Genomic DNA, 144,179 nt, shown 5'->3' on the forward strand with positions numbered 1-144,179 from the left:
CTGATGCAATATAACTAACTTTTGGCTTGTTGCTGCGCTCAGTCTTGCCATGGTGTATGACCTGTGACATGACACTCTTCCATAATATCTCCTTAGTAGCAGAGTTTGGCTGTTCCTCACCCAGTTTAAAAGCATCTTACACATCTGTTTCTATCTCAGTTAATGACTTTTTCAACCTACTTATGAAATTGATGATCATTATCACCTACTTGGTATAATTGGTATAATAATTCACACTTACTTCATCTGGAGCCTCCTGATTTCCTCCTTGGATTGCTAGCTACATTACCCCCTTTAAGAATCTCTACCACTTCCACACTTTTCTACCAAACGTCCTCATACATTACCCCCTTCAAGTAATCTCCCTCTTTCACAGTCCTTTCTACCAAACCTCCTTCTACATTACCATCTTCTAGCAATCTCCATCATCCAGACCTCCTTCCACATTACTTTCTTCTAGGAATCTCCCTCTTCCATACTCCTTTCTACCAAACCTCCGTCTACATCATCTTCCTCTAGGAATTTCCCTGTTCCCTGTTTTCTACCAAATATCTTTCTGCATTGTACTCTTTTAGGAAACTTCTCTTGTCTATAATCTTTCCTAGCAAACATTTCCTTTCCATATTTACTGCTAGCATACCTTCCTCATTGGTATCCACTTATAGCAAAACTCAATTTTTAAACATCCCCCCAAGCTTTTATTTCCCCCATCTATATCCCTTGCCTTTTAACTTCTCGTTCACACTGAACACGGCTTTAAAATTGTGCAACTTCATCTGAAATCGCACGATTTTCAAAGACATCTGTGTGGCTTCATGCACAGATGTCTATTGAAGTTGCATCCAAAATTGGCTAAAGTAGTGCAGAAACTACTTTTGCAAATCGGTGTGCCGGCAAAAGGCTGTCACTTGTTATGTGATTTAACCTGTCAAATCACATGACAAATCGTTTCAATGTGAACGAGGGCTAAATGTAAATACACCAAAAAGTTTGATAACAAACATTACACATTTTGTGACTGAAGCAATCACTACAGCTAGATGTAAATACATTTCTGGTGCAGTACAGTGAAACAAAGGCATATACTGTTGAAGAAAGAATATTTCTGTATTCCAAATATCTGTAGACAGATTACTCTTCATAGCGAAATACAGTTGAGCAGAACAAATATTGCTTTTAAAAAATGCTGCTTGTAGTTTTCACAGAGGTGGATGAAAGGGACAGATTTACAGCTGGCTATGCCCACTAAAGTTTTTTTTTTTTTTTTTTTTTCCTTAGAGAGTCACATTACAGTTTCAGACAGTAACCAAGAAAGATGTGAAATCCTACAAGTGGATCTTAAAGGTACAAAACAGCCCTGTATAATGCAACAAGAGTTATGCAGAGTCACACACAAATATAGTGTGTGAAAAACATTAGCTGAATAATTCAATAGAGAAGTAGGAAACAAAAAATAAACAAACAGCAGCACCATGCAGCTCTCCCAGACCAGGAATAGAACCAGCCAGGCGCCACCAATAAGGTATAAGGATGAATATAACAGTAACTAAAATGATATAAGCAAGTTGTTGGGGGTGAGTTAAATGAACAAAGTAAAGTGAGTATCCTATAGGGCAGTGATCATCAACCCTGTCCTCAGGGCCCACCAACAGGCCAGGTCTGCAAGATAACTGAAATACATCACAGGTGATATCATTTGCTGCTCAGTGATTGCAGTATTCTAGTCTGCATCTCCCCAAGGTAATACATAAAACCTGGCCTGTTAGGGCCTGCTGTAGGGGATTGATAGCCATCTGTATTCCCATCAAACGTGTTCCTGTAAGAGGCTCTAAGATGTTGGGTGCTGCAGCAACCACCAGCTGGAAACAAGGCTGTCACAGAGGTTTTGAGGTTGCTGCCTGTTGCCTCAAGAATGTCGCTCAGGCAGATATTATTGCGGCAATTGCAATTCTCGCTATCATCTATTCGCAATTGCATATTGATGAGTTGGCGAGTGGACACTGTATGTGCAGATTCTAAGGCAGTTACCCTGGACACTAGATCAGCACTAGTGGACTCCACTGTGGTAACCCTCCTTTCCACAGACTCTACATGCTCTGCTAGGTTCTGAATATCCCTAGAGAGGTTACTCACAATAGATGTAGCCTCATGACTGTCTTGCTTGGTTAGCAGAAGAGAAAGCAGTGCCCTCAATTGTCCTGCAGTGAGGCATTTGACTCTGTTGGGGGCTCAGCTCTGATGAGGATTGGGGTTAGGATGGGTGAGTCTAGGCAGCCAGATCTCTGGTCAATGATGGTCCATTATTTCTTTATGGTGTGTATTCAATACATTTTAAAGACTAACTCCAGGTTTTAATTTTAATTTAAATAGTTTGTCTGGGCGAAGCTGGCCCAAATTAACAACTTTCATTACTAATAGATGTGCCTGTTCTTTGCGCGGTATAGGCTGCATGTAGCTTTCAGCACTGTGTGGTACGGTAACTTCCTCTCTGCTGCCAGAACAAAATCAAGTAATCAGATGAATCCTTGTATTTACTAATAAAATACAATCTTCCTGTGGATGGGTGAGCAGCTCTCAGCCTGTCTCAATTTTGTTCTAGCAACACACAAGAATCCCCTATTTCCCTGTTGGAACACAGTGCTGCATACTGTATGTAGCTGACAGTTTATTCAGCACTGGCAGCAGCCCCATCTATTAATAGACTATCAGGGGTGGGCTCCTGCTTTTTACTAGCAGCATTTTCTTTCAGTGCACAGAGGCTGCCCAGCTGTCGGTTAATTACCAGCCATTTATTTTTTCCACAGTGACTCACCTGGATACCATTACCTGCCTCAGTAATGCAGCCTACAGCCAGCCCATTTGGCTATTTAACCACTTCACCCTCAGAAGGATCTACCCACTTCTTGACCAGGCCATTTTTGTGATATGGAACTGCGTTGCTTTTTTTCCCCCACAAATAGAGCTTTCTTTTGGTGGTATTTGATCACCTCTGCGGTTTTTGCTATAATAAATATCCCCAAAAAAAGTAAAAAAAAAAATTTCTTCATCAGTTTAGGCCAATATGTATTCTGCATGTTTTTTGGTAAAAAAAATCGCAATAAGCGTATATTTATTGGTTTGCGTGCAAAAGTTATAGTATGGGATATATTTATGGCATTTTTATCATTATTTATTGTTTTACTAGTAATGGCGGTGATCAGCAATTTTTAGCAGGACTGCGACATTGCGGTGGACAGATCGGACACTTTTGACACTTTTTTTGACCAGTTACATTTATACAGCAATCCGTGCTATAAAAATTAACTTATTACTGTATAAATGACACTGGCAGGGAAGGGGTTAACACTAGGGGGCAACCAAGGGGTTAAGTGTGTCCTAGGGAGGAGTTTCTAACTGTGGGGGCACTAGACTGACTAGGAGTACAGAGAGATTGCTGTTCCTAATCACTAGGAACAGACGATCAAACTGTATTCCCCTGACAGGATGGGGATCTGCTTTGTTTACACTGGCAGATCCCCATTCTACCTCTCTGTTAAGCGATCACTGGTGGCCGGCGGACATCGCGGCCGCCGGCCACACGCATCGGCTCCGGTGCATGCGCCCACTGTATCTATTACACAAAGCTCCGTACCGATACGGCGATTCGTGCAATAGACCAGCCCTGCCGCAGTATACCTGCGGAGGCTGGTCGGCAAGTGGTTAAAAGAAATCACAAAAGTACACCAAAACTATATCCTTTATGGTCATACAGAATATAGTTCTAGTGTAATTGGTGGTGTGACTTTTGTCAATTAGGCAATACTCATATTGTGATTTCTTTTAAGAAATGTGTTTCTCTAATTTTTTTTAAAAACTTTTTTGTATTAACGATATTTCATTTTTAGCTATGTGTATCTCAGTGCCTACAAAGTCCATTGTAGTTTTCCCAAGCAATATCTCAAGCTAGATAGGACGTGGCATATTTTCATCCATTCTGTATCCACAGTACCTCCCTGTGGTTATACCAATTCTTTCCTAGTATATGACTTGGCCTGGCTGACTTCTCTTCTGATTCCTGCTCCTGATTTTTGGCTCCTGACAACGCTGATTTCTGGTTCCCTGATCCTGGCTCATCTGATTACCCGCTTTGGCTTCCAAACCCTACTTCTGTTTTTAACTATGTACCAGAACTGTTGTTATTTTTGCTATTACAATAATGGTGTGATTTTAACAGCATTTTCTGTCTCTGCCTGGCTTATGGTTCCTGACATAGAGAAACAGTTTGGCCCAAATTAACTAATTAGGTTAAAAATAAACATGAGGTTAGGATTTAACATTTACCCATGCTGCAGTTTTAAAGTCTAAGTTAGGCTTGATTTACACCTATGCATTTTTAGTGCTTTTTGCATTTTGCAGATTTTCACTACAGAACGTGTTCCATAGGAAACCATGTTAAATGGACTGTAGTGCAAATCTGCAATATGCAATAAGCAATAAAAATGCATAGGTGTGAATCAGGCCTTAAAGCGGGGGTTCACCTATCTATCATTTTTTTTTTTTTTTAGTTCATTCACAAACTTTTCTTCTCAGCATTACATACTCACATATTGTGTGTAATATGTCCGCCTGTGTCAGATTTCGTCGGAAAGAATAACTTATATTATTCTCTGCAGGCGGTTTCCATCTTCATTGTGGGCATTTGAAGCCCACAAGCATTTATTTCCTGGATGTGGTGAATGCTGTGCTCCCAGCATTCACTGCTCGTTCCCGCACATGCTCAGTGGCATCCTGGGAAGCCTGAGACTAGCTCCCAGGAGTCTGGGAGAGGCTAGAAACACGCCTACTCCCACGGGAGGAGAACCAGGAAGTACAAAGAAGAATAGAAAAATAAAAGGTAATTACGGCGATTTAATTTTTTTTAAACGGCATGTCAGCATCTAGGCAAGGAAGAGAATACATACAGATATTGTTCAAAATTTGGGTGGAACCCCGCTTTAAAGCCCAACTTGAAGCAAGTAAGCATTAGAACGTACATCTTCATTACCATCTGTGTCCTTGTTGGGGAGATTTCTTCTTGCTTTCTATTTTATGGCTTGTAATAGTGAGATATCTGTGGATTGCAGAGCTACGGAGCATAGGTTTGAAAAGGAGAGGACTGCTCTGGCAGCTTTCTCTGGCTCTTGCTATTTCCAGATGGGGCTGTGTAGTTTGGAGATCCCTCAGAGTCTTGGGTGGGACGAGATCTCCAACCCTGTGTGCAGGTCTTGTGGATAGCCAGCAGGGTGTGTTCCAGGTGCACACAGCCCATATAATGAGGGACTGGTGAGAGAAAGAAGGCGGAGTGAGAGCAGCTTGCTGCTGCTGTTTGAAGACAAACCTGTGTTTGGAGAGTGGTCTGCCCTGTGGGAGACTGTAGCCCATGTAAGGGGGATTCTTTGCCCAGGGACTGGGAAAGGCTGGCCAGCCTTGAGAGTCGGGAAGACTATGGAAGCCAGTGAGTCCAGGGGGCTGGAAAGAATCAAATCTGTTGAGAGCAAGCAGAGGAATTGCTGACAAGAGAGCCAGGTGGCTTGGTATGTTTTCATTTATGAGTGCTTAATGAAGTTAAACCCCTGCGTGGGATTTCTGGATGGACTTTTGTTTTGTTTTTTCCCTTTTATAAACATGGGCTAGCAGGCCCTTAACTATAAATGCCTGTCTGATGTGGACTCACTGCACAAAAATGCATCTATCCAATTGAGCTAAACACCCCGATATCACAGGCTGTCAGACAAATCTGCTACTGAATTTTGAAAAATATCTCTAAACTTTTTTTTAGGTCCAGAACACCTGCTTTATATTGGAATGTGTGGCTGTAACAATATTTTTCTGGCAGATACAATTCAAAACTTTCCTACATGTCTCCTTTTAATTCAGTTCACAGACATGAGAGTTATTGTCTGGCTGCTGATTGGTTGACTGTGGTGGGTGCTCTCTTCTGACCTACATGAATCTGAGCTCATTGAGTCATGTACTACAGTCACAGTATCAGCTATCACTGTTTCTGATAGGAAGGGGTGATTGCTGCAATATAGACAGCAAAGGAAAATCGCTGCACCAGGTGAGAAACTGCAGGCACAATGAATTGTGTGAGACTCCTCACATGGATGCAAGCCCCGACTCGCCTGCCATAGAAGACTGAATATGGAAAGAAATTGGCTGCACACCGACGTTCTTGAAGTCCATTTATTGAATGTTCCATACAATCAATGACACATGGTGATGAGTAAGCACAATGTAGCTGTGCGAAACTAGTCCACCTCTGTTCCAGCTACTGCAAACGTGGTGTGTGTCATAGTATGGAACATTCGATAAATGGACTTCAAGAACGTTGGCGTGCAGCCAATTTCTTTCCTTATTCAGATTGCTGCAATGTGCTAGAAGGTATACCCTTTCTGATTTACATAATCAACAGGCATAACAGAAAAAGTAGGTAAATTATGAAAATAAATGTATTTTGTTTTTAGACTGTTGCTAATAAGTTGAGTATAGGATTGATTTTAGCTGTCTCATACCAGCCATTTTGTGTCTGACAAGCAGGCTTTGATGCCTTTGCCATCATTCTGTTGGTATGAATTGCATTACTAAAGTGAAAAAGAAAAACATGCATGTTCCAGACACAGCTTTCGTAAAACAGCCACACGGACAAGCATGCCTCCTCCCAAGAAATCCCAGACAAATGAAAATGTTCACTTGTCTGATTAGCCTAAGCAGCATTTGGGGAAAAACACTTGAAGCTGTCATTTCAGAACTCTCACATGTAAAATCATGTGGAAAATATCCGGTGTGTTGACATGGGGATGTAAAGGAAACAATGAAATGACATCTTACCTGCAAATTCCTTTTCCCTTACTCAACCGTGTTACAACATGGGGATTAAAAAAATATTTTCTTTCAGATAGTGTTGAAGTGTAAAAGGCTGGAAGCGCTGGGAAGACATAAGGGGGATTCATTCTCAACTGCACAGCTACATTTGTATTTCAAAATGCTCTAAATATTTATCATGAAAAAAAAAAAAAAATAATGTTTTAAAATTGAACTACAGCCAAACACCTAAACACACAGTTGAAATATTAATATCTGTGAATTGCTTTACCTGCTAAAATATTCAGTCACTTTTTTTTTATTCACACACCACTGCCAGGAGACTGTCACCACTAGATCTACGTTGTATTAGAGTGGGCATGTATGTAAATCTAAAACCTAAAAATGATGTCCGTGTAATTTTGCTGTGTCTAGTTAGGGACAACTCCTAAATTAAGACTTTCTCTTCAATTTATGTATCTGTGATAGTGATCAAAAGGAAAAATTAGAGGGGTGAATCTCTCCAGCAGTGGCACAGACAGCAATAAACACCCAAACCAAAATATAGAATAATTCCTAGGAATTGCCCATTAAAAGAGAAGTATGGTGATTGTTTTTTTTTTTAGAATAATACTTGCCTAGATGCATGCAACATCAGTCCAACGCTGCATCTGTCCCCTGCCAGCCCCAACACTGAGAACAGTGCGATCAAACACCGCCGATCGCTCAGTTCTCAGGGCTCAGATTGTCAGTCACCAGCTGTCTACTCTGCCCCCCCCCCCTGCAATCACTGGAGCTCTGGGCTGTGGGGGAGCATCCGGCTCAGCCTCTCAGTGTCTTGCTGAGAGGCTGAGCCTAGTGCCAGTCCAGGCATGTGGGCGGATCCCTACTGTATGGTCACGATCTTTCCCGTGCCTGGACCAGCTCTGTGATGTCAGCCGACAGCGGGCTTCAGCCTGCTTTCTGCTAAAAACAGGTCACAGGAGTGCAGAACGGACTGCCCTCCTGTGAGCCATAGAAGAAGTACAGCCATACAAGCTTTGGCTGTACTTCTCTTTTAATTAATAATAATGGTAGAGACTGATGTCTTCAAATATAATCTTGGAAATAGAATGCACTCAAAAAAGGCTCCTTGAGAAAAAGGCAACAAGTTTTATGAATCATTGTATGGCATGAGGCATTGGAGGCATCTCCAATAGACTCAGATTAAAAAAAAAACACAGGGGGAGAGGCCACATTATGTGACCAAGCTCATAATTTCAACTGTGTGTTTCACAGCCGTCAGAGGTCCCACCAAGGTGGAGCACACAGTTAGGGCCAACAAATATGTCCTCGGATGGCACACCACCATAACATGGGGCATCACTATTACAGAACCCTGAATAACATCCCAATAAACAAACAATAACAATATAAAACACAAACATTTATCCTCAAAATATTAAAAATGTTAGGTCAAATATATAACACAATAGGGAGAAAAATCTGTAAAGAAAATAAGCACAATAATGTGCATCATTCAGTCCTTAAGGGCACATTTGAATCCATTCTGTAAAACCAATAGCTTTAAAATTTCCAACTCAAGGGATCACATATTCTGATCAAAGCTATAATGTGTTTTGCTGTGTTTATCTACAACAGGGTTTCTCAACTCCAGTCCTCAAGACGCCCTAACAGGTCACGTTTTCAGGCTTTCCATTATTTTGCACAGGTGATTTGATCAGTTTCACTGCCTTAGTAATTACCACAGCTGTTCCATCTGAGGGAAATCCTGAAAACGTGACCTGGTGGGGCGCCTTGAGGACTGGAGTTGAGAAACACTGATCTACAACATGTCTAGCAATACAAGATCTTGGATTGCCTGGGGATATATCTGAGATATAATCTCTCTTCTTCACTGTTTCCAGTACTTAGTGGCTAGCTACCACACTCAGAATTAAATATATAAATTATACGAATGGTCTCGCATTAACAAAATGTAAAGAAGTTGTACAATTATGTGAAGAATTAAGTACTCCCCATGTAAATTGTTGACATTTTCCACATAACTGAGCAGGCCAACATATAGTATAGTATACAGATAATGGTAATATGCTTAAGCAAATGACACATAAAATTGACTAGGTGTATTCATTTTTATGATCTAAAGTAAAAAATACAGATTTGTCATATGGCAACAGTAAATACATCCCTTCATCCTACATTTACCTCCACTTCAAAACAATGAAATTAGAATCCGGTGTTTTAGATTAGGTGCCAATGATTAAAACCTCCTTGGGGAGTATGCAGGTGGAACCTGCCTTATTTAAAGCTCGCCCATCTAGGGTCTGGTGTTCCCTTTGCTATTGACTTGTGTGGTATTAAAATGTCAAAATCAACAGAGCTCTCTAAGGATGCCTGTGTGCCTGGGAAGGGATTTCAAATCATCACCAAATGAGTTGAAATCAATAATTCCACTGCAGGGAAAATAAAATACAAGTGGGATAGATTTTAAAAAAGATGCTAATTTGCCCAGGATTGGCTGGTCCAACAAATTCAACACAAGAGCTGACTTTTTAATGCGAAAAAGAACTCTCCAAGACCCCCAAAATCTCATTGTGGGGTGTTCAGGTAACTTTTACAGCAGCATAGTTGCCAACATGTAAAAAAACATTTACTTGGACACATTTTGCTGTGCATCTAGCAAGCCATTGTTGGCAGAGAATGCCAATGCCATACTTGAATTTAACCTACTGTATATAAGAGAGCTGTAGTTATCATAGCTAAAGAAAAAACAAAAAAACAAAACATTCTGGTGGTAAGCATCCCAAGGTTCAGACAAAAAAACTATGTAAACAATTATTCTGCAGAGTAAAGAAACTGTGGAAAAACACTACATGCATAAAAATTAAGCTCCTTCACATCACAACTCCCATTTCACATTACAGTCGCCTTCACAACCACAGCCCCCCTTTCTCACATCACAGCCCCCCTGATTTCACAGTCCCCCCAACATCACTGCTCCTCTCCCTCACGTCACTGCCCCCCCTTTCAATCGCAGACCCCTCCCTCACATCACAACTTCACCTTTCCTCACATCACAGCCACATTACAATCATAGATCCCTCCCTCCTCACATCACAGCCCCTTGCAATGACAGACTCCCTCTCACATCACAGCCCCTTGCAATGACAGACTCCCTCTCACATCACAGCCCCTTGCAATGACAGATACCCAATCACATTACAGCCCTCCTTGCAATAACAGCCCCCCCCCTCACATCACAGCCCCCCTTGTAATAAAAGACCCCCACATCACAGTCCCCTTGCAATCACAAGCTCTCCCCCTACATCTCAGTCCTCTTTGATATCACAACCCTCCTCCTCACAACAGAGCCCCCCACATTACAAACCCCCCCTACATCACAGCCTCCCTTCACATCACAGTTCCCCCGTCCTCACATCACAGCCCCTCTTGCAATCATATACCCCCTTACATCACAGCCCCCCTTGAAATCACAACCCCCCTCATGTCACAGCCCCCTTTGCAATCACAAATCTCACATTACAGCTCCCCCCAAACAAAGTCCCCCCCTTGCAATCACAGCCCGCCCTCCCTCATTAAACCACCGTCCCCATTGCAGTTACAGCTCTCCCTCCTTCACAGTCCTACATTAACACGAGGCAGAGGGTAGGAGGCACAGTGGGGTGGACTCCTCTTTGGTGTATACTCACCTGCCTGCCGCTGGCCCTACCACTCCAGCTGTTAAACTCACATCAGAGCAGAGTGCGGGAGACTCGGCAGGTCTGCACAGAGGATGAGAACTGCCCAACTCTTCTTGTTAACAAGCGAGTGATTGGTTGTTAGGACCCCCCGCCTTGTTTCCTAGCACCCATCACCCACTTGGTAATTTAAAAACTAGGGCAGCTCTATCCCTCTGTGCAAACCTGCCATGCCTTCTGCCCTGCTGTGAGTTTAACAGCAGGAGCAGTGGCAGAAAGGGGACTATTTCTTCATTTTCGCGTCCGGTGGAGTAGTCTGCACTGCAGCAGTTCCAGATAATTAAACCAAAGTCCCGGCCTCTTCTATATCAATCCGCTGGAGCAATCCAGTGGATTGATAATATAAAAGAGGCCAGAACTTTAGTTTAATAATACCAAACAGTTACGCCGCGTACACACGGTCAGATTTTCCGACGGAAAATGTTCAATGGGAGTTAGTTTTCGGAAATTCCAACCGTGTGTAGGCTCCATCGGACATTTTCCATTGGAATTTATGACAAACAAAATTTGAGATCTGGATCTCAAATTTTCCGACAACAAAATCCGTTGTCGTAAATTCTGATCGTGTGTACACAATTCCGACGCACAAAGTTCCACGCGTGCTCGGAATCAAGCAGAAGAGCCGCACTGGCTATTGAACTTCATATTTCTCAGCTCGTCGTACATGTTGTACGTCACAGCGTTCTTGACGTTCGGAATTTCCGACAAGATTTGTGTGACCGTGTGTATGCAAGACAAGTTTGAGCCAACATCCGTCGGAAAAAAAACATGGATTTTGTTGTCGGAATGTGCGATGGTGTGTACAGGGCATAACTCTGCAGATTACTCCGCTGCACCCGAAAGTGAAGAAAATGTTTCCTTTCTGCTACAGCCCTCTTGCTGAACTAATGGGGGCCAGGGAAAGTTTTTTTTTTTTTCCTTTTAATTGCTCTAGATTCTATCAGAAGTAGGGAGTGTCATTTACTTCTGTCCCCTCCCCCGGCCCTGATCCCAGGACACTGGCTGAGAATGAGCCATGGTGGGACAGCATGTTAAAAAGCGTGACTGTCCCGGCAAATCCAGGACAGTTGGCAAGTATGCAAAAGATCTAGGTGGAACTGTTCTGATCTGACAAGCTTTGATATTGGATCCAGGGAACTGAATCAGAGAACTAAGAAGAGAGGTTTATAGCCATCACCAGAATATTGTTTATTGCTAGAAAACTTATAGCTAAGAAATGGCTTTCGGTGACACCACCGACGCATGCAGAATGGGTGAATACCATAAATTAAACTCTATTGAGGGAAAAGCTGACATACCAACACAGGGGTAGCCCAGCAAAATTTGAACGTATATGCAGTGGTGTATTTAGGATTTGTGCTGCCCTAGGCCTGACTAAACGCATGCACCCCCTTAATTTAAATACGACCCACCCCATCCTGCCGAGGCCACACCCCTTCCTGTTTAAGACCCACCCTATCATCTGTAAACAACACCCCTTCCTCTTTAGGCTCATTTGGCACCTTTCAGGGGGGAACGGGTACCTGTTTCTGACAGGTACCCTTCCCCACTTCCGGGAGACTGCGCTGTCCCCTCTGAAGTTTGCCCCCCTCCTCCTTCCTCCGCTGGGCCATTCAGAAAGTGCAACGTGCTTCGCACATGTGCAGTAGGGAACCGGTCGGTTTCCCTTACCATGAATGATAGTGGCAAAACCCGAGAGCCAATCTGAAAATCGGCTGAGGTGTCGACATCGCTGGATCCCTGGACAGGTAAGTGTCCTAATATTAAAAGCTGCTGCTGATTTTAGCTGCTGAGTTTTAATGCTATCACGGGGGGGGGTCTCACTGTGCCCTCAAACGCAGTCACTGTGCCCATCAAACGCAGTCACTGTGCCCATCAAACGCAGCCACTGTGCCCATCAAATGCAGCCACTGTGCCCATCAAATGCAGCCACTGTGCCCTCAAACGCAGCCACTGTGCCCTCAAACGCAGCCACTGTGCCCTCAAACGCAGCCACTGTGCTATCAAACGCAGCCACTGTGCTATCAAATGCAGCCACTGTGCCCATCAAATGCAGCCACTGTGCTATCAAATGCAGCCACTGTGCCCATCAAATGCAGTCACTGTGCCTATCAAATGCAGTCACTGTGCCCATCAAATGCAGCCACTGTGCCCATCAAATGCAGTCACTGTGCCCATCAAATGCAGTCACTGTGCCCATCAAATGCAGCCACTGTGCCCATCAAACGCAGCCACTGTGCCCATTAAACGCAGCCACTGTGCCCATTAAACGCAGCCACTGTGCCCCATCAAACGCAGCCACTGTGCCCCATCAAACGCAGCCACTGTGCCCCATCAAACGCAGCCACTGTGCCCCATCAAACGTAGCCATTGTGCCATCAAACATAGCCATTGTGCCCTCAAACGCAGCCACTGTGCCCATCAAACGCAGCCACTGTGCCCATCAAACGCAGCCACTGTGCCCATCAAACGCAGCCACTGTGCCCCATCAAACGCAGCCACTGTGCCCCATCAAACGTAGCCATTGTGCCATCAAACATAGCCATTGTGCCCTCAAACGCAGCCACTGTGCCCATCAAACGCAGCCACTGTGCCCATCAAACGCAGCCACTGTGCCCCATCAAACGCAGCCACTGTGCCCCATCAAACGCAGCCACTGTGCCCCATCAAACGCAGCCACTGTGCCCCATCAAACGCAGCCACTGTGCCCCATCAAACGCAGCCACTGTGCCCCATCAAACGCAGCCACTGTGCCCCATCAAACGTAGCCATTGTGCCATCAAACATAGCCATTGTGCCCTCAAATGCAGCCATTGTGCCCTCAAACGCAGCCACTGTGCCCATCAATTGCAGCCACTGTGCCCATCAATTGCAGCCACTGTGCCCCATCAAACGCAGCCACTGTGCCCCATCAAACGCAGCCACTGTGCCATCAAACGCAGCCACTGTGCCATCAAACGTTGCCACTGTGCCATCAAACGCAGCCACTGTGCCATCAAACGCAGCCACTGTGCCCATCAAACGCAGCCACTGTGCCATCAAACGCAGCCACTGTGCCATCAAATGTAGCCACTGTGCCATCAAACGCAGCCATTGTGCCATCAAACGCAGCCACTGTGCCCATCAAACGCAGCCACTGTGCCCATCAAACGCAGCCACTGTGCCATCAAACGCAGCCACTGTGCCATCAAACGCAGCCACTGTGCCCATCAAACGCAGCCACTGTGCCCATCAAACGCAGCCACTGTGCCCTCAAACGCAGCCACTGTGCCCTCAAACGCAGCCACTGTGCCCTCAAACGCAGCCACTGTGCCCTCAAAAGCAGCCACTGTGCCCTCAAAAGCAGCCACTGTGCCCTCAAAAGCAGCCACTGTGCCCTCAAACGCAGCCACTGTGCCCATCGAACGCTGCCACTGTGCCCTCAAACGCAGCCACTGTGCCCATCGAACGCTGCCACTGTGCCCATCAAATTCTGCCAGTGCCCATAATACTGATATACTTTATTAAATCACTGTACCTGCTGTCCTGGGGGTTTCCCTCGTGCTCCTCTCTCTCCTCCTGACGTCACAGCCCCTGGGCCGAGGAGAAGATTCACTGCAGGAAAGCAGTGCAGGGGAGGGTAGGTGGAGCTTAAGGCTCCACCTGTCACCTGTTGCATATGGGGGGCGCGAGTGACACACGCCGCCCCCCCCGCATGAGAGAAAGCCCCCCCCACCCGTCTGACTGATTCCCGGCTCCCGCTCCCGGCAGCGGGAGCCAGGAATCAGTCAGACGGGTGGGGGGCTTTCTCTCATGCGGGGGGGCGTATTTGCCGCCCCCCGCAAAGTGCCGCCCTAGGCCTAGGCCTTGTCGGCCTAGGCCAAAACACAGCCCTGCGTATATGGGACCCTTGGTTGGAGGTACCTGGTTTAGCCCCCTTCCAATTGGTCCAAAATAAAATACTAGGTGGCAGAACGCAGACGCCTACCCCCCTTGTTTGAGGAGGGAGGCTGTCTACATTGAATGGATACAGAATGATATGATGTTATAGGGACTCAGAATATAGATCAAACTGACAAAATAATTTTGATGAGAAGTTGTCTTACTCTGCGGTGACGAGTTATATGGTTTTAATAATATATTAGTTAAAGAAAGAAAGCAGATACTATCCCCCCCCCCCCATTGTTTAGGGGGGAGAGGTACCTCTACACCGATCGATTGTCCGTTGAAGGACCGGGAGCGGGGTAGGGGTACAAAGTACTAAAAGGACACACTTACTAATCATAGAAAATACGAGATAAAGCTGAAATTGGTATAGATACGTAAAGATTTGTCTTCATAGATAGATTGTAACCTTATATATACCATAATATTGCAGGAAACATAAGCTGATTGATTGTATGTTTGGATAATAATATGTCCTTGGCAATGCAATTTGATGTATGTTTTTGTTTTTGTTGTAAGGAAGAGTTTTTTCTCTTCTTATGTTTTTAAAAATCAATAAAAAGAATCTGATTTAAAAAAAAAGAAGAGAGGTTATAGCAGCCAAATGATTGGACTAAAAATCATACAGCTGTCATAAAATTAGCTTCCATTCATTAGCTAAACATTTTTTGCTTTTACTTACAATTACTGTTTTTCCATTTCCAGGTTGAGTGATTCAGACGTAAACCTGATAACACAGATGTATCCTGGGAAGTTCCTGTCACATGTTCCGGGAGGTAGACCCACAATTCCAGGAAGTAAAGAGAAATGGAAATGTTAATTTATGAACTAAGGTATAAAAAAAGTCTGCAATTATCTATAAGTATCTGCTTGTAGACTGCCATTACTAAACATTTCTAAAAGGTGCTTTTGTAATAATTTTTATGATAAGGGTGATGTTTCTTTTTAAGAAAATAAGAAATATTATAGACTACATCATTATATTCCAAACTTATTTAGTGATTTCAGCTACAAAGAAATATTGAAAATAGAACACAGTACTAGCAATGTAATATTAGCTAGTTTATTTATTAAATATAAAAGGAACAATGGTGGAGCTGTTTGGGCAGGGCGGGGGGCTAGATGTTCATGTCATGATTTTGTGGTACACTTACAGTATTATATATTTGGTAAACTGTAGCACAAGATTTTTGGTATCTGTAATATACAATATGTGGGTCACACAACAAGGAGATGCAACGAATTAAGGCATAGTCGTAGGAGATGTTAGAGAAAATAAACACATTTGGCTAAGTAGACAAGGGGCATAAGATTGAAGCTATCATTGACTTTCATAGTACCTTACAAAGGCTTTACACACACAGTATATATATAAAAAAATATACATTTTATTACAAAGATTTATCTAAAAAAGACATACATATAATCCATGAAAATAAAATGATAAATATCATTAACCACTTGCAGATTGCTGCACGCCGATATATGTCGGCACAATGGCAGCGGTGGGCAAATGGGCGTACCTGTACATCCACTTCAAGAGGCGGGGGTAGCAGGCACACGCGCGCCGCCGGTACAGCGAATCGATGTCCGCCGGTCTCCCAGCAATCGTGTCACAGAACCTCAGAATGGGGGAGTGCCTATGTAAACAAGCCATTTCCACGTTCTGGCTTGTGTCATGACAGAGATCAACGCTCGCTGTCATCGGGAGCAGTGATCGCTGTCATGTGACTTGAAGCCCACCCCCCCACAGTTAGAATCACTCCCTAGGACACACTTAACCCCTTCATCGCCCCCTAGTGGTTAACCCCTTCTCTGCCAGTTTCATTTACACAGTAACCAGTGCATTTTTATAGCACTGATCACTGTATAAATGAAAATGGTCACAAAATAGTGTCAAAAGTGTCCTATGTGTCCGCCATAATGTCGCAGGCCCGATAAAAATCGCAGATCGCTGCCATTACTAATAAAAAAAAAATTTAAATAAAAATGCCATAAAACTATCCCCTATTTTGTAGACGCTATAACTTTTGTGCAAACCAATCAATATACGCTTATTGCGATTTTTTTATTATTCATACCAAAAATATGTAGAAGAATACATATTGGCCTAAGCTGAGGAAAAAAATAGTTTTTTTTATATTTTTGGGGGATACTTATTATAGCAAAAAGTAAAAAAATTATTTTTTTTCAAAATTGTCACTCTTTTTTTGTTTATAGCGCAAAAAATAAAAACTGCAGTGGTCTCTTGGTTCGGTAGATGTAACATAATAAAAATGGCAGTATTGCCTAAATTTTCCTATCTTTTTCAAACTCTACCCATTCATATACCCCCAGAATTCTTTAAACAGACTAATAAGATGATAACTGAATTCATTTGGGCCCATAAAAGGCCCAGAATTCAACGCCGTTTAATGACAATGCCTAAACAATATAGGGGGGTAGCGGTACCCAATATGCAGAAATATTATCAGGCGGCTCATATGGCGCGACTAGTAGACTGGTGTAAGCATGCAAGCTTTAAAATATGGCCAAAAATCGAGCAATCACAGTGTGAGGTCCCATTGCGTTGTGCGGTTTGGTGCTTTGGAAACCTGAGTCCAGCTCTCAAAAAGTACCCAACCTTGGACCCTACCTTGCGTATCTGCTCCCGAATATGTTCCACCACTTTATTATCATCTGTCAACTCCCCCCTATACCCTATTGTAGGGAATCCTCGTTTCCCTCCGGGACTACAGGAGGGACCCTTCAGGAAACTTTCAGACTCACAGTGTTTTCAGGCCTCGCATTTTATACAAATAGCGACATGGCCCTCATTACCTGAACTAACCTCATCCAATGACCATTTCTGTCTTGATTTCTGGAGTGGAGCCCAGTTGCAACATTTCCTTAACACTCTCCCACCTCCAGACAGATTTCAACCAACATTGACACCCTTAGAACAATGTGAGGGGACGGGGCCTTGCTCTCACTTAATCTCGCAAATGTATGCACTACTGGTTGCCCCCCAAGAGGATTATGTCCCTCCATATATAAGGAAGTGGGAAATGATATTAGACAGAACGTTCACCCAGGCACAACATAGGCAGATAGTAAATCTTGCATTGAAATCTTCAATATCCACAAGAATCCAAGAAACTAATTTGGAAATAATGACAAGATGGTACCGTACACCCTCATTACTTAATAAATTCTTTCTGGAGATCCCGGACAAATGTTGGAGGTGTCAGGAGGAAAAAGGGACTCTACTCCACGTTCTTTGGTCCTGCCCAAAAATAGGAGTACTTCTGGAGGGAGATACGGCGGATAGCACAGAAATTTACTGAGTATAACCTCCCAGAAGATCCAGCCCTATTTTTGTTACATGTCTCAAACATACCGGGGGAAACATATAGTAAATTAATTTTGCGCCACCTTATTAACGTGGTTAGATCATGTATCGTGTGGCAGTGGAGAGATATGTACCCTCCCACAATTCTTACATGGGTCACACGAATTGAAGAGGTTAAAAGGATGGAGGATTTGTTAATATTGGCTCAAAATTGAAAGGAGACATATTTAGAAACTTGGGGCCAATGGAATACATTTAAATTCTCAGAGGAAGGGAGTTCCCTCTTTGCTTCTGAGAGTATTTGAAAAAGAGAGGAGTGTGGGGCCTTGGGGATGACCTCACTACAGTGGATGATGGTATAGTAAACTTGCCTTTTCCTCGGTACGTCTCCCCTCCAACTCTGACTTCCTCTCCCCTATCAGTGTTGTTTTTTCTTTTTTTCTTCTTCTTCTCTCTTTCTATCTTTTTTTCTCTTATCTTTTTTTTGTGGGGCTTCTTACTTTCTCCTTTTGCCTCTTCATATATGTAGAGGTTTTCCTTCTTAGTAAAGTATGTTGTCAGGGCATACAAGAGAAACAGGTCTAACAGAAGAGAAAGAGAGAATGGGGAATATCTCAAATGACTAGTTATTGTTTTTTATGTAATGCTGTTAATTGGAGTTTGAATGGATTGATGGATTAATGAAATTGTTTGTTTCTCTATATGTATGACAACTAAAATAAAAATTAAAAAAAAAAAAAAAAGTAAAAAATAATGAGTTTTTTTCAAAATTGTTGCTCTTTTTTTGTTTATAGCGCAAAAAATAAAAACCACAGTGGTCATCAAATATCACCAAAAGAAAGCTCTATTTGTGGGGAAAAAAGGACGTCAATTTTGTTTGGGTGCAACTTCGCACGACCGCGCAATTGTCAGTTAAAGCGACGCAGTGCCGAATCGCAAAAAGTGCTCTGGTCAGGAAGGGGGTAAAATCTTCCGGGTTGAAGTGGTTAAAAGACACCAAATCACTCTATAAAATTAAATTGCACAAATGTACTGACTATTGGAACATATATATATATATATATATATATATATATATATATATATATATATATATATATATATATATATATATATATATATATATATATACAGGGCCGCTGATAGGGTGGTATCACCGATCCTCTTGTAGGGGGCCTGAGCACACGGGGGCCCTCACAGGATGGGGGATTAGTGATGGACGACAATTGTGTGTCTCTTCCTCCAGCAGCTGAAAGTTGGTCTCTCCCCCTCTTCCTGCTATCTATCTGCTGAAAAAGAGACAGTCGTCCCTCAGTCGTCCCTCCCTGTGCGGGCCCCCCTCTTAGCACTGGCTCTAATGTTAGCTCTGCTCCTGAGTTTGTTATCTCTGTAAGGCTCCATGCACACTGGCTTAAAAAACTTTGCTTCTACAGGAGTTTTGTGTTCTGCCTGTAGAAGCAGCTCAATGTTATTCTATGTGTCCATGCACATTAGGACAATTACAGGCATATTTTTAGCGCAACGTTTAGAGGCAGGAAAAAAACCCTTCTGGTTTGCATTTCAGATTGGAGCTTACTGGCAGAAAAAACATAAAACTCTCCTAAACTCGTCTAAACTTTGTACAAAAAACGTTCTATATCAACGTTTTTTTCTGCCAAGTGAACTGGAGTTTTTTTAAGCCCAGTGAGCATGAAGCCTAACTTTGATTCTCTTCCTCTGTCTCTCTGATCCCAGAGCCTGTATATATTTTTTATCTCATCATTATTTTTATTTGTTAACCACTTATACCAGGCACTTATACACCTTCCTGTCCAAGCCAATTTTCAGCTTTCTGCGCTGTCGCTGTTTAAATTACAATTGGTCATGCTACATTGTACCCAAACATAATTTTTATAATTTTGTTCCCACAAATAGAGCATTCTTTTGGTGGTATTTGATCACCTCTGTGGTTTTTATTTTTTGCTAAACAAATAAAAAATACCTAAAATTTAGAAAAAAATAAAAGTTTTGCTTTTGTTCATGTTATAAAATTTTGTAAATATGTAAGTTTTCTCCTTCACTGATGGGCACTGATAAGGCAGCACTGACGGGCACTGATATGCGGCACTGATGGGTGGCACTGATATGCAGCACTGATAGGCATTGATAGGCGCCACTGATGGGCACTCAGGGGTGGCACTGGTGGGCACTATAAGGTGACACTGGGCACTGAAAGGCTGCAAAGATGGGTACTTATGGGTGGCAATGATAGGCAGCACTGCTGGGCACTGATGGGCATTGATACGTGGCACTGATGAGCACTGATACGCGGCACTGATATGCAGCACTGATAGGCATCCCTGGTGGCACTGGCAGTGGTAGGCTTTGTGAGTGGGCACTGATTGGCAGCTGCCTGGGCATTGATTGGCAACTGCTTTGGCACAGATTTGCATTTCCCTGGTGGTCTGGGGGGCATACATGGTGGTCCAGTGTGGATGGCCATCCTGGTGGTTCTGGGTGGCATGATGGTGGTCCTGGGTGGGATCCAAGGGGGGGCTGCGCTGATAAACAATCAGCACAGACCCCCCCTGTCAGGGGAGCCGCCGATTGGCTCTCGTCTACTCGCGTCTGTCAGATGCGAGTGAGGAAAAGCCGATCAATGGCTCTTCCTGTTTACATCATGATCAGCCATGATTGGACACGGCTGATCATGTGGTAAAGTGCCTCCGTCAGACTGACACACCGCACCACCGATTGCCACGATGTGCACCCCCACGGGCGCATGGCAGCTGCTATCGTGCAGGACATCATATGACGCCCAGTCAGGATAATGGAACCACCGCCCGGCCGTCATTCTGCTATAGGCCGGGCGGGAAGTAATTAACTCAGTTTTATCTTTTAGTGTTAACAGGAATTCTGTGAGTTATGTTGTATTAATGTCTGCTAATAATTTTATTGTATTTTAAATGAAATATAGGTTTAATATTTTCTTGAGGGGGCCCTGTCAGATAGTCATATATATATATATATATATATATATATATATATATATATATATATATATATATATGTGTGTTTATGAATACCTTTACATGTGGAACCAAGTTACCTAATTTTGAAACTTGATAAATACTGCCTATATTTCCTATGTTAATTCTCCACAAAGTACAGTCAGGTCCATAAATATTGGGACATCGACACAATTCTAATGTTTTGGCTCTATAACTCACCACTATGGATTTGAAATGAAACGAACAAGATGTGCTTTAACTGAAGACTTTCAGCTTTAAGTTGAGGGTATTTGCATCCAAATCAGGTGAACGCTGTAGGAATTACAACAGTTTGTATATGTGCCTCCCACTTTTTAAGGGACCAAAAGTAATGGGACAGATTAACAATCATCCATCAAACTTTCACTTTTTAATACTTGGTTGCAAATCCTTTGCAGTCAATTACAGCCTGACGTCTGGGATGCATAGACATCACCAGGCCCTGGGTTTCATCCCTGGTGATGCTCTGCCAGGCCTCTTCTGCAACTTTCTTCAGTTCCTGCTTGTTCTTGGGGCATTTTCTCTTCAGTTTTGTCTTCAGCAAGTGAAATGCTCAATCGGATTCAGGTCAGGTGATTGACTTGGCCATTGCATAACATTCCACTTCTTTCCCTTAAACTCTTTGGTTGCTTTTGCAGTATGCTTCGGGTCATTGTCCATCTACACTGTAAAGCGGCATCCAATGAGTTCTGAAGCATTTTGCTGAATATGAGCAGATAATATTGCCCAAAACACTTCAGAATTCATCCTGCTGCTTTTGTCAGCAGTCACATCATCAATAAATACAAGAGAACCAGTTCCATTGGCAGCCATACATGCCCACGCCATGACACTACCATCACCATGCTTCACTGATAAGGTGATATGCTTTGGATCATGAGCAGTTCCTTTCTGGCCTTCCTGTTTTTGAGGCTCACCAATGGTTTACGTCTTGTGGTGAACCCTCTGTATTCACTCTGGTGAAGTCTTCTCTTGATTGTTGACTTTGACACACATACACCTACCTCCTGGAGAGTGTTCTTGATCTGGCCAACTGTTGTGAAGGGTGTTTTCTTCACCAGGGAAAGAATTCTTCGGTCATCCACCACAGTTGCCTTCCGTGGTCTTCCGGGTCTTTTGGTGTTGCTGAGCTCACCAGTGCGTTCTTTCTTTTTAAGGATGTTCCAAACAGTTGATTTGGCCACACCTAATGTTTTTGCTATCTCTCTGATGAGTTTGTTTTATTTTTTCAGCCTAATGATGGCTTGCTTCACTGATAGTGACAGCTCTTTGGATCTCATATTGAGAGTTGACAGCCACAGATTCCAAATGCAAATAGCACACTTGAAATGAACTCTGGACCTTTTTATATGCTCCTTGTAAATGTGATAATGAGGGAATAACACACACCTGGCCAAGGAAAAGCTGAGCAGCCAATTGTCCCATTACTTTTGGGCCCTTAAAAAGTGGGAGGCACATATACAAACTGTTGTAATTCCTACACCGTTCACCTGATTTGGATGTAAATACCATCAAATTAAAGCTGAAAGTCTGCAGTTAAAGCACATCATGTTAGTTTCATTTCAAATCCATTGTGGTGGTGTATAGAGCCAAAAAGATTAGAATTGTGTCGATGTCCCAATATTTATGGACCTGACTGTATTTTGGACTTTTACACTTGGGGCAGAACTTTACCCAAGGGGGGGAGTTCCACTTTAAGTCCTCATCCATATTTGGCATGCCATTTTTTTGTGGGGGGGGCAAGTGCCTAGTTTTGACTGCGGGACCATTCCAAAAGCGGCGCTCGTGCATGCGCAGTGGGCATCTGGTTTCCCACAGTTAGGCACTAGAAACCTGAAGACTAGTGGGCATTTGACTGCCCACAGTTAGGCACTAGAAACCCAAAGACTAGTGAAGGGCTAGCCCAGGTGAGGACAGCGCTGGATCCCTGGACAGGTGAGTGTCCTTTTATTAAAAGTCAGCAGCTACAGTATTTGTAGCTGCTGGCTCTTAATTTTTTTTTCCCAGAGTGAACAACCGCTTTAATAAATATATACCTGAGGGATTTTCTTTTTGGTTTTGTCACTAAAATTCCGAATGAGTCTGTCTGTGCTACAGTTATGGAATTATGCAGTTGAATAATAAAAATTACATATATTGCATATGTTTCCTTAAATAATTTAAATCTCCACTCTATGCGGCCATTAAATATTTAAATTACTGAATGATACATATTTCCTATGTTTTAGGAATGTCTTATTTTTAATTCCAAGTAAACATAATGATATCAGGGTTAACGATATACAAATCTATTTGGGTAGACACAGTATTTTGACGCATACTGTACGTAGATGATTCATGTCAAAATAGGATGCTACGGTGGGATGTTACAATTGGTTAGGTTGTAACTATCATTATATTGATTGCAGCTTTCCATTAAGGTCATCTGCTGGCTGCGGATGTTTCAGATTAAGCTGGGTTAAATGTATCCTTCCATCCTATACCCCCCCACTCTACAATTAAGCTAATTTATTGAGTGAAATGCGTTGAGAGGGCAAAGGTTCAAGTAGATCTGTCTGTGCACTGAATGCAGGCTCAAACCTATATGATGGCTTTTACAATGGATTGTAGCTCCCTTCCTTTCTTCTGTGTAGTATTTTTTTTTATCTTAGTTGGCATCAAGATGCATTCATCTACAATCAGAGAGAGAGACTGCGCCAATTTAACCTGCATGAGAGTTGTGTTAAGAAAAAAAAGAAAAAGTCTTTGCTGTCCAAAAAGAACCTCAGAGCAAATTGCCATTAAACATATGAACAAGGACCAGGCCTCCTGGAACAATGTGCTGAAGACTATTCAATCAAAGACAGAGTTGTTTGGTCACAGTAACTGTACTCATGTTTGCTGCAAACTTAAGGTGCTATTAAAGGCTTTCTTTTTTTTTATTATAAGAAAAATGTCATACTCACCTGCTCTGTGCAGTAGTTTTGCACGGAGCAGCCCCGATCCTCCTCTTCTCGGGTCCCTGACCAGCACTCTTAGCCCCTCCCTCCTTCTGAATGCCCCCAGAGCAAACAGCTTTCAATGGGGTCACCCAAGCAGGCTTGTTCTCAAGCCGCAGCTCTGCGTGTCCATTTACACTCAGAGCCGCGGCTCAGCCCCACTCCCTCTCTCATATTAAGTAAAAAAAGATGGTACCAGGTAGAGGGTACAGTCCAAAGTGACGTTTTTTTAGAGACTTACATGGCACAGAAAATAATTCCAAGAGGTCTGAAAGATAAAGTATTTCCTGCAGATCATCTGCACAATAACAGGTTCACCCCCAAAATGGAATGAGGTTTGCATATCCCATGGTGTAGACTTAATGAAGCTAATTGTGGAAGAAGAGAAAGCTCAGCTGGAAGATCTAAAAGTGAAGATAGACCAAAGTAGTGTAGATTTAAATCCTTTTAAAGATGAGGAAGAATTTATTAGACAAAACGATATGGTTAGAAAACAAATAGACAAAGTACAAAAAAATCTGAAGACTACAAAACAGGCTAAATTTAAAAGGGATCTTTTGGATTGGGAAAAAGGCAATATTTTTGATCTATCCTCTCAAAAAGGTAGAAATAGATCGAGATTCAGACGTTTCAGATCTTTCTCCCAATCCAAAACAGACGTGGTTACAAGCGAGACTTACAGTGAAGGATCCATTCGTTCTGTCTCTTTTTTAGATCAGAAAGGGGACAGTTCATCGTCCCCGGTGAGAGACCCTCGGGGAAAGGCAGATAGTCTAAAAACAAAGGAAAAAACACAAAAAGAAAGAGAAGGTACAGACTGCAAGAACAGGGCAAGGAGTCAGAGGAGGAGAACGTAGATCATAATCCTCCACCCATACAGTGAGGGAAAAAAGTATTTGATCCTCTGCTGATTTTGTACGTTTGCCCACTGACAAAGAAATAATCAGTCTATAATTTTACATAATATATTTATATATATATATATATATATATATATATATATATATATATATATATATAGATGTACTGCTATAATATATTTTAAGCTAATTGTGTCTATACGCAACATATTTTTTCTACTTATTGTATACTAATAAAGTTGGCACCTTTGTGCCTTTTTTATCTACTTTGACCCTTTATACTCTTTTTCTGCCATTTAAAGTCCAAGGGGGCGTCTCCCAATGCACTTTGGTGCATGCTTTCTCTATAATCAGTCTATAATTTGAATGGTATGTTTATTTTAACAGTGGAAGACAGAAACAACAAAGAAATCCAGAAAAACGCATTTCAAAAAAGTTATAAATTGATTTGCATTCAAAGAGTGAAATAAGTATTTGACCCCTTTGCAAAACATGACTTAGGACTTGGTGGCAAAACCCTTCTCGGCAATCACAGAGGTCAGATGTTTCTTGTAGTTGGCCATTAGGTTTGCACTCATCTCGGTAGGGATTCTGTCCCACTCCTCTTTGCAGATCCTCTCCAAGTCATTAAGGATTCAAGGCTGACGTTTGGTAACTCAAACTTTCAGCTCCCTCTACATATTTTCTATGGGCTTAACCTCCCTGGCGGTATGATTATTTCGGATTTTAGGTGCTGAAAGCGGTACAATTATTTTGCATGGAAATTTGGCGTTTTATATTGTAGGCCTGTAATCCTTAACAATAACACACTTAAATCTGTCCAAACAAGAGTCTAGTAGATATCCCGGGTATGATGAAGTTTGAAACACAAAAACATAAATTATAATATAATAAATAAATATAAATAATTAAAAAATAATAATAATATAATAAAATAAATTTCCCCACGATTCACTATCGCTCAATTCTGCAAACGTTCTAATTTACTATCGCTGTTTTCTAGCTGGCCTAAAGCCACTTTTGACGTAAAGGGACACTTTTTGGTTGCTATGGACAATCTCAAGTTTCCAGGCAGAAAGAACAGTATATATAACATAAAACTGCATGCAGGGCATGGGCCAAAGCACTGGGGACAAAAGGGATGTGAAATAATTTCATACAGTACTGTAATCTGTAAGATTACTGTATGTGTTATGGTTTGTTCATTTTTTTTAATTTGCCGCCAGGCTCCGCCCCATGCGTTGCGACGCTCGCAGGGAACGGAGCCTGGCACGGAGAGGCTTCGGAGGAGACAGAGCCCGCAGACACAGTGGGGGGGGACATCGCAGGATCCTGGGGACAAGGTAAGTAAAGCCGCGCCAGGATCCTGCAATGTAATCCCGAGTGTGGCTCGGGGTTACCGATAATGGTGCTGAAATTCAACCCCGAGCCACACTCGGGAATACCGTCGGGGAGGCTACAGTCTGGAGACTGGCTAGGCCACTCCAGGACCTTAATGTGCTTCTTCTTGAGCCACTCCTTTGTTGCCTTGGCCGTTTGTTTTGGGTCATTGTCATGCTTGAATACCCATCCTCGACCCATTTTCAATGTCCTAGCTGAGGGAAGGAGGTTCTCACCCAAGATTTGACGGTACATGGCCCTGTCCATCGTCCCTTTGATGCTTTGAAGTTGTCCTGTCCCCTTAGCAGAAAAACACCCCCAAAGCATAATGTTTCCACCTCCATTTTTGACAGTGGGGATGGTGTTCTTGGGGGTCATTCCTCCAAACACGGTGAGTTGAGTTGATGCCAAAAAGCTTGATTTTGGTCTCATCTGAACACAACACTTTCACCCAGTTCTCCTCTGAACCTTTCAGATGTTCATTAGCAAACTTCAGATGGGCCTGTACATGTGCTTTCTTGAGCAGGATTTCAGTCCTTTACAGCGTAGTATGTTACCAATTGTTTTCTTGGTGACTATTAGGGTTGCACCAATACCACTTTTTTAAGACCAATTACAAGTACCAATACTTTTTTCAAGTACTCACTGATACCAATTACCGATGCTTTTTTTTTTTTATGTCATGTGACAGTGGCACTAATATGCAGCAATGATGATGCGTGGCCTATGTCAGTAGTTTTGTATTTTTATTTTATTTTTTACAATTTATTTTTTTATTATTTTTTTTACAATTCTATTATAAATATATATATATATATATATATATATATATATATATATATATATATTTTTTTTTTTTTTTTTTACATTGCTTTTTTTTTGGGGGGGGGGGGTTAGTGGGCGGCATCAGTGTGTTTATTATTTTATTTTTTATTATTTTTACAATTTAACCTTTTAAATATTTATTTACACAGTTTACAATGCTCAGTTATGAATGGATTTAGTGATCACGGACTCTGTCCATTTGGAACAGGAAGAAGCTGGTAAATGACAGATTTACCAGCTCCTTCCTCCGCTCTCCATCCTGACAGATCGAGCATGGAGGGGGACAGGAGAAGAGCACGGAGAGGGACAGGAGCGGAGCACGCAGGGGGAATGGAGGAGCACGGAGGAGGATACAGAGGGGAACTGGAGGAGGATACGGGGACAGTCAGGGGTGATCAGTGCGGGGGTGGGGGCAGTTACAAGCACCGCTCCTGTATAGATTTCAATAAAGCAGTTGAAATTTATGGGAGGGAGAGGAGGAGAAACGGCTGTCAGCTGCTTTATTGAAATCTATACAGGGGATCTGTGCTTGTAACTCCCCCACCAATCACCCCAGATGATGCCCAGGTATCGGATCAAGCATCGGAGCATTTGCCTGAGTACAAGTACTTGGGCAAATGCTTGGTATCTGTATCGCAACCCTAGTGACTATCGCCCCAGCTGCCTTGAGATCATTGACAATATTCTGCCGTGTAGTTCTAAGCAATGCGAGGAGATCAAGGGCTTTTTGATCTTCTTCTTGCAGGGTCTCTGTCATCTTATGACATTTGTCTTTTTGCTCATACAAATAACGAAAGAGTACCTTGCTTAGAAAGAGATTAACTAGGAATCCATGTGTCCGGCGTCCTGAAAGGGGCCGGGCGCATGGATGGGGGGGGCGGCGCCCGTGCACCCACAGTGCATGGGCTGCCACTGATTGCAAGTATATTTTTAGTGCTGCACTTCTTTTTTAGATATAAACTAAATTTGGCACAAGAGGAAGGTCTACTCACTACTAAAATATATTATCTAAAAGTCCTTGAATACAACATCCCAGTCCTCTATATTATCCCAAAACTTCACAAAGATTTCCTGAACCTCCCCAGGTACACCCATCGTCTCTGCTTAAAACCATGGTCCCTGCACTTAGTTCATTTGTGAGGGACACTAAAGATGTCCTCAGCAAATTAAGCAATATTAAGTTAGAAGACGACTGGTACCTAGTAGGCATCGATGTGGAATTTCTATACACATTGATACCTCACTACTGGGGACTAAAAGCTGTGAATTTTTTCCTGAATTTTATCCCCGAAATGGCCCATCAAAATTAATTTATCTTAGACCTACTGGACTGTGCCCTCCATAACAATTGTTTTCCAATTTAATGAAATCAATTACCAACAGGTGTCAGGCATGTCTATGGGTGCCCCTTGGGTGCCTTCATATGTGTGCCTGCACCTAGGCATGTGGGAGGAAGCTGTCGTATACAAATGAAATTCAATTAAAAGATCGGTGGATGTATGGCTACGTTACATAGACGATATCCTGGTGATCTTGAAGGGAAACAAGCAGGATTTACATGGATTCATTAATGAGCTCAATGAAAATGACTATAATATCAAACTCACTTACCGTTTTGATCTTAGATTGATTCCCTTTCTAGATCTCAGGATCTCTAAAAAAGATGGCCACTTGGAAACCTCCACATACCAAAAACCTACAGCAGCCAACACTTTACTTTGTGCGGACAGCTTCTACCCCAGATAACTGGTGCAGGGCATTCCTATTGGCCAATTCCTCAGTATTAGAAGGAACTGCACCAGTGAGTCTGAATTTAAAAAAGAGGCCCATGAGATGTACGTGAGATTCCGGGAAAGAGGCTATACTCAAAAGGTTCTAAGAGTGGCAAAGAATAGAGCATTAAATCAAGACAGGCCTTTATTGATTATGGATCGTGTCTTCCTTCTTCCAAGACAGGTTATACAGAGACAACCTGTAAAATTCATTATTCAATATGGCACACAGTGGCCAAAAGTCAGAGAGGTCCTTGAAATACATTGGTCCACCCTGTCTCGTTGTACCATACTGTCGGGAATAGTGGGAGAATACCCACATATGGTCGCCCGAAGGGCCCCTAACTTATCTGACATGCTCACCCAGTCTGAATATGTACAGACTTCAGGAGACTGGTGGTTAACCTCCTTTCACAGAACAACAGGGATGGTCCCATATGGGCACTGCCAGATTTGTAAATTTTTTGAGTGCACTGAGACGTTCACTGATGGGGACAATTTGAATACCTACAAGATTAAAAGTTTAATTACCTGTGCAACCACTAAAGTAATTTACAGCCTATAATTTCCATGTAAAAAAATCTATGTGGGCAAAACCAAATGCCAACTTTGTGTCCACATCGGCGAACACCTTGGTGACATTAAACACAAGGAGCCAAAAAGCCCTTTAGCACAGCATTTCCTCCTTCACCATCAGTCAAAAACTGACGGCTGCGAGTGAAGGGGATATATGCCTTGAAGCTGAGTAAAAGACCGTGCGATTTTGACAAAGTACTACATAAAGAAGAAAAATTCTGGATTTACAGATAAAATTCACTGATGCCAAAAGGACTCACCAAGGAGTTAAATCTACAGGTATTCCTGGATTGAACAAACTCCCAATACAATTAAGCCTTTATAAACCTGTATCCTTTACATAACATGTGCTTTGTTCACCCCTTATACATCTTTGATTTACCCTTTTCATCTTTCACCTCAGAGGTGCTCTGTCAATGGACATTGTATTTATACACATACACAGTCCACACATTTAATTCTGTAGATATGCAGACGGTGCATCAGATCCATCAGAGAAAAAATAGGCTGGGCCAGATGTATTTATACATGTCCCAGCTAGAGGGCGCCACGTCTTGACGAAGCTGGTGTCCTCCAGCGAAATGCATTAAAGTCATGTTCCTGTGCATCTGACACTGCTCCATGCTCCCCTCTGCTTCCACCGAAGTTTGGATGTGCTGGCATGGAAAGGGCTGAAGTCTCGGCACAATGGTGTCTGACCGGAGTTTTACCTGAGCCGTCTATTAACAAGCTTCGGCGTTGAGCAATTTAGCAGCACAAGAGTAATGCATCCTTATATGGCGCGCCATTGACGGACCAAATATGAAGAAAGCTTGGGGTAGCCTGGATCCCTCTACACTGGCTGTGGTCATTCACCGTATCTACGGAGATTGCAAGCCAACATACCAGACATCCCAAGTCTCCCGCGAGTCGCGGGAGTCTCCTGCATTTGACTGTGGGCTCCCGGACACCCTCGAGTGCTGGGCAATCTCCCGGCTGGGCCTGTCACTCAGCCATAGACAGAAGACAGAGCACCCTGAGTGGCTGAATGGAGTACAGCCACTCGAGTTATTGTCTTCTGTCTGTGCCTGAGTAACAGGCGGATGCAGGGCTTTTTTTCAGGTGGAACGGTGTTACTCCCCCTCCAGCGCTAATCCCTCACTCCTCTGTCCACTGCTGTCACTTATAAACAGAAAAGCCCGGCTTCTCTGTTTTCAAGTGACAGCACTCCTCTCCTGGCAGCACAAAACCCTCCCTGCTCTGGTTAGCCTTCAGTGCGGTTGCCGTTATGAGCGAGAACACCTACTCCTGTCTCCTATGAGCAAACATCCCCCTTTTAATCTCCTATTTCAGCCAGCCCTACCCTGCGATCTACTGCCACTAGTCTTCCTTTCTCTGCTCTGCAATGTGAACGTCGCCTCTCTGCCCACAAACAGTGCACACACCTCTCTGGCTTCCTATTGACTTTCGGTCCTGGGACACTGTGCCACCTCCAGTTTGTGCAGCATGCTGGTCAGAGCTGTGTTCCTCTGCTGTTCCAGGGACGGGTGTACTGCTCTACCCTACCTGTAATGGATATGCCCAGAAATCAGTACTCCAGGTAAACTAAGTGCACTGTGGTATATGACACTCAGACACTCAACATGCACAGAACAGTCACACAGAGCACACTCACTCGCACGGTGTACACTGCATGCCTACACACAACATCACCCCCCCCACTTAGCACTAATGTCCCCTCTCTCCACACTGATCATCAATGTCCCCTCTCTCCACACTGATCCCTAATGTCCCCTCTCTCCACACTGATCCCTAATGTCCCCTCTCTCCAGTCTCCACACTGATCCCTAATGTTCCCTCTCTCCACACTGATCCCAAATGTCCCCTCTCTGGACACTGATCCCTAATGTCCCCTCTCTGCACACTGATCCCTAATGTCCCCTCTCTCCACACTGATCCCTAATGTCCCCTCTCTCCACACTGATCCCTAATGTCCCCTCTCTCCACACTGATCCCTAATGTCCCCCTCTCTCCACACTGACCCCTAATGTCCCCTCTCTGCACACTGATCCCTAATGTCCCCTCTCTCCACGCTGATCCTTAATGTCCCCTGTTGAACCCTGCACTCTGTACACAGTGCACCTCTGAACCCTGCACTCTGTATGTAGCACACTCCTAAACCCCGAACTCTGTACTTACTGCACACCTGAGCTCTATTTCATGGGCACTGGTATAGCTGCATTTAATTGGGGAGAAGGGGAGGGTTGCCAGCGCGAAGCGTCACCTTACTTCACCTACCGTTTTTGCAGGTTGGGATGTCTGACATACGGACATGTAACTATGCATTAAATTACCATACCAGTGCTTTCTGCCTTTCCTCTTGCAGCAACTGTATCCCTATAGAGGGTGATTTAACTAACATTCTATCACCGCATGAGTTATGCCTGCCCGCTATCATTATATGCTCATAGCTTGCTGTCCATCTGAAGCTCTGCCACATTTCTGCGATTGCTTGATTATACTGTGGCTCAAATGTTTTCAAGTTGAGAGATCCTATCTCATCTTTGCTCCATACACATTCACTTGAAATTTCCATTGATTCCTAGATCAACAGTTTAGACACTCCATCTTTATCCTTTGACTGACCATTGATGGAATCTTTATATAGCCCCCAATTCCATTTTATTATATGGTTCATGCTTGATATATAGGGCTGTTTGGTTGCATGAGTGGTTTCTAGACACAATTTCTGGTTCAGACAACGTTGTCTATTTTCGATGGTGGAAGGTGGAGGTTTGACAATATTTTTTGTTATATTTTATGGAAAACAAATCTTAAATTTTTAATATTTATTTGCCATTTTTACTACACCCCTGAGGCTCACCTATGTGGCACTTTGGACTGTACTCTCTACTTGGTACCATCTTTTTGATGTGCCTGCCATTGCCACAGAGCCCCACTTACACTAGAAAAGTGAGTGGATGAGTAACAAGTGGTACATTCATGTACCCAATATACTCTAGTTCCCAGGAATTGTAATATTTTCTGGACCCACTCCATCTCTTCCCTCATTGGCTCACTGGCTGTGATTGACAGTGAGGAGGGAGACTCCTCGGAGAACCAAGGCGCTCATGTACATCTCTGGATTGAGATGGGGCTCAAGTAAGTTGATTGAGGGAATTATTGATTGCCTCTCGGGGGATCAGGAAGGAATTTTTTCCCCCGCTGGGTCAAATTGGATCATGCTTTGCTGGGGTTTTTTACCTTTCTCTGAATAAATTGTGGCTATAGGATTGTGTGTATGGGATTGTATGTTTGGTTTTTTTTCCTTGGTTGAACTAGGTGCATGAAGGTAAAAAACCTTGAGCCTGCCCTATGGACTGCCCTAGTCAAAGCCCTGATTTTGAAACCGGTGGTTCATGCAATTAAACGCTCAGATCTTGCAACAGAATGAGCTTTGCATGGAGAAGTGCTCAAAAAGTCAAATTCTGGTGGGCCGTTCTACAAAATGCCTACAAGAACTAATTTCAAGGGCAATACCAGCTTTTCATGGCAAGGATATACTTACCTTTTTCCGCAGTACACCATTACATCTATTGATATTTTTATTTAATAATGATTAAAAATGCATAAAGTATATTACTTTTTATATGTGGGCACTATTTGACTAAAGATCTAATGTATGTGTGTTCAAATATGTTGAAAAAGGTGTACTTAATATTTCCCATTTGGTGTGTCAAAAAATGTCATCTCAACTAATGCAGGTGTGAGAATTAGGTGATAAATCCCAAAGCATAATCTACATTCATTTTTTCTTCGACTGTCCGCCTGAAACCTATTTGTCTAATACAAAATGCTTTGTTAGATTTGCTGCAAAAGTTTATCCTTATAACATTGTTCTTATCCATATAACCTTTTTCTTACTGTCACAAATGTAGGCATCAGCTATGCATTGAGATACTGACCAACATTCTGTAACAAAGATTTAGAGTGTCCACTGCTGACATGGAGACTGGTATTCTCCACCATTGGTTTGCAGAATAAACTCACACTAATCCTGGTTAGATTAAAAAAATAAATAGTATTTGTATCAAAGGATAAAGTAAAAACAAATGTAGATATTTACTGTACAGTAGCTATGAAAATGCTTTCAATCATTTGTCAAACCACTCTGAAAGAATAAGATGTTGTCCATGTACCTGTGTGTAATGAAATTATATGGTACAGGTACATACCAAGAGTCTCCCATGAAAACAAACTGCACTCCCAATCCTCTAGGTACAGATCCACATCTGACAGGGTATAAATGGTCCCCATCGCTGTGCCCTGAACCTGGAGGTAGCGAGAGCCTACAAACAAAAATCTTGTGTGAAAGTAAAAATTCTAATAACTGCGAAAACAATACATTGTGATCATGCTAGTCAAGCTCAAATTCATTAAAATTGTATGAATTGCCCTCAACCCCTGTGTGTGAGTGATAGACAAATACAAGATTCAAAATCTAAACTTAATGAGACAAAATTGTCTAGTAACTCAATGTCAATTTGAATTTTCAATAGGTAATGTCAGTGCACTGCACTAAAACAACATTAAACAACAATATCCACTTTCCCATTTAACTTCTGTGAACTACCCATCCCTCCTGCCCCTGTCAACACTGTTCTTCTATAGCTTCAGTACGTGTCATCCTAGGACAGAAAGTGTGTTGCTGGCAGGCTCACCAGGTGAAAATAAGGGGGGGGGGGGAAACAAATGCATCCAAGAACCATTCCATTAACACTTTTTGGCCCTGCATGTTAACTATATGACATCCCCAACAATTGTGGAGCTTTTCTGAAACAGAGAAAGAAACAAAAACATATTGAAAAATAACTTCCTAGAAGATATTGATAGCAGGCCTCCAAATGAATGTAAAATCAGACCGACCAGAAAGCAATTTCATCTTGTGCCCAAAAGAATTTAAAAAAGGAGCTAAACATAATGATGCTCGTGAACTTTGCAATTACTTGGCAAGTTCAAACACCTTTCAATTACAAAAATATTCACATGGATCAAAATGGTTAAAAATTGTTTAAATCCCCTTAAAGTGTTACTAAACCCACAACAGTAAAATCTGTCTGTATATGCAGAATAGCATGCTTGTTATACTCACTGTGGAACTTAAGGGGTTAATCCTCTGCATTGTGTAAAAAGACTCTTTGATCCTGTATGCACAGATCCTCCCCTCCTGCAGGGTCTCTCTTGGCAAGGCCAGATAAGACATAGCCAGGGTGGTAAAGCTACACATGCGCAGTCTGGTCTCTATTGCTGGAAAGAACACTTCCTTGTTGAGCTGAGCTTTTCAGGTCACATGATATTGACATCACACGTTTGGTGTGTATACAGATCTTAAATGACAGCCCAGTCCCTCCTTCCCTCCATGCCCAGTAACTAAAAAAAGAACACAGTCGGTGGGATGTCACATCATGATTGATGGATGATCTGCCTCTCATAACAGCGTGAGCATTCAGGCTGTAGTGGAAATCTCCTTCTACCTGAATACTCAGATTAAGACAGTTTATAAGCTGGGAGGATGAACTATTTTCATACTACTGGGTTTAGTAACACTTTAACATTGCTTTGTGTATGAAAAGCATATTTCTATTGTTTTCAGACTTACGGAGATGAGATATCTGCAAGTTGTGGCAGCTACTGGATCCTTACCAATATGGTTAGGATGTTGAATATATTTGTTTGATAACCATACTTCTACCCATTTATTGTTTGCTGTAACATATATTTTCTTCTCCTTATGATATGCTCTGACGATGTGCAATTTTCTAGTGTCTTTTCTTTTTTTTTTTATGCTGTGGAAAACATGGCATTTTTGTGTATGTTTAAACTCAATGCAAAAATCCAAGAAGCACCTGTGGGCTTTCAAGGAGCATAAATTACGCATCTCATTTCCTGACTACCTATCACATTTTTGGAGGCCCTGGAGCACCAGGACAATTGAAACACCTACAAATGATGACATTTTGGAAAGCAAACACTCCAAAGGTATTTTCTGAAAGGCTTAGTGAGTCTTTCGAAAATATCATTTTTTTCCCCACAAGTTTTTGGAAAATGCAGCAATGAAAATAAAAATCAATCTTGTTACACAAAGTTCTCAATTAATAAGATATTTCTAACACACGAAAGGCATACTTAGAATCACACCCCAAAACACATGCTGCTACTTCTCCGTGTATGCTGATACAATAAAATTACCACATTTTGGAAAGCTGATGCCCCAAGGTATTTTTTTAAAAGGCATAGTGATTTTTTGAACACTTTTTTGCCAAAAGTTTTTGTAAAATGCAGAAAGAAAATACTTTTTTTTACAAAGTTGTCAATTTAAGATATTTCTCACACACAGCATGGGCATACTTAGAAATACTTTCTGCTACTTCTTCCGAGAATGTTGATTAGGGATGAGCCGTAAACCTCCTGGTTCAGTTCGCAGCAGAACATGTGAACAGGCAAAAAATTTGTTTGAACACCGTTAAAGTCTACGGGCCACGAACGTGAAAAATCAAAAGTGCTAATTTTAAAGGCCTATATGCAAGTTATTGCCATAAAAAGTGTTTGGGGACCTGGGTCCTACCCCAGGGGACATGTATTAATGCAAAAAAAAGTTTTAAAAACTGACGGTTTTTTGGGAGCAGTGATTTTAATAATGCTTAAAGTGAAACAATAAAAATGAAATATTCCTTTAAATATCATGCCTGGAGGGTGTCCTTAGTATGCCTGTAAAGTAGCACATCTTTCCCATGTTTAAGACAGTGCCACAGCAAAATTACATTTCTAAAGGAAAAAAATATTTAAAACTGCTCGTGGCTCTAATGTATTGTCAGATCCCGGAAATATAGATAATAATACCAAAAATACCAAAAAAAATGACGTGTATGTCACCCCCCAAAATCCATACCAGGCCCTTCAGGTCTGGTGGGGTATTAAGGGGAACCCCGCACCCAAATTTGAAAAAAATGGGGGTCTCCCTGCCCCCCAGGCACTATATACTCTGAACAGCAGTATATATACTATACGGCCTGCCCTATTAACTAAAATTGGGCCTTAGGTGTTGGTGGTACCAGAACACTGTAAGCCCTCACAGATACTCTTGTTGGGCGCAGGAATGGGCCCTGCTGTTAAATATTATATCAAGAATTGTAATTACATGCCCCTGTTAAACAGGGGCAAAAAAATTGGGCCTTGGGCGGTGTCGGTGGTAGTGCCACAACACTGTAACCCCTCACAGAAACTCTTGTTGGGCGCAGGAACGGGTCCTGCATTGAAATATTGTATCAAAAATTTTAATTACACGCCCCTGTTATACAGAGGCAGAAAAATTGGGTCTTGGGTGGTGGTGCTGGTGTCCTAAACCAAAAATATTGTTGGATGCTATCAAGATTGAGGAGGAATAGGCAGTCTTTAAAGGATCCCACATCTATAGCAAATTCAATCAGTTACATCAGCATCATGTGCTTGATAGCTGCTGATACAAGACTGATTCATTTTTATGGATGTGAGACTATCAACGGAGTCTGTGGACAGGCGCACTCTTTGATCCCTTACAAACCCACCAGCAGCACTAAATGTGCATTCAGAAAGCATGCTGGATGCAGGACAGGCCAGTAGCTCAATTGCATATTGAGCAAGTTCTTGCCAGTGGTCCATCCTCAAGACTCAGTAACCCAGTGGATGCTCTGTTGGAAAGGTCTCCAAGTCTGCTCTTGCCCCTAGATATTCCTGCACCGTGTAATGCAGATGCAGGCGATGGTTGCTTGAACCAATCAGATGGCGCTGTGGACTGAAAATTGTTTAAAGGCATCGGTCAGCCAGCCACCTTCTCCATCGCTCTTCCTCTGACTGAACGAAGCCTCAGCAACACGTTGTCCAGCACCAGGAAACTGTAAACTCCCAGGGTCTGGAAATGTATTGCACAAACCTTTCTTCAAGGCCTCCTGAAGATGTTTCATCCTCTGCTCCCTCTGTGAAGGCAGGATGAGTTCTGCAAACTTACCCTTGTAACGTGGATCAAGAAGGGTTGCCAGCCAGTAATGATCCCTCTCCTTGATACCACAAATCCTAGGGTCCTTTTGCTGGCTTTGCAGAATCAGGGAGGACATGCAACGTAAGTTTGCAGAGGCATTCAATTCTGAGTCCTCTGCGTCACTAAGGATCACATGATCCATAACTACCTCCTCCCAGCCACATACAACGTCTTGGGTTTCTGGGGACTGAAAACCATCCCTTGAAGACTGCTGCTGAGTGTATCCTCTAGATCCATGCTGACACAATCCTCCTCCTCCTCTTCTTCCTGTGTGTTTGGTGGGCCTGCAGGAATGCCATCTGGATAAAGGGGACCTTGAGAGGTAAGGAAGTCCTCCTCTTCCTCCCGCTGTTCTGCCACAAGTGCCCTGTCCATGATTCCACAAAGCGTGTGTTCCAACAGGAACACTAGAGTGACAGTATCTCTGATGCATGCATTGTCACTGCTCACCAGCCTTGTGTCCGCCTCAAATGGTGACAGAACAGTGCATGCATCCTTGATCAGTAGCCACTGGCGTGGCGAAAAGAAGCCAAGCTCCCCTGACCCTGTCCTGGTGCCATACTTGCACAGGTACTCATTGATGGCCCTCTGCTGTGTGTGCAGCCGCTGCAGCATTGCCAATGTTGAGTTCCACCTGATGGGCATGTCACAAATGAGGCAGTTGGTGGGCAGGTTGCATTCCCTTTGAATGTCAGCCAGCTGAGCACTGGCATTGTATGACCGGCGGAAATGACCATAGACTTTTCTGGCCTGCCTCAGGAGATCCTGTAAGCCTGGGTACCTGCTCAAGAACCGCTGCACCATCAAATTTAGGACGTGTGCCAAACATGGAACATGGGTCAAGTTTCCCTGTCGGAGAGCAGAGAGAAGGTTGGCGCCATTGTTGCATACAACCATTCCTGGCTGAAGCTGGCATGGCGTCAACAACCTCTGAGCCTGCCCCTACAGAGCTGACAGAATCTCTGCCCCAGTATGGCTCCTGTCCCCTAGGCAGACCAACTCAAGCACCGCATGGCATCTTTTAGTCTGACAGCTTGTGTAGCCCCCTTGAATGCTTACGGAGCACCGCTGGTTCAGAGAGCAATAGAAGAGGTCATACAGGAAGAAGACGAGGAGGGGGTGGAGGAGAGAGCTGTGGCAGAATCACCACTAGTATTTTGGAGGCGTGGTGGTGAAACAAGCTCCAACAATACTGAACCCTGTCCTGCATCCTTTCCAGATGCCAGCAGAGTTACCCAGTGTGCCATGAAGGAAAAGTACCATCCCTGCCAATACCTGCTGGACCATGAGTCAGTGGTAATATGAACCTTACTGCTGACCGCCCTGTCCAACGAGGCCAAAATATTGCCTTCCACATGCCGGTAGAGAGCCGGAATGGCTTTCCGTGAAAATAAATGGCATTTTGGAACCTGCCACTGAGGTAGAGCACATTCCACAAATTCACCAAAGGGGGCAGAATCTACCAGCTGAAAAGGCAGCAGTTGCAGTGCTAGCAATTTGGCCAAGCTAGCATTTAGACGGCTAGGAGCGAATTTCTTTTTATGATTCAGCAACTGGGGTAGGGAAATTTGCCTGCTAAAATCAGATGGTAGTGTACTGGCTGCAAGTACTTGGGACAGATATTGCTATACCTTCATTCCTCTCAGTGCAGGTGTCAGGGTGATAACCGTAGGACGGGTAATTCTGCCAGTATTCCTCATGGTGGCGCCCTTCTGCCTATTTAAGCCTGCTGCTGGTTCATGCTGGTTGCTGGATTATCATCAGCTTCCTGTTTTCCTTGTTCCTGTGTTCCTTGTTCCTGTTGTGATATCTGCTTCCTGTTACTACTCGGCTTGCCTGACTGCTCCAGTATTCCGCCTGCATTGACCCCGGCTTGTACCTGACTATTCTTCGGCTCTGCATTTGTACCTTGATCGTCCTCCTGTGTTTGACCCCCGGCTCGGCTACCTTCTCTGTTCCTGATTATCCTGCTGTACCTCACCTTGGACTGATTCCTGTGCTGAATGACCATTGGCCTGGCTCTGACTCCGCTCCTGGTTGCTCCACGGCTCCATACCTGGAATCCCTCCTTGCACAGTTGCCCTTCAACCTTACCAGCGCACCCCAGCAGCTCCCTGCTATCTGCTACTCAGCAACAGCGATCTGGCAACCCGTGCACCTTTGGGCACCGTACTCCCTGTCTCACTCCCAGGGTTACGCTGCACTTAGCCGCAAGGGGCGCCCCCTCTGCAATTCGGCCTCACATCCAGGACTCTGACAGTATAATCCAGCCATGACTGAGGCCGGCAGAGGTGCGTCCCCAATAGAGACTTTATGCCAACAGGCCGCTACCCTTACACGAGTGGTCCAAGTTCTTCAGGAAAGATACCTTCAATTAGAAGGAAAACTCCAACATTTTATGCTACCATCTGCCTTTTTGGATCCTGGTTCCTCCTCCACCAATCTCCCTGCTACGGCCTCTTCAGTACTGACTTTGCCCCCAGAACCGCGGGTACCTACCCCTGAACATTTCTCTGGAGACCGGCAGAAATTCAGATCCTTCAAGAATGCCTGCCTGTTATATCTGGCTCTGCAACCCCGTACCTTTTCCACTGAGACTGTCAAAGTTGGCTTTCTTATCTCCCTGCTGACCAATGAACCCCAGGCATGGGCCCACAGGTTATGGGAACAGAAGGACCCAGCTACTAGTTCAGTGGAAACGTTCTTTACGGCCCTGTCGCAATTGTATGATGACCCCCAGCGTACAGCCACCGCTGAGGCCGCTCTGCATTCTCTTCAACAGAAACGGCGCCCGGTGGAAGACTATGCTGTGGACTTCCGCCGGTGGTCTGCTGATACAGACTGGAATGAGGCTGCGTTGAAATACCAGTTTCACCTGGGGCTTTCTGAATCCCTTAAGGACGAGTTGGCCAGGGTCGGCATCCCTGCTACCCTCGAGGGGCTCATTCAACTATCCATCCAGTTGGATAGACGCCTTCGGGAGCGCCAGGCTGAACGTTCTCAGACTCCCAAGGTGCAGGTACCAGAGATCGGCGCTATGCCTGTTGGTTTGGTGCGATCCGCACTGACTCCTGAGGAAAAGCAGCGTCGGCGTCAAGCCAATCTCTGTCTCTATTGTGGCCGAAACGGACATTTCCTGAGCAACTGCCCCATAAGGCCCAGCAAGGTACCCAAGAACTCTCCAGTGTACTTCCAGATGTCCGGAACTTCCACTTCTCACCTTATCCTTTCCATCACGCTACAGTTGGCCGACAAGGGGGTTCAGCTTCAGGCCATAGTCGACTCCGGGGCATGCAGTTGTTTCTTGGACTTGGACTTAGCACTAAAGCTCGGTCTGGCCCTACTTCCCAAGAACCGTAGATTGGAAGTTCTCCTGGCTGATGGCACCCTGCCTAGTTCCGGTCCTGTGACACAAGAGACCACTCCTCTTTTGGTTACTACTCCTGATGGTCATCAGGAATTCATACGTTTCGACATTCTAAGCTCACCTATGTTCCCCGTCATCTTGGGTACCCCATGGCTCCAAGCCCACAACCCCCAGATCAACTGGATCAGGAAATAAATTTCATTCACTTCACCTTATTGCCTACAGCACTGTCTTGCCCCTGAAACCAGTAATGTAGCCAGTTGCCTGTCAGTTCAACCTGTACCTGTCAACAACCAGAGTATTCCACTGGCCTACCAGGAGTTTGCAGATGTCTTTGACAAGAAAAAGGCTGATGTCCTGCCACCACACCGGTCATACGATTGTCCAATTGAATTACTCCCAGGAGCCGAAATCCCATTCGGTCGCATATTCCCCCTCTCGGAGGTGGAACTAGGAACATTGCGACAATACATTGATGAAAACCTGGAGAAAGGCTTCATCCGTTCCTCCTCTTCTCCTGCTGGAGCCGGAATCTTTTTTATCGAAAAAAGGGACAAATCCCTAAGACCATGTGTGGATTACAGGGAGCTCAATAAAATCACTATAAAAAACCGTTACCCTCTTCCTCTAGTTCCGGAACTTTTCCAGAGACTCCGTACTGCCCGAATATTTACTAAGCTTGACCTTCGAGGAGCCTACAATCTCGTTCGCATTCGAGAGGGTGACGAATGGAAGACAGCATTTAGAACTCACTTTGGACATTTCGAGTACTTAGTGATGCCATTTGGATTGTGCAACGCCCCGGCCACATTCCAACATTTTGTAAACGATATCTTTCGAGAATTTCTGGATTACTTCGTCATCATCTACCTGGATGTTATCCTGATATTTTCAACCACCCTGGAGCTCCATCGTACACATGTAAGGACAGTTCTGCACACTCTATGTAAGCACAAACTCTATGTAAAAGCAGAGAAGTGTGATTTCGAAAAAGAGTCAATACAATTCCTGGGGCTAATTATCTCAACTGGTGGTGTTGCCATGGACCCGCAAAAGGTACAGGCAATCTTGGACTGGCCAACTCCATCGGATAAAAAGGGAGTACAAAGATTTGTGGGGTTTGCAAACTTTTTTATAGGAGGTTTATAAAGAACTTTTCCTCCATCATCTCACCAATCACCCAAGTTACCCGTTTACATACTCGGTTCCTGTGGTCTTCAGAAGCCCAATCAGCTTTTGATAAGCTCAAATCCCGCTTTACCTCCGCACCTATCCTGCAACATCCTGATCCGGCCCTCCCTTACATCTTAGAGGTTGACGCCTCTGAAGTTGCCACAGGAGCAGTCTTATCCCAACGTCAGGGTTCTAAGTCGTTACTCCATCCTGTGGCCTTCTCCTCGCGGAAGATGAGTCCGTCTGAAAGGAATTATGTGTGGGAGATTGAGAGCTCTTGGCTATTAAAACTGCCCTGGAGGAATGGCGGTACCTCCTTGAAGGTGCTCAGCATCCCATCATGATATTCACGGATCACAGAAACCTGGAGTATCTTCGCACGGCTAAACGATTGAGACCCCGACAAGCTCGATGGGCCTTGTTTTTTGCCAGATTCAATTTTCATATATCCTTCCGCCCGGGGTCTAAGAACGGGAAGGCCGATGCCTTGTCCCGGATGTTTCCTGACACCCCCGAAGAAATTACTCCTAGCACTATATTGTCTCCACAGAATTTTCTCATGATTCAGACCGACCTGAGTTCTTCACTGAAACAAGCTTCCTCCCAATGCTCTGAACCAGAAGCACTGTCTTTAAGAAACCAGGAAGGTTTTCTTTGGTATCAGAACAAAATTTTTGTTCCGCAGCAAGCCAGAGCCCAGGTCCTAAAGACTTTACATGACCACCAACTTGCTGGTCACTTCGGGGTACGAAAGACTTTGAAGCTTGTTCAACTATCTTTTTGGTGGCCCACTCTAAAGCCTGACTGCAGGGAATATGTCAGTTCCTGCACCATTTGTCAACGTAACAAGGGGTCTAACGTCAGATCTTGGGGTCTACTACGCCCATTGCCTGTGCCGGAGCAACCATGGAAAGAAATATCTATGGATTTCATAGTAGAGTTACCACCCTCGGAGAAATTTACAACCATCTTGGTAGTCGTTGACCGCCTGTCCAAGATGGCGCATTTCTTGCCCATGATGGGTACACCATCTGCTGCTGACACGGCGAAGATCTTCATAAAGGAGATAGTCAGACTTCACGGCCTACCGAGCAACATTGTGTCCGACAGAGGGGTACAATTCACCTCTAAGTTCTGGAAGGAGCTCTGCAAAACGCTTTCCATTAGAGTGTGCCTATCTTTAGCTTACCATCCTCAGAGCAACGGCCAAACCGAAAGAACTAATCAAACTTTAGAACAGTACTTACGTTGCTTCTGCTCCTTCTCCCAGGACGACTGGTCCTTGCTACTCCCGTGTGCGGAGTTTGCATACAACAACTCAATCCATGCTTCCACCAATCAGTCACCTTTCTGGGCCAACTACGGTTTCCATCCCTCATTCTTGCCTAATGTTATACCAGAGACCTCAGTCCCCGCAGTCCAGGACAGGATAAACGTCATTCAGGCTAATTACCTAACTCTCCAGGCAACTATGCAGAAGGCCCAAGAGAATTATAAGAAACATTATGACAAGGGGAGGAGAGATCCCGTCTTTAAGGTTGGAGATAGAGTGTGGCTTTCCTCAACAAATCTTAAGCTTCCTTGCCCCTCCCGGAAGTTAGGACCAAGGTTTATCGGTCCATTCACAATTAAGAAGGAAATTAACCCAGTGGCATTTGAATTGTCTTTACCAAGTTCCTATAAAATCCACCCAGTATTCCATGTTTCTTTATTAAAATCTGTTGTCTCCAGTCCTTTTCCAGGGAGAGAAGAAGCTCCGCCCCCTCCAATCTTGGTGGACAATGAAACAGAATACGAAGTAGAAGCCATTCTGGACTGCTGTCGGAGAGGTAGGACTGTTCAATTTCTTGTTAAATGGAAAGGTTACTCTGTAGAAGATAATTCTTGGGAACCAGCAGATAACATTCATGCCCCTAGACTGTTGCAGAGGTTTCAAGCCCGATACCCTGAAAAATGGGCCAGATTGGGCATCCGGAGGCTGCCTCTGGGGGGGGGGGGGCACTGTCAGGGTGATAACCGTAGGACGGGTAATTCTGCCAGTATTCCTCATGGTGGCGCCCTTCTGCCTATTTAAGCCTGCTGCTGGTTCATGCTGGTTGCTGGATTATCATCAGCTTCCTGTTTTCCTTGTTCCTGTGTTCCTTGTTCCTGTTGTGATATCTGCTTCCTGTTACTACTCGGCTTGCCTGACTGCTCCAGTATTCCGCCTGCATTGACCCCGGCTTGTACCTGACTATTCTTCGGCTCCGCATTTGTACCTTGATCGTCCTGTGTTTGACCCCCGGCTCGGCTACCTTCTCTGTTCCTGATTATCCTGCTGTACCTCACCTTGGACTGATTCCTGTGCTGAATGACCATTGGCCTGGCTCTGACTCCGCTCCTGGTTGCTCCACGGCTCCATACCTGGAATCCCTCCTTGCACGGTTGCCCTTCAACCTTACCAGCGCACCCCAGCAGCTCCCTGCTATCTGCTACTCAGCAACAGCGATCTGGCAACCCGTACACCTTTGGGCACCGTACTCCCTGTCTCACTACTAGGGTTACGCTGCACTTAGCCGCAAGGGGCGCCCCCTCTGCAATTCGGCCTCACATCCAGGACTCTGACAGCAGGTTTTTGAGAGGACTGGAGGTATAGTAGGGTTTGAGATCCCAGATGAGGAGCAAGGAGAAGTCTGCCTTTTTCTTTGATGTGGGTCTTTCTAGTGCTATTGCCAACGGACTGCATGGCAGGTCTTCATACGTCTGGTCAAGCATGTGGTGCCCAAGCTGATCAGCCGATCATGGTGAGGCCGTGCCTTCGAAACGTATTCTAATTGGCCAGACAGCATGTGAGAGCGGCTCCCCAGTTTGACAGCCCTGGACCACTCCCACCCAGAGACACACAGCCGACGTCTCCATGAGGTTGATCAAGGCTCCAGCTGCGGCTAACACATGGCGCTCGTGGATCCCTCAATTGAGACTTTCCGGCAGTCCTCCTGTGCTCCTGTGACATTTTTCACGCAAGTTTTTAGTGTTGTTTTATACTTATATACTGAATAAATTCCTAAGCTGTTAAAAGGACTGGCTTAGTGCTTCCATTACATCCCTGCTTGTAATAGCAGTTTTGAGAATTTCAGTTAATGTCAGGCATGTTGAAGTTACCCATAATCAAAACCTATTCCTTCATTGCCATTTGAGTTATTTCGTCAATCCACAAGTTTTATAATCTTCAGTCTGTCCTGGGGTCTGTATACTACACCAATTCTAACGAAAGATCCCTCTCTGATTGTAAGGCAGACCCAGAGGGTTTAGAGTATTTCATTTGTTTTCAATACTAGCATGTTGAACATGTATGTTGGTATACAACCTAAGAATATTGATGTCAGTAGACTTGTGTGGCATAAAACCCACCTGGTCTGAGTCAATAAGGCCTTGCGTAACTTTACTGAGTAGCTTGGTTAAAATTTTTAGGTCGCAATTCAAAAGGGCTATGGGCCTATAAGATGCACAATGTGTGGGGTCTTAAGGAGATTTGTAAATGAGAATAATGTGCGCTTCTCACATAGAGAGGCGGCATTTTGCAAGGCAAAGTGTCATCAGCTAAACAGCGAGTGTACAAAGACACCAATTTGGGAGCTAACACCTCACCATGGACACCCTAGGGACTTTTTAGGAGATCAACACATGTTAGTACCACATAATGTGGACCCCTAATGGAGCATAATTTTCATATAGAGAATACATCCTAGGACTCAATGTGTTTGTGAATCATAGTTCACTTCATCAGGAGTTTTGATGTTGCTGACAGGGTGTCTGTAAAGTAAATAACCAAAATCAGCAAATTCAAAATAGCACACAAGGGAGGTGCCCACCTTTGAAGACAGGGGATAATATCAATACGTACATCCCAATATAATCAAGCAAATTCCTGGTTTCTGGCCTAGGACAAAATCATGTGATATATTCCATGAGTCTTCATGGGCATGTTTTTCTTTCATCTGGAGGAGAAGCTCCCTCAGCTAAGCACACCCTCCTGTCTGCATAACTGAGCTAAAGGGGGGGAATGACAGTGAGCTGACTAGCATAGATGCTTAGGAGCTCAGCTCTTTCCTAGCCTGCATCTACACAGCTAAATAGGGGACTTTTCTCACCTGGTACATGGGCAGATCCAGGACCACCCACTCTACTAAAGCCCAGGGCTCCTTACAACCCCCTCTGGGGTTCTCTACCAGCCTCCGTGATTACTTTATCCCGACTGACATGCCACCTGGCAAAGCGGACAAGATGGCCCCGGATGCTTCTCCCTCCCGCTCCCGAGTCTCTCCTCTCCTCCTTGACCTCCTCAATGAATAGGGCCCCCGCAGACTTCTCACTGCCGGCTCTGGAGGGCAGACGTCCACCAACCTCAACGGGAGCGGTGAGTCTATCTCCTCTGTCGGCCTCCTCCATGGCTGTGCCCCATCAGGCCAGACCCCTTTGTCCTATACACAATGCATGGACACCTTCCCGCGCCTGCTGCAGATGGCTTTAGATCTGTCAGGAACCATGAATCAGACTGAGACATAAGTGCAGTAAAAAATCTCAGTAACCGGGATGGGTAGTCAGAACAAGCCAGAGAAACGGGAGTCCAGAGATCAGCGAAGTCGGATGCAGCAAACAGGATCAGGAAACAGAAGGAAAGTCAGCCAAGCAAAAGTCTTTCACAGGAAAACAAAGCAGAGAGACTCCGGATATGTTGACCAAGGTGAAATCACAGAAGATCTGATCCATCCAGTTTAAATAGCTAGCAGAGCTAGCTGACGAGCAGGAAACGAAGACCAGGTGATTCACTGTGGAATGAAGAGTGCTGGCAAATAATCAACAGCTGAGCACAGAGCTCTGAGAAGGAAGGGCTGAGCTCAGCCCTTACAGGATCCCTGCATCCATGGGGATAATCATGCTTCCATCTCCACACCTGCCTCTCCCAAGTCTCAGAGGCAGTCTAGATCCTGGGACCCAAGCTCCTCCAGAGGAGGGACAGAACCCCCCACATCCTATGCTCAAGCAGTTCATTCTTCTGCTCCTTTTCAAAAAGGGGGACTCACCACGCCTGCCCCCTCACCTCCACACTCCCTGGTCTGGTATGAACCGTGGGACACCTCTTTGCAGCCTGCTCCCCGGGTTCCACATGCTGCCCGTGCGGCACCACTACTGCTGCCTTCTCCCTCTCATCCACCTCCTCAGCTGATGGCAACTGCTCCTCTCTATCAAATGCCCACTTCCTGGCAATTTTATCTTCAAGCTATTCCTACCAAGGAGGACTTTAAGCAGTTAATTGAGGATGTCAAGTCCACATGCCGCACAGATATCCAGGCCCTCCACACAGATCTTAAACATCTTGCTGATAGAGTCGAGATGGCGGAAGAGGAGATCCAGGAAACCAAATTGGCAGTCCATCGTACCCAACTCCAAGGGGCCGATCATCGTCTCCTTCTGACAGATATGCAATGTCACGTTGAGGACTTAGACAATAGAGGATGCAGGAATAACATCCGGGTGCGGGGCTTGCCAGCATTGTAGGGCTCTGAGGATCTACAGTATACCCTGCAAACCCTATTTAACATTTTATTGGGAGAGCCTTCTACTAAACACCATGCCTTAAGACCTAAGAATCCCTATTCTAAGCCACGAGATGTTATTTGCAGGGTCCACTCCTATCCTTTGAAGGAGGACATCATGCGAAACACCCAAATACAGCTATACCCAGATCCCCTCCTGCATAACCCTGCAAAAGCGCAGACTCCTCCAACCCCTTCTAAGCACGCTACAGGAAGAGGACGTTATTTACAGTTCCCTTTCAGCCTTACCGCGAAGTGACAGGGTAAATCTGCTGTACTGCATTATCCAGAAGATCTGGCCACATTCTGCATTACCTTGGAAATACCTGTCCCTCAGCTTCCTGACTGAGACCTTGTGTCTACACCCCCTCCCCCACCCACAGTATGACAGAAGATCTCCTCAGCTAAGCGATCTCGAGGACTGGAAACCCTCCGCAAGGCTACTAAATACAGAAACGGATGAACTGCCTGAGGTTCTTTACCCTGCTGTATTTGCTCTTTATTTAAACTGATACCTAATTGCTGACCATGGTTCTGCTCTCCATAATGGCATTTTCAATCGTCCCCATATGTCCCGTAGTTTCCTTAGTCTTACGTTATGGGCTCAGTTTGGATGAAACCTGAGAGCGGTCGGCTCTTTCTTCACTAACCCCCTCTACCTAATTGAATTGACCTCAAAGTTCCCCCACTGTTGACCACCTCTGTGTCCCCTAACCCTTTTTCTGTTCCAGTGGACATACAGGAACTTTTATACTATTAAGGCCTGATAGGCTTGTTACTATTTGTTTCTAATGTATGCTGTACTCTGTTTATGTTTTGTTATGCTAACTTCTTTTTTCTTTCCAGCCTTTTCTCTTTCTTCTCCTCTCCATCAGTTCATTAGATGGCCCTCTCCATCTGCCCAGGGTCCTTCCTGGAGAATAAGTTCCTTTGGCTACGGTTGTCCTGCGGCCAGATCAGATAAGTGCTGCCTCCTCTGCTTTTATCCAACACAATGGTTAAGGTTTTGTCACTGAATGTTCATGGCCTAGATTCTAAAAGAAAGAGGCATCTGAATCTAGACAGTCGGGGGCTGACGTCATTTTGATTCAAGAGACTCATTTTAACAGGGGGGCTCCTTCGCATTCACATCCAAATACTAGCTTCGGGCCTATCAGGCCTTTAACCCTCGCAAGAGAGCAGGTGTTGCTATACTTTTTAAACGTGGCTCCCTGTTCAACTGTTCTGAATTCTACATCGATCCACAGGGCCATTTTGTTATCCTACTTGGCCTATGGCAAACACAAACAGTTACCTTTTGCGCCCTATATGCTCTGAATGTCCGACAAATTAGTTTCCAGACTAGACTTATTTCCCGTCTTTTTCGCTCAGTCCATGAATATCTGATTATAGGGGGAGACTTCAATCTATCCCATTCTGCTGCTCTCGATCGCCACGTGGTGGACCCCTGGTGCTCACAAACCCGAGTTGTTGGAGACTCGCAGTTTTTCCATTAACTCGCTAGAAGATATGCCCTTTTTGATGCCTGGCAGGTTCTTTACCCTGGGGATCAACAGTACACGTTTTACTCCGCCCCTCATTGCACACATTCAAGCATAGACTATTTTTTGTTAATAACTCTACCCTTAGAACTTTGCAATCTGCACGCATATTCCCGATATCGTGGTCCGACCATGCTCCTATTCTGCTCACATTATCCTTAGGTACTCCTAATCGTAGGCCTTTCTGCTGGCAACTGAAAAACATCCTCCTGCAACACCTTCCCTCTAGGTCAGAGTCCACTTTGAAATCTTACTTTGTTGAAAACAATACTCCTGACATATCTCTTTCCACACTCTGGGGAGCTTATAAGGCTGTTCTCTAAGGTTGATGCATTGCAATCTCTTCTGCTTTGAAAAAAGAAGCCTGGGCTGTTAAATTGCAAACCGAAAAGGAACTTAGGGCCTTAGAGCACCAGTTGAATACTGCCCTATCCTTACCCTTGCTCAAAAAATGTATCTGCTTACGCATGACTCTTAAAGACTTGGTGCTGAGCCAAGTAGAAAAAGCCTTGGTCAGGCTAAAACAGCTATACTACGACAAAGGTAATAAGGCCCACTCTCTATTAGCTAGAAAGTTGTGTGACTGCAACTATATGAAAGCCCAACCCCAAATTAAGAATAGATTAGGCTGTTTATTGTCTCACCCTCAAGATGGTATTCATTCCTTTGAGGAATTTTACACTGATTTATACAATAACCCTGGTATCCCTCATGACCCTCCATCTCACGACCTAATGGATCATATGCATCAATATCTCAAGTATAGTGGGGTCTCCAGACTCCAGTCCTCTGACCTTATTTTTCTTAATGCACCTATCACTGAGGAAAAAAATTGAGTTAACTATCAAAACCCTACCTTCCCATAAAGCCCCTGTTCTGGACGACTTTGCTTGTAAGTCCTTTCTTCCCCTGTTACTTCCCCATATGGGCAAACTCTTTCACGTTTTTTTTTCAAGACACCCCTATTTCACCTGATATGCAGCGGCCCTTTATCACTTTGTTTCCTAAACCAGATAAAGACCACTCCCTGTGTGCTAGCTATAGGCCCATAGCCCTCCTGAATTCAGATTTAATTTTTTTTTTACCAAACTTCCTTCAGTCCGCTTAAATATTGTTCTCCCTTTCCTGATCCATAAAGACCAGGTAGGCTTTGTTCCCCTTCTTCAGGCCAATACTAGCAAAGTAATAGAGTTGATTGACATGGCGAACAGGGAGGGTGCTGCGTCCTTGTTACTCAACTTGGACGCAGAAAAGGCTTTTGATCGCCTTGGCTGGCCTTTCCTGTTCGCTACGTTATGCCACATAGGATTTAGAGGGGCTTTCTTCTGAGCTATCCAGCACCTTTATAGCAACCTGACGTCCCAAGTGAAAACTCCCTATGCCCTCTCCCCTTCCTTTCAAGTGTAGCAGTATAATTGCCACTAGTAACAGACAATCCACCAATACTCCATACATCACTTGCAGAGATAATGAACAGTCTTTTGCTGGTTTTGTTTTAGTTTGTTTATTGGGTGGTACAACTTGGTTGGGGAAAAGGGTATATGGGACGCCCATAGGTTGTTTCAATTGCCATCATATTTTACAGATTACACACATAACCACATAGTTAGAGCCCGAAGAGATGATGTGCATTTATTAATGATATGAATTTCCTCCTGCATCACTATGCAAACTGTTGCTCCTCCTCTGCTTAACCCCTGCAAACTTTTTCTTCTGAGAATTCCCCATCCATTACCGTGTAAAGCCTCATACACACGATTGGACTTTGTACAAACTTTCCCGTGGATTTTTGTACAAAGGGCGTTGGCTGTAAACTAATTAAGCATACACACGGCAGGACTTTTTCAGCCAACTTTCACCAAATCACGTGGTTTTTCAGCTCTTTACCACCACCCTTTGGTCAACTTCTGTATTGTTGTCTGATCTTTTGCATTGGTTCTGAGCATGCGTGTTTGTACTTTGGACTAAAGTCCTATGGACTTGTGTACGCACGATAGGATTTTGCACTATAGGACTTTTGTTGCCGGCCGACTTTTGTTGCACAGCCAACATTTGTCCGATGAAAACCGAAAAAGTTTGTCCGATGGAGCGTACACACGGTAGGATGTTGCCTTAAAGCAGCTAATTTGCCTGTTTGTTGTCAAAAAGTCCTACCGTGTGTATGGGCCTTTAGAGTGATGGTCCCAGAACTTCTTTCCTCCTACACAAAACTTATCCTTCTGCCACATACACACGACAGGTTTTGCCATCGGAATTAACTCTGAAGGTTTCTCAGTCGGAATTCCATTCAAGTGGTCTTGCCTACACATGGTCAACCCAAAGTCCGACCGTCCAGAACACAGTGACGTACAACACGTACGACGGGACTAGAAAAAGGAAGTTCACTAACCAGTAGCCAATAGCTTCCGTCTCGTACTTGCTTCACAGCATGCGTCGTTTTTGGTCCATCGGAACTGCATACAGACGATCGGTTTTCCCGAAAGGAATTGGTTCCGTCAGAAATATTTAGAACATGTTTCATTTCTAGGTCCGTTAGAATTTTCAAAAAAAGAAGTCCGATGAGGCCTACACACGATCGGAATAGACGATGAAAAGCTTCCGTCTGACTTTTTCTGTCGGACATTCCGCTCGTGTGTACATGGCTTTAGTGTCACATCCTCTTCTACTGAGCAGTAAGGACCCACTCTGAACAAGTCCTTAAGCAGGCTCTGGTTGCTCATTGCTACTAAGCCTGAGGCCTGCAGTACATCTCCCCGGAGGCCTAGTAGTTTAAAAGCATTCTCATGGATGGTGGACTATTGTTCCCAGCCAGCCCAGCTTGCAAATCCTGTGCCCTCAGGCCACATCGATTTGACACATAACCCCACAGTCTTTCTTCTGATCCAGGATTCCCCATCCTTCACCCTGTAAATGATGAAGACTTTGCTAATGACCGTGTAGAAGCAAAGTTCCCTCACAGACTACCTGGCACATCCAGCCATCCACTGTGGTAACACTCACAGACCTTTCATTGCCCTGAGTCCTTGATGGAGAACTTGACCTGACCATACTTTCTGAAAGCTTCATCTGCCCCTCTGCTCCAGTTCTTTATCAACAACTGTGTGATGATAAAGACATTGCCAATGACCATGTAGAGGCAAAGTTCCCTCACAGCTCTCCCTGGGCCTCCTCCTGCGATCGTCACACCCCCCCTAGATGGGGGTGCCCTCCTGCCGCTGCCTAGTATTCCACCCCCCCAGTGGCATGTTACCTCAGCTTATATAGGAGGCCTGCCCCCTACAAATACCAGAAGGGGGTTGGTCAGGGCTCCCACATGAGCTGCCTGCCACTCCAGTTCCAGTCCCTGCCCCTCTTCCAGAACATTCTCCCTGGAAGCAGGGGTGGAGCCTCAGAACTAGAGCACAGGTGGTCACACCCACTGCTACTCTGACCACTCCCAGCCCCCAGATCAAAACAGACAGGCCTAGCTTGCAGCATAGGCCTGCCTAAATTTGCCTGTGCTGACAGTACCTAGTATAACCCTATTACTAGCACCTACCTATTGGTAGAGGTTGCTACGCAAGTAAATAATGGTACCCGACAGGGCTGGTTGCCCTCTCCTTTGTTATTTGCATTGTGTGTTAAACCCTTGGCTGCATGTATCCATAGAAGTTTGGACATTCAGTGGATATTGGTTAGAGGTAGGGAATTTAAAATCTCATTGTTTGCGAATGATAATATCCTTACTCTAACCTAACCCAGGAGCTCCCTACTGAATTTGCATGCTGAACCAGGGGCGGATCCAGGGTGGGCAACGTGGCTGAGCTGAGATCGGAAATCCGCCCCTCCAGCCCCCTGCACTGCAGCTCCTCCTACTCAGTCTCTCCCCTGAATGCTAATCCTCCTTCTACTGCCCCCGCCCCCATGCACGTTCCTGGTATTCTGGGGAAACCTATTTCAGTACAGACACTGCAAGTTCTCCCCGTGGTCCCTATTATGTCATCATTATTAGTCCAATATCACCTGGAAGGTGGACGCGCACGGGGGCGGTAAAAGGATGATTAGCATTCAGGGGAGAGTAGGAGGAGCAGCGGTGCAGAGGGTTGGAGGGGCAGAGTTCCGATCTCAGCCAAGAGCCAGGGGAAACAGATATTGTAGTGGGAAATCGACATCATCTCTCACCGCCTACCCTGCAGTTCTGCCCTCACTGTGCAGGCAGCCGCGGGCAGCAGAGGGATTACATCATCTCTCTGCTGCCTGACTCTGGGACACACCAAGAGACAATACCCACCTTAGCAGCAAGTGACAATCCGCAACGTGTGGCAGGTGACGTGGCAAGTGACAATCTTCAACTTGTGACAGGTGACGTGGCAAGTGACAATCCGCATCTGGTGGAAGGTGACGGTGGCAAGTGACAATCCGCAATGTGTGGCAGGTGACGTGGCAAGTGACAATCCAAATCTGGTGGCAAGTGACAGTCCGCAACATGTAGCAGGTGGTGTGGCAAGTGACAATCTGCATCTGGTGGCAGGGACGGTAGCAAGTGACACGCTCAGGGCTCCCACTGATTCCGCATTATGGTGAGTTGAACTGTTTCATTTTATATAACAATGTAATAATAGAAATAATGCGCTTCAATCACCCTGACACCATAACAACCATGGTGCCGGGCCATCACCAGCTATTTCCCTGATAAATTGCCTGCAAAAAAAAAACCGTATTTTCTGGCAGTGCCCCTCCCAAGACTAGACTCTGGATCTACCCCTGCGCTGCACTGAACTCGATCGTTACGGAGCCCTCTCGGGATATAAAATAAATGTGTCTAAATCGGAGGCCCTCCTGGTTAACATACATGAAGATGGAGTTAAACACCTAATGACTTGCTTTCCCTATGCTTGGAAATCTACCTGCTTAAAATATCTAGGGGTCTATATCACCCCGAATTGTAATATACTATACAGTACCAGGAAAATTTCCCCCCTCTCTATCGACTGATTAGGTCAGCTCTGCAACAATGGAAGAAACATCACAACTCCCCTTTGGGATGTTTTGCCTCTGTTAAGATGTCTAGTCTTCCTAAGCTTTTATATCTGTTCCAAACAGATGTTGCCAATCCCTGTCCCCTATGTGTACTTGAAAAAATTTCAAGCTGATCTGTTTCACTATGTTTGGAACTACAAAAGGCACAGGATACCCCGCTCAGTACTTATGGCATCCCATTCAGATGGTGGTCTAGCATTTCCCAACCCTCTAAAATATTACCAAGCAACCCAATTACTTGTGGTAGCCTCTTGGTTTACTCAGCGCTCCTATAACAAATGGACAGAAATCAAAAAGATATGGCTAGCGCCTGTACATCCTAATAACCTACTTTGGGGCACGAATGCAAAGGTAGATCCTAGTCGTATGTTGGGGGCCATGTCCCAGCTTAGGATGTTCTGGCATAAGCTTTCGCAACAATATGCGCTCAAATCTGAAAAATCATTGCTGACCTCTTTTCTCTATAATCCCAAGGTGCCTGATAGCCTCACTAACCGGATGTCCTTTCCCTGGGCATTGCAAAACCTATTTCATTTTGGCCATTTGGTAGACCCTAGGTCTCACTAATTATTGCCATTTGCTGAACTTCAGGACAAATTTGATTTACCCTGCCAGGTGTTTTATGAGTATCTGCAGGTCCGCCATTATGTCCAATCTATAACTTCCAACCTGCAATTTTCCTCTGTCTCCTATTGAACGCATCATTTTGGAAGGCTCTGCAAAGCAGGGACTGATCTCCGACATTTACCAGATACTGAACGCCTACTCCATTCCAGCTCAAGGTAAACACTCGTACATGCTCAGATGCGAGAAGGCGTTAGGTGAGGAAATTCTTTTAGAGGCATGGTGGGTGATATGGTCTCAGGCAGCTATATGTTCCTTCTGCACTCTTTATAAGCAAAATGCCTATAAAATTCTCTTCTTTTGGTACCTGACGCCAGATGTGCTCCATGCTATCTATCCTACCAGCTCAGACCGATGTTGGCGCTGTCATAAGGAAAAAGGTACCCTTCACTGTATTTATTGAAACTGCCCCTTGATTATCCCTTTTTGGCATTCAACTCAACAGCTGTTGGGTCGCCTTTTTGAGTTGCCCATCCCTATGACACCGAAACTCTTCTTGCTGGGCCTTTCTCCACTGAAAATTGCTAAACCCTATAAGAAACTGCTCCACCACATTCTCATGGCTGCGTGCTGTCTTATCGTTCTTAACTGGAAACGCCCTTCCCCTTCCACCTCAGACGCATTGTATGCTAGGATTAAAGATGTGGAGGCTCAGCAATGGCATGCAATGTCAAGCTGCTGCTAACAAAGCAAACAGAATATTGGCATGCATTAAAAAAAGGGATTAACTCCAGGGATAAAGCGATAATTCTCCCACTCTACAAGACTCTGGTCTGGCCGCATCTGGAGTATGCTGTCCAGGTCTGGGCACCAATCCTCAGGAAGGATGTACTGGAAATGGAGCGAGTACAAAGAAGGGCAACAAAGCTAATAAAGGGTCTGGAGGATATTAGTTATAAAGAAAGGTTGCGAGGAGCACTGAACTTATTCTCTCTGGAGAAGATACACTTGAGAGAGGATATGATTTCAATATACAAATACCGTACTGGTGACCCCACAATAGGTATAAAACCTTTTTGCGGAAGGGAGTTTAACAAGACATGTGGCCAAATTAGAAGAAAAGAGGTTTAACCTTAAACTACGTAGAGGATTTTTTACAATAAGAGCGGCAAGGATGTGGAATTCCCTTCCACAGGCGGTGGTCTCAGCGGGGGGCATCGATAGTTTCAAAAAACTATTAGATAAGCAACCTAAACGACCGCAACATACAGGGATATACAAGGTAATACTGACATATAATCACACACATAGGTTGGACTTGATGGACTGGGTCTTTTTTCAACCTCACCTACTATAAGTTGATGGAGAAAATGACTGCTAGAATACAGGATAGAATGAAGGCTCATAATCAAGTTTGGGAGCTATGGCATCTCTGGGAGGATCCCCCTTGAGCTTGTGAACAGGCTGCTATGATGACCCACCCCCTTCTTCTTCTATCACTCTCTTTCTTTCTGTTTTTTTTTTATCATGATTTATTTTAAGTCATATTATTTTCATTTTTTTTCTGCTGATATTTAGTGCTACAATGTTCCAGTAGTAATAATGTTGCAATTGAAACCATGCTATTAATAATAGTTATGCTTATGGATGCTTCAAAATATCTTTGTTTGAAAAGTATTCTTTGTGAACATTGTGCTTACACTCTTAAATGCTTTTTTCCTTTGTTTTGGAAAAATCAATAAAACTGTAATTTGAAAAAAATAAAAAAATAAATAACTGAGCTAAGGGCAGATGGATTCCAGGAAGTAAATGCTACCTGAATCATCTGCCTTACCTAAGATGACTGTGGCTAGAAATACTAGGGGAATTGGTTTTTCAAAGTGATTTCTCAACAAAATAAGGCATAGAGACATGGATGGGTAAATTTGTTTTGAATCTTAAAGTGGAACTTCACTCTCTCAGTCAATCAGTGTAATCCTTATGTTGCTAGCATTAGTAAATAGATAGGAAGAATTATTATATTTAGTTGTTTTAAACTTTTGTTTTACATTTCTTCAGTTACTTCCTGGTTTCCATGCCTAGGCAAATTATATCATATATCCCAGGAGTCTTCGGGGGGGGGTTTATCAGCTAAGCACACCTACCTGCCTTCATGCCTAAGCTAAGGGCAGATGGATTCCAGGAAGTAAATGCTGCATGAATAATTTGCCCTGCCAGAAATGCTAGGGGCGTGGTTTATAAAGTTATTTCTCAGCAAAATAAAGCATAGAGACATAGATGGGTGAGTATGCTTTGAATATTAAAGCGGTGTTCTGCCTGGGGAAAAAAAATACAATAAAAGTCAGCAGCTACAAATACTGCAGCTGCTGACTTTTAATATATGGACATTTACCTGTCCAGGGAGCCTGTGATATCGGCACCCCAGTTGATTTTTGGACTGGTATCGGGTGCTGCCGCCGCCATTCGTGGTGAGGGTTACCGGCAGTAAAGCCTTTCTGCACATGTGCAAAGCGTGCCGCGCTTTCTAACTGGCCTGGCAGCAGAGAAAGGAGGAGGGGGCTGAACTTCCGGAGACGGCACTGCGACGCTGTCTCTTGGAAGTGGGGAAGGAGACCTGTCAAAAACAGGTACCTGTCCCCCCCCCTTCCCCCTGAAAGGTGCCAAATGTGGCATCGGAGGAGGGGGGGAAGGAAGCAGATAAGCAAGGGTAGTGTTTTTGATTTGTCATGCTCAGATGCAGTGTAGTTCCGCTTCAAAAATGAAATAAATAGCGCTTTGTTCAGCTAATGAGAACCTTTAGAGTTAGCGATAGCTGACATCCTTCTATGTAGCATGGGTTACGAGGCATGGTGGGTGTGATGCAAGGTAGATTCATGGACACCAGACACTTCTTGAATTCAAAGAGATTCATTGTCTCTTAAACAGAACTGTGGAAGAGAGGGTTTAGGGCCACGACACACTTTTTGTAGTTGCAATGCTAATTGGCAGACTCCGAGACTTCCTTAGGTAGACAGCCATGAAGGGAATGGCACCCAGCTGGACACCATATCTGCATGTGTAGACACGCTGTCTCCTATGGCAACAATCTTGAACAGTTCCTAACAAAGGTCACAATGAACTCTTCCTCTACAATCTCCTATTGTAGATCTTCACTCAGCAGTTTCTCTCACTAGATTTGCTGATCCACGGCCACTGGATCTCCTGAGCCCTTCCAACCTTCTCGCTCAGTATCTTCCTCAAGCGTCATCCTTGCTGGGTCCCTAGCTTGGCATCCAAGATACTTCTCAAGCGTCACCCCACTGGCTTGCTCGGTCCCTAGCTTGATGCACAAGGCTGCTTTGCAAGCGTCACCTCCGCTTGCTGGGTCCCTGGTCCCACTGTAGTTTCCCAATTCTTCACCATCCCCTTTTGGTGAGGATACTGCTCCGGTACTTGCTTCAGCTACTCACAGTGGTCCCTGGTAACAAGGTGGATTATCTCTTAGTGGCGACAGCTTCCCCTCTACCTCTGACCACGACAGGTTCTCTAGTCGGCAGAACCGGCAGTTCTGGTTGTACTTCAAGCCGCAGTTCCAACCCTGCGCTGCTTTCTCTTGCTTCTGGATAGGCCCTCAGACAGGCTAGCAGCCAGATGTCTCCGAAATAGGCCTCAGGCTCTGGCGTAGCAGCCTGGGAAAGCACAACACATGTCCACCCAGACAGCTGTCCAGGTGGCACAGTACCCTAATCACCTGGCCCAAATAAATAGGCTCTCCCAGCAGGCCAAAAGACTCAAGAAGATCCCTGCCCATTGGCTGAGATACCCCATCTATTCCTAATCTGTCCTGGAAATGCCCTTGTCTAATCTAATGCTACCAGATACCCAGCCATCTAGTGACAGAAGGGAGAAGTGCAGCAAATCCAGAATTAGGGTGGAATCAATTGATCCCCTATCAATTGGCCAAGGCAGCTATACCTGGCAGGTAAATGTACTAGCAACCCTGCCTAAACATCAGGGTGCTACAAAATAAACAATACATTTTTACGCTATGAGGGATTCCCTCTTTTCTCTTTTTTTTTAAATCAATCGATTGCTCTGATACTGGAGTAATCGGACTATTGATCCAAATACAAAATACCCAAATACCCACGAGGACATCAGGCAATTGCCCAGAGCCATCATCTGGTCGCCAGGTGACCAAATAAGCGAGGCTAATCTTTTTTGTTATACAACAAAGGGACCAACACCATCCGGTGAGTGTGGACCTTCACTAGAGCACACGACATACCAGCACCAGAGGGCACTAAGTTGGTGTTAAGGCACAAGCACTTGTAAAACTGTCATAAGGGTGTCATAAGAATGGACATTCACTATTTGATGACTAATAACACCTGGGACTAAGCACTTTATGCATGTACTTTTTTGAGCTATATATATATATATCTATATAGATATAGATATATATCTATATCTATATAGATATAGTATCTCACAAAAGTGAGTACACCCCACACATTGTTATAATAAAATATTTACATCTTTTTTTGTGACAACACTGAAGAAATTACACTATGCTACAATGTAAAGTAGTGAGCGTACAGTTTGTATAACAGTGTAAATTTGCTGTCCCCTCAAAATAACTCCACACACAGCGATTAATGTCTAAAGCACTGGCAACAAAAGTGAGTACACCCCTAAGTGAAAATGTCCAAACCGGGCCCAAAGTGTCAACATTTTGTGTGGCCACCATTATTTTCCAGCACTGCCTTAACCCTTTTGGGTAGGGATGAGCCCGCGGTTTGAGTCAAACGTAAGTTCGATTGTTCGTTTTTTGTAAAACCAACCAAACATATGGGGCGTTCGCGGAAAATTTCAGCGCTGTGGAATGACCCATGATGCACTGTGGGATCGCAGTGCATTGCTGTATGATAATTGGCCAAAGCATGCGCCTAACCTGCATGCTTTGGCCAAACATGGCTCAGAGGGACTAAGTCCACCCCCCACACAATATAAGGCTGCTTACAGAGCGGCCGTGTGTAGTGTTGCTGGCGTGGACAGAGAGATAGCTTGAGTTAGATTAAGAAGGCAGGTTATTCAGTTAGTGTCACTGTATTTGATTGATATATATATATATATATATATATATATATATATATATATATATATATATATATACATACATACAGTGCTTTGCAAAAGTATCCCCCCCCCCCTTGGCGTTTTACCTATTCTATTGTTACATTGCAGCCTTTAGTTTAATGTTTTTTTTAATCTGAATTATATGTGATGGATCAGAACACAATAGTCTAAGTTGGTGAAGTAAAATTAGAAAAATACATATATAAAATTATTTTTCAGAAATAAAAAACTGATAATTGGCATGTGCATATGTATTCACCCCCTTTGTTATGAAACCCATAAAAAGTGAAATGATGTCCACCTGTGTGCAATCTAAGTGTCACATGATCTGTCATTACATATACACACCTTTTTGAAAGGCCCAAGAGGCTGCAACACTTAAGCAAGAGGCAATACTAACCAAACACTGCCACGGAGACCAAGGAACTCTCCAAACAAGTAAGGAACAATGTTGTTGAGAAGTACAAGTCAGGGTTAGGTTATAAAAAAAATATCCAAGTCTTTGATGATCTCTAGGAGCACCATCAAATCTGTCATAACCAAATGGAAAGAACATGGCACAACAGTAAACCTGCCAAGAGACGGCCGCACACCAAAACTCACGGACCGGGCAAGGAGGGCATTAATCAGAGCGGCAGCACAGAGACCTAAGGTAACCCTGGAGGAGCTGCAGAGTTCCACAGCAGAGACTGCAGTATCTGTACATAGAACGACAATAAGCTGTACGCTCCATTGTACAGTTTCTAATACACTTCAGTACATGGCTGTGTATACAGCCATTGTACAGTTTCTAATACACTTCTGGCGGTGTACACAGTATCTAATACAGTGTAGTGTGGTGTTGCAAAACAAAAAATACATCATGTCCGGAAGGCCACCAAGGAGAGGCAGACGCTCACAGGCCACTAAAAGAGTGCAAGCAGCCTCTGTGTCTACAGTCAACAGTGGTGGTCGTGGACATGGTGCATCCTCTGTGGGTGGCCGTGGGGCACGCATGTCCTTTCTTGCTGCTGTTGGCCGTGTTATTGAGCCACAACATGCAGAAGCGTTGGTCCTCATCCTCTGTCACTCAGGCTCAGTGTAGTTTGCCTTCCAACGCAGCTGCCAAAGCAGCCTATTCCACCGGCTCCTTGTCCACAGTCACTTCTTCCATAGCCCCACCATCATGCCCGGAGGAGTCCCCAGAATTATTAAACCACAGTGCCGGTTATATGCTGATGGAGGATGCGCAGTGACTTGAAGGGTCCGATGTTGGTTCCAAGGTTGAGGAAGGGAGTAACGGGAGCCTAGAGAAAGGGAATGTCACAGAAGGACAAGAAACTGGCAGTCATGTTTCACACCAGGGCCCATTCCTGCGCCCAACAAGAGTAAATGTGAGGGCTTATACCCCGTGCACACGATCGGATTTTCCTACGGAAAATGTGTGATAGGACCTTGTTGTCGGAAATTCCGACCGTGTGTGGGCTCCATCACACATTTTCCATCGGATTTTCCTACACACAAAGTTTGAGAGCAGGATATAAAATTTTCCGACAACAAAATCCGTTGTCGGAAATTCCGATCGTGTATACACAAATCCGACGGACAAAGTGCCACGCATGCTCAGAATAAATAAAGAGATGAAAGCTATTGGCCACTGCTCCGTTTATAGTCCCGACGTACGTGTTTTACGTCACCGCGTTTAGAACGATCGGATTTTCCGACAACTTTGTGTGACCGTGTGTATGCAAGACAAGTTTGAGCCAACATCCGTCGGAAAAAATCCTAGGATTTTGTTGTCGGAATGTCCGAACAAAGTCCGATCGTGTGTACAGGCATTACAGTGTTCTGGCGCCACCAAAACCAAAGGCCCAATTTTTCTTCCCCTGTATAACAGGGGTATGAAATTACAAGTTTTGATATAATATTTCACAGCAGGGCCCATTTCTGCGCCCAAAAAGAGTAACTGTGAGGGCTTACAGTTTTCTGGTACCATCAACACCTAAGGCCCAATTTTCTGTATTTAGGGCAGGCTGTATAACATATATAGTGCTGTTAAGAGTTTATGGTGCCTGTGGGACCCCAACGCCATTTAAAAAAAAAGTTTGGTGCGGGATTCCCCTTAATATCCATACCAGACCTGAAGGGCCTGGTATGGATTTTGGGGGGGGGGGGGACATGAGTGCAATTTTTTTTGGTATTCTTGGTATTTTTATCTATATTGGCGGGATCCGACAATACATTACAGCCACGAGCAGTTTTAAATGACTTTTTTTTCCTTTGGAAATGTAATTTTGCTGTGGCACTGTTATAAACATTGGAATGATGTGCTACTTTACAGGCATACTATAGACACCCCCCAGGCTCAATATTTAATGGAATATTTCATTTTTATTGTTTCACTTTAAGCATTTTTAAAATCACTGCTAATGAAAAAACTGCAGTTTTTAAAACCTTTTTTGCATTGATACATGTCCCCTGGGGCAGGACCCGGGTCCCCAAACACTTTTTATGGCAATAATTTGCATATAAGCCTTTGAAATAAGCACTTTTGGTTTTTCAAGTTCGCGTCCCATATACTTTAATGGTGTTGGGCCCAATTTGGACATTTTCACTTAGGGTGTACTCACTTGTTGTCAGCGGTTTAGATATTAAAGCGGGATCCCGTCCTAAAAAAAAAAAAAAAAAATTAAAAGTCAGCAGCTACTAACACTGTAGCTGCTGACTTTAAATAAGTACTTACCTGTCCTGGGTGCCTGCGATGTCGGCTGCCCGAGGCTGACCCGTCCCTCGACTCTCGGGTCCCGGCACCGCCATCCTAGGTAAGGGAAACAGGCAGTGGAGCCTTGCGGCTTCACTGCCAGTTTCCTACTGCTCACGCGCGAGCGGCGTTCTGGGAACACACACAGTTCCCAGAAGACAACGGGGCTGCTCACTGAGTAGCAGAACACACCACACACCACGGAAGAGGAAGAGGCAGATTAGGAAGACTGCCTAGCAACAAGGGTTTAGGTAAGTTTAAACTTTTTTTTTTTTTCAAATTTTTTTTAGGATTTTTGGTGATTTTTTTTTTTTTTTCAGGGTGGCCCTCCACTTTAATGACTGTGTGCTGAGTTATTTTGAGGGGACAGGAAATTCACACTGTTATACAAGCTGTACACTCACTACTTTACATTGTAGCAAAGTGTCATTTCTTCAGTGTTGTCACATGAAAAGATATAATAGAATATTTACAAAAATGTAAGGGGTGTACTCACTTTTGTGAGATACTGTATATATGATTGACCACTCTACCATTATTATTTGATTTCACTCACAATTATTGTAGCAATTTTGCAAGCGCTGTTTAGCACATAAGTTACATTGTGTTATTTGTGATTCAAATAGCGTTTTATGTTTGTTGTGCTCAGATTCAGATAAGTTCTCCCTCAAGAATGCCAGGCAACAAACAAAATGTGTTGACGAGACCCCAAAAGATATGCTTGCAGCAAACGTTTCTTTGTGTGTAATGCATTGACCACTACAAGCTTGTGTCCTGAGCTACATATGGACACGCTTCCATTCCGCTAATGTGGTCACTGCAATTGCTTTGAATAGTATTTTTAATGTCAGCAGAGGTACATTCACATTTAAAGCAAATACATACCAAGTGGACATAAAATGGTGTTATAAATGGACTTGTATTTTTTTCTCTGGACTGTATTCCTTAATAATTTGCTTGTTAAAGAACACGGAAAACTGTTTCCAAAACGATTTCCTACATAATCCACCTGCTTCTTGAAGCTCTGTTTATTTAGGTGGAGTCTGTGTTGACTGTTTTGCTTAATATCTTATTAAAAGGAACATAGGTCCAGACAGTTTCTGGTTTCTGCTTCTCTGCGGCTGAAACAAAGCACGAGAGGTGTCTTCATATTTACAGGCCAGGTGCAGGACTGAACATGTGCCACACTGGGATGGTCTTGTGCTGTGCCACCTGTCTTACTGTTTCATTTGGCACAACTATTCATTTTTTTTAAAGCAAACACTGCACCCATAGGAGTCTTTCACTCCCCAGAAAGAGTTCCAGTGTTCCTCACATTGCACTGAATATGTGCTATGTGGCCATTTTAATGACAAACTGAGCTTTGTAGATTTCCTAAAGAGGATGTACAATATATTTGTTTTGTTCATATTTTCTTCCATTCTTCATTATGTTTGTAGCTAAAAACAATATCAAAGGAACATTTTTCTCCCTTTTCTTTTGTTTGATAAATATGAAATATTGCAGATTTTGAGCCATCAGGCGGAACTCTAGATTTCTTTTTCATGTTTTCAGTCAATCTTTGCCTGTTAAAAAAAAAAGTCTGTATACAAGTTCAATAGCTCAATGTGAAATGTACACACAGAAGTGAATGAGTTGGAACATGGACTTTGCCCCTCTCTCCGCCTCCCTGTGCACTGTTGAGACAGCGCAGTATAAGGCCTCATTCACACAGCCATAAAATACATATATATACCTAGGCAATCTTCTTATAGCCTAGGCCATCTTTATGTACAGCAACAATTCTTTTTTTTTTCAGATCCTCAGAGAGTTCTTTGCCATGAGGTGCCATGTTGAACTTCCAGTGACCAGTATGAGAGAGGGAGAGCAATAACACCAAATTTAACACACCTGCTCCCCATTCACACCTGAGACCTTGTAACACTAACGAGTCACAAGACACTGGGGAGGGAAATGGCTAATTGGGCCTAATTTAGACATTTTCACTTAGGGGTGTACTAACTTTTGTTGCCAGTGGTTTAGTCATTAATGGCTATGTGTTTGGTTATTTTGAGGGGACAGCAAATTAACACTTTTGTGAGATACTGCATATATATATATATATTAATACACTGTCTGCACTGTATATGTATCCTACACTGACTACACTGTATCTGTGTGTGTGTGTGTATATATATATATATATATTAATTAAACAGCCTTCACGCCACTAACTAACCTGCCTGATCTAGCTCAAGTTCTCTCAATCTCCTCCAAGTATCACACTACACACGGCCTTAAATACTGTGGGGTGTGGACTTTATTGGCCAAAGGCACCCTGCATGCTTTGGCCAATCAGCAGCCGTCAATGCACTGCGATCTCGCAGTGCATTATGGGGCGCTCTGCAGCGCTGGAATTTGCTGCTAACGCCCTATATGTTTGGCTCATTTGCGAACAAACAAACACCCAATGTTCGAGTCGAACTTGCATTCGACTCAAACATCAGGACCATTTTAGGTCTGACCCTTCCCAATATCTTCAAAGGCCTCTCCAACCTCAAACTTGTTTCGAACCTCCATGTCAACAAAACTAAATCCAATAAAGTTAATAGTATCACCACAGAGTGGTCCTGTGGATACTTCTAAAATATTCTGTGCCATGTCCTATAATTTGAAACAAAGAATTTGGAATAGAAGGCTTGGACTTTTTAGGCACGACCAAATAGGTAATTAATACATAAAAAGTTTATTATACATAGAAAAATACATTAAAAAATGTCAGCATTAGAAAAGTCAATACAACAGGGTTGGATATTTTATACTGTGCACAGCCATAGGAAATTAGTGTGAAAAACTTGGAGGCGAAGAACCACTCATTCCATAGACAGATTTTTATTCCAGAGTAAGGCTATGTAACAGGTTATGATGATAATGATATCCTAGGCTCTACATGTTACGAGCCTTGCGCTTCTTCAGCAGTAGGGATGAGCCGAACACCCCCCGGATTGGTTCGCACCAGAACATGCGAATGGACCGAAAATTCGCACGAACGTTAGAACCCCATTGACGTCTATAGGACTCGAACATTCGAAATCAAAGGTGCTCATTTTAAAGGCTAATTTGCATGGTATTGTCCTAAAAAGGGTTTGGGGACCTGGGTCCTGCCCCAGGGGACATGTATCAATGCAATTTTAATGATGCTTAAAGTAAAAAAAAAAAAGTGAAATATTCCTTTAAATATCGTACCTGGGGGGTGTCTATAGTATGCCTGTAAAGTGGCGCGTGTTTCCCGTGCTTAAAACAGTCCCTGCACAAAATGTCATTTTTAAAGGAAAAAAAGTCATTTAAAACTGCTTGCGGCTTTAATGTAATGTCGGCAATATGGATGAAAATCAGTGAGACAAACGGCATGGGTACCCCCCAGTCCATTACCAGGCCCTTTGGGTCTTGTATGGATATTAAGGGGAACCCCGCACCCAAATTAAAAAAGGAAACAGCAGTATACAGGCTCTGTACTCTGAACAGCAGTATACAGGCAAACAAGACAGGGACTGTAGGTTTGTTGTTAAGTAGAATCTGTTTGTAATTTTGAACTGGTACATTTTTAACGTGTTTAGCTCCAGCCAAAAAATCTATTTTAAGCTTTTTGGAAAACATAGGGAAGGGTTATCACCTCTGTGACATTTGTTTTGCTGTCTGTGCTGCTCTTCAGAAGATTTCACCTCACTTTTTGTCCCAATGACAAATGTTTTTTGAAAATGTGGGGTTTTTTGTGAAACAAGGATTGGTGATAAAGCATCAGTGGAAAGGAGAAATGTTTTTCCCATATTAACTCTTACAGGAGAGAATTTCCCTTCCTAGGGGTAGATTTCATCTCACTTCCTGTTGTCTCCTTTCGTTTGCAAGTAGGAGTCATTTGCAAGTTGGATGTTTAGGCCTGCCCTATATACTCAGCAGAAATTTGGGCCTTAGGTGTTGTTGTGGCCACAACACTGTAAGCCCTCACAGGGCCCTGCTGTGAAATATTAGATCAAGAATTGTAATTACATGCCCCTGTTGAACAGGGGTAGAAAATTGGGCCTTTGGTGGTGGTGGTGGTGCTGGTGCCACAACACTGTAAGTCCTCACTCGCTCTTGGTAGGTGCAGAAACGGGCCCTGCTGTGAAATATTAGATCAAGAATTGTAATTACATGCCCCTGTTGAACAGGGGCTGAAAAATTGGGCCTTAGGCACTGGTGCTAGTGCCACAACACTGCAACCCCTCACAGATACTCTAGTTGGAACGCAGGAACGAGCCCTGCTGCAAAGTATTGCATCAAAAATTGTAATTACACGCCCCTTTTAAACAGGGGCTGAAAAATTGTGCCTTAGGCACTGGTGCTGGTGCCACAACACTGCAACCCCTCACAGATACTCTAGTTGGAACACAGGAACGAGCCCTGCTGCAAAGTATTGCATCAAAAATTGTAATTACACGCCCCTGTTAAACAGGGGCTGAAAAATTGGGCCTTAGGCACTGGTGGCGGCGCCCAGAACCAAAAATGTTCTTACAAGCTATCAGCCTGATCATTTAGGAGGAAGAGGATAATTACTCAGGATAGTCACTCAGCATCAGCATAGGCAGTCTTTGAAGGGATCTGAGATTTCAAAAAAAATTATTCGGTTACATCAGCATCAGGTGCTTGGTAGCTGGTGGTGATCCAAGACTGATTCATTTTTATGAAGGTCAGTCAATCGACCGAGTCGGTGGACATACGCACCCTGTGATCAGTTACAAAAGCCTCCAGAAGCACTGAATGTGCGTCCTGAAAGAACACTGGATGCAGGACAGTAGCTCAATTGCATACTGTGCAAGCTCTGGCCAGTGATCCATCTTCAAGACCCAGTAACCCAGAGGATTTTCAGTGGGAAAGGTGTCCAAGTCAGATCTTGCCCCTAGGTATTTCTGCACCATGTAAAACAGACGCTGGCGATGGTTGCTGGAACCGATCATACCTTGGGGCTGCGGACTAAAAAATTGTCTGAACGCATCGGTCAGACGGACACCTTCTCTACCACTCCTTTGACTGACTGAAGCCTCAGCAACACGTTGTCCAGAAACAGGAGTTTGTAACCTCCCAGTCTCTGGGAACGCATTGCACAGACCTTTCTGCAAGGCCTCCCGAAGATGTTTCATCCTCTGCTTCCTCTGCGACGGCAAGTTAAGGTCCGCAACCTTACCCTTGTAATGTGGATCAAGGAGGGTTGCCAGCCAGTATTGGTCCTTCTCCTTGATACTACGAATACGAGGATCCTTACGCAGGGTTTGCAGGATCAGGGAGGCCATGCAGCGTAGGTTTGCTGAGGCTTTCGGTCTGGAGTCCTCTGGGTCACTAAGGACGACATGGTCTGCAGCCACCTCCTCCCAGCCACGTACAAGTCCATGTGTTTCTTGGGACTGATCCCTTAAAGACTGCTGCTGATGCTGAGTGCCAGGCTCCACCTCCATACTGACACAATCCTCCTCCTCCTCATCCTCTTGCTGTGTGATCGGCGGGCACGCAGGAACACTGCCTGGATAAAGGGGGCCTTAAGAGCTAAGGAAGTCCTCCTCTTCCTGCCTCTGTTTTGCCTGAAGTGCCCTGTCCATTATTCCACGCAGCGTGTGCTCCAACAGGTGGACAAGGGGGACAGTGTCACTGATGCATGCACTGTCACTGCTCACCATCCTCATGGCCTCCTCAAATGGTGACAGGACAGTGCATGCATCCCTGATCATGGCCCACTTGCGTAGGGAAAAAAAACAAGCTCCCCTGACCCTGTCCTGGTGCCATAGTCGCACAGGTATACATTGATGGCCCTCTGCTGCGTGTGCAGCCGCTGCAGCATGGCCAGCGTTGAGTTCCACCTGGTGGGCATGTCACAGATTAGGCGGTTCTTGGGCAGGTTAAACTCCTTTTGGAGGTCTGCCAGCCGAGCACTGGCATTATATGACCAGCGGAAATGCACACAGACTTTCCTGGCCTGCCTCAGGACATCCTGTAAGCCTGGGTACCTGCCCAAGAACCGCTGCACCACCAAGTTAAGGACGTGAGCCAAACAGGGCACATGGGTCATTTGTCCCTGTCGGAGGGCAGAGAGGAGGTTGGTGCCATTGTCGCAAACCACCATTCCTGCCTTAAGTTGGCGTGGCGTCAACCACCTCTGAACCTGCCCCTGCAGAGCTGACAGAACCTCTGCCCCAGTGTGGCTCCTGTCCCCCAAGCACACCAGCTCAAGCACCGCATGGCATCTTTTGGCCTGCATACTTGCCTAGCCCCTTGAATGGCTATGGAGCACCGCTGGTTCCGAGGACAAAGCACAGGAAGAGGCCATGGAGGAAGAAGAAGAGGAGGGGGTGGAGGAGAGAGGTGTGTCACAATCATTAGTAGTGGCATTTTGGAGGCGTGGTGGCGGAACAAGCTCCAACACTACTGCACCTTGTCCTGCATCCTTCCCAGCTGCCAGCAGAGTCACCCAATGCGCGGTGAAACTTAGGTAATGTCCCTGTCCATGCCTGCTGGACCATGAGTCAGCAGTAATATGCACCTTACCGCTGACCGTCATGTCCAGCGAGGCATGGACATTGCCGGTAGAGAGCCGGAATCGCCTTCCATGAGAAAAAGTGGCATTTGGGTACCTGCCACTGAGGAACTGCACATTCCACAAACTAACGGAAGGGGGCGGTGTCTACCAACTGAAAAGGCAGCAGTTGAAGTGCTAGTAATTTTGCCAAGCTAGCATTCAACCGCTGGGCATGTGGATGGCTGGGAGCGAACTTCTTTCAGCGGTGCAGCAGCTGGGGCAGGGAAATTTGCCTGGTACAATCTGACGTCAGTATACCGAAAGCAGATTGCCCGCAAGTACTTGGCTGTGACACACCTAATTCTACACCTTCATTCCTCTCAGTGCAGGTCTCAGAGAAGACTGAAGGTATAGTGGGGTTGGAGATCTCAGCTGATGAGGAGAAAGGAGAGGTCCTCTTTGTTCTTTGGTGTGGGTCTTTTAGATACGTTTGCCAACGAACTGCATGGCAGGTCAACATATGTCTGGTCAAGCATGTGGTGCCCAGGCGGGAGATGTTTTGGCCACGCGAGATATGCTGAGACATATGTTGCAAATAGCAGCGGTGCGGTCTGATGCACTCATCTCAAAAAAGGCCCACACCAAAGAACTTTTGCACATGCAGAGCTTTGGGGTGTGATGCAGTCAGTGTGCTGCCCTTAGGCTGGCCCCCAGAGGGCATCCAGCCTCGTTGGTGATGTGCCTCCTCCTCCTCCTCTCTCCTATCAGGCACCCATGTTGAGTCAGTGACCTCATCATCCCCTCCCTCCTCATCACTGGAGCACACCTGGCAGTATGCTGCAGCAGGGGGAGCATGACTTCCAGATTGCTGTTCTTCTTGGGCACCCCCTCTGTCCGTGCTCACGTTACTGTCTTCATCTAGCTCAGTATCATCATCAGAGTCTTCTAAACGCTGGGCATCCTCCTGGAGCATGTCACTGTGAGGAGGACGCACTACACTAACTTGTAGCTTTAGCTGAACACTGTGCAGAGGTCGCACTACACTAACTTGTAGTTTTAGCTGAACACTGTGAGGAGGATGCACTACACTAACTTGTAGCTTTAGCTGAACACTGTGAGGAGGACGCACTACCCTAACTTGTAGCTTTAGCTGAACACTGTGCAGAGGTCACAGTACACTAACTTGTAGCTTTAGCTGAACACTGTGAGGAGGACGCACTACACTAACTTGTAGCTTTAGCTGAACACTGTGCAGAGGTCGCACTACACTAACTTGTAGTTTTAGCTGAACATTGTGAGGAGGATGCACTACACTAACTTGCAGCTTTAGCTGAACACTGTGAGGAGGATGCACTACCCTAACTTGTAGCTTTAGTTGAACACTGTGCAGAGGTCACACTACACTAACTTGTAGCTTTAGCTGAACACTGTGCAGAGGTCACACTACACAACTTGTAGCTTTAACTGAACACTGTGAGGAGGACGCACTACACTAACTGTAAATAGTCTAGCTGCCTAACTCTGGTACTAATAGGATCAAAAGAACACCAGCAATTTTCTTCAGGTAGCTGTAAATACTGTAACAAGACAAGCCTGCCTGTCAGTAGGAAGATAACAGGAACGGATCTAGCTAAACTGAATACAGTGTGTATATATATATATATATATATATATATATATATAAAAACACCTGGGATGACACTGTAGAGAGCAGACCTCTGCTGTAGCCTGCTGCAGCGGCTCGTAAGCAGCCCGGCCACTCGGCCTCGGCCTCCCATCCTCCCATCCTTGGGTCCTGACTCATCCCGACCCCCCCTGCGGTAGCTCACCGCTCCCCTCCTCTCCATCTGTCATCTGTCATCTTCTCATCCTTCACCACATAGCAGCTGGCCGGCCGCTCGGGGCTCTTTGCGGGTCCGAGCGGCTCCCCTTTAGCTGCATCCGGGACCCCCTGCATCCGGGACCCCCCCTCCCCGCTCTGTTCGGTCCATTCGGTCCCCTGCCCCGTCCAGCTAACCGGCCGGCCGCCAGGCAGCTCCGTGGTCCGGCTTAACCTCCCCCCTCTCGCACTACCATTGGACCCCCCTCCCGCTCCTCCCTCCCCGACGCCGCTCTCAGCCAGCCGGCCGGCCGCACAGGATACTCCGCGGCTCCGGCCCAGCTCGGCTGCTAACAGGCAGCAATTCACTGCCCCTTCATCGACCGGTCTGCCCGCCCGGCGGGCGCTCCCCCACCTCCTGCTTACCCCACCTCCGGATCATCACGCACACCTCCGCTGGACGGCCGGGACCACCGCAGGAAAGTCTGCGGCTTCGGCCTGGCCGGCGGCCATTTTGGTACACCCACCGCCGCCCAGCCGCAGCTCAGGCCTACCGGCGGCCATATTGGCACACCCAGGCCGTCAGTGCACCAACTAAAGACCCCCGGTGCATCATCTGAGGCCCCCAGCAGGGTAACCCCCCTGGTTGGACCCACCATCCTTGATCCCTCCTTCTGGCACCCCCCCCCGGGTCACCACCGCAGCCGCAGTCTAAGCACCATAGGCTAGCTGCTAGATTCTGTGGGATAGACCACGGCTGCGGCTTAGTTTCTTGCAGCCAGCCACTCATCCCCCCCTTCCTTTTTTTGTCCAACAGAACCCGCACCCCTCCACACCCGAATCACCCCTCCCGCCAACACGGAACATCATCCCAAAGGCTCCGGTATCTCATCAGAGGCTACTCCAACTCAATCATCCTTGACGCAGCCACTGCACCACCTACCAGTAAGTAGTGTCTGATCCCCCCCCCGTCGTCCACCGGACCATCCTACAGGTAAGCCACTAGGGGTACTGCATCAGTTGATCCAGGGGCCAGTCCGATCGCCCCTCGGGGGGTCAGGAAGGAATTTTTTCCTCTGCTGCATTATTGGCCCTCGCAGCTAGGGGTTTTTCGCCTTCCTCTGGATCAACGACAAGGGGGTAGGCAGCCGTACCTCCAAAGTACCTCCGCACCCACTCCAGCCCATCGCCACACTACTCCAGAAGCAGCGGGTAGCCATCAGACCCCGCCATCTCCCTGCAAGTGGATCATCACCACATCAGGACCATCATCAGAACGCCTTTCTTACTAGCAACACCATCCTCCTCATCATGTGCAACTTTAAATACACAGCAGACACCATCCACAGGCTAAGAAACACCGCCGCAACTTTACCGAGCGCCACTCAAAAAAGACTAAAAATAGAACAATTACTAAGAACCAACCCACAATCAACCAGGAAATGCAAGGAGACACCGATCCAACCGCAACAACTAACATGCGCCCTGATTAACAACAGATCTGCAGTCAAGCACAGGCTGGAAATCCACGATTTCGTCATCGAAAACAACTTAGATTGCCTCTTCATTACAGAAAGCTGGCTAACACCTGACTGCAACACCATCCTAACTGAACTGGTGCCCGAGAACTACAGTATCCTAACCGAGCATAGAATCGGAAAAAAAGGAGGAGGCCTAGCAGTGATCTTCAAATCTCATCTTGGGTTCACCAAACCAAATGTACAGAACTCAGTGCCTTTCATGGAAACACTCTCACTGCACCTCCGAACAACACCTCAAGACACCGTTCACATACTACTATGCTACAGACCACCAGGACCTAAGACCAATCTGCTCACACCGCTCACTGAATTCTTCTCGATGCACACCCTGAAAACCAAAAACCTGCTGGTACTTGGGGAATTTAACCTGTGGGCAAACTCGGCCCAAGACCCCACCGCAACCGCCTGCGTCAACCAAATGGAAGAACTTGGCCTTCAACAACTGATAAACTCTCCCACGCATGGTTCAGGACCATAGATCTCATCTTCAAACAGAATATGGACATCAACGTATTTGACAACACACCGCTACCATGGACGGACCACCATGCTATCAAATTTAAAATCACCATCAACACCATCCTGCAAAAACAGAAACACGTAACAGCAACACACTGGAATAGATCGCAGAAGAAACTCCACTCTGATCTCTTCAAAACTACATTATCGAGCAAAATTCTCTTGCTAAACTCAAACCTCTCAACAGAACAAACGCTCAACTCCCTAAACAATGTATTACTACAAACAGCAGACTTCGTGGCGCCAAAACGTAGAACACTCATCCGCAAAAAAAACTCTAGCTGGTTCAATGGTACTCTCACCCTACTCAAGCAAGAACGTAGAAGAGCTGAAAGAGCATGGAGAAGAAATCCTACCAAGGAAAACCATGCTAACTACAAAGCACTCACGGGGAAATACCACAAGGCAATCTTCAAAGCCAAAAAAAAACACTTCTCAGACACCATCTCATCCGCCTTAAACCGTCCGCGGGAACTGTTCAAAATAGTGACTCAGTCTATGAACCCGACCTGCTTAGAGCCCCCAGGAAACGATACTCAAGAATTCTGCAATGAGTTATCAGATTTCTTCATCGACAAAATAGACAACATTCGGAAATCAATCCATCAGAAAACAACGATCACCCTCACTGAACCAAAGCAAAAAGAAGATATCGACACAAACATCACTCAACCACCGAATTTCATTTTGTCCCCAATCACCATAGACACAACCAAAAACATCATCAGAAGCCTTCGAGACAGCACATCACCGAACGACATCATCCCCACTAAACTGCTTAAAGAATGTTCCGACATCTTGGCTCCTATCCTAACACAGCTCATAAATCAATCATTTAAAGAAGGGACTGTGCCAACCTCCCTCAAGCAAGGCATCGTCAAACCTCTGCTAAAGAAAACCAATCTCGACCCTAAGGACCCTAACTGCCGCAGACCAATAACTAGCCTCAACGCCATCTCCAAGATTATGGAGAAAGCGGTAGTACAACAGCTACAACGCCACCTGGACACACACCAACTCTTGGACCCTCTGCAATCAGGCTTCCGCCCAGGCCATGGCACAGAAACAGCACTTCTCAAAATATGGGATGATGCCCTTGAAGCAGCAGACGATGGAGAACAGAGTCTCCTGGTACTGTTAGACCTCAGCGCAGCATTTGACACAGTAAACCACAACACTTTACTCGTCCGCCTCGCTGAAGTAGCAGGAGCAACAGGTTCTGCTCTAAAATGGTTTACATCCTTCCTAGAGAATCGCTCCCAGACAGTGAAACTAGGTACATTCACCTCGGAAACCCGGGCAGTCTCCTGCGGAGTCCCTCAAGGATCACCCTTGTCACCAGTACTATTCAACATATACATCCGCCCACTTCTCAATATCATCAGGAAAACTGATCTTTGTTTCCATTCATACGCTGACGACACCCAACTCTACCTTCGTATCAACGGACAAAAAGACCTTCATCAGCAATTACAGAAATGCCTCTCCTTAATAGACGACTGGATGACCACTAGCTCCCTCAAACTCAACGGATCAAAAACAGAACTTCTTCTTCTACAAGCTAACAAACATTCCAAAATAAAGACTACATGGACACCTCCCACCATCCTTGGACAGACCATCTCCCCAAGTACCAAAGCCAAGAGTCTCGGAGTCATTTTTGACTCAGGAATGACAATGGATGCACAAATAGGATCAGTGGTGAGCGGATCCCACCATCTCCTCCGCCAACTACGTAGACTCATCCCCTTCATCCCAGAAGAGGACAAAGCGGCAGTTGTGGGAACAATCATCAATTCCCGACTCGACTACGCAAATTCGCTCTACGTAGGACTACCCCAATATCAGCTTGCGCGCTTACAACTCATCCAAAACACGGCGGCAAGACTGTTAACAGGAAAAAAACCCTGGGAATTCATCTCCCCCTCCCTAAAGAGCCTACACTGGCTAACGGTGAAGAAACGGATCACATTCAAGACCCTCTGCCTCACCCACAAATGCGTACAAGGAAACGCCCCACCATATCTCTGCGAGAAAATAAAACACTATACACCGAATCGCAGTCTTCGATCAGCTAACCAAAACCTCCTTACCATTCCCAAATACCGCTACAAAGCAAAGGGAGAACGAAGATTCGCAGTCCAAGGACCTCGACTATGGAACGCTCTTCCTACCAACATCCGCATGGAAGAAAACCACCAGGCCTTCAGAAAAAAACTAAAGACCTTCCTTTTCTGAGAAGTGGACATCAGAGAATGCATCCAGCGCCTTGAGGCGATTCAGTTCGCATTTGCAGCGCTTTATAAATCATTCATTCATTCATTCATTCATGCATATATATACACAATACACTGTAAGTGCAGCTAACTCACTGACTGTCCTGCCTAATCTAGCTAACTCAAATGAAATGACACTCTCTTTCTCTAAGCACGCTGGAACACACTACACAGGGCCACCGTGCAGGTGGCCTTATATAGTGTGGGGAGTGTTCTAAACCCCCTGAGCCATAATTGGCCAAAGCTACCCTAGCTTTGGCCAATTACAGCTCTCTCTACTGACGACGCTGTGATTGGCCAAGCATGCGGGTCATAGTGCATGCTTGGCCAATCATCAGCCAGCAATGCACTGCGATGCCGCAGTGAATTATGGGCCGTGACGCGCCACATGAATTTGGCGCGAACGGCCCATATCGTTCGCAATTCAGCGAACGGGCGAACAGACAATGTTCGAGTCGAACATGGGTTCGACTCGAACACGAAGCTCATCCCTATTCAGGAGCATCGACAGACTTATGCAGACTTGGCGATATTGCACAAACAGTAGAAACAATAATACGTGCAACAGGGTAATATTGGACAGATAAACAGGAAATACAGGATAATCCTGACAACACACCAGTCTAAAGAATCAGGAACAATTGAACATTAAGGTAACTGGTATAACCAAGCACTGAAGGGATTCCTGGGTAAGAAATCTATACACAAAACATCCTCCAGCAGGGGTGTAATTACCCCAGGGTTTTCTAGAGGGTTTTGAAAAGTAGTTGGAGTGCTGGTAGTTCAGGGGTAAATAAACAGATAATAGACCTTATAGTCACCATGTAAAGAGAAATCCCTATTTAGAGCCACCACTCGTGTATAAACAGCTGTTGCAGGTAGTAGGCAGCTTTTCTAGCCACCTGGAAATTTAAATCCTTATCTTGTTTTGGCAGAATCCATGCCCTAAAAATGCTTTAACCCCTTCATGCCCATGTAACGCATATATGCAGCCTTTGGCTTGAAGGGTTTTTACCGGTGTGATGCATACAGCTGCGGGCACCACCCTGGTATTGTTTTTTTAGAGCCGACGGTCGGCTTTCTTGTGATAACAACCAATGTGGCTAAGCAGCCACTTGGCTGTTATCCACAAGCAGCGGAAGGGGACAATCCCCCCCCCCCCCCGCCTTCCACGGTTTGGCCGGGCTCTCCTGTCTATGAATTAGGCAGACTAAACTATTAAACTTAATTTGGCAAAGTCCTGGACTGACAGCTTCGGTGCTGTACTATTGGAGATTAGCAGGGGGTCTTGCAGCGTATCCCCTTAAAAAACAACTTTATAGTGCCTCAATTAGCTGTTCTTGCTTCTTTACCCACTTCACAATAATTGCCCATATGTACTCACTTTATAATAGTGAAATGTTGTCCCTTTCCCATATATAATTTAATTTGGATACCCCCCCCCAGTTACTTTGGGTCACCAAGCCATCATTGCAACAGGCCCTCTTACAATGAGACTCAGTAGCGTACTCAACTAATCGGGAATTTGGCACATCCTTTCCTTTATTCCCACATAGGAAAATCCTTAAGCATATCTACAATATGTTGACCATTCATAGCATTAAATCCCTACAATACTTACAAGAAAATAGCAGCCTACCTGACAGCAAAGCATTTCGATATGCTCAAATAAAACATTATTTATTTAACCATGTCACATGCCAAACTGAATGCCCAATACTCTTATTGCCTTTTGAAAACGGATGCCTTAAATATGCTTTCTCTAAGGGCCTAGTTTCAACCTTATATGTTACATAGATAGATAGAGATTGGAGAGGGACCTTGGGGACAGTCTTGAGCAGGCGGACTGGAATAAAACTTGGCTGGCCACCTCCAAATGCTCACTCAACATACCTGCTCAGGAGAATGCATACAAGGTACTCTCACTCTGGTGTATGATGCTAGACTACATTGCACTACATGTCAGGTGGTCTTGTCCTAAGTCTTCCCACTTTTGGATAAGAGTCTATAATTAGGGATGAGCTTCGAGTTCGAGTCGAACTCATGTTCAACTCGAACATTGGCTGTTCGTAAGTTCGCCAAACAGCGAACAATTTGGGGTGTTCGCTGCAAATTCGAATGCCTCGGAACACCCTTTAAAAGTCTATGGGAGAAATCAAAAGTGCTAATTTGAAAGGCTTATATGCAAGTTATTGTCATAAAAAGTGTTTGGGGACCTGGGTCCTGCCCCAGGGGACATGGATCAATGCAAAAAAAAGTTTTAAAAACGGCCGTTTTTTCAGGAGCAGTGTTTTTAATAATGCTTAAAGTCAAACAATAAAAGTGTAATATTCCTTTAAATTTCATAGCTGGGGGGTGTCTATAGTATGCCTGTAAAGGGGCGCATGTTTCCCATGTTTAGAACAGTCTGACAGCAAAATGACATTTCAAAGGAAAAAAGTAATTTAAAACTACTCGCGGCTATTGCATTGCCGGTCCGACAATACACATAAAAGTTCATTGATAAAAACGGCATTGGAATTCCCCACAGGGGAACACCGAACCAAAATTTAAAAAAAAAATGACGTGGGGGTCCCCCTAAATTCCATACCAGGCCCTTCAGGTCTGGTATGGATATTAAGGGGAACCCCGGCCAACATTTAAAAAAAAAATGACGTGGGAGTCCCCCTTAAGCCCCCCGCCCACAGACCCCCACAACCACTGGCCAGGGTTGTGGGGATGAGGCCCTTGTCCTCATCAACATGGGGACAAGGTGTTTTGGGGGGGCTACCCCAAAGCACCCTCCCAATGTTGAGGGCATGTGGCCTGGTACGGTTCAGGAGGGGGGCCGCTCTCTTGTCCCCCCCTCTTTTCCTGCGGCCTGCCAGGTTGCGTGCTCGGATAAGGGTCTGGTATGGATTTTTGGGGGGACCCCACGCCGTTTTTTTTTTTCATTTTGGCGCGGGGTTCCCATTAAAATCCATACCAGACCTGAAGGGTCTGGTATGGAATTTAGAGGGACCCCCACATTTTTTTTTTTTTAATTTTGGCCGGGGTTCCCCTGTGAGGAATTCCCATGCCGTTTTTATCAATGAACTTTTATGTGTATTGTCGGACCGGCAATGCAATAGCCGCGAGTAGTTTTAAATTACTTTTTTCCTTTGAAATTTCATTTTGCTGTCAGACTGTTCTAAACATGGGAAACATGCGCCCCTTTACAGGCATACTATAGACACCCCCCAGCTACGAAATTTAAAGGAATATTACACTTTTATTGTTTGACTTTAAGCATTATTAAAATCACTGCTCCTGAAAAAACTGCCGTTTTTAAAACTTTTTTTTACATTGATCCATGTCCCCTGGGGCAGGACCCAGGTCCCCAAACACTTTTTATGACAATAACTTGCATATAAGCCTTTAAAATTAGCACTTTTGATTATTCATGTTCGTGTCCCATAGACTTTAAAGGTGTTCGCGTATTCGAACAAACTTTTTTCCTGTTCGCATGTTCTGGTGCAAACCGAACAGGGGGGTGTTCGGCTCATCCCTATCTATAATATGATTCACACTGTTCTGAACATGAATCTTACTTGCAACATCTAGAAGAAACTACTACATAGGACCATCCCAGGCCTTAAAGGCACAATTGGAAGTTGGTGGAGTTTGTGTTTCTGGCAGCCAGGCAAATGTTAGCTAAACACTGGAAACAACTATGAACCTTGCAGAGGTGAAGCAGAGGATGATGGGTATCGTGGTGCAAGAGAAAATCACTGCTATATGGTACTTAATTATACCCATTCCAAATTCCTCAAGAGTTGGACTCCATTGGTGAATTACAACAGCCATATGAACCCGGACCTTCCCTCCATTCCTTGTAGCTGCTCTGACAGAGGTATTTTTGGAAGAATGTAATTGGTGCAACTGTTGGTTGTTAATCTATTTAATATAAAACTTTTGTAAAACAAATAGCAGGTCTGGACAACATTTTTAGAGCTTTCAAACTAAATTAGCTGACCTAATGATGGCAAGCTAGAGTGTGCTGGCAGATTTTTCTGAATGTACGTATAAATGTTCGAATGAGAATCTAACAGTGTATGGCCAGCTTTGTTTAGCCAAGAGCTCAGCATTCTTATACCTTACTTTCCTAATGAAGGGCCCCTTCTACAAAACAACTTGTGTTTCTATTAAACATATAATATAATAAATGAGTACTAATATTGGAGTGTTTTATTTACTGTTTAGGATTTCTTTGTGAGCCAGTAAACGATAGCAAGGCAAAAAGAATCTCACTGCACATTAGTAACATTTACAATATTTTCTGACAAATCAATTTTTTTATTAATATTCTGTGAATACCCAATCATAAATCTGGCATATTTGCTGAGTTTACAGTGAACATATTTGAAGTCTGAGTTCATTACTAAAATACATATTTGTATGAACTGTATTTTTGTTGAATCGTTGTTAAGGTTGAAAAAAGACACCAGTCCATCCAGTTCAACCTGTGGTGTGTGTGTGTTTTTGTCAATAGTACATCGTATACCCCTGTGTGTTGTGATCGTTAAGGTGCCCATATAATAGTTTTTTTAAACTATCGATGCTCCCTGCTGAAAACACTGCTTTTGGTAGAGAATTCCCTTACCGCTCTGACAGTAAAGAACCCTCTACGCAGTTTAAGGTTAAACGGCTTCTCTTCCATGTCCAGGGAATGGCCGCATGTTATTTTAAATTCTCTTTCACTGAAAAGTTTTTCCCTATGCTAGGGTCGCCAGTGTGATATTTGTGCAAGCGTCTCTTCTCCAAAGAGAATAAGTTCAATGCTTGTAGTCTTTCCCCATAGCTGAGATCCTCTAGTCCCTGTATTAGCTTTGTTGCCCTTCTCTGGTCTTTCTCAGGTTCCATCACATCCTTCTTGAGGACTGGTGCCCAGAACCGAGTGGCATACTCAAGATGGGGCCAGACCATAGTCCTGTAGAGTGGGAGAATTTGCTTTTTTATCCCTGGAGAGAATCTCCTTTTTAATGCATGCCAATATTCTGCTAGCTTTGCTTGCAGTAGCTTGGCGTTGCTTGCCTTTGCTGAGCCTCTCATCTACTGGGACCCCCAGGTCCTTTTCCATCCCAGATTCCCCGAGAGGTTCTCCCCCTAGCAAGTAACTTGCGTTCGTATTTTTAGCACCCAAATGCATTACTTTACATTTTTTAACATTAAACCTCATTTGCCATGTAGTTGCCCACCCCATTATTTTATTTAGGTCTTCTTGTAAGGTTTCCACATCCTGCGCAAAAGTTATTGCCCTGCTTAACTTCGTATCATCCCCAAACACTGAGATTGAGCTATTTATCCCATCCCTATCATTTATTAATAAATTAAAGAATTATTCCCAGGACAAATCCTGGGGGAACCCCACTTACCACACCGGACCATTCCGAGTACTCGCTATTTATCACCACCCTTTGGACCCGCCCCTGTAGCCAATTTTCAACCCAGGTACTCACCCTGTGGTCCATGCCGACAGACCTCAGTTTGTAAAGTAAACATTTGTGGGGAACTGTATCAAATGCCTTTGCAAAATCCAGATACACCATATCCACAGGGCTTCCTTTATCTAGATGGCAGCTCACTTCTTCATAGAATGTTAATAGATTGGTCTGGCAAAAACGATTCTTCATGAATCGGTGCTGATTACCACGAATGATACCGTTTTCATTACTAAAATCTTGGATATAGTCCTTTATCATCCCCTCTATTAGCTTACATACTTTTGATGTTAGGCTGACTGGTCTGTAGTTCCCAGGAATATATCTCGGTCCTTTTTTAAATATTGGTACCACGTGGCTTTTCTCTACTCAGCTGGTACCATCCCAGTCAGTAAACTTTCCATAACATTTAGGAACAATGGTCTATCCTTTCCTTTGTGAAAACTGAGAAGAAGAAGAAATGTTAAAAACCTTTGTCTTTTCTTTGTCTTTTGTAATCAAATTCCCTTCATCATCCTTTATAGGGCCAATATGTTCTGGTCTCACTTTCTTACTGTTTATATATTTAAAGAATTTCTTGGGTTTTTTTTTTTTTACTCTCCTCCGCTATGTGCCCTCAATATGTTCTGGTCTCACTTTCTTACTGTTTATATATTTAAAGAATTTCTTGGGTTTTTTTTTTACTCTCCTCCGCTATGTGCCCTTCATGGTCTATTTTAACTGCCCTCTTACACTTCTTTTTGCATTCTTTGTATTGTTGGAGTACTGACAATGACCCCTCATCCTTGTATTTTTGAAAGGTCTTATCGTTTGCTTTTATATGCATTTTTATGTTAGAGTTTAGTGTCAGAAACCATGAACCAGACCGAGACAGAAGTACAGTAAAATCACACTTGTTTATTAATAATAAAAAAAAGGTAAATAGAGTAAGCGTAGTCAAAGCATAGCCAGAGTTCAGTAACCAGATTGGGTAATCAGCCAGGCCAGAAGTCTGGGACCCAAGTAGAGGAACAGCAAGCAGGATAAGGAACCAGAAGGGATGTCAGCAAAGCCAGTCTTCAAATAGGAACGCAGGAGATGGTTTCTTGTGATGTGACCAAGGCGAAGGCAGGAATGAAGTGAGCTGGAGATCTTTAAGTAGGCGGGACTGACAAGCAGATCCACAACAGCTGGTTAACTGTGGAGAGAGATGAGAGCTGGCAATTAGCTGACAGCTGAGCGGCCAGCTCAGAGAAAGAAGGGCTGAGCCAGCCCTGACATTTAGCCACCCAGATTAATTTTAGCTCTTTTAAACTTATTTCCCGTTCGAATGCACTGGTCAATACCTTTATTTAGTATGTTCTTAAAGCACTCCCATTTTTCCTCTGTGTTCTCTGTTCCTAGTATTTTATCCCATTTAATATCGTCTAGCAAGGAGCACAATTTAGGGAAGTTGGTTCTTTTGAAACTCAGTGTCCTTTTATTACCCTTGTGCTTCTTATTTCTGTAATTTACACTGAATCTAATTGATCCTGCAAGACATTTAGGAAATGACGAGCCTTAGACGAATGCGTGGTTCCTTCTGCTCAGTCTATATTCGGATAATTAATATCCCCCATTATAATTACATTTGCAAGCCTTGCTGCCATTCCAAGCTGTGATAGGAGGTACACCTCACCCTCCTCCCTCAGGTTAGGAGGCCACTATTGCTTTCCAATTTTTTTCCTCCCTTTGGAGCTCCACTCACAAGTATTCCACCTTCTCCCTTGCTCAGTTAGTGATGTCGTCACTTACGTTCACTTGCACATCATTCAATATACAGGCATACCCCTCCCCCTTTCCTACCCTCTCTGTCCCTATGATATAGGAAATACCCCTGAATGGTTGCCAGCCAATCATGTGAGCTGTCAAACCAAGTTCCTGAAACTCCCACAAAATCGAAATCCTCCTCATACATTAGCAACTCCAGTTCTCCCATTTTATTAGCTAGACTTCTAGCATTGGTATACAAGCCTCGTAGTTTTGTTCTGTTGCATACATACATTCCTTGTTAGTTGTTATGAGACTGCAATTTGGATTTGCCAGCTTATCTACCTTTTGGTTTTTGGATTCTAGTCACCCTACCACTAATGCCCCCAATATTACCCGCTAAACCTTGCTCAGTGCTGGCTAGCTCTACATCTGGACCCTCCCCCCAACACCTAGTTTAAAAGCCCCTCTAGCTTTTCGGCCATCTTCTCTCCCAGCAGAGATGCACCCTTCCCATTTAGGTGCAGTCCGTTCCTGCTAAAGAGCCGGTAATCGACTGAGAAGTCAGCCCAGTTCTCCAGGAACCCGAAACCCTCCTTTCTACACCAACTCCTCTGCCACTTGTCAATTTCCTTAATCTCCCGCAGCCTCTGTGGTGTGGCTCGAGGTGCCGGTAGATTTCTGAGAATACTACCTTGGGGGTCCTTCTCTTCAATTTAGCTCCTAAGTCCCTTAAATCATTTTTTAGGACTCTCCATCTTCCTCTAACTTTGTCATTGGTACTTATGTGTACCATGACAGCTGGGTCCTCCCCAGCCCCTCCCAATATTCTGTCCACCTGATCCGCAGTGTGCGGAACCCGAGCGCCCGTTAAATAACACACAGTTTGGCACTTATGGTCTTTGTGACAAATAGCCCTCTCTGTCCTTCTAATAATTGAAACCCCTACCACCAGGATATGTCTTTCCTTACCCTTAGCCTTGCCCCTGTTCTCACTGGAGGAGTTTTTCCCCTTGGGAGGTAGGGGCGTCACTCTTATCCAACAATGCCGTTCCTTGATTGGTTTCCCCAATATCACGCAACAGGGCTTACTTATTGGGATGTGCCAGCTCAGGACCGGCCTCCTTGCCACTTTTCCCTCTACCCCGCCTAACTGTTACCCAACTACTCTGCTATGGTGCCTGCATCCCTGTATCTCCACCGGCTTCTATGCTGGCCACTGCCAGTACCTGTCAGGTACGTTCCAAACTCACTTTTAGGTTGGAGAGACATCACAGTGTTGCCAGTAAGGATGAGCTGAACACTCCCCCCGGTTCGGTTCGCACCAGAACTTGCGAACAGGCAAAAACCCGGTGACGTGAACGGGTGACCCTGCCCCCCTCTGACACCTCGTGACATCAGAGGAAAGTGGGGTCGCCCGTTTACATCACAGAGTGGCCCGGCCCTCAGCTATATAACAGCTGTCACCGAGAAGAAGCATCACTCGGCGATCACAGAGTGGCCCCGCCCTCAGCTATATAACAGCTGTCACCGAGAAGAAGCATCACTCGGCGGGAGCCTCCTATGGAGGCAGCTGTTGCAACTTTTTTATTCTTTTTTTGGCTTGTCGGGCGGCGTGAGATGGATCTACATCGCGGGACATTTTTATTTTTTTATCTTTTAATAAAGGACTTGTCCCAAAGTGTCTGCTGTCTTTTTTAATATTTTTGGTGAAATGGTAGGGGTACAATGTACTAGGGCTGGGGAAAATTTAAATCTTGAATCGAGTTGAGAGGTCAAATCGATTCTAAATTTAAACAAATCGATTTTTTTAGATTTTTTTTTTTCACCGCACCGGTCCTTAGGCGCTGCGGGCATGAGTTTTTGGGCGAGGCCGCGGCTTCGGCCTAGTCCGCGGCTTCGGCCAGATGCCGCGGACTAGGTCGAAGCCACGGCCTCGACTAAAAACTCATGCCCGCAACGCCTCAGGACCGGTGCTGACACCGCGCCGGTCCTGAGGAGCTGCGGGAAAGGAGTTTTTAGGTGAGGCCGCAGCTTCGGCCTAGTCTGCGAGGCCGGACGCCGCGGACTAGGCCGAAGCCGCGGCCTCGCCTAAAAGCTCATGCCCGCAGTGCCTCAGGACCGGCGCAGTGTCAGCGACGGTCCTGAGGCGCTGCGGGCATGAGTTTTTAGGCGAGGCGCGGTTTCCAAAGAAAAAAAAAACTCGATTCGAATCATGAATCGAGTTTTTTTAAGAGAATCAAAGTTTTTTTTTTTTTAAGAAAATCTCCCAGCCCTACAATGTACCCGTTACCAATTCACATAGGGGGGAGCCAGGATCTGGGGTTCCCCTTGTTAAAGGGGGCTTCCAGATTCTGACAAGCCCCCTGCCCGCAGACCGTCACAACCACTGGGCAAGGGTTGTGGGCATGAGGCCCTTGTCCCCATCAAGGTGCTTTGGGGGTGACTCCAATGCATCCCCCATGTGGAGGGCATGTGGCCTGGTATGGTTCAGGAGGGGGGCGCTCTCTCGTCCCCCCCTCTTTTCCTGCAGCCTGCCAGGTTGTGTGCTCAGATAAGGGTCTGGTATGGATTTTGGGGGGACCCCTACGCCATTGTTTTTTTTAAATTTGGTGCAGGGTTCCCCTTAATATCCATACCAGACCTGAAGGGCCTGGTAATGGACTGGGGGGGGAACCTATGCCGTTTTTTTCAATGAGCATTATCTATATTGCCGAGACCCAACGATTCATTACAGCCACGATCAGTTTTAAATTACTTTTTTTCCTTTAGAAATGTAATTTTGCTGTGGTACTGTTCTAAACATGGAAAAACTGTGCCACTTTACAGGTATACTATAGACACCCCCCCAGGCACAATTATTATTTTTTTGGTTCGGGGTTCCCCTTAATATTCATACCACACACAAATGGTCTGGTAATGGACTGGAGGGGGAACCTATGCCGTTTTTTTCAATGAGCATTATCTATATTGTCGAGACCCAACGATTCATTACAGCCGCGATCAGTTTTAAACTACTTTTTTTCCTTTAGAAATGTCATTTTGCTGTGGTATTGTTCTAAACATGGAAAAACTGTGCCACTTTACAGGTATACTATAGACACCCCCCCAGGCACAATAGTTAAAGGAATATTTCATTTTTTTGTTTCAATTTAAGCATTATTAAAATCACTGCTCCTGAAAAAACGACCGTTTTTAAAACTTTTTTTGCATTGATACATGTCCCATGGGGCAGGACCCAGGTCCCCAAACACTTTTTATGGCAATAAATTGCATATAAGCCTTTAAAATGAGCGCTTTTGGGTTTTCATGTTAATGTTCTATGGACTTTAACGGTGTTCTGCAGCTTTCGAATTTGCCGCAAACATGGTATAATGTTCGCTGTTCGGCGAACAGGCGAACACCCAATGTTTGAGTCGAACTTACATTCAACTCAAACATCGGACTCATCCCTAGTCGCCAGCTGCTTCCCTAGTTTTAGAACCTGAGCTTCCAAGGAAGCAACATGCTCACATTCCGTGCAGCAGTATTGACCCTCGATCGGATGCTCGAGGAACGCATACATGTCACAAGATGTGCACCGAGTCGCATTTTCATACCCATTGGACATTGCACCCACTAATTTAATGGGGATACTCCTAGAGGATTAGGAGTTTTACTTTGTCCATTTAACTGTTAAACTCACTTCTTGACTCTATTTTATTCTATTCCAAATGTACACGGCCTCAGTACACAGTTACTCCCAGTACTCATCAGTTACTCACAGTACTCAATTATTCACAGTACTCACCAATTTCTCTCAACTCACCAGTTACTCACTAGTTACTCACAGTATTGAATATTGACCCCTTTCTAACTAAACTGAAATTAGGAAAAGGCTGAACTGGTTATATGTAGTGATGTAAATAGCTTCTGATTTTAACCACTTACGCCCTGGAAGAATTGGCCCCTTAATGACCAGAGCATTTTTTATAATTTGGAACTGTGCTGCTTTAACTGGTAATTGTGCGGTTATGCAATGCTGTACCCAAACGAAATCTACATCCTTTTTTTCCCACAAATAGAGCTTTCTTTTGGTGGTATTTGATCGATCGAAAATTTTGAAAAAAAAAATATTTTCTACTTTTTATTATAGAAAAAATCCAATAAACTACATGTAGGCCAAAATGTATTAAGCCACTTGTCTTTGTTAAAAAAAAAAATGTCAATAAGCGTATATTTATTGGTTTGCGCAAAAGTTATAGCATCTACAAACTAGTGTACATTTACTGGAATTTATGCAGCTTTTAGTTTAGAAATATCTAATTTCTTGAGGTGCTAAGATGGCAGGGCAGTATAACCCCCCCATGACCCCATTTTGCAAAGTAGACATCCCAAGGAAATTGCTGAGAGGCATGTTGAGCCCATTGAATATTTTATTTTTTTGTCAGAAGTGATTGAAAAATGACAAAAAATATTTTTTTTACACAAAGTTGTCACTAAATTATATATTGCTCACACATGCCATAGTTATATGTGGAATTACACCCCAAAATACATTCTGCTACTTCTCCTCAGTATGGGAATACCACATGTGTGAGACTTTTTGGGAGCCTAGCCGCGTACAGGACCCCGAAAACCAATCACCGCCTTCAGGATTTCTAAGGGTGTAAATTTTTGATTTCGCTCCCCACTACCTATCACAGTGTTGAAGGCCATAAAATGCCAAGATAGCACAAACCCCCCCAAATGACCTCATTTTGGAAAGTAGACACCCCAAGCTATTTGCTGAGAGGCATGTTGAGTCCATGGAATATTTTACATTTTGCCATAAGTTTGGGGAAAATTACAAACTTTTTTTGTTTTTTTTTGCACAAAGTTGTCACTAAATGATATATTGCTCAAACATGCCATGGGCATATGTGAAATTTCACCACAAAATACATTTTGCTGCTTCTTGTGAGTATGGAGATACCACATGTGTGAGACCTTTTGGGAGCCTAGCTGTGTACAGGACCCCGAAAACCAATCACCGCCTTCAGGCTTTCTAAGGGCGTAAAATGGTAATTTCACTTCCTCACTACCTCTCACAGTTTCTGAGGCCCTGAAATGTCAAGATAGCACAAACCCCCCCAAATGAGCCCATTTTGGAAAGAAGACACTTCAAGCTATTTACTGAGAGGCATGTTGAGTCCATGGAATATTTTATATTTTGCCACAAGTTTCGGGAAAATTATTATTTTTTTGTTTTTTTATGCTAAGTTGTCACTAAATGATATATTGTTCTACCATGGCATGGCTATATGTGGAATTATACCCCAAAACACATTCTGCTACTTCTCCTGAGTACAAGGATACCACATGTGTGGGACTTTTTAGCAGTCTAACTGTGTACAGGACCCCAAAAACCAAGCACCTCCTTTAGGCTTTCTAAGGGCATAAAGTTTTGATTTCACTCCTCACTGCCTATCACAATTTCCGTGACCCTGAAATGCCAAGATAGCACAAAACCCCCAAATGACCCTATTTTGGAAAGTAGACACCCCAAGCTATATGCTGAGAGGCATAGGCATGTTGAGTATTTTGCAGATCTCGCTTTTTGTCACAAAGTTTTGAAAATTGAAAAAAAAAAAATTCCTTTTTCTTTCTTCATTTTCAAAAACAAATGAGAACTGCGAAATACTCACCATGCCTCTTAGCAAATACCTTGGGGTATCTACATTGGGGGGGGGGTTGTGCTATCTTGACATTTCAGGGCCTCCGTAACTGTGATAGGTAGTGAAGAGTAAAATGCCCATTTTACACCCTCAGAAAAGCCTGAAGGCGGTGATTGGTTTTTGGGGTATTGTACGGGGCTAGGCTCCCAAAAAGTCCCACACATGTGGTATCTCTGTATTCAGGAGAAGCAACAGAATGTATTTTGGGGTGTAATTCCACATATAACCATGCCATGTTTGAACAATACAGTATCTCACAGAAGTGAGTACACCCCTCACATTTTTGTAAATATTTTATTATACTTTTTTATGTGACAACACTGAAGAAATTACACTTTGCTACAATGTAAAGTAGTGAGTGTACAGCTTGTATAAAAGTGTAAATTTGCTGTCCCCTCAAAATAACTCAACACACAACCATTAATGTCTAAACCGCTGGCAACAAAAGTGAGTACACCCTAAGTGAAAATGTCCAAATTGGGACCAAAGTGTCAATATTTTGTGTGGCCACCATTTTTTTCAGCACTGCCTTAACCCTCTTGGGCATGGAGTTCACCAGAGCTTCACAGGTTGCCACTGGAGTCCTCTTCCACTCCTCCATGATAATATCACGGAGCTGGTGGATGTTAAAGACCTGGCGCCTCTCCACCTTCCATTTGAGGATGCCCCACAGATGCTCAAAAGGGTTTAGGTCTGGAGACATGCTTGACCAGTCCATCACCTTAACCCTCAGCTTCTTTAGCAAAGCAGTGGTCATCTTGGAGGTTTGTTTGGGGTCGTTATCATGTTGGAATACTGCCCTGCGGCCCAGTCTCCGAAGGGAGGGGATCATACTCTGCTTCACTATGTCACAGTACATGTTGGCATTCATGGTTCCCTCAATGAACTGTAGCTCCCCATTGCCGCAAGCACTCATGCAGCCCCAGACCATGACACTCCCACCACCATGCTTGACTGTAGGCAAGACACACTTGTCTTTGTACTCCTCACCTGGTTGCCGCCACACGTGCTTGATACCATCTGAACCAATAATAATTAATCTTGGTCTCATCAGGCCACAGGACATGGTTCCAGTAATCCATGTCCTTAGTCTGCTTGTCTTCAGCAAACTGTTTGCGGGCTTTCTTGTGCATCATCTTTAGAAGAGGGTTCCTTCTGGGATGACAGCCATGCAAACCAATTTGATTCAGTGTACGGCGTATGGTCTGAGCACTGACAGGCTGACCCCCCACCCCTTCAACCTCTGCAGCAATGCTGGCAGCACTTATACGTCTATTTCCCAAAGGCAACCTCTGGATATGACGCTGAGCATGTGCACTCAACTTCTTTGGTTGACCATGGCGAAGCCTGCTCTGAGTGGAACCTGTCCTGTTAAATCGCTGTATGGACTTGGCCACCGTGCTGCAGCTCAATTTCAGGGTCTTGGCAATCTTATAGCCTAGGCCATCTTTATGTAGAGCAACAGTTCTTTTTTTTCAGATCCTTAGAGAGTTCTTTGCCATGAGGTGCCATGTTGAACTTCCAATGACCATTATGAGAGAGTGAGAGCGATAATACCAAATTTAACACACCTGCTCCCCATTCACATCTGAGACCTTGTAACACTAACGAGTCACATGACTTCGGGGAGGGAATATGGGCCCAATTTCAAAATTTTCACTTAGGGGTGTATTCACTTTTGTTGCCAGCGGTTTAGACATTAATGGCTGTGTGTTGAGTTATTTTGAGGGGACAGCAAATTTACACTGTTATACAAGCTGTACACTCACTACTTTACATTGTAGCAAAGTGTTATTTCTTCTTGTCACATGAAAAGATATAATAAAATATTTACAAAAATGTGAGGGGTGTACTCACTTTCTTGAGATACTGTATATCATTTAGTGACAACTTTGTGTAAAAAAAATAAATAAATAATTTTCCTGAAACTTGTGGCAAATATAAAATATTCCACTCAACATGCCTCTCAGCAAATAGCTTGAACTGTTTACTTTTCAAAATGGGGTCATTTGGGGGGGAGGGGGTTTGCTATCTTGACATTTCAGGGCCTCCGAAACTGTGATAGGTAGTGAGGAAGTGAAATCACCGTTTTAGGCCCTTAGAAAGCCTGAAGGTGGTAATTGGTTTTCGGAGTCCTGTACACTGCTAGGCTCCCAAAAAGTCTCACACATGTGGTATCCCAGTACTCAGGAAAAGCAGCAGAATGTATTTTGGGGTGTAATTTTACATATGCCCCTGGCATGGTTGAGCAATATATAATTTAGTGACAAAAGTGAAAAAAAAAAAGTTTGTAATTTTCCGAAAACTTGTGGCAAAATATTAAATATTCCATGGATTTAACATGCCTATCAGCAAATAACTTGAGGTGTCTACTTTCCAAAAGGGGTCATTTGGGGGGGTTTGAACTGTCCTGGCATTTTATGCATAACATTAGAAGCTTATGGCACACATCACCCACTCTTCTAACCACTTGAAGACAAAGCCCTTTCTGACACTTTTTGTTTACATGAAAAAATATTTATTTTTTGCTAGAAAATGACTTTGAACCCCCAAACATTATATTTTTTAAAAGAAAAGGCACTACAGATTAAAATGGTGGGTGTTGCAATTTTCTTTTTCACACAGTATTTGTGCAGCGATTTTGAAAAAAAAAAAAGTTTTTTTAATTTTAATGCACTAAAACACACTATATTGCCCAAATGTTTGATGAAATATGCCGAGTACATGGATACCAAACACGACATGCTGTAAAATTGCGCACAAACGTGCAGCGGTGACAAACTTGATCTGACATTCGTGGTGATACCTCACATGCATGGTGCAATTGATGTTTACATACAACACGAGACCGACGCTTGGTTTCGCCTTTGCGCGCGAGCACGGGGGGACAGGGGTGCTTTTTTTTTATTATTATTTATTTGGCTTTTTTATTTTATTTTTACACTGTTCCTTCCATTTTTTTTAATCATTTTTTTTGTTATCTCAGGGAATGTAAATATCCCCTATAATAGCAATAGGTAGTGACAGGTACTCTTTTTTGAAAAATGGGGGTCTATTAGATCCTAGATCTCCCCTCTGCCCTCAAAGCATCTGACCACACCAAGATTGATGTTATAAAATGCTTTCCCAATGGCGCTGTTTATATTTGGGGAAACCTAAGTCATGAAATGCTCATAGCTTCCAGTTTCTTAGGCCATAGAGATGATTGGAGCCATTCTGGTGTCCCCGATCAGCTCTATGATCAGCTGGCGGAACCACCGGCTGCATTCTCGGGTTCCCTGATGGGACAGGAGAGCCCGAGAAAACCATGGAAGAACAGTCTAGAGGCTAGAATTGCTTTTACATGAAAGCCAATTGCTGGCTGAAAAGAATGATACCAGGATGATACCTAAACCTGCAGGCATCATTCTGGTATAACCACTCAAAGTCCAGCAACATACCAGTACTTTGCTACTCCTTGTTGGGCATATATTGTAATGTTCTTTTTTTCACGCAGCCTGAAAAAAAGAGATTGATTGGTGGATATGCCCACCATTAGAATACTGCCCTTCATCCACCCACTTCTAATGATGGGCATACATGCACCGTTTTTTTTTTTAACTGTGGTGGTGACAACTCCTACAGCGCTGGAGTCGCTGATTTACATATCGTGAGAGCAAACACTGTATCTGTCAAGATAAATAAATCAGTGCTGTAGCTGAATGGCATACCTGAAATGCAAGCAATGGTAACAATAAGACATTAACTCGATAAAACAACAATCTGTGCCAAAAAAAAGAGTAAACAATATATGCCGAAGCATGGGGGCAATCCGCTCCTAATGTTAGGAGGAAACCCCTCCCCACTGCCCCCATGCTTCTGCATATATGCCTTTTTTTTTAACTATGATGGTGAAATCACCTTCTACAGCGCTGGAGTCGCTGATTTACGTATCGTGGGAGCAAACACTGTTGCTGTCAAGGTAAATAAATCAGTGCTGCAGCTGAATGGCATACCTGAAAACAAAAAAATGGTTAACAATAAAATACAGTACACACTGTAAAATACAAAGTATAAAAAAATTACATACCTGAAAACCAAACATGATAAAACATAGTAACAATAAAACATTGCATTGTAGAATACAGTAAAAAAGAGCAGAACATTAGAGAGAGAATAGAGAGAGAGAGAACAATAAAACTACAACTATTTTTGTTTTTTTTATTATATATATATATATATATATATATATATATATATATATATATTTACACTTTTATTTGTAACTGTAAAAGTTGTAATGGTTTGGTTCCAGGTTCGGGTCTCCCAAAATTTTTAACTGTGATGGTGAAATTACCTCCTACAGCGCTGGAGTCATGGCTTTACATATTGTGGGAGAAAACGCTGTTGCTGTCATAATAAATAAACCCGTGCAAATAATAATGGTTAACAATAAAACGAAGTAACATTACAGTATACCAGTAAGACATACCATACCTGCAAAGTAGATACAATAAAACACAGTAAAAATAAAACATTACAGTTATAAAATACAGTAACAATAGAGAGAGAACAATAGATATAGGACAATAGAGAGTGAACGATAGAGCGAGAACAACAGAGAGAGAAAAAAAATAGAACGACAACAATTTTTGGTCTTTTTTATTTTTTTTATTTTTTTTTAATTTTTTTTTGCACTTTTATATAAACTGTACTGTAACTGTAAATGTTCCAGATTAGGGATTTCTCAAAATGTGATAGCCATCTCATCTTTTGAGACCCTGTGTAAGTGTGCCATAGAACTGTGCGGTGCTGTACCCTACGCTAATACTCCACTAGTGTGTGGTAGCGTTTGAAACAGTCACGGATGCAGAGACCAGGTTGGTCAGGACAGGAGGGACAATAAAAGCGGTGTCATGCCTAAATCTGCATTTTCTGCAGACACGACATCTTCTTTGGGGTGTTCTTTGGGCAGGGGTACCAGGGAGGACATACGGAAAATGCCTCTCATGCAGCCGGCTCACTGCATTTGCATTGGAAAGTTGGGGCACAGCACTGTCTGGATTCAGAAGGGCTGTGATGATCTCTTCCTGGAAATTTAGGAAGGATCCAGTTCGTCCTGATGCTTTGTATAGCACATAAGCGTTCAGCAGAGCCAATTGAAATAAGTATATGGACACTTACACATACCAGCGTCTGGCCTTATGGGCAATTAAGTACGGCGCCAACATCTGGTCGTTGAAGTCCACCCCAACCATGTTAAGGTTGTATATGTGGACACAGAGGGGCTTCACAACAACACCAGTTGCTGTTGGAATTTCACTGTCGTATCTGCGTGAAGGGAGGACAGAAGGAAAACATTCCGTGTATCCCTCCACTTCACTGTGAGCAAATTATTACATCTCAAGCAGGCTCTCTCCCCCATCTAAGTTGGGAATCTACAAGCTGTTGGGGGAAGCCCCGGCATTAGAGCGCACGGTGCCACATGCACCAATTCCACAATCAAAAAGGTGACTAAAAAGTGGCATGCTTGTGTAATAATTGTCCACGTACAAGTGGTACTCCTTTCCAGACCAGGTTTGGTACACACATTGCCAATCCCTGCTCTATTATTCCCCTTTCCGAATAAGTGTGACACCAAGTTCCACACAATCTTACCAGCGCTCCCTGTGTAGTCTGGGTAGTTCTCTGGCTCCACGTGATTATCTTTTCCCTCGTAAACCATAGAACTATATGTATAGCCTGTTGCCCTGTCACAGAGCTTATACAACTTGACCCTATATCTGGCACGCTTGCAGGGAAGAAACTGTTTGAAAGACAAGCGGCCAGAAAAATTTAATCAGGGACTCATCAACGCAGACAACTTGATCGGGAGTAAACAAGGCTGCAAACTGTTGGTTGAAGTGGTTTACAAGAGGCCGAATTTTGTAGAGCCAATCGTACCAGGGTCACCCCGAGGACGACAGAGTTCATTGTCATTAAAGTGCATGGACCGCAAGATCTGCTTATATCGCGTCCTGGTCATGGAGGCAGAGAACACGAGCATAGGATGAATTGGGTCAGTGGACCAATATGACCGCAACTCACTCTTTTTAGTTATGCCCATTAGGAGGGATAGGCCCAGGAAGGTCTTAAATTTGGAAACCATATAAGGTTTTCAATCTCTGGCAAGGGTCAACTGGGGATTAGCAGCAATGAATTGACCAGCATAAATTGCTTTGGTCCACAATAGATCTATAGAGAATTCTGGGTTGGCCAGTGAATGAGGGAAGTACAGGCACTGCAGAAGTGGTGGGCTCTCAATTAGGATTGGCAAATGCAGCGGGAAGGGCACTATGGGCTCGACCAGCCTGTCTTTGTCTTCTTGGTGACTGTGGGACACTACTTGTGCTAGCCGTGGCACCAGCTTGAACTGCACTTATGGGACTCGCCTTGTCACCAAGTGTTACTGCAGTGCTGGATGTACTAGGCCGCTGGTGCTTGCCAGTTCACCAGAAGGTTGCGCGGCACTAGTATTGGCTTTCTGCTCCATACGAGAGCCCTGCGGTTCTTGCACCTCAACAACAGAAGAGCGGGTCGGGTACGCCTGACCTTAACAGGGACCATTACTCCGTTGTCAGAGCTATCTGTCAGGGTGCCGCTGCTGTCTTCTGGTTCGTATTCTGAGCCTGAATCTGACAGATGGGTGACTTCCTCTTTACTCTCATCTGTCATGCTCAGAAACATGTAGGCTTCTTTGCTAGTGTACTCCGATTGGATATTTTGGCCTCTAAATTTACTGGTATAACTAGTGAGACACACAGGCAAAAAGAGCACCTGATTGTCAGAGCCTGCTTCAATCGCTACCAAAAAACTGTTAGCATTCGCAGGAATCAGGCCTGACTCTGCGAACGCTGCAGTTATGTGTTTTGTAAGTGATTGATTGATACTGCACTTGGGTGGGTTGGGCTGGGCTGGGCTGGGCGGAGGGGCTAAACGCAGGTGCTAGCAGGTATCTGGGCTGTTCTCGCTAATGCTGCATTTTTGGGAACCCTAAACTATTGGTAAAGCTAGTATAGATCTAACCAGATCAAAGATATTTTTCTGTTCAGACACTATACTAGTAAGGGAGGTGTATGGTGCGTGCGTGGGTGTTAGCGCTACTGGCACTAATCTGACTCTCCCTGGGGCTGACACTGACCCTGACTCTAAAAACTGTACTGGGGGGGCAATCAGGGGTTTAAACCTTTATTCAGCAATATATGGGTACCCTGATGCTATAAAAACCTGACGGTGACAGTAACTAGCTAACTGGCTAACTAGTGTCACCCTCGACACTAAATACAGCGATCAAAAAAAGATCTGTACACTATATTAGTGACACTGGTGACACAGGGTTAAAGGGTTAACTGGGGGGTGATCAAGGGGTTAAACCTTTATTAGGGGGTTTAGGTGGGTCCCCTAAACCTATCTGGGCCTACTACTAACTTCCCTAATGCTGATTAGTGTCACAAATGACAACAGTGCAGAGTTCAAAGAAAAATATGAAAACTGCACTTGGTGACACAGTGACAGGGAGTGAAGGGGTTAACTATGGGGGCAATCGAGGGGTGAAAAGTGTGCCTATGTGTACTGTATCAGTGTAGTGTTGGTGCAACTTATGTTTGGATATCCCCTCTCCATGCTCTGGAATCGAAAAGGATTCCAGGACGGGAGATTACATCACTTTCCCTGCCTGTGTTTACATTACACAGGCAGGGGACAGTCTCCCATTCGCCAGAACCGATCACCAGGTCCAGGCTAAAAATAATTGGCCTGGGCATGGAGACTGATCGGTTCTGAAGCAAATTCGATTGCCACGTGTGCGCCTGACGTCCAGCTACGACGCCTCACCCAGGAGAGCCAACCTGCGCAGTATAACTGCGGCGGCTGGTTGAGAACCAGTTAACCTATATTAAACTTTTTGATTTCACGTATATCACATGTTTAACTATAGAATAAATATTTATTTCAAATATATTGAAGAACTCTGCTCTTGAAAGAAAGTATATAGTGTTTTTGCACACATTTTCCTTTATATTATGTTAATGACTAAATGGTAAAAATTAAGAAAGTCTTTTTCATAGTTTTCTCATCTAAAAATGAAATATTGAAAATGAATATTTCTTATGTATTGTTTCCAAGCAGCAGGTGGTTCAAATATGCTGTGACCGTGGTTCACAGCATGAGGTCCAGTACATCCCTGATCACCGATTCAGGTGTGGATCAGATCGGAATTTTTGTCTGAATCTGCACCTGAATCGGAACCAAAGACGCACAGGACCCCTTTTATATGCGGACCGCAGCCGCCCGATCACACTCTCCTGTCATGCGAACTGGATGCGGGGAAACCCACATCCAATTTGCATATGTGTGAACCCAGCCTAATGCCCCATACACACGAGCGGAATTTCTGTCGGAAAAATCTTGGATGTTTTTTCCGATGGAATACAGCTCAAGCTTGGCTTGCATACACGCGGTCACACAAAAGTTGTCTGAACTTTCGACCGTCAACGCGGTGACGTACAACACTACAATGACCTGAGAAAATGAAGTTCAATGCTTCCGAGCATGTGTCAAATTGTTTCCAAGCATGCGTGTTTTTTTGCGCGTCGGAGTTGCATACAGACGAACGGAATTTCCGTCAAGAACTTTTTCCGTGGGGGCGTGTCCGGATGTGAGTGGAGAAGGACGTGTGAGAGAGGAGCTCCAGAAATCCGTACAATAATCCGTAGCCATCCGTGCATAAAGGCACTTAATTCAACCAGAAATTGGCCTGGGCATGGAGACTGATCGGTTCTGAAGCAAATTCGATTGCCACGCGTGTGCCTGACGTCCAGCTACGACGCCTCACCCAGGAGAGCCAACCTGCGCAGTATAACTGTGGCGGCTGGTTGAGAACCGGTTAACCTATATTAAACTTTTTGATTTCACGTATATCACATGTTTAACTATAGAATAAATATTTATTTCAAATATATTGAAGAACTCTGCTCTTGAAAGAAAGTATATAGTGTTTTTGCACACATTTTCCTTTATATTATGTTAATGACTAAATGGTAAAAATTAAGAAAGTCTTTTTCATAGTTTTCTCATCTAAAAATGAAATATTGAAAATTAATATTTCTTATGTATTGTTTCCAAGCAGCAGGTGGTTCAAATATGCTGTGACCGTGGTTCACAGCATGAGGTCCAGTACATCCCTGATCACCGATTCAGGTGTGGATCAGATCGGAATTTTTGTCTGAATCTGCACCTGAATCGGAACCAAAGACGCACAGGACCCCTTTTATATGCGGACCGCAGCCGCCCGATCACACTCTCCTGTCATGCGAACTGGATGCGGGGAAACCCACATCCAATTTGCATATGTGTGAACCCAGCCTAATGCCCCATACACATGAGCGGAATTTCCGTCGGAAAAATCTTGGATGTTTTTTCCGATGGAATACAGCTCAAGCTTGGCTTGCATACACGCGGTCACACAAAAGTTGTCTGAACTTTTGACCATCAACGCGGTGACGTACAACACTACAATGACCTGAGAAAATGAAGTTCAATGCTTCCGAGCATGCGTCAAATTGTTTCCAAGCATGCGTGTTTTTTTGCGCGTCGGAATTGCATACAGACGAACGGAATTTCCGTCAAGAACTTTTTCCGTGGGGGCGTGTCCGGATGTGAGTGGAGAAGGACGTGTGAGAGAGGAGCTCCAGAAATCCGTACAATAATCCGTAGCCATCCGTGCATAAAGGCACTTAATTCAACCAGAAATTATAACCTGCCTGTCCATCTAAATACTCCGCTGCTGTCTGAGGGTATATTGGACGTGATCCGGCCGGAAAGACGAGGATTCCTGCAGGCCCGCGGCCGCCGCCATCTTTCCAGCTTCCATCCTGCTGAAAGGAGCTGTTTCTGGCCGGGGAGAGAGGTAGGGGACTTCCATCAGCATCCAGTAAACCCTCCTGTGTGTCCGGCGGGGTCCGGGGGTCTGTTGGGCCGCCAAAATCGCCTGTGGAGGCTGCGGCCTGGTGCGGCCTAGTGCGGCCTAGTGAAGCCTGCCGAGCACCAGACTTTCCTACGCCGCTGGCCCGCGGAGGAGCGCCGCGGTCGGCGCGGCCTGCAATCTGGAGTGCGGTTGTTGTCCCCGGCCACCCCATCATCCTAAAAGCTGAAGTGCCTGACAGAGATTGCTTGTGAGAGCAAGCCACAGAGTCCAGGAGCCCAGCATCCTATACACCCTCCTGATCCCAATTCCGGCTCTCTGGCTAAATCACCTGTACTGCCTGCTCTGCTGTAGGGTGGACTATTGGAGTCGGGGGCACATGTTGAATCATTCGATGCCATCCAGGAGATCGGGAAAGAAACAGCCGCCTCCTAAGAAACAGAGCCCGGCAGTGACACGTGCGGCGGTCGTCGGCCCTCAGGTGTAGACAGATCAGCGGCCACGTTGACGGCGCTGCAGCTTCTCAGAGATATGGAACAAAACGAGGGAGACCTGCGGCGGCCCTCGGGTGTGGGGCAGTCAGAAGCTACCGACTCCACTGCAGCTATCCTGACGGCCATTGAGGAGAGTAAAACTATGGTTATGGGGAGGATAGACACATTGGACATGGAGTGTGGCCTTATCCGACAAGACATGGACAAGTTTAGAGGCCGTGTCACTGCCGCTGAGAATGGCATCTCCGACCTAGAGGATACTACGGCTACTACCTCTCGGAATGTCGCTGACTTGCAACGCACAGTAAAGACTCTGATGGCGCGGTCCAAAGACGCCAAAAATAGACTGCGGCGCAATAATGTGCGCATGATGTGCCTTCCTGAGGGTGCGGAGGGTTCACAACCAGCCAGCTTTGCTGAAAACTTCTTTAAAGATATCCTTGATTTGCAGCAAGTTTCCTCAGCATACATTGTGGAACGGGCTCACAGGGTCCCATCGGGCCCGAGACCGCAGGGTGCCTTTCCCAGACCATTCCTGGTACGGTTTCTCAATTACAGAGATAGAGATCTCATCCTTGCTGAAGCTCGGAAGAAACCACAGCTCCGGTTTGAAAATACCACCCTGCATTTCTTCCTGGATTTTTCCCCAGAGCTGCAGAGGCGCCGTCGCACGTTTGTGGAGGTTTGGAAGAGACTACGGGAAAAGGGGCTCAAATATAGCATGCTGTACCCCAGTAAGCTTCGCGTTGAACACCGGGGCTCTGTGAAATTCTTTGAAGCCCCCTCGTATGTCTCAAACTGGCTGGATACCCTGGATTGAAGTGAATCAGCACCTGTATTTTATGTTATATAAAAAAAATTTTTTTCTTTTTTCATTTTTACCAAAATCCGGTGCAATGAAGGCTGTCGGCACTTAGGCGGATACATATGCTTTAAATTTACTCTCCTTCATTAGTGCTTTATGGCCTCGTGTGGGCTGAACTGGGCTCCTCGATCCGTACCCTATGGGGCTCCAGGAGGACACAAGCAAAGAACTTCTAAACTTGCTGAACAGTTCTGCACACGGTTAAGTACTCCCAGTTGGTATTTTTGTTCTCCCCCTTTTTGGGAGTTTTTGGGACTAAGCCACATACCAGTGGTGGGGGGTTCCTTTTTTTTTTTTTTTGGTTTCTGGTATAATGGCAGTAGGGGATAGTTTTACCACTCACAGGGAGGAATATGTATAGTTTATATGTGGCATTGGTCTAGTGTTTTTAAGAGTACTTGCAGTTTGAACAAAGCACTGCACTCAGGCTCCTGCTATTTAATATTATGTTTACAGGTTAATGGCTAAGTGTGCAACAATTGTCTCCTGGAATGTGAGAGGACTGAATAACAAGTATAAAAGAGCATCAATATTTCAGTTCCTTAAACAGTTCAAGCCGCATATCACCTTCCTGCAAGAGACCCATCTAGATGGTAGTAGGGTCTTGGCTATGCGCAGACCCTGGGTCCAAAAAGCTTTACATGCCACTTTTTCCACGTTCGCCAGAGGCGTCTCAATTCTTATAAGCAAGGCCCTGCCATGTACCATACATCAGGTGTTCTCGGATGCGGGGGGTAGATATGTGGCTGTTCTTTTAGATGTTTATCATTATAAAATGCTACTGGTGAATGTATACCTGCCTCCTCCTGTAAATGTGCAAATATTATATGATTTGTTTACCAGATTGGCTCCCTTTGCTCACCTCCCTCTTGTACTGATGGGTGATTTCAACGCTATTTTAGATGCGTTGGACTCCTCAAATCCAGGGAGAGTGGGGTCTGGTGATCTATCCTGGGCCTCGGTGACTGGGTTGACAGAGCTGTGGCGAGCTAGGAACCCATCTTGCAGAGCCTACTCTCATGTCTCACTGACCCACCGCTCGTCGGCCAGGATAGATATGGCGTTTGGGAACCAGGCCTTGTTACCGTTTGTGAAGGACATAGCTTACCTGGCAGGGGGTATATCTGATCATTGCCCTCTGTCCCTTGATCTCAGTCTCTCGACTAGAAGGGGGGCAGGGGGGTGGCGGCTGTCCCCAGGATGGTTGCAAAATGAGCAGGTATCTTCACACTTACAGGAATCTATCGCCTCCTACTGGACAGCTAATGAGAATACAGCGGACCCTCCGATGGTCTGGGATGCATTTAAGGCAGTGATAAGGGGGGAATGTATTTCTGCAATAAAAACTGAAAGGGTGGCTCATAACGCTGAGGTCGCCAGGTTACAGGAAGATGAGAGGGAATGTGCGGGGAGACATGCTGGCAGTCCTTCTGAGTCCACATATTTGTCTCTGATGGTGGCTAGGCATATTCTCTCTCTGCATTTCTCGGATCTGGCCCATACCGAGTTGGGACACAGGGCGAACTCAGTTTTTGCAGAGGGTGACAAAAATGGGAAGTTACTGGCAAGACTGGTGGCAGTTGATAATCAAATAACGAACATCCCGGTAGTTAGAGGGCAGGATGGTAATATGATTAGTGACCCTTTAGGTATATTGGAGGAATTTAGAGACTTCTTTTCTAAACGTTATGCTCCTATACCAAGATATGATCATGCTGATTTGAATGCTCTCCTGGATAAGCTGGCCCTCCCGAGTTTATCTGAGACTGACCAGGTGGAACTAGATAGTAAAATCACTAACACAGAGATAATTGCAGCTATTTTTTGACTTCCCGCCCTGTAAAGCTCCGGGACCGGATGGCCTCCCCGCAGATTTTTATAAAAGCTATGCTGACGAAATAGCCCTGAGACTGAACACACTTCTGACCAAATGTTTAGAACTATATAGTCTTCCAGCCTCTATGCTGGATGCCTATATGATGTTATTGCTGAAACCGGGTAAAGATCCTTTGGATTGTTCTTCATACAGGCCCATCTCCCTCTTAAACACGGATCTGAAGATTCTGAAGAAGGTATTGGCCAACAGACTAGTCAGGGTGATCCCCTCCTTGGTCAATATTGACCAGACGGGTTTCATGCCAGGAAGGTCCACTGACACTAATTTGAGAAGGTTGCTCACCCACCTCCAGCTACCGGGGCCTGAGGACGGAACCAGAATTATTGTTTCGATTGACATAGAAAAGGCGTTCAATTCAATTGATTGGTCGTACATGTTCCGGGTACTGGAGGTTCCACAGTGAGTATAACAAGCATGCTTTACTGCATATACAGACTGATTTTACTGTTGTGGGTTTAGTAACACTATAACAAATAATGCCAAATAATGCTTGTTGATCCTGCCAGTAATCCAGTGAGCTTCTATCCTTGTCTCAGCAGTGTTATCACTCCTGCCCAGTTCACCCATGTGAACTACAGCACACACCCCCTCCCATTATATTATGGAAATGTGGGGACAGAGAGGAGTTCTATAATACAAACAAAGCAAGGCGACTTTATTAAGACTAGAGCTAACAGAATCCAGAGCAGATATGCATGGCAATCAGTGTTTAGTTTTCATTTTGAAAGCCTAACTGAATAGGCTGAAGCTAGAAGCTGATTGGTTACTATGCACAGATGCTCCACATTCTGTCAGATCCAAATTTCGGAAATGCCTCCCAATCTTTCCTAGGGTGATAATGCTACCCCACCATAGTTACAGTGAGTGAGTTAGTGTTGTCACCTTAAGACTCCATTTATACATGTGACAGATTGTGCTGTCTGTTTAAAATGCGACCACTTGAGCTCCGGAAGGTTTTACCCTCTTCATGACCAGAGCATTTTTGCTATTCAGCACTGCGCTTCTTTGACTGGCAAATGCAATTTATATAATTTTTTTCACTTAAATAGAGCTTTCTTTTGGTGATATTTGATCACTACTGGCTTTTTATTGTTTATTATATATAGAAAAAAGTCCCAAAATTTTGAAAAAAAAACATTTTCTACTTTTTGTAAAAACGTATCAAATAAAATCAAATTTCTTCATAAGTTTTGGCCAACATATATTCTGCAACATGTCTTTATTAAAAGAAAATCACAATAAGTGTACATATAGCGTCTACAAACTATGATGTAAATATTTGAAAATTGATCAATCCTGATGTACTGACAGCCTCTTGAGGCCTCAGAATGAAAGTACCCTCCAAATCACCTCAGACAGTCTGATGCCTTTAGTAAGAGGCATGGTGAGTTTTTTTGAAGTAATTTTTGGGGAAAAAAGTAAAAATAATTTTTGATTAAATTTTTTAAACATTTTTAAAACTTTTTTTTCATTATTTTTTCCAATTTTTTATTTTTTTTTTTTTTACATGCTGTCATCAGAAGAGCTCAGTATCACTATAGTGACACTGTACTACTCTTGGGAGGTGATCAGGAATTATTTATTTATGCTGTTATTGCTTATACAGTGATAGTTTTAGCTTTCGTGAGTGGGTTAACCATTCATGAACAGCTTGCTTAGGGTTATGATCTGTGATTGGGTAAGCTAATTACATGGTACAGGTAGCCAGGTAACCATATGATTGCTTTGGGCCAGTTACAGATCACAACATTAAAGTGGAGGGCCACCCTGCAAAAAAAAATGTCACCAAAAATCCTAAAAAAAATAAAAAAAAAACATTTGAAAAAAAAAAATTTTTTAAAACTTACCTGAACCCTTGTTGCTAGGCAGTCTTCCTAATTTGCCTCTTCCTATTCCGTGGCATGTTCTGCTCCTAGCTGAGTGGCCCCGTTGCCTTCTGGGAACTGTGTGTGTTCCCAGAAAACCACGGGGCCATTCACAGATTGCTGCGCCGCTCATGCGTGCGCAGTAAGACACTGGCAGTGAAGCCGCAAGGCTCCACTGCCTGTTTCCCTTACTAAGGATGGCGGCGCCGGGATCCGAGAGCCGAGGGACGGGTGTTTGTAGCTGCTGACTGTTACATTTTTTTTTCAGGGACGGAATCCCGCTTTAAACAAGCTGTTCGTGGAAGGAAAGCCATTCATGACAGGTTGTTTACATTGTAATCATGTGATCGCATGATACCTGGTTATCAGATACCAGTAACAGCAAACAGTAATCTAGCAGACACAGTGGTCACAGGAGGTATGTGCTGGCGCTCCTAACCCGGAAGCAGCTCAATCACGTATATTCAGTGAGGAAAATAATTATCTGATCCTCTGCAGATTTTTTAAGTTGGCCAACTTACAAAGAAATGAAGGGTATATAATTTTTTATCATAGGTGTATTTTAAATGTTAGAGACAGAATATCAACCATATTATTCCAGAAAAAAACACATAATACAAATGTTATAAACTGAGTTTCAGTTCAGTGAGTAAAATAAGTATTTGATCCCCAAGCAAAACACGACTTAGTGCTTGGTGGATGTGTTGTGTTTGTTAAAAATATGATTTTTTTTATATTAATCAGACATAAGATAAATGGGACAATATTACAATAGTGAGTTGGTCAGATTACTGTCAGTTTTTTGGCTTGAGTAGCTTTCTCAAAAAAATGCTGTTTTATACAATGGGGACAGATATCATTGTTGTATTCAACTGACAGTTCAATTAACAGGCTATTGTCTCTATAGCAACAGGTAAGACATTACTTGTTTGAGATTCTTTCAGCTTTCAAACTGAAAGAATGACTGTTAAATTACTGTCTTGATTTGAGTAGACAATGGTACGTAGATACCATTTTTGTATTCAATTGACAGTTTTCAACAGTCCATTGTTTCTACAGCTACAGTAAACAGGTATGTTTTCTGTTGTTTGGTAACTATGGTAAGCAGCCTGACACATAAAAGGGCTGAGTAGTAGGGATGAGCTTCGAGTTCGAGTCAAACTCATGTTCGACTCGAACATCGGCTGTTCTCAAGTTCGCCGAACAGCTAACAATTTGGGGTGTTCGCGGCAAATTCGAATGCCGCGGAACACCCTTTAAAAGTCTATGGGACAAATCAAAAGTGCTAATTTTAAAGGCTTATATTCATGGTATTGTCATAAAGTGTTTGGGGACCTGGGTCCTTCCCCAAGGGACATGGATCAATGCAAAAAAAAGTTTTAAAAACGGCCATTTTTTCGGGAGCAGTGATTTTAATAATGCTTAAAGTGAAACAATAAAAGTGTAATATCCCTTTAAATTTTGTACCTGGGGGGTGTCTATAGTATGCCTGTAAAGGGACGCATGTTTCCTGTGTTTAGAACAGTCTGACAGTAAAATGACATTTCAAAGGAAAAAAAGTCATTTAAACTACTCGCAGCTATTAATGAATTGCCGGTCCGAAAATACACATAAAAGTTCATTGATAAAAACGGCATGGGAATTCCCCACAGGGGAACCCTGAACCAAAATTTAAAAAAAAAATTACGTGGGGGGGTCCCCCTAAATTCCATACCAGGCCCTTCAGGTCTGGTATGGATATTAAGGGGAACCCCGGCCAAAATAAAAAAAAAAATGGTGTGGGGTCCCCCTCAAAATCTATACCAGACCCTTCAGGTCTGGTATGGGTTTTAAGGAGAACCCCGCGCCAAAATTTAAAAAAAAACCGGCGTGGGGTCCCCCCAAAAATCCATACCAGACCCTTATCCCAGCATGCAACCTGGCAGGCTGCAGGAAAAGAGGGGGGGACAAGAGAGCGGCCCCCCTCCTGAACCGTACCAGGCCACATGCCCTCAACATTGGGAGGTGCTTTGGGGTAGCCCCCCAAAACACCTTGTCCCCATGTTGATGAGGACAAGGGCCTCATCCCCACAACCCTGGCCGGTGGTTGTGGGGGTCTTCGGGCGGGGGGCTTATCGGAATCTGGAAGCCCCCTTTAACAAGGGGACCCCCAGATCCCGGCCCTCCCCCCTGTGTGAAATGGTAAGGGGGTACTTATACCCCTACCATTTCACTAAAAAAGTGTCAAAAATGTTAAAAATTACAAGAGACAGTTTTTGACAATTCCTTTATTTAAATGCTTCTTCTTTCTTCTATCTTCTTTCTTCTATCTTCCTTCGGTTTCTTCCTCCATCTTCTTCTTCTGGTTCTTCTGGTTCTTGCTCTGGTGTTCTCGTCCGGGATCTTCCTCCGTGGCATCGGCGTCTTCTTTTCTTCTTCTCTGGGCCGCTCCGCATCCATGATGGCATGGAGGGAGGCTCCCACTGTGTGACGCTTCTCCTCTTCTGACGGTTCTTAAATAATGGGGCCGGGCCACACGTTGACCCCGCCCCCCTCTGACACACAGGGACTTGACAGGACTTCCCTGTGGCATTCCCCGTGACACCACAGGGAAGTCCCGTCAAGTCACCGTGCGTCAGAGGGGGGCGGGGTCACCAGGTGGCCCTGCCCCCCCATTATTTAAGAACCGTCAGAAGAGGAGAAGCGTCACACAGCGGGAGCCTCCCTCCATGCCATCATGGATGCGGAGCGGCCCAAAAAGAGGATGAAGACAAGAAGATGAAGAGAAGAAGATGAAGAGAAGATGAAGAGAGAAGTGTCACACAGCGGGAGCCTCCCTCCATGCCATCATGGATGCGGAGCGGCCCAAGGAGAAGAAGGGAAGAAGACACCGACACCGCGGAGGAAGATGCCGGACGAGAACACCGGAAGAAGAAACAGAAGAACCAGAAGAAGAAGAAGATGGAGGAAGAAACCGAAGGAAGATAGAATAAAGAAGAAAGAAGCATTTAAATAGAGGAATTGACAAAAACTGTCTCTTGTCATTTTTAACATTTTTGACAGTTTTTTTTGTGAAATGGTAGGCCCTTACCATTTCACACAGGGGGGAAGGCTGGGATCTGGGGGTCCCCTTTTAAAGGGGGCTTCCAGATTCCGATAACAACCCGCCCGCAGATCCCACAACCACCGGCCAGGGTTGTGGGGATGAGGCCCTTGTCCTCATCAACATGGGGACAAGGTGTTTTGGGGGGCGTGGTAGCCTGGTACGGTTCAGGAGGGGGGGTGCTCTCTCGTCCCCCCTCTTTTCCTGCGGCCTGCCAGGTTGCGTGCTCGGATAAGGGTCTGGTATGGATTTTTAGGGGGACCCCACTCCATTTTTTTTTAATTTTGACACGGGGTTCCCCTTAAAATCCATACCAGACCTGAAGGGTCTGGTATAGATTTTGAGGGGGACCCCACGCCATTTTTTTAAAAAATTTTGGCCGGTGTTCCCTTTAATATCCATACCAGACCTGAAGGGCCTGGTATGGAATTTAGGGGGACCCCCACGTCATTTTTTTTTAAAATTTTGGTTCGGGGTTCCCCTGTGGGACCGGCAACTCATTAATAGCCGCGAGTAGTTTTAAATGACTTTTTTTCCTTTGAAATGTCATTTTGCTGTCAGACTGTTCTAAACACGGGAAACATGCGCCCCTTTACAGGCATACTATAGACACCCCCCAGGTACGAAATTTAAAGGGATATTACACTTTTATTGTTTCACTTTAAGCATTATTAAAATCACTGCTCCCGAAAAAACGGACATTTTTAAAACTTTTTTTTGCATTGATCCTTGTCCCCTGGGGCAGGACCCAGGTCCCCAAACACTTTTTATGACAATACCGTGAATATAAGCCTTTAAAATTAGCACTTTTGATTATTCATGTTCGTATCCCATAGACTTTAACGGTGTTCGCGTGTTCAAACAAATTTTTTGCTTGTTCGCAAGTTCTGGTGGGAACCGAACAGGGGGGTGTTCGGCTCATCCCTAGTGAGTAGGGACACACACACACACCATCATGCTGTAACATCAGAAGCCACCCGTGATGGAAGAACAGTGCCTGGCGCTCCAGAAAAATCGATGCCAATGGAGATCACGAACATACAGTAACAGAAGATAAGTAACATTTAAGTGTATTTGTACTATTATAGACCATAGGCTGTTCAGTTTGAACAGAAATGGGTTCTGGACAGCCGCACTCTTGAAAATAGCCTTGTTTATTTGGAAAGATTCACATCAAAATCAAAGGTAACAGCAGACAAAAAAGAGCTGACGTTTTGCATTAACGTTAGTGCTTACTCATAGCTCATGTTATTAATAGCCAAAAGCACACCATATGAGAGGATGGTAGGGGCTGGGGCACAGATTCCACAGCTGGAGTGCAGAGTTCAGTATTTATGTAAGGTTCCTGAAAGAACAGGGCTTAACAGATACCATGTTATTGCTTCCCATGACATAGAAACCAAGAGTGATGTATCTGAAGCTGAAGCCTATATAGGAATGAGAGGAAATCTGGCAGGAAGGTTTGAAGTTACATTTGCATTGACAGAAAGCTTCAAGACAGTGGCTGGGACTTTGACTGGTTAGTGGATATTTCTCAGCAAGAGTGGAAAGTGAGGCTACATAACAGCAAACCTTCCATAAATAGCAGTGATCTTCTGGGAAATATGAGTATATTTCCTCTCCTTCCTATTGATGTTCTTTGGGAGGGTCAGAAGTGGGTACAGGCAGGGGGCAAAGTGTTAGTCAGATATCCAAGCAAGAAGCCACTTAGAGGAGAGATTTTAGCTGAAGGGCCTGGATCTACTGTTTATGTATTATTAGAAGGAGCAGATAATCCGCTTCGTTTTCCACTCCACAGGCTGACTCCAATTTGATCCATAGGACATGATGGAAAGAATGACGGAAGATCGCAAGAGCTGCGGAGAGCAAGGCCTTTGATGTATTAAAAGCCTGGACTTGTTTCTAAAGAACTTTAGAATGGACTTTCTAATGACTTTTTAAAGACTGAAACACCTTCTAAATGACAGAAATATGGGAGGTGTTGCAAACAAGGAAAATGAATGTTTAAAATGAGTTTTCATAGTAATTAAGTCATTTTCCGTATGGAGTCTGAAAGAAAAAAAAAATCTAGGGCGGAATGTGTTGCATTTGTTAAAAATATGATTTTTCTATATTAATCAGACATAAGATAAATGGGACAATATTACAATAGTGATTTGGTCAGATTACTGTCAGTTTTTTGGCTTGAGTAGATTTCTCAAACAAATGCTGTTTTATACAATGGGGGCAGATATCATTGTTGTATTCAATTGACAGTTCAATTAACAGGCTATTGTCTCTATAGCTGCAGTAAACAGGTAAGACATTACTTGTTTGAATTTCTTTCAGCTTTCAAACTGAAAGAATGACTGTTAAATTACTGTCTTGGTTTGAGTAGACAATTGTACGTAGATACCATTTTTGTATTCATTTGACAGTTTTCAACAGTCCATTGTTTCTACAGCTACAGTAAACAGGTATGTTTTCTGTTGTTTGGTAACTATCGTAAACAGCCTGACACATAAAAGGGGTGAGTAGAAGAACAGTGCCTGACGCTCCAGAAAAATCGCTGCCAATGGAGATCACGAACATACAGTAACAGAAGATAAGTAACCTTTAAGTGTATTTGTACTATTATAGACCATAGGCTGTTCAGTTTGCTAGGCATTTTGCTTGTTATAGATATCTGTCAGTCGTATTGTATTCCTAATATTGTAATAGTTTTGTATGTACAGCATCTTTGTATAGTAAAAGCACATTTACACACTGCAGAAATCTCAGCTTCCTTGCTTATACCACAGAGTAACCTTGCTAGATAGACGCAAGAAAAACAGTGGAGAAACCCTTGTTGGCAAGCACAGAGGTAAGATGTTTCTTGTAGTTGGTTACCAGGTTTGCACACATCTCAGGAGGGATTTTGGTCCACTCTTCTTTACAGATCTTCTCTGAATCCTTAAGGTTTCTCGGCTGTTGCTTGGGAACTCGAAGTTTCAGCTCCCTCCATAAATTTTCTATAGGATTAAGGTCTGGAGACTGGCTAGGCCACTCCATGACCTTAATGTGCTTCTTTTTGAGCCCCTCCTTTGTTGCCTTGGCGGTATCTTTTGTGTTATTGTCATCTTGGAAGACCCATCCATGACCCATCTTCAGTGTTCTGGCTGTGGAAAGAAGGTTCTCATCCAAAATTTTACAATACATGGCCCCGTCCATTGGCCCCTCAATGTGGCAAAGTCAGCCTGTACCTTTAGCAGAGAAACAGCCTCAAAGCATAATGTTTCCACCTCTGTGCTTGACTGTGTTCTTAGGGTGATAGTCAGCATTTTTCTTCCTCCAAACACAGTGAGTTGAGTAAATGCCAAAAAGCTCAATTTTGGTCTCATCTGACCACAGCACTTTCTCCCAATCCTTCTCTGAATCATTTAGTTGTTCATTGGCAACTTCAGATGGGCCTGGGCATGTGCCTTCTTGGGGAGGGGATCTTGCGGGTGCTGCAGGATTTCAGTCCATGGCGGCGTATTGTGTTACCAATGGTTTCTTTGGTGACTGTGGTCCCAACTACCTTAAGATCATTCACAAGCTCCTCCCGTGTAGTTCTGAGCTGAGCCCTCACTTTTCTCATGATCATCCTTACCAGAGGCGGCTCTAGACTTTGTGAGGCCTTAGACAAAACTTAGACACGAGGCCCCCTCACACCCATAATGGGAAAAATAATTGAAGTGATCCGATAAAAGTTATCATTGGTGGGTGAGAGAATGTAGTTGGGGGCGAGCCTGGGCTAGGACAGGAGTCCCACCACTACTGGAGAGGAGAAGGATCACAGCTGGGATGGGAGTTTATTTCATAGACAAGCAGTACAAAGTTTTCAGTTGTAGTATAGAGTAGGAGTTGGGATGGGTGCTGTGCTGGTAATGAGTGCAGCACTGTTCCAATAGAGATAAGCAGGAGGGTGTAGAGGCAGCGCTATATCCTAGGGAGGATGGAGGCTCAGGTATCCAGTCAAATGTGCCCATCAAGTGGGTGTCAGATCCAGCTACCTGATTTTTAGTGTCTGCTAGTACATGCTCCATATTAGTAGCTGGGAAATCCTCTAACATCCACTCTCAATAGCTAACGTACGCTCCTGATGTGCGCGTGTGAGAGGGGAGGGTGACCATCCTCCAAGTGCCTTTTTTTTTTTTTTTTTATTCTGCTAACCTGGCCCACCTGCCTCCTATCTAGATCACCACCCACAGCATACGCCATCAGTACCCACCCCCTCCTCTGCTGGGGGGGGACAGGAGGTGAGAAGGACGTGGCAGCCGATGGCAGAGTAAAGGCAGCAACTGCACGGCTCACATCACTCCGGAGTATACGCACTTTGCGGCAGTTTCAAGAAGCAACCCCCCCCCCACCCCTAACCAGCCAAGTGGTGACTCGGCTAGCTTTAGATCAATTGATTTTTTTTGTCCCCAAAAAAAATCAATACACACTGACCCCCTTCCTCCCCCTGCTCCTCCAGAGATCAATGGATGCTCCAGTTGGCTGCTCTCACTAAAGTCAGACAAAGTGAACTCCATGGCCAGAAAGAGGAGAGGGAGGTGAAAGGCAGGGCCAGTGCAAGGATTTTCGTCTACACAGCGAAGGTGCACTTTGGCGCTGCCACCCCCTCCCTTCTCCTCCACAATGTAATGCACAGTGTAGTGGTAAGGGGAGTGAAAATCGCCCCCCAACTTTACCCTTTCAGCAAAAATCATCACTCCCATCCGTCCAAAAAGAAAAATCAGCACTAATTTGTACACCCTCCCCCCAGCACAAATCCTCTTTCCCCCTTCCAGAACAAATCCCCACTCCAAATACCAATCTCCTTTCCTCTTCTTCAGGACAAATCCTCCTCCACCCTCCCCAAATCCCCAGTCCCAGCACAATAGCCCCTTCTTCTCAATCCTAGCACTTATCCCCACACCCCTCAGTTACCCCTTCCAGCACAAATCCCCCCCCCCCCAATACCCCTCTCAGAATAAATCCTCCACCCCCCCAAATCCTCCCTTCCAGCACATCCCCCCCCATTCCAGTACAAATCCTTCTCCACCCAATTCACCCCCTTTAAATCCCCCCAGCACAAATTCCCCCCCTCCCAACCCCCCCTCCCCCAAAATGTATTCTCCCAGCAAAAATTTCCCCCCTTCAAGCATAATCCCCCCAATCCCTCTTCTAGCACATATCTTTCTCCTGGTTTAAATCTTTTCCCCATTTCTAGAACAAATCCTCTCCCCAAATCCCCTACCAGCACAAGTCCTCTCCCCACTTCTAATCCCCCCCCATCCCTCCTCCGAGCAAAAATCCTCTCCCCCAAGTCCTCCCTTCCAGCACAACCCCCTCCCCCACCTTTTCCAGCACAAATCCTCTTTCCCCCCCAAATCCCCCCACACCAGCATAAGCCTGCAAGTCAGCTCCACAGTTCCCACCCAAATCCCACTTCCCAGTACAACCCCCCCCCAAACACAAATCCTCTCCCCATCTAATCCAAATCAACCATTAATACTTCCCAAATGTTCCGCTTTTTGTGGGACCTTCCTGAGATAACAAAAATCCCACAAATCTGGACTAAAGGCCAGCTCACACCAGCATTCTGTGTGCGTTTCCCGCACTGCATTCAAAACACACTGCAGGTGTGATCTGCAGTGGGTGTCAATGTTAGCTTAATGACACAAATGCAGCTCACAAATGTAATGCGTTTATCTGCACATGATCGTATAGTACAGTAGTACCATGGGATCCTATTCTTATAACGCTTGGTGTGTTCTGCCACAATTTCAGCTCATTCAAATGAATGGGAGAAACCAGTTCCTTCACCTGGCTCCACTATTTTGCCTGCAGGGGGGCACTAGTCTGGGCACCTGGGGTGGATGCCCTGCATCTCTAGCAGGGTGCCCAGATGCCACGATTGTCCCCTGTGTACCAGCTAGCATGTCCTTGATTTGGGGGTGTTGGGGAGTGGGTGAGAGAGGACTTCGGGGGGGAGGGGGGGGGCTGGTCATATTTTACTTCCAACTCCCCCTTGTAGCACAATTCCTTTCTCCTCCCAAAGCGCCACCAAGCACATGCAGTATCCTATTGCCCACTCCCACCCCCCATATCACTGCAACTTCTGCACGTATTGATCTTTGTTAGCTTGCCAACTCTACCCCCCCCCCTGCAAGTGTCCTCTCTTCATCACACTATAGTAGAACAATCACATACCTCAGATCAGCGTGGCGGTGGCAGATCTTGCACATCGGTGTTTCTCCTCCCCGGCTCCTCCTCCTGTCTGTATACAGGAAGAGATCAGAGCCGAGGAGTAGGAGGCGACTGCAGCTTTAGTCAGCCTCTCTCCCCGAGCTGAGATCGTAGCGCGTGGGATAATAAACACCCTGCACGGCTACGGGGCGGGTGTACCCACATTAGCGCAGCCGTGCTGGGCAAGTCACTGGAGTCAAGTGCCGGATCTTTCTCCCGGCACTTGGCTCTGCTCCAGCAAGATACACTGACAGTCCGGCAAGGTCCCGGCCAATCCAGGCAATTTACTGGGGCGGAGAGGAACCTTCCCCACAGTGATGGTCGTTGTGTGTGCGGGTTAGGCAAATTAGGCAGCTGCGAGGCCCCTGTAAGGGCGGGGCCTTAGGCGACTGCCTAATTTGCCTAATTAAAGAGCCGCCTCTGATCCTTACCCCATGAGGCAAAATCTTGCATGGAGCACCAGACCAGAGCGATTTATGATTATTTTGTATTTCTTCCATTTGCGAATAATCACTCCAACAGTGGTCTCCTTCTCACCAAGCTTCTTGCTGATGGTCTTGTAGCCCATTCCAGCCTTGTGCAGGTTTACAATCTTGTCCCTGATGTCCTTTGACAGCTCTTTGGTCTTGCTCATGATGGTGAGGTTTTAATGCAAGAAAGAGATTCTGTGGACAGGTTTTATTTATATACATAACAAGTTGTCATTAAGAGCACGTTCTTAAATTGATAGGACTAATCTGTGTACCACATGAGCACATACTGGAGCCAGAATTATTGTTGGTTGGTAGGGGGTCAAATACTAATTAAGCTCAATGAACTGCAACTCAATTTATAACATTTGTATCGTGTTTTTTTCTGCATTAATGGTTGATGTTCTGTCTTTATCATATAAAATACACATATGATAACAATTATACACCCTTCATTTCTTTGTAAATGGGCAAATTTACAAAATCTGCAGGGGATAAAATAATTATTTTCCCCACTGTATATGTGACTGAGCCTGCCCATGCTGCCCCGCCACAGTAAATGTACTGTGGCGGAGTGGGAATTGGTTAAATACTGCACCACCACATTGCAACTGCTTGCATTACATGAAGTTGCAGGTGCCAGTCCATTCACTTGAATAGGTTGTGGTTTACGGCGGGACCATAAGCTCCAATATTTTAAGATTATTAGATAATTATATGCCCCACATATCTTTTAACTCTCACACAGTGTTCATAGTACACAATGGCCCATTTTACTGCATAAAAGGATGCATGGGCCATGGTCCAGGTACAATGATAAAGTGACAATGATAAACAGACATGTATCAGAGAGAAATAAGCCAACTACAAGTCCAACATCAGCGGTTTGTTTTCAATTACAGGCTGTCCAGCAATGTTTTCCTCTCACATTAAAGCCAGTGTAGAAAATAGAACTACGGGAAAAGTCTCACAATGTGTGTGAAACGTGATAAATAAATAAATAATAAATAATCGTCAGACACTGAGCAGGAAAAGCATGACAATTCTACTTGGAATATGTCAATGCTTAAATAACATTTATTTGTTGGTAAATATAAAATGAAACCTGTTATTAGGCTGGGGGTGATATTGGACCTTAACGAGGGGAAGTGATTGAAGATAGAGTTGTTCTTTTTGCCCATATGGAGGTTGCCATCAATCGACATCTTAAGCCTCCTACACACGATCGGATTTTCCGATGGGAATTGTGTGATGACAGGCCGTTGGCGGAAAATCCAACCGTTTGTATGCTCCATCGGACAATTGTTGTTGGATTTTCCACAGACAAATGTTTGATGGCAGGCTTTAAAATTTTCCGCGGACAAATATCTGTTGTCGGATTTTCCAATTATGTGTACACAAGCCCGTCAGACAAACACACATGCTCAGAAGCAAGGACAAGCCAGAAACGGCTGGTCTTGTAAACTAGCGTTTGTAATGGAGAATTAACATTCGTGATGTAGCAAATTATGAAATCTCGAAATGCAGCGCACATTCTCTTCTTCTCTTAATGGGATAATAATGAAGCTGCTTTGCTGATGATACTGATGGAGTTATTGCAAAGGAATTTTCAAAAGCTTTTTTTTTTCTAGTGATATCAAGAATAATATTATTATGCGTGTTATTATTTTTTTTTTTTTTTGGTGCAAGTTACCATGACACCATTATACCGTAGTTTTTAAGATCAAAGATACAACTATGCTGGTGTCCCTTGTTAATTTTACATTGTATTTTTTTAAATGTAACTGCCTACTCCCAAATTGACATTTGATGTAAAGCACATAGCCAAGTATTATTTTCCACAATTTTTTTTATTATGCATTAAAAAAAGAAAACAAATAAAATTAGACATGTTATCTGCCAATAGAACTTAACCAAAAAGTGCATTCTATGCATCCCAAAATATAGAAAATATAACAAATCAAATCATTATTATTCAACCAAAAAATAAAATAAAAGCCTCATGCGTGTGTCCTGCTTCTTAATATAGGGGGTCAACAATGCCAAGAATTGGTGAAAGCAGGGGTCCGTCATCCGGAGATAATGCTGAAAATCATCCAGATTATTCTCCTGGAGCTCCCGCAGCAAAGGCATATGACATAATTTGTCACGTTTAACCGCTTGCCGACCGCCGCACGAACATTTACGTTGGAAGAATGATATGAACAGGTAAATGGGCATACAGGTACATCCCTTTAAATTTGCTGCCATGTGGTCACGTGCGTGCCGCCGGCATGCGTGCGACCCTGCCGCGAGCTCCGTGAGTGTGATTGCGGGTCCCGCGGACTCAATGTCCGCAGGGATACCCGCGATTGTCTCAAATGCTGATGTAAACAAGCATTTCCCCGTTCTGCCTAATGACACTGACACTGATCACTGCTCCCTGTGATCGGGAGCGGTGATCAGTGTCATGTCACACGTAGCCCACCCCCCCTACAGTTAGAATCACTCCCTAGGACACACTTAACCCCTGCAGTGTCCCCTCTTGGTTAACCCCTTCACCGCCAGTCACATTTACACAGTAATCAATGCATTTTTAACCTCACTGAATACTGCACCACCACATTGCAACTGCTTGCATTACATGAAGTTGCAGGTGCCAGTCCATTCACTTGAATAGGTTGTGGTTTACAGCGGGACCGTAAGCTCCAATATTTTAAGATTATTAAATAGATAATTATATGTCCCACATATCTTTTATCACTGAAACAGTGTTCATAGTACACAATGGCCCATTTTACTGCATAAAAGGATGCATGGGCCATGGTCTAGGTACAATGATAAAGTGACAATGATAAACAGACATGTATCAGAGAGAAATAAGCCAACTACAAGTCAGACATCAGCGGTTTGTTTTTAAAAACAGGCTGTCCAGCAATGTTTTCCTCTCACATTAAAGCCAGTGCAGAAAATAGAACTACAGGAAAAGTCTCACAATGTGTGTGAAACGTGATAAATAAATAATAATAAATAATCGTCAGACACTGAACAGGGCCGCGCAAACTGAGGACCGCGCAATTGTCAGTTAAAGCGACAGTGCCGAATTGCAAAAAGTGCTATGGTCTTTGGCCTAGCCAAATGGTCCGGGGCTTAAGTGGTTAATAAAGCAACCAATTTTTGTTCCAAGAAATCCTCCTCCTGTTCCTGGACTGGACTTGGGTCAAAGCAATAACACCAAGGCCAATAATAAATAACACGTTATCTCCTCTGATTCCGCAACATGGTTGGTTGACAAAACGGCCACTCAGAAACAAACAGAAAAATGAAAAGGGTGAAATGAAAAGCGCAAATCAACACTCACCAAACTTCCACTAGCACAAAATTTGCAGAAGGAGCCCAAAGGGTGGCGCATGACAATTGATCTTCCTCTTTATCGGCTCGTAGTACGTCTAGTACGTCACTACGTTTGGGTTTGTTGGCTGACAATTGTGTGCCGTTTGTATGCAAGACAAGTTTGGGACCAACGCCCTTCGGACAAAAGTCAGAGGTTTTTGTCTGCAGAAAATGCAATCATGTGTATGAGGCTTAAGACAATGTCTGGTTTGCAAACACTGTCTAGTTCCATACTATTAAACTCAAGTGTTCTGTATATTGGGGCCACAGGTTCTATATTTTTGAAACATGAATGCCTTCAATGTGAAACTATTCTTGACAGTAGCAACCCATCCTCTTAGTGAAAGTGCAGCAAGTGTTTCTGCCCAAGGAACCACTTATCAATCTTATACCCTTAAAGTGTATGCCCAGACATTACATTTACCTCCACACCTCCATTGTTGCCTGTGACATAATCAGGCTTGGTGGTCTGTTCCCTAATGATGTAGGCATGCTCTCAGAACTCTCCTAAGATCCCTTAGCCTACACACAGTGTGCACGCAGGCTCTTGGGAGTCAAGGTAGTGGCATTATTTTGCTGGGAAATAAATCTATGTATACATGTGTAATAGGACAGGTGTAAAGGCAGACTGGGATTTCAGAGCAGCAGAGGCACTATTTTGTCAAACAGGCTACACAAGCAGTGTTTAAAAGTATAAAAAGTAGGGAAATGTACAGGTAGCCAGGGATATTGAGAGCAGCCAAACAAACCTATTACAGTTAGCAATGGTAGAGCAGAAATGGAGAAAGGCATCATTCAAAAAAAAAAAAAAAAAAACTCTAGTCTTCACACTGTCTAGTTGAGTGCATATAACATCTCCCTCTCCCAGTCCCTTAGTGAAAGTGAGTATACAAGTGTCCATATCAGCTGAAAGGCTGTTAATGACTCATTCAGTCTTAGCTAGTACAGTATTACACAGTGTGTCATGTGTAACCAGGTAATGGGTCCAATTGACTCCTTAGGCGCCTTTCACATGGACGGCTATTCTGCCGCAGTTAAAAGCATATTTTTTTCTGTGAAATCCAAGACTCCAGGCACTGCGATCAGCTGCATTTGTACAATGCGATTACCTGCATTTACATGCGGTTGCGTTTAGCTGCGGTAGTCAATGTTTTTGTTTGGTCCTGAATCTACCCATGATGCATTTCGGTCCTCTGCAGTTCAAATCATCTATTTTCTGTCTTTGTGTACTGGCTGAGTGTGTGTTGGAGTTTTGCAGTGAGACGAGTGTTCTGTCTATTGTGCTGAAATCTTTGAAAATGAATGCATGTATCGGTAGTTTGATGGCAATGCTCATATTGCTGCTGATGAGAATGAAGAGGAGAAGAGCGATCGAGCGGAGGAGATGTCCCCGTCGTTACTGGGTGCACCCCTTTAACCTCACAGCGTCTTTCGATCGGCTACTTTGCCCTCATGTTTGGTGAACTGAGAACTCATCAGGACAAGTTCTACAACTACACGAGGATGTCGGTGGCGAGTTTTGACGAATTGTTGGGACTTGTTCGAGGACACCTTACCAGACACAGGACCAACATGAGAAGATGCATTAGCGAGGAAGAACGGCTGTTACATGCAGGTTTATGTTATTGACAATAGTGTGTGTGTTACATCTATATATGTTTCATACTTTTTTCTATTTTCCCAATGCTTCTCAATTTTGTATTGCAGATACCTTACCACTGGAGCGAGTTTTACCTCCCTTCATCACCAGTTCCTCATGGGAATTTCAACAGTGTCGACTGTAGTACATGACACCTGTATTGCCATTTGGGAGGAGCTTAAGAGTACAGTAATGCCGGAACCAACAGCCAGTCTGTGGGAAGAGCTAGCAGAGGAATTTTGGGAGAAGACAAACTTCCCAAATTGCATTGGGGCATTAGACGGGAAACATATCAGGCTCATCAAGTCACCAAACTCAGGTTCCCGCTATTTCAATTACAAGAAGTACTTCTCCATTGTCCTGCTGGGACGGAGTGACGCAAACATGCGCTTCATAGCGGTGGACGTTGGTGCTTACGGCAGTTCTGGAGGTTCAATCATTTTTCGTAATTCCATGATGGGCCAGCGGTTGCAGTATGGAGTTTTTAATGTACCACAGGCAAGGCCTCTACCTGGTACTGCTGGACCGGATCTGCCCCTAGTAGTGCTAGGAGATGAGGCATTTGCCCTATCCACCCACCTCCTCAGGCCCTATACCAGGCATGGTCTTACTGCCAAGAAGCGTATATTCAATTATCGTCTGAGCCATGCACACAGAATGGTTGAGTGCGCATTCGGTATTTGTAGCTCCAAATGGTTACTGTTGACTGCAATGCACCTTGAAGTGGATCACGCGGTCAATGTGATTTTGGCATGCTGTGTTCTCCATAACTTTCTAAGGGGAAAGGAGATTGCGCCTAATGAATCGCCGTTACCTTTTTTAGAAGAACACAGAGGGCATGTTACTACCACTCGCCCAAGCAATCATGCGCTACAAGTCAGTGAACACTTCAGCGATTATTTTCTTAGTGACAATGGACAGCTACCGTGGCAGTATGATTGTGTGTAATATTTTCCTTACCCATTCTTATCAACCTGCTTGTTATTACTGTTTAAAGTTTTGTTGAAATAAAGTAGTTGACAACTTTGTCCAATTAAATTGGATTTTATTTTTATCTTTGCTATGTAAATTAACAAAGGGTATAAAAAAATAGAAAAACCTTACAAAAACATAGAACTACAAGTTTTTGTACACTGGGTAAGTGGAACGCAGGGAAGAATGGCTTGGTTCACTGCCAACATCTATAGGTGATCCAGATTGGGAAGATGAGGGTGAACTGACTGGGTGTGACTGCACATGCATTCTTTGAAAACCAGGATTAGATGGGAAAGGTGTATACGTTGGTGGCGGTCCTGCATATGGGTTCATGGCTGGTGTGGTCTCATGGTACTGATGACTTGGCATTGGTTTATTAAAAGATCCACTAGGTGTATTAAAACCAAGACCCCATGGCTGAAATCTTGGATATGGGCGTTGCTCTTTGCAAGCAGAAACTATGTACGTAAGATAGGCATGTATATCACCCCTGACTTCAGTACGCTTATCAGGAGGAATCTCCCTTACTACACACAGTGACATTCTCAAAAAGATCACATCAGGGTCTGAGATGTTGAGGAATTCATCTACTTTTGTGGCAGGTTGTTGTGATTGGTTTCTCATTTCTTGAATTATACGATCAAAATATTCCTCAAATGGTGGCCCTTGCTGAGTACGACATGTTCGATGAGTGGTGGAAGTAGACCGGATTCTCCTATTAAGATTTGCCTGCGAATAGGTAGAATATATAGATTATGCTTCTAATGTGGAGGTCACACTTGGTGGACAGCATACCGATAAACCTGATGCTTTCCCAAATATTAAACTCGTGTCAGAGCTTGCAGCACCTCTTTTGAATAGATCAGACACAGGCATTTTTTTTTTGACCCAAAAAAAAAATAAATCGATGCCACTGTATTAGCAACAAGACCTCCAAAACCAGAAGTAGTGATTTGGTACTTTGTCCAAAAAAAAAGAAGCCATTGTGTACTAACAGCAGCTGCCATTGTAATATGTAAGTAATACGTTTATTGTGGATGGAGGTTGTGACGTTTTGAAAATACATACCGCAGGTTCTTGAGTGACCGGTTGATAATCTTGGGATGAAACTGCCTCTGAATTGGTTTCTTGACTTGGGTCAGCGTGATCATTTTCCGGTGACGAACTTGCACGCCTTGCTCTTGCAGGAACACTTGAGACAGTTCTAGGTAAGAATAACAACATTAGAAGTTTAAAAAAAAAATACCATGGTTTTTGTGTTTACAGGGGTTTAGACACCTTTCACACTGGAGCGGTGTACTGGCAAGACGCAAACCAAAATCCTGCTAGCAGCAAGCATCTTAGAGTGGTGAAGGAGCGGTGTGTATACCTCCTTTACCTCGCCCACAAAGTAAAATAAAGTGAAAATATATTCTTATATAGATATATATATACTTACGAGCGCATCTCGGTGGTGCGCCTCAAAAAAGACAAAGCCTCTGCATGGGGGTTAGGCCTACGACGAGTTGAGGGTGCTCCGCTTCTATCTGCAGACCTCTCTTCGTTTAGTTCCTTCTTGTACCGGTTGCGTAGGGACCTCCACCGTGTATAAACCTCCTTTCCTGCAATATATATTTCATTGTAAATATTTGTTATATGTCAAACATAACGCATGTTAGGAACACAAGTTGAGAGAGATCTGCTCTCACCACCCACCCAAGAAACACTTCTAGGGGAGACACCGACCATTTGATTTCCCATTAGTACTGACCCATTTCAATGCAAGTGACATGAATAAAGTAATCAGTGGCTATAACTCTGACTGCTACTGTCACTGGTCCCCAAAAAAGGGTCAAAAGTGTGCAATCTGTCTGCCAAAATATCACTGTCCCTCCCGCAAATTTTTGTTTCACTAATCAGCATACTAGTACAGACCAAAAAAATACAACCTTTCCCAAAGACACTGTATTTGTTTAGAAATACATTTTTAGGGGGTAAATCTTCAGCTTGTGGTTAAAGTTTGGTTGGAATGGGAAACAGCTATGATGCAGGTGTACCCTGCTACATAGACACAACAAACGTTGCACTCACCTCGGTTATCCTGTTCAGTTGCAGACATATCGTCCCAGTGCGGTGTGACAAATCTGTATACTTCCTCCCACTTTGATCTCTTCAACACTTGGTCAGCATATTCTGGGCATTCTGAGTCCCATAAATCCGGTGGGGCATGCACCAGTGCTATGATGGCCTCATGGGAGATATCTCGTGCCGCCATGCTCTCTTCTCCTCTTTCCTCTATCCCTCTGAACTTCCTGTGTCATTTCCCAGGTATACCTGCTGCTTCTATGATGTGCTTCCTGTTGTTTTTTTTTCTCTCACGCTGCTATCCGCAGTTGACACAAAAGACTGCGATTACCTGCGGTTATGTGCAGATAGCTGCGCTACATCGCTCCTGGACGCAGTCAATTCAGAACCGCATGTAACGAAAACGCAGCTAAACGCAGTGTGTGAATGGGCCCATAGGAAAGCATTGTGTGCTTTTAGCTGAGGTAGAAATCTAGAAAATCTGCAGCTAAAAGCACCATTCTATCCCTCCGTGTGAAAGGGGCCTTATACTACAGATCCCAATATGCGCTATGCAGTAGGAGTGAAAAGATGATTTTTATTAAACTGCCCAGGAAAGTAGTTCTTCTTGGCACCGTGGGAGTTAGCGAGAGCATATTTGCCTGATAGCTGGAGACTATACCATCGGACAGCTGAGCCAGCCCGGGACTGAGGACACCCGGGGTCAGTGCAGCATCACCCACATCAAAGCAACTGCATCGCTGCTGCGGGGAGACTGGATTATCCACTCACCCTCACCCTCTGCTTCTCACCGCTAGCAGGGGCTGAGCCACTGAGAGCAGGACACCAAGGGTACCCAATCCATACTGCACTCTATACAGCACTTATTCCAAACCCAGACTGCACCTATACCAACATAATACCTCATACCAACAAGGAGGCCTCCAGATCCCACCCCCCAAGTGAATGAGTATGGGTTACATATTACCCTTAACCATTCACCAAAAAAGTGTTCAAAACTAAAAAAAAACACACACACACAGTTTTTGACAATTCCTTTATTAAAAAATAAAAAAATAGTGTCCCCCAGTGTAAATCCATCATCAATCATGTCACACCCAAAAAATGTAATAAAAAAACGCTCCCGCCGTCTATGAAGGCTGGCCGCCTACTGCAAGCTTTGCCATTTTAAAGTTCTTATATAAGTAGGGGCGGAGCCACTTGACGATGCCAACTGGTGGCACTGCCCCCTTGTGAAGTTGCCGATCCAGCATGCACCAGTCCATGACGTCAAAAGAGAGTGCTGCCACCAGGTGATGTAGCCTGGTGGCCCTGTCCCTTACTTATATAAGAACTGTCAAAGGACAAAACCTGCAGTAGATGGCCAGCCTTCATAGACGGCGGGAGCACTTTGTTTTTTAATTTTTAGGGTGTGGTGGGTGGTGTGATTGACGATGGATTTTCACCGTTGGACACTGTTTTTTTAATATTTTTTAATAATGGAATTGTCAGAAACTGTGTGTGTGTTTTTTATTACTTTTTGAAACTTTTTTGGTGAATGGGTAGAGGTACTATGTACCCCATACTCATTCACATCAGGGGGTTGGGATCTGGGGGTCACCTTGTGAAAGGGGCTTCTAGATTCCAATAAGCCCCCCCACCTGCACCTCCACAACCCCTGGCCATGGTTGCTTTGGGGTGGCTGCAAGTCATTTTAAATGTGATTTGACTCGTTTTCTTTTCTTGAGAAATTTCATTTTTGCTGCAACATGTTCTATATATGCTACAGATGCACCACTTTACAGGCATGCTAGGGGGACGCTCTAGGCTCTATATTTAAAGGGATTTTTGTTTTTTATTGCTGCACTTTAAAGCGATTGTATTCTCCTCTTGCACATTTTTACCTACGGATAAGCCTATAATAAGGCTAATCTGTAGGTATAATGAATATCTCCTAAACCTGTATGGTTTAGGAGATATTCATCTTGCATGCAGCCGCTGACATCAGCTGTGCATGCGCTCTGAAGGTCCGGTGGATGCTGCCAGAAAATAAGAGTTCCTTGCCGGAACGGAGGACTCCTGCGCTGTGAGTGTCCGGAGCCGTGAACCCGGAAGAAACGCAGAGGCAACTTGTCAGCTCCCTCAGCGGTGACTGGGAGGTGGTGCGGTCGCTTTGTTCTAAGGTAAGTATTTCATAATGAGCTAATATGCGGTTCATACTAGCTCATTATGCCTTTGCCTTAAGGGGTTTTTTTTTTGGTCAGGACATACAACCGCTTTAAGCATCATTAAAATTACTGCTCCTGAAAAAAGGATTGTTTTTTAAAACATTTTTTTGCATTGATACATGTTCCCTAGGGGAGTACCCAGACCCCATACCCCTTTGATGGCCAATTACTTGCATATACAGTAAGCTTTCAAAATGGGCACTTTTGATTTTTCCTGTTTGGCTCCAATAGACTTCAATGGTATTTGCTGTTTGGATTAGACACCGCTCCCGCACAGCCGCCTGCCATTGAAATCAATGGGCAGCGCTGCTGAAGTGCCTGCAAAGTGCTTCGGCAGCAGTATGTTTCGGATGCTTTTAACCCCTTGTTAACCCCTTCTTTGAGGTTAAAAGTGCCCCGCTCGCGTCCGCACAGTGCCAGTAAAGTGCCGCTAAAACTAGCAGCATTTTACTGCTAACGCTTGGGCAGTTTGAGTGTGAAAGTAGCCTTATGCTGCGTACACACGAGCGGATTTTACGGCAGACTTTGTCCGGCGTACTTTTCGTCAGGCTTTGCGACGGACTTTCCGAATGAACGGACTTGCCTACCCACGATCAACCAAAGTCCGACGGATTCGTACGTGATGACGTACGACTGGACTAAAACAAGGAAGTTCATAGCCAATAGTTGCCCTAGCGTCGGTTTTTGTCTGTCGGACTAGCATACAGACGAGCGGGCTTTTCGACCGGACTCGAGTCCGTCGGACAGATTTGAAACATGTTTAATTTCTAGGTCCATCAAACTTTTGAGAAAAAAAAGTCCGCTGGAGCCCACAACGATCGAATTGTCCGACGGGCTCTGGTTCGCCGGACCAAGTATGCCGTAAAGTCCGGTCGTGTGTACGCGGCATTAGACTCACTCAGCCCAAAGGCACAGACAAACACACAAATTTCTTCTGAATAACAAAAGGTAGGAATCTGCAACAAAGGTAGTTATAATCCTTGCAATGTACATAGATTACCCAGAGGGGAATGTTTTTTCTCTACAAAAGTGGAGTTACGCTTTCAGCTGCAAGTAAATCTTCCATTTATAGAGAAGAAACACAAGCCAATCAGAAGATCAGAAAGTTATAGTATGTGCTGGTAATACGTATCATTAATGATGTGACCCACTCCAGAATTGTTTTAATCATCTTTTCATGTATGCAAAGTCACCAGCACTGTGTGAGATCTATACTGGTCAATATGCTGTACCATTTTTGTAATATCTCTTGTATAGAACTTTTGATAATTTCCTTTACACAAAATGACTAGCCTAATGCTGGCCAAGCCTATCACAATTTTGTGATTTTTTTTTTAAGCTTTCCACCAGCTTCTGGTTGAAAATATAGTTGCATGGAACTGCATATCACACAGCAATTTGCCAATCAGTGATGTTTTTGAAGTTCTGAGCTATCAAATGATTTAAACTGTAGTGGAAATGGAAAAAGCCTTTCAATCAGTGGCGGCCCGTCCATTAGGGGTGCCCGTGCGCTGCCCCCCTCTCTCCAGCCACCCCCTATTTGACTATTGGATAGATTAATGAATAGCATGAATCTATCCACAGCCGCCGCTACCACCCCCTATTCGGGTGTCCGGGCCCTTTCTGGATGCCGGGCGCTCGAATTACAGCGGTGGGGGTGTATTTTTAAAGCACCTGATTAGAGCCAACGTGCAAGCAAACACGGTGCATATATAAATGTCCTTATGTCATAATATAAAGAAAAGTGTGAAGTCCATAGTGAGAACAAAGACCATTAGCATGTGTTCTTCCATCTCAGGTGCAAAGAGATCCACCCCTGGCTAGGAATAATCATCACTCCTCTTACCGGAAGAGATGGGCCAAAGGTTATAATGGCCAAAAGCACATAAGATGTTAACACAGGCTGGGCGGTCAGCAAGGAAAACAATGGTCATCACTCCACAGTCAATCCCAATGGAATGCCAGGAAATAATAATACCATTCATCGTGAAGTGCATAATAAACCTCAAATTTTATTGAAAGCTTACAGGGTTCACTGACAAGCTTCACAGCAGGGTGCATCAGCAGGCTTATAGTGTAGAGCAGGGAGGACTAGATGGTGCTCGATGGCTAATGCAAACAGATGCTGAGAGTAGCCAAACTCCTACATGTTTCGTCAGCAATGACATCTTATGGGAGGATGGGCCACCAATCAGGATTTATCTTATATTTTCCATAAATACAAAACAAGGAACTGGATTGATCACTGTGAGGAAAAGATCCATCTTAGCTGTGTTTTTTTTTCTCTGTAGATTTAAAATGTGACCATATTTTGAGAATTACCTAAACACCTAGAGGAATCCATGCAGACTATATGCATAACGTGTATCTGATGACAGTTAAAACCACTTCCTTTGTAAAGACAAATTGCTTCTGGTTGTTGTATGATATGAACAAAATCAGGCCTTATACTTGGTGGTTTCATATCATGTATTTAATTTTTTTTTTTATAAATCATGGGCACAGCATAAGAAAATGACTCTACTTTATTGGTTGATTTATTTATATTGGGGTTATTTTTACATTTGCAGCATAAGCATATCTACCAAAATGTTACGTTAATCATAGACAAAGAGCTGCTTGCTTGCCCCCAGCTGTCTGGGACCACCAGGATTACAAGGAATGCCATACAAACCTAAGCACTAGCTAAACTTCTTATGTTTTTATGATTTATTACAAAATATTGCACCTTCGCACCATACGCTAAGACAAGCGTATCCAAATCACGTACTGGAGCAGAAACTTAGACCAACCAGGCCCATGTTAGCTCTAATCAAGTGCACATTTGGCATGTTTTAATTCCACACCTGTTGTCTGGACAAATCTAGAGACATTTTATTATACAGCCAATAAAAATGGGCCTGAGCCTGATGCATTTAGCAGTACATAGTGTATATAAAAAAATCACTAACTCTCAGGGCAGGTCTGACAAGTGCTTGAAATGTACAAGGCTGAATAATGTTGGAGAAAAGGCAGGTGCAGTTACATTGTAAACGTATTTGTACAGCAATATAGCAAGCAAAGGAAAAGGAAAATTAATTAAGGGTAGTTTACATTTCCTCTTTCAGCATTTCTTTTACTGGGCTACATCTTACAGGCATTTTGTGGAACAATACAGTACAGAGTTTACATTTTAGCAAAGTAACTCAGGCCTAAAGCTGGAAGGGACCCAAGACCTATACGGTCTGTTCTCAGGGAGGTCGGCAGGCTTCTGTGCACTGTTGTAGATTATAGGACAATTCAACCTTTTAAGCTGACTGAGGTATAGGCAAAACCGCACTCCCACCCAAGAATGTGAGAAGTGTTTGTCTTATGCCTTCTGCACCCCCTTTTTTTGTGATACAGAATGTTTAATTAATAATCTTTTCCCCAAAACGATTTAAACATATTGTGCATATAAAAGACTAGGGATGAGCAAACTAAGGCAGGTTTGTTGCCAAACTCAGTGTTCATGGACCTCCCCTTGGGTTTGATGAACCTCCCACAAACCGAACCTGGTAGCTATACCTATTAAAATCTATGGGAGGTGAAAGGCTATATTTTTCCGACTTCTTTTAAGGTTAATAGGCACTCTATTATTAAGCAAAGGGTATAGGGAGCTGGGCAATACCATGGGAACCATATGCTAAAGCAGACTTTTTGTTAAATACTGTTTGGAGGAGAGACAGTCCTTTCATGTTGCTTTAAAAGTAACAATGAAAATACACAAATCATTCGTGGGGGATGCCTTAAAGCTGCATGTGAAGTTATGGAACAGTATGACAGTATATAAAAAAAAAAATATAGAAACAAATTACAACCAGACCCTTATCCAGGCATGCAGCCTGGGGTGGCAGGAAAAGAGAGGCCACCGAGAATGTGCTCTGATATAAATCCAGTCAGATCCTGTCAGTTAGTGGGATTCTGTAATTTAGCAGGATTTTGTCATTTAGTTGTGGTAATGAAGTGAAGCAACATCAGGAGGCTGGTGTGGGGAAGAGACCCTTGTTCCCTGCCTGTCCTCCCATTTCTACCAACCAAGGCTGTATACCCCACAGTTGCCTCCCAAACCATCCTGTCATGGCCAAAAGCCTGAATACAAGCATGCCTCTAAGCCCTGCCCTGCACATATTTATTATTGTCCCATCGCTATGATGGGCAGCCTCACTGGGCAATAGGTATGTGCAAGGGGTAGGAAGTTGAAGGCAATTGCCAAAGCTTTTGCTGTTGATACCATGCTGGACAGATGGTACTTTTTGAATGCTTTGTTAAAAGGTACCACCAAGTTGCATTCACATCCATTTCCTTTGTGTATCCGTCACATCCTACAATTGCACTTCATGGAGGATGTATGCCCATTAAAATCCATTGTGATGTTACAACTTGGATGATGTAAGCTGCATCTTGCAGCCCACTATGTCCGAATTGTATTCAGCATTGGTAGGAGCTATGGGTGTAATAAGTCAGTAGCTCACATTAAATGTGTGCCCTGCTCTTAGCAACTCTGTTTTGACCCTCAATACCAAGACCTCTCAGCTGCAATTGCCTGTGCCACTTTAAATCTGCCACAAAGATTTGTCTACACAGCAAAGGACATCACCTCCTACCATCATCAAGGTGACTTCCAATGACAAGCCACAGTTCAAACCAAAGCCAGCAGAGGTCCCAGAGACTAATCCACAGCTTAGAGCTCTTGCAACATCATTTTATCCTGGCACACCTCACCTTTATGCACCAGAGAACTTACATGCTCAAGGGCTTCCACAAGTTACTTCAGCACCAAAAAGTGAGATATCAGATCTAGATGACTTCACTAGTTATATGATGCGTCGTGAGCTCATTAATATCAGTCTCTCAAGGTTTGACTACTGTCCAGAGAACCACAGGATTTGGAGATCAAACTTCAAAGCTGCAATTGCTGATCTCAACCTTACATTCAAGAAGGACTTGATTTACTTGTTCAGTGACCAGGGCAGATTCTGCAGATTCTGCATCAGGGTAATCCATGTGTACTGCTCTCAGTACATATGGATTACCCTGATGTATGGCTTGAGCAAATTTATGGTAGCTCTGAAGCTATAGAAATTGCTAATTTAAGAGACTTCAAACCTTTCCAAAAAATAACCAACGAGGATCATCACAAGCTCCAAAAACTGAGTGACCTCCTAATGGAGCTAGAGTTGGCAAAGGCAGATCCCCATCTGCCGGGACTAAGCTATTTTAATACCTCTCATGATGTTGATCCAGTGGTGTTAAAAGTGCCATACAGCCTGCAAGAGAAATGGACAGCACAGGGCTCAAACTACAAAGGAGACAATAATGTATCCCTCCCTCCATTCTAATATTTTTACAGGTTCATCAATGATCAAGCCTGGAGGAGGAACAATCCGCTTCAGCTTTGTGGAACCCAACTTGTCAGCCTCATCATCAAGAAATGACAATACAGCAATTATACATAGAAAGTTAAGGGGAATGGTAGCTGTTAAAAAGACAGATTCCATCTACCACAACATTTTCTACTGATCAGAATGCTTCTGGGGATAGATACAAAGATCCCGATCATCAGTGCCCAATTCACAAAAAACCTCACCTTCTTTGAAAATGCTATGGATATAAGGAAAAGACTTTGCAAGAGCACAAAGAACATCTCCAGAATTTTGGGATATGCTACACGTGTTGTGCCTCCTCAGACAAAAGACAGTAGCAAATGCACAGAATTCAACAGCTACAAGCATGTTACAGTTATGCATCATACCCCACTTACTGACAATTCACAGCATCCAGGTACACCAAGCCTCACCTTAGGGAAATCGCATGGTCTCCTTAATCAAGGGAAATATGCACTTAGTACAAGCAAATGGCAAACACCACTGGCCTTTGTAGCATGGAGCACATGGACGCTTGTCAAAAAATAAAAAACAAAAATTCCCAGCTCACTTACCAGCCAGCCTGCAACAAGCCGAATCGACCCTATCTAACAGTTTGCGTTAAAAACAAGGGGTTTAGTTTGCACACATTTGCAAATATATGCATAAGCTGCAGGGGCCACGTCACAGTACCCCAGTGTACTGCAGTCCTAAATCTATACATTTTGAGAGTCTCCTGAGTTGGAGCACATATATAATGGACAGAGTAAGGGCAAGTATGCCTGGAGGGAGCCCACCGCTCTTTAATGGACACCCGGCAATAGCACAATGACAGCAAAGGTATCCAGTGTATCCCTCATGTGGCTTTCAAGTTAGCTCTACAGACAAACCATTTACCAAATTTGATGTTATCTCAATTTTGAATAGTCTGTATGATACACTGGGGTTTATAGCTCCTGTCACCATACAGGGCAAATCCTTACTATGACAGTTGTCATAGACTATTAAGGACTGAGACTCTCCACTGCCAACTGACAAACAATCAAAATGGGAGGCCTGGAAGCAATCTCTACGTGCCTTCGAAAGAATCCATATGCCACAATGCTACACTTCCATTTTATTTGCTGCAAGTCAGAGAAAGGAGATTCACATTTTGCATCCACTGAAACCATAGCAGCCATTGTTTAGCTCAAGATATTAGACTCTTGCAATCAAATCCATGTTGGTTTTCTGTTTGGCAAAGTGAATTTGGCCAGTAAGCCTGAGCATACAATTCCTAGGCTTGAACTTGGGATTATGCTAGTTGTGGAAATAGCAGACTTCATACTGTATGAGCTAGACATTCAGATTGATGACGTAAATCCTCCAAACCTGAACAATGGCATAATGCTCTATTGGACATCAATCCTGCAGTTCCTGCCACCAGGCCAGTGTGCACAACTGCCTTTGCAAATATATTTTGGTCAACAATTCCAGAAATCCTACTGGATCATGCAGAAGAAAGAACAACTGCTGACTTCTTCAGTCTCTTGGACCCAGAGATTCACCCAGAAGTCAACAAAAATCTACAAGTTGCACACTTCTTCCTGCACAAAGACCAGAAAGCTGAAATAATTGACTGACCATAGGACTCACTCCTAGGGGTGATAGCAAGGTACTTAACAGCTTCCCGACCATCCCCCACAGTTCTACTGCGGCAGGTTGGCTCCCCTGCGCCAGCCGTTGTAGCTATACGTCAGGCGCACCCGCTGCAAAGTGATGACCGCCGGCCACGAGCGATCGTGACCAGGAGACACAAAACAGGGACGAGTGTCTATAAACACACACTTCCCTGTTCTGTTCTGACAGGAGTGACAGATCGTGTGTTCCTATTAGCTAGGAACCACGATCCATCACTTCCTCTGGTCAGTCCCCTCCCCCTTCAGTTAGAATCACCTCCCAGGGAACACAGTTAACTCTTAGATCGCCCCCTAGTGTTAACCCCTTCACTGCCAGTGACATTTTTACAGTAATCAATGCATTTTTATAGCATTGATTGCTGTATTAATGCCAATGGTCCCAAAAATGTGTCAAAATTGTCTGATGTGTCCGCCATAATGTCGCCGTCACATTAATCACAGATCGCCGCCATTACTAGTAAAAAAAAAAATTATAATAAAAATGTTATAAATCTATCCCCTATTTGCGCAAACCAATCAATGTACGCTTACTGCGATTTTTTTTTTACCAAAAATATGTAGAAGAATACATATTGGCCTAAACTGAGAAAATATTAGCTTTTTAAAAAAAAAAAAAAATGAGGATATTTATTATATTAAAAAGTACAAAATACTGTGTTTTTTTCAAAAGTGTCGCTCTTTTTTTGTTTGTAGCGCAAAAAATAAAAACCACAGAGGCGATTAAATACAACCAAAAGAAAGCTCTATTTGTGGGGAAAAAAAAGGACGTCAATTTTGTTTGGGTGCAACGTCGCACAACTGTGCAATTGTCAGTTGAAACGACACAGTGCCGAATCGCAAAAAATGCTCTGGTCAGGAAGGGGGTAAATTCTTCCAGGGCTGAAGTGGTTAATGTACAGGTGAAGGTCACAAGACAAGGTATTGTAAAAATGTACTGCTTTTGCCTTTTGGGAACTGAACTTTGTTTTACATGTACTTGATAAAGAGATTCCTGACACTTTTCCCGCGTACACACGATCGGACATTCCGACAACAAAATCCTGGATTTATTTCCAACGGATGTTGGCTCAAACTTGTCTTGCATACACACGGTCACACAAATGTTGTCGGAAATTCCAAACGTCAAGAACGCGGTGACGTACAACACATACGATGAGCCAAGAAAAATGAAGTTCAATAACCAGTGCGGCTCTTCTGCTTGATTCCGAGCATGCGTAGAATTTTGTGCGTTGGAATTGTATACACACGATCGGAATTTCCGACAACGGATTTTGTTGTTGCAAAATTTGAGAACCAGCCCTCAAATTTTTGTTGTTGGAAATTCTGACAACAAATGTCCGATCTAGCCTACACACGGTCGGAATTTCCGACAACAAGCTGATGTGCATATGACATCTAGATGTCCATAAATGTACCTAGACAACATTGTCTTTATAATGGTGGTGGAAGGTAGTGATTTTTTTATTTTTGTTTGTATTCCAGTAGATTTTTCCAAAAGTTTTTTGCAATTTTGTAGACTAAATTGAATTTAAGGTCTAGTTAAAGCCCCGGAAGCTTATGTTAATGGTTCTTGTATAGACAGATCTCTCTTTCCATCAATCCATTTGTTGAGTATATATACGTTTTTTGATTATTGAGTCCCACTATTTATATTTACAATAATTAGTGAGAGGGCAGCTGACCGGGGGTGTGATTACCCAATATGAGCATGCTCCCTTATTTGTATAACTATTATATGGACTGAATCCCTGAGCCTGAATTCTGACACTGTCTGTTACTTAAAGGTAATGACCATTTAATATCTCTGAGATGTCACTTTTTGTGGTTCCTCCCATTTCTTTTTCTTTTTTTCTCATTTTTGGCATTAGCACCCCCTCCCCTTTTCTTGCGCCTTAGTGCACTTAGGGCAGGAATACCCTTGAAGAAATAAAATGCATTTTATGATTTTTACTTGTCAAAAACATCTGCCTACCACTTTCACAGCTTATCTCAAACTTACTTTATTGTACAATGTCCAACAAGTATAAGAATTTTACAGGATACGTGGCCATAGAATTATATATGCTATATAAATATATGGGTGTATATGATTACCTGAGAAAAAAGTGCAATATTTTCCTTCAGACAGAGCCTCAGGGCTTGACTAGAATGTGTTTGTACTATGTCAGTAAAAGTTTATGGAATGCACAGACTATACCTGATTGATGGCTGATCAGACTTACAAAACTGTACATGTCTTTTTTAAGAAGACATCTTAAGCCGTGTCCTTCAGCTGTCTTTTGAACACACTCCAAACTGACTTGTAGTGTAATTATTCCCATGATGTTAGTTTGTAATCCCAGCTGGGCTATGCCATCAATGAAAAACACTGTTTCAGGCATCTTTCAATGTTTTCATGTTTAGGTTGCAGGATCTTACTGTATATAATAGCTAATATTGGCTTTTCTAAGACCTTACTTAAAGAGATCATATATGAAAGAATCATTCCTTTTTAGCCAATAACCCTGACAAAGTGTATCACCATAAACACCACCATGTTCTTCAATATCACAATCTTAATCTCTTTAATGAGCAAACTAATAGACTGAGTTTGAGCTGTGCTTTTGCATGGACTGCTTGTTTAGTGGATATCTATAAATGATTCCCACTTTGCAGGCCAAACAGCTTGACCTTTATTGTTTTTTCTTTAAAGGGTTCTTACAGTATTAGAAGTTTAGCACCCAATAACTAAAAGGGAATGAGTATGCAGGCTCAGCTATGTGAAAAGGATCCAGAAAGTCTTTTTTAAAAAATTATCCAAAAAAGCATCCCCACAATTGTAAAAAACAAAACAAAAACATTATTGCCTTCAAGTGGTTATACCAGGGTTGTGGCTCCAGCTGTATGCCATAACCCTGGTATTTTTTTTTTTCAGCTGGCAATGCTTTTTCCTCTAAAAGCAATATTAGCAGCTAATTAGTCGCTACCCACCAGCACCCTCCCACCACCCACCGGCACCTCTCTGGACTCTTACATGTGATGGACCGGGGGAGCTGGTCGATCACATGGAAGAGCCCAGGGGAGTCTGGTATCCGATCTGGTGGTGCCACAGGTTATCATAGAACTGGCTGAGGACCAGAAGGTCCATGGCCATCTCTATGGTCTAGGAGGCAGCCGGAAGCGACGTCATTACGTCACTTCCAGTTAGCATCGATGTAAACACTGCCTTTATTTTTTATTTTTTTGGAAAGCACAAGATCATTTTTTTATATCATGCTTTCCAGGATAGAGGAGAGATCTAGGGTCTTAAAGACCCCAGATGTTTCTATAAATAGGACCGTTCATGTCTTATTTCTATCATAAGGGATGTTTACATAAGATCAAAAATAAAATTAAAGTAACAGTGTAAAAAATAAAAAAGTAATTATTATTATTATTATTATTATACAGTATTTATATAGCGCCAACAGTTTACGTAGCGCTTTACAACTTGAGGGTAGACAGTACAAATACAATACAATTTGATACAGTAGGAATCAGAGGGCCCTGCTCCTTAGAGCTTACAATCTAAGAGGGAAGGTCAAGAGATACAAGAGGTAATAACTGTGGGTGATGTGCTGATTGAGAAGATAATTAAATAAATATTAATTAAAAACATTTTTTTAAGGGCCCCCGTCCCCCTCGCAGGCAGAAACAAACACATACAAGGCATGTATACGGTGTTTGCACAACACATATGTGAGAAATCGCAAAAAACGTTATAGTGAGAGCAATAATTCTATTGCTAGACCTCCTCTGTAACTTTAAACTGGTAACGTGTCAAACAAATTAAAGCGTTGCCTATGGGGATTTTTCAGTATCGTAGTTTCTCGCCATTCCACGAATGTGCGCAATTTTAAAACATGACATGTTAGGTGTCTATTTACTCAGTGTATCATCGTCTTTTACATTTTACCAACAAGTTGGGTTATATAGCGGGTAAAATAAGTATTGAACACGTCACCATTTTTCTAGGTAAATATATTTCTAAAGGTGCTATTGACACCACATGCAATCCATACATACAAGGAAACCAAAACAAATAAGTTCAGAAATTAAGTTATGTGTAATAAAATGGAATGACACAAGGAAAAAATATTGAACACATGAAGAAAGGGAGGTGCAAAACGGCATGGAAAGCCAGGGCACCAGGTGAAATCTATTAGTAATTAGAAAGCAATCCAGCCCCTTGTCAGTGCAAATTAATATCAGCTGGTTCAGTCTCAATTGCCTATAAAAATCCCATTACCAAGGTGTCACACAAGAAACCTCTCATGATGGGTAAAAATCAAAGAGTTGTCTCAAGACCTTTGCAACCTTATTGTTGCAAAACATACTGATGGCATTGGTTACAGAAGGATTTCTAAACTTCTGAATGTTCTAGTAAGCACTATTGGGGCCATAATCCAGAAGAGTAGAGAACATCATTTTACCATAAACTGGCCACGACCTGGTGCTCCCACAAGAGGAGTGAAAAGAATTATCAGAAAAGTTGTCCAAGAGCCAAGGGCCACTTGCAGAGAGCTTCAGGAAGACCTGGAATTAGCAGGTACAATTGTTTCAAAGAAAACAATAAGTAATGCACTCAACCGCCATGGCCTGTATGCACGCTCACCACGCAAGACTCCATTGCTGAGGAAAAAGCATGTTAAAGCTCGTTTAAAGTTTGCTGCACAACATTTAGACAAGCCTGTGAAAAACTGGGAAAATATACTCTGATCAGATGAGACCAAAATTGAACTCTTTGGATGCCATAATACACACCATGATTGAAGGTCAAATGGCATTGCACATAACCTCAAAAACATCATACCAACAGTGAAGTTTGGAGTTGGGGACATCATGGTGTGGGGCTATTTTCAGCATTTGGTACTGACAAACTTCATATCATTGAAGGAAGAATGAAAGGAAAAATGTACCAAGACCTTTGTGGGGGCGTGGCCAGCTCACGCACAGAATGGCTACCTAAGTGCCGAGCTTCAGAGGATTAGGGTACATCCCGGCATCTAGAGGACCCGATCACAACAACAACAATTGCCTTCTGCCTGAGACCCGCAGGCTCTCCCTCAGCATGTCTCACAAGCAGAAAGATGACTGGTGCCCGCAAAAGCTGACAGCTTTTTTTCTCCAGCCTGCATGAGGAGGCCCAGAAAGCTGAAGCTGCTAGACCGCTGCATGAAGGAGCTTCCCCACCTTTTCCTTCCACGCACAGCCCGCTCTGTCCTAGCCCAGCTAAAGCACACATGAGACTAGATGACAGCACTCAAGAAGAAGAGGTGAGTCATGCTGCTGCAGACACTCTCTCTTGTCTCCCTCTGCGCTCCTCCATAGCCTCATATCCCACTTCTAACCAGCCAGTAATGGACACCTTACTCAAAGATATGCTATTGTCCTTGTAAAGCTCATTACTGCCAGATTTTGCCACACTCACCCACAAATTCTCCTCTGAAATTAACTCCTTGGGTGAAAGAGTAGATCATATAGAAAATTCACTGGGGGAAATCACCACCACGGTGAATGATCTAGTGCATGCCCATGATGATAACTTACAGGAATGGCAGTGGATGAAGCAAAAATGTACCAATACATTCTTGATGATGAAGATGAAACAAGGGTGGACATTTCAGCAAGACAATGATCCCAAACACAAAGCCAAGGAAACTCTCAATTGGTTTTAAAGAAAAAAAATAAAGCTGCTAGAAAGGCCCAGCCAATCACCTGACTTGAATCCCATAGAAAATCTATGAAAAGAACTAAAGATCAGAGTTCATAGAAGAGGCCCACAGAACCTTCAATATTTGAAGACTGTGTGGAAGAATAGGCCAAAATCACACCCGAGCAATGCATGTGACTAATTTCTCCATACAGGAAGCGTCTTGAAGCTGTCATTACCAATCAAGGATTTTGTACGAAGTATTAAATAAATTTCAGTTAGCGTGTTCAATACTTTTCCCCTGTGTAATTTCATTTTATTATGCATAACTTAATTTCTGAACATATTTGTTTTGGTTTCTTTGTATGTATGTATTGCATGGATTGTTACTGACATGTGGTGAACATTTCATGTCTATAACACCTTTAGAAATATATTTACCTAGAAAAATGGTGATGTGTTCAATACTTATTTTCCCCACTTTAAATTGTGGGGGTTTTTTTTGCATTAAAATTAATTAAAGTGTATTTTTTCCCCATAAATTGTGTTTGAAAAACCTCTGCACAAATAACGTGTGCCATAAAAAAAGGTGCAACAACCACTATTTTAGTCCTCTGCTACAAATATATATAATGTTTGGGGGTTCTAAGTAATTTTCTAGCAAAAAAATATGCTGATTTTTACATGTAAATGGTCTTCATTTGGTTAAATGTTGATGCTGGTATGCTGTATAAGCTTATATGCAAGTCTTTATTTATTATTATTTTTACTAGTACAAGCGTTGTGCCTAACATCTGAAGAGAAGTGGAGGAAGTGGGAGGAGCCAGCCATATATAATCGGGGGACATATAAAGTTGGTAAGCCTGAAAAAAGGCAATAGTCTATCCAGTTCAACCTGCGTACGTGCATGTGTATCAGTGTCTCTAATGATTTCCCATATCCCTGTATGTTGTGTCCTTTAAGATGTACATCTAAGAGTCTTTTAAAAATATCCATACTCCCCACAGCCACCACCAATTGTGGGAGAGGGTTCCACACCCTTATTGCCCTAACAGTGAAGAACCCCCTAAACAGTTTAAGGTAAACCGCTTCTCCTCCAGTCTCATGTTGTGCCCCCGTGTCCTTTTACACTCCCTAGGACTGAATAGTTTATTTCCTATGCTGGAATCCCCATTGATATATTTGTAGATTGCTATGATGTCCCCTCTCAAGCACCTCATCTCCAGCGAAAATAAATTTAGTATTTGCAGCTGTTCCTCATAATTGAGGTCTTCCAGTCCCCTTATTAGTTTTGTTGCCATTCTTTGAAATTTCTCTTTGAACTTTCTTTGAGCACTGGTGACCAGAACTGGACAGAAAACTCCAGATGAGGCCTAACCAGAGTTTTATAAAGTGTCAGAATTATAGTTTTGTCCCCAGAGTATATTCCTTTTTTATGCATGCTAATATTCTGCCTGCTTTGGTAGCTGCAGCTTGGCACTGCATGCTGTTGCTCAACCTGTCATCTATTAGCACCCCTAGGTCCTTCTCCATCCTTGAATCTCGCAGCTTTTCTCCACCTAGTGAATATTTTTACCCACTTCCCATCCCAGCCATAGTCATATGACATCCGCAGGAGGGATCTCCCATCCTGGGCGGGCATCATATGACGTCCTGGGCTTCCTGGCCGTCTGGGGGGTGCGCCGCGTCACTCAGGAGCCCGATGCGTATACCCGGCAGCCGCAATGTTTTTTTTCAAACTTGTCGCTGTTTTTTTGTTTAAAGCACAAAAAATGAAAAAGGCAGAGGCGATCAAATACCACCAAAAGAAAGCTCTATTTGTGGGGAAAAAAATTATAAAAATTCCATTTCCAATTCAATTCAAATTGCAACAGCGCTGAAAACTGAAAATTGGCTTGGGCTGGAAGGGGGTGCTAATGCCCTGTATTGAAGTGGTTAATTTATGTTTTTGACCCCAAGTGCATTACTTTACATTTCTCTACATTAAACCTCATTTGCCATTTGTCTGCCCACTCCTTTATTATATTCAGGTCTTTCTGCAAAATTTCTATGTCCTGATGCAAGTTTATTACTCTGCTTATCTTTGTGTCATCCACAAATCTGAGACTTAACTAGTTATCCCATACTCTATATCATTTATGAATATTTTGAATAGAATTGGTCCCAAGACATAGACATAGACATTTAAAGGAGAGTACCAGCCATGAGCATTGCATAATAGCCCGGGGGACGCATGCTGCCCTCTCCAATTAATTTGTTTTAAAAAAAATACATTTTTGAAAAATATTGCTTAATGTAATTGCCATACCAGTTGGCCATTTGCAGCACCCCAAAGAAAAACTCCTATATTGTTAGCATTACCCATTCTGAGTGTTCTCCTTCATTCTAAAGTCACATTTGTGCAATACTCTCTCTCTTCCCCTCACAGCAACAACACCAAACTCAGACATTGTTTCGACAGAGGGAGAGAGAGTGCACTGCGTATGCTTTTTAATGAGGGGAAGAATTCAGTGTTGTGATGCCGGGGTCAAGTGTTCAATGTATGCCATGTTCTAGCCACAAACTAGAATGAGGGGATGCTTGTAAATTAACCACATCCTGTAAGGAGACATTTTTTTTATTTTTCACACACATGCTAACCACTTCAATACAGGGCATTTATACATCCTTCCTGCCCAGACCAATTTTTAGCTTTCAGCGCTCTCACACTTTGCATGCCAATTAGTCAGTCATGCAACACTGTACCCAAACTAAATTTTTATCATTTTTTTCATACAAATAGAGCTTTATTTTGGTCGTATTTAATCACCACTGGGTTTTTTATTTTTTTGCGACATAAGTGAAAAAAGGTGTGTGGTGTGGAAAAAAACAAAACACTTTTTTTAAGTTTCTATGATAAAATTTTACAAAGTCTTTTTGTTCATAATTGTAGGTCAAAATTTATACTGCTACATCTCTTTGGTAAAAATAACCCAAATTAGTGGATATTATTTAGTCTTTGTGAAAGTTATAGAGTCTACAAGCTATGGTGCAAATCATTGAAAATTGATCACACCTAATGCACTGACATCTCATTTCTTGAGGCCCTGAAATGTCAGGAAAGTACAAATACCCCCCAAATGACCCCTTTTTAAAAAGTAGACAGTCAAAGGTATTTAGTAAGAGGCATGGTGAGTTTTTTGAAGTTGTAATTTTTTCCCACAATTCTTGGGAAAATTAAGAATTTTAAAATTTTTTTTTTCACAAAATTGTCATAATAACAAGTTATTTCTCACATACAGCATATGCAAACTTCCAACTTCAGACGTATTTCATGTGGAACTGACGTAATTTCCTGTTCCTTGGAATGTACTTTCTGGTTTCTGGAACACACGCCGTGAGCAGCGTCTGGATGCATCTCTAATCCCTTTACATGCCTGTTTTTAATCAACTATTTTGTAAGTACCCATTTGTATATGGACTAAATCCCTTTTCAAACGGTACTTTTCACTATTAGTTCAATTTTTTTATCCTTTTTTGGTGCTTGGTGATTCTGCTGAGAAATTCCAACAAGAAATTCTTTGATCTGATGTGCACAACACCACTCCGGAGCTTCTCTGGATATCATCACATAAGCCATGCGTGTGGACAGTACATGTGACTGACTGTGATTGGACACAGCTGGTCATGTGGTAAAGAGACATTTGTATTGACTCTTTACATGGATCTGGGATGGGCTGTGCCCCAGGGCCCGCAGGAGCAACGAGAAGCCGAGGACATCATATGACGCCCATCCAGGATGGGAGTTCCCATCTGTGGATGTCATTTGACTATGGCCCGGTATTAAAGTGGTTAACCACTTGCCGACCAGCTGGCGTCATTATACTGTGGCAGTTCGGCGCGATCCCGCAAACTGTCATAGCTGTACATCTGCTCCTTTCAGCGGGACAGCAGGCAGGCGCCCGCTGCATTGCGGGGGGTGCCGATGCTTGTGGCCAGCACTCACGTGCGATCGCGGGCATGAGAGGCAGAACAGGGACGTGTGTGTGTAGACACACAAATCCCTGTTCTGTGAGGAGAGGAGAGGAGAGGAGAGGCAGATCGTGAGTTCCTAATAGCTAGGAACCACGATCTGTCATCACCTATAGTCAGTCCCCTCCTCCTAAAGTTAGAACACACACTAGGAAACACAGTTAACCCCTTGATCGCCCCATGGTGCTAACCCCTTCCCTGCCAGTGACATTTACACAGTAATCAGTGCATTTTTATAGCACTGATCGCTGTATAATTGTCAATGATTTTAAAAATTTGTCAAAAGTGTCCGATGTGTCCACCATAATGTCGCAGTCCCGATAAAAATTGCAGATCGCCGCCATTACTAGTAAAAAAAATGATAATAAAAAAATTGCCATAAATCTATCCCCTATTTTGTAGACGCTATAACTTTTTCACAAACCAATCAATATGCGCTTATTGTGATTTTTATTACCAAAAATATCTAGAAAAATACATATCAGCCTAAACTGAGGAAAACATTTGCTTTTTTAAAAGAAAAATGGGGATATTTATTATAGCAAAAAGTACAAAATATTGTATTTTTTTCAAAATTTTGCCCTTTTTTGTTTATAGCAAAAAAAAAACAATAATGCAGAGATAATCAAATAACACCAAAAGAAAGCTCAATTTGTGGGAAAAAAGGACGTCAATTTTGTGTGGGTACAGCGCCACACGACCGCGCAATAATTGTCAGTTAAAGCGACGCACCGCCGAATTGCAAAAAATGGCCTGGTCATTGAGCAGCCAAATCTTCTGGCGCTGAAGTGGTTAAAATTAGCATTTTTTGCTAGAAAGTCTCTTATAACCCCCCAAGCATTAGATTATTACATATACATAAATATATATATATACATTATATATTTTCTGAAAGCAGGCCATGGAAAATAAAATGGTGGCTGTTGCAATTTTATCTGTCACACAATATTTGCACAGCCATTTATCAAATGCAGTTTTTTAGGAAAAAATACACTAAAATGAACTTTAGTGAACAGAAAACAATATTGTGTTTAGTAAATAGATACTAAACATGTTAAGTATGAAAATTGAACATGCCTGTGAAATGGCAACAAACTATGGTGTCTAAAAATGTACATAGGTGAGGCTTTAAAAGCCTTTACAGGTTATCAGTTTACAGTTAATCGTAAATTTAAGCCCGAAAACTGTTGCTCTTACTCCGAGGCAATGCCTCACATGTGTGTTGCAATTTCTGTTTACATATGCGTGCCAAACCTATGCATGTGTTTGCATTTGCATGTACTGTATGTGTTGGAGGGGAGGCAGGGTGCTTAAACTTTTTTACATTATTTTCATTTTTTTATTCAAATTCAATTTTCATACTTTTTTATTATTATTAGTATTTATTTTTTGCATTTTACTTTAGTGCTATCACAAGGGGGTGAACAAATTAGCTTTGGGCAGGTGAGTTGTACTCCTTACAGAGAAATCAGGGGGCTATTAGCCCCCTGATGTCTCCCCTGCCCTCCAATGCAGTCGGTTAAGCACATATTGTGCTTGGTTAGCTGCTTCCATGGCTGTAACAGCCAGGGAAGCTCTGAAACTGGAAGTGACAAAATTCTCATCACTTCTGGGGTGATTTGTCATAGAGGAGATCAGTGAATGGATGTTCCTCCAACTCCTCTGTGTGAAGTCATTCCCGTTGTTTACCACAGTCCCAGGCCCTCCAGAGGAACAGAAGAGCCTGGGAACCATCACGGGTGCCTGCGGGAGGAGGGATCGCCCTTCACAGAGCTGTAAATGATCTGTAAAAGTGGCTGTAAGGCCACTCGGGTCACTTTTACATAACAGCCAATTGCTGGCTGATAAATTAATGATATAGCCATGATATTTTAATTACCACTTGCTGATAGAACATTTATATATGTACAGTAAGTATGTCAGTCAGCAAATGACTTGTCACCATAGAGAGGAGATTTTGTTGTTGTTTATTAGTACTTGAAAAGGACTGGACATATTGGCAGTGGCTTGAATAATCATATTGGCCATGGCAAGTGGGTTTAGCTGGGAATTAATGGACAGGTAACCTCATAGTATTAAATCTCTGGAAAAAAAAGAAGCTGAAGTTTTATTAAATCCATCAGCCTCTTCCAAAAAAGTAACTGTCTAGGTGGACTAATCTTTGCGTTTTCATTTCAAAACAATCGCATTCCTTGCTTAGGAAGTATCTAACTTTTTTCCTATGTCACTGTCCTCATGTTCTCCTACATCTTTCATAAGGATAATGTTAATTTACTAGGTATCAAGCTTTATTTAAGCCAGATTATAGTCTGGCTCCAGCGTATTAAATAGATGCGCAACCGCAGAAACATAATGGTAACAGCAACATCTTCAAAGGATTAGGCATTTCTTTTTATATCATTACGTCAATGAGCATTTGTCATCTTCCCACCATGTTATCTTTTTTTTATTGACTTACCAGAAAGGATTTATGAATTACCTGCAACATCTATAGAATAAAATATTATCTATGGCTCCAAGTATCTTATTAATCTCATCTGTAGGATTATTACATCCCTATCTGTGATTATGTAAATGACTCCTGCAAATATTTTTGCTACTTAATAGTTTAAGGAGGTCAAGTATGGACGTAAGTTTGACGTACATCTGATGAGTTTTGTATGTACCAAAAGGGTACCAGATGTAGAGAAAAAAGACAGATACTTCAAGAAATGTTGTTGTGATGGTGCACGATGAAAGTAAAAGATGATCCAAGACATTCTTTTTAGATTAGAAATAAAGTACATTATTTTCTTAGCATCAAATGTTTCAAAGGCCAACACCACAGATAAACAAAATCTGCAATGTAAAGCAGGATAATAGAAAGGTTTGTTATCAGCAGGTTATATCTAGGTGTGCGTTTGGAGGTCTGAGTTTCACAAAGAGTAGTAGTATTCAACAGGGCTGGACTGGGACAAAAATGTGGCCCTGGATTTCATCCAGACCGGCCCACTTTAATTTTGCAAACACACGCAAAACAGTATATAAACTATACGCAATTACGCAAAAAAAAAATAGGTAAAAACATTCCACTATAAGTATAAATGGCTTTTTTTTCAGGGTCCCCAGAGAACCCCCCACTTACATCAGGGTTCCCAGAGAGCCCCCCTTTTACATCAGGGTCACCAGAGAGCCTCTGCCTTACTTTAGGGTCCCCAGAGAGCCCCCCCTTACATCTGGGTCCCCAGAGAGCCTCCCCCTTACATCAGGGTCCCCAGAGAGCCCCCTCTTACATCTGGGTCCCCAGAGAGCCTTCCCCTTACATCAGGGTCCCCAGAGAGCCCCCTCTTACATCTGGGTCCACAGAGAGCCCTCCCCTTACATCAGGATCCCCAGAGAGAATCCCCCTTACATCAGGGTCCCCAGAGAGCCCCCCTTACATCAGGGTCCCCAGAGAGCCCCCCTTACATCAGGGTCCCCAGAGAGACACCCACTTACATCAGGGTCCCGGAGAGCCCCTCCTTACCTCAGGGTCCCCAGAGAGCCACTTCTTACATCAAGGTCACCAGAGAGAGGGCAGGCAGTGAGAGATGATGTAATCTCTCTGCTGCCTGTGGCTACATAGTAAGGGCGGAACAGCGGTGATGCAGGGCGAGCGATGGGAGATGATGTCATCTCTCTGCTCTCTCGCCGGCCTGGCTCTCCCGTGCTGCCTGCCCGCTCGCTCTCCGGCTCTCCCATGCTGCCTGCCCGCTCGCTCTCCGGCTCTCCCATGCTGCCCGCTGCATGGCTGCAGAGTGGCCATGGCTCGGTGGTGGGCCGCGGCTCTGTGGTTGGGGACCCCTGGGACTAGGGCTATGGGACCCAGATTTGGGGCTATAGCCCCAAAAGCCACCACTAGTGACGCCACTGGCTGTCACTGAAACCGGCCCACTGAGCCATCGGCCCACCGGGAAACTCCCTGTAGTCCCGATGGCCAGTACATGCCTGGTATTCAACCACATTGTGGGTGGTACACTGCCTCTGGAATAAAGAGCAGAATCAAGTGGAAGATTTAGGAAAAACTTTCTGTCCACTGTTTGAGATTTATGACAATGTCAGATCAAAGGTAAGAAAAAAATAAAATGGCGTGAAAATCTGTTAAGAAAACTAAAGTCAGACCTGGAGGAAAAATCTGGAAGAAATACTGAGGGACAGCATGACTGGGTAAAAGGGGAGTGGGGGACAGGGGTGAAGAGTTTGTAAAGTTTGAAGGATGCAGGAAGGAGGGGCACTGATCTGATTGGTGAAGTGGATGAGACGGGTGGAGTCCATAGGGGGTTGGAGACAGGACAGTCCCTGGAAAGTTTCAGTAGGAATACGGCAGGCATCGGGGAATCTT

The 144,179-nt window shown here is 43.9% G+C and overlaps 1 long non-coding RNA gene across 1 annotated transcript; it reads left to right on the top strand.

Moving 5' to 3' along the window:
- The first annotated feature begins 5,334 nt into the window (after positions 1–5,334).
- Positions 5,335–108,689, top strand: LOC141102464 (uncharacterized). Its single transcript, XR_012235195.1, has 3 exons — positions 5,335–5,552; positions 15,213–15,340; positions 107,912–108,689. It is a non-coding gene; the product is annotated as an uncharacterized lncRNA (long non-coding RNA).
- Positions 108,690–144,179: the final 35,490 nt, after the last annotated feature.

This window comes from Aquarana catesbeiana, linkage group LG01 (assembly GCF_042186555.1).
Source record: "Aquarana catesbeiana isolate 2022-GZ linkage group LG01, ASM4218655v1, whole genome shotgun sequence".
In the NCBI taxonomy this organism is placed as follows: Eukaryota; Metazoa; Chordata; class Amphibia; order Anura; family Ranidae; genus Aquarana; species Aquarana catesbeiana.